The sequence below is a fragment of the Diuraphis noxia genome, unplaced genomic scaffold (genome assembly GCF_037042655.1).
Source record: "Diuraphis noxia isolate RWA-SAM2 unplaced genomic scaffold, SU_Dnox_SAM2 contig0001, whole genome shotgun sequence".
Lineage (NCBI taxonomy): Eukaryota > Metazoa > Arthropoda > Insecta > Hemiptera > Aphididae > Diuraphis > Diuraphis noxia.
This window is the reverse complement of record NW_028301711.1, coordinates 24,424,717-24,549,218: the sequence shown is the minus strand read 5'-3', so window position 1 is coordinate 24,549,218 and position 124,502 is coordinate 24,424,717. Positions and strand designations below refer to the sequence as shown.

Sequence of the window (124,502 nt, the reverse complement as noted above, 5' to 3'; positions counted from 1 at the left end):
AATTCAACAATGTACAGGTACATCGGTGAAACCCGAAAGCGTAAATCCTTTTTTTTCAATAACTCAAAAATGAAAAACATTTTGAATTGAGCTTTTGTCCCTTGGTAGTGCCATAGTGGCATAAAAGCGCAAAAATAACAATATTTATATTTTACTACTCAGTAGGTATTTCTTAACGCACTTACACTTTTACGCATCGTGACGGTTATTACCTACATTTGTCTGTGTCTTATCGTAACACGTTACGATGACGATTGATAATCATTTAAGATATAGGTACAATATATTATAATAGTATACATAGAGTAAAAAATTACATTATATGGGATTTTTGAGAACTATACAGATTATTACCTATATGACATATTGAGCCATTTTATTTTCAATTAAAATTTGAATGAACTATTTTAAATTGTATATCAGATATCTACTAATATTAGTTTTTTTGGGTCATATTTTGCACTTATGGGCTACAGCGGTATTAAAGGTACTTACGACGTATCTATACCAGATTTGCGAAAATTCCACGCAGCACCGAATTTGTCTCCCAACACTGATAAAACAATTTATTTAGGAGCGTTATTGCTTATAATTATAATTGAATATTTGAATGTATGAAATTTCACACTTTTTATGAAATTTATGCAAAACTCTAAAATAATTAGCGAGTACTCACTACTCAGAGTATCGACATACGTACCTAACTATAAATAGATGCCTAATTATATCTAGGTCTTTAAGTTAAGGGAATTTGGGATAGACTATTGATATTTTTAATAAAAAAATAAGGTATACATTATTGGGTCATAATATATTGGGTATTGTTCCATTACTATATTTTCATAGTTTTTATGAATCTCTTCATTCTAAACAGGTAATTAAATATTTGAATACTTTATTTTATTTTTGTATGTTTCTTTTAATTTAATTATTTTGGTATAATATTTTGTGTTCATAATTTATATTTATACATTAAACGAACAAAAAAAAAAAGCCGTGCAACGATCTGGTTCAACTGGACGCGATTGAAAACGCGTTTTAAACGGTATTATTCTGCTAAAGATTACAATATAAGTAACAGGAATACATGCTGGGATGGATGTTAAACGAATAGCCTATGGACCATCGAGTTGTCGACGAGTGCAACTGAAACTAAAATCGAAGAATGAGCAGCTCAGTCCATGCGACCCTGGTACGACTGATTTAGTTTTGACTTCTTTTCGGCGAAATTTAACCCAATATAAACGGAATTTATAATTTTTAATTAACTACGTAGCATAAACGAAAATCGTCGACCACGTCCGCCGCGGCGTTCGGAACATCGTTGGCTTTGTAGCAAAATCTTCCTAATCATTAACTATTTTAAATTGAATATTTATAAATTCTAGATTCTGAGCCATATTATATGATATATTGCCATATCCAATATTCACATGCCTTGTCTCCGTTTTATATACGTATAATGACATAACAAATTTAATGTTTTGAATAATTTATTTAACTCTGTTATGTTTAATCTTAGAGTAAGTTGACCTATTGTAAAATTTAGAAGTAAGAATTTTATCTAGCCAACGACATAGGTTTTTTTTTTTTATTTTAATTTTTAATCGATTTACAACTTATAGTTATTTTAAAATGTTCATGAATTGAACAATAGGTATCTAATAATTTATTAGATAGGTATTATTATTTTGTTTTATTACTATTACTAATAACACAAAATTAATATGCTATACGCATCTAATATACCTAAAAATGTTGTGTTTTTTTTTAATAGTTTGGATATTTTTTTGATTTTTTTGATTTTTAGAACTCTTTTGTTTCAGTTTATTATAACTCTTTTATTATAAGACATTTTTGAAATGTTTACTTCATGCTTAATTTATATTATGTTATTATGTTCAATATGTGGTCAGTTCTATATCGATGTATTTCATCGCTGGTATCTCTAATTACTGAATACGTATATTCAGATATTCAGTCTAAGTTATAAGTATATTATCATAGAATATATATTCTATTCTATGATATTATGTAGGTATCTATATTATATATATTTATAAGGCTATAACATTTGGTAAATTACTAAATTATGATTTATATACATCTAACTTAATATTTGTTAAGTAAGGCATGGAACTTGTTGTGATCAATTTCATTAGTAATAATAAAATAATAAAAATGAAACTAGAGTAAAATTAATAATTTTTATAATAAAAATAGGAAATATAGCCAATGATTAAAGAGGTAGGGGCTCTATCAAAGCTCTAATAGGTTACTTTTTAGCAAAATTTATTTAAGGCTTCAGTCTCTTCAAAATGTTTGGGTTAGTTGCCGACTTGCGCTTCTGAATATTTTTGTAAAAAATTTTTATTTAGTAGTTATTTATTAGTTTGAACCACACGAATCGTAAAAGTACCTACTTATATTACTAAATTATAATATACACACATAATTTATAGGTAATTACTAATTATATTTTCAAATGAAATTTTTTCTACAAAAATGAATTTAAACTACTGTTGTAGTAGCGACATTAGTGTAGTATCAATGCATAGCTAAAAGTAAAATTAATCACTTTAATTAATTTAATCACAATTACATGAGATATTTATGTATTATTTACTTTATACCTTATAATGAAACATTTTTACCTATTGTGTTGTAGTTATACCTATTTACCTATACACGTATGTATATAATATAATTATTAATTTTGCACACGACTAATATCTAATGATAATAATATGACGTGCGATTCGTGCGATTATCGATTTGACATTTCGGCCGTCGACAAAATGTCACGACCATCGATTCGACCATTTGTCGCTGATCTTCATACGCATGCGCGTCTAGCGCAAACGGAGACGTAAATTTTACGGGCGGCCGTGCATTGTAAATTAATTGTGCGCTACGTGCCGACATTCTAAGCTGTGCGCGTGATAACAACAACCGACGTTATCAATTTTTTTCAGACGACGTTGCGTTTTCAGCGGAATTCCATAGCAATATAGCATCCACGCACTGGAATACTGGATCGAGTGGACCGGCACTTGGGCTTGTTGCTTTTTTCGCAGTTGTCTGGGCCTTCGTCCTAATCGTTTGTTGTAAACCGTTTGGAAATGAATTCAGCGTCGATCGTATGGTTCCTGGGACTCTGTTCCACGTACGTTTCGGCATTCTACTTGCCTGGCTTGGCACCCGTGAACTATTGCAAGGAATCGGCTCCATCATGCACGGTAAATATTTTTCCCCGTAACCATTGGTTTGGATTTTGGTCGACCGAAATTTAACACATTAGAAACTACCATTTATCATCCCTCTTAAATTACCAATTAGTTTCTGTTCAACTATTTATTTTCAGCTGAAAATCAGTAGACTTCCAGTTTGTTGAGATAGATTTACCTACCCGAGACTTAAATGAAAAATGGACATGATTCAAATTTCAGCATTAGTAAAATGCATGTTAAGCCCCCACTCCCCGAGCTGTTATAGTGTTTAACAAATGTAACAAGACAACATTTTTTCTATTAATCTGTACTGAGTACCTGGTCGACCAGTATAGGTATTTGGTTATGTACTGTTTTAACAGCAACCACTCAAGAGGACTTGTATACTGTACCATTGTGATCAGTATAAATACAATCTATTTTAATCTCCTATCTTCTTTAAGATACTATTACCTTATTCACATACTGTTTATATTATTCTTGAGCCAACATTTTCAATTTTAACAGTAAATAATTGAGTAGAATGATTTAAGTAATATCAAACTATGCGACTTTATATATTATCATGTGTGAAATGCCATTCACTAACATATTATATTTTTATTCCTTCGACATAATCATCATAATCTTTTCTAGGTGTTTGTGTGCTTTAAATAATTTTTTTTATTTTCATGACTTACCCAAGGTGGTTTTACGAAATAAGTCAAGGGATGTTTTTGATTTCATTTGAGTGAGCGCAGCGAGTAAATATGCCGAATGTATAATGTGCTTCTAATAATTAAAAAAATTAATTTTCTTGGAAGCTACTTTAGAGTTGTTCTGAAAATATTTTAATTTCATGTTTAGACATATTCCAAATTGATTTAACTTATTTATGATATTTTAATATCTTGTATATTTTAAATATATTATGTTTTTAATATATAAATATCTCCTAGGTATAAGAAAAAAAAGTTGTTTTTTATTCATATTTTAAAATTGATTAGGTATTATTTAGGCACACAGAACTTTTTTTATAATATTGTCATTATATTTATATGTAAATATTTGGTATGCATTTGTTTTAGAATAAAATTGAGTTCTTTGTAAACAGACTCAATTCTGATGAATCAGTGATACCATACGAATACCATTAGTAAGTCAATACACATTATTGTTTGTTATAAGTTAAATAATTTTATTTTTATTAAAATTGTTAGGACTATTTCTAGGTCTGACGATTTATTATTATGTATATCTATTATTAATTAATTTCTACACTATTTTTAAAACAAATTGTGTGTCACTGCTTTGTTATTACCTACCTATTTAACTGATAAGGAATTGTTGAATATTTGAATATTTTAAAATCTATTCAACTTCAATACATTCAATGCCACCTAGACATTAACATGTTATGTCCAGTATTATCTTAAAGCTACTAGACTTATGCAACTGACACAATTATGTTTATCTATAAATAATCAATAATAGAATCTAACATGCAATTATGATTTTATATTTATTCACGATGGTCACCTTCAATAACTATCAATAATCTACAATAAAAGGAGCGTCAAATAGACAATATATCTGCCCATCAAGTTTTTAGATTTTAACTGGCCCAGAAGATCTATTTCCCAATGAAAATTTCAAAAATTTACCTAGATTTTATGTGGCCCACAGAGTTCAGTTCAGTAATTCACCGGGCCTGAATAAAAGTGCTTATACAATAACATAAATACGATAGAAATTAATTGTGTAAAATGAGGTGGCTGACAGATAAGAGTCTAAATTATGATGCATAAAGTAAAAAATTAACTAGGATATATAAATATATAATTGTATCACTGGTGTTGAATGTGTTCATTTACTTCTGTAACAGGGCATGATTATATTAATTAAAATATAATATATTAAAATACTTATCTAAATATAAATCCAATCTAGCAATTATTAACCAAGTTATTTTTTCATTAGTTCGTTTTAGAAAAAAATATTAATCTTGAATCTTGACATAAATGGATTTAGTATGTCTAGTAAAATAACTAAATTATCAACATGAAATAATATAATTATTATAATTTAAAAGTTAATTACCTAATCTTAAGCATTTAATTTAATGTATTATGAATTATGACCTTTAATTAATTAATTTTCATATTTTATTCAGAATTAAATAACTTGTTTAATATTTAAAAATAAACTGTTGCCATGTGCATTATATTTAAAACAACTTAATTAACTGTCCAATTATGTCATTATATGTTTTACATTAATATATTCAAAAAATATTTTCTTATGAAACTATCATATCTACTTACACATCATATTAAACTATCATAAGCATTATAATGTATATTTTTATTAAAATAATGTTGTGTACAATTTTGTTTTGCAAGTTATTAGAAAATTAAAATCTATTTTTTTATGTCTTTAGATTCTATGATAGCTATCTTAAGTTAAATAATTGTTGGCATTATAAAAAATATATTATAATTCAATAATTTGCCAACATTTTTATCTCTACCCACGTAGTAGTCTACAATTACAGTTGTACAACATATAAAAAAAATTATTTAAATTACTAATAAATGTTAAACATATTCTTGTTGGTGACAAAATATAATTTATTATGTTGGCAAATACTGATCTCATCAAGTTTAATGTACACAAAGTTCAATGTAAACAGAACATATAATAAAAATATAATACATCCATTCACAACTGCAGTAATATAAATAATTGAAAATGTAAGATACCTTTTAATTATTTTTAAACTTTTTGAAAGTTTTAAAATACTTATTATCTTAAGTTCCAAATTAATACTACATGTTAAATTTAATATCTTTTATAATAATTTTATAATACTTTTTCAATAGTTTGTCAAAGTAAAAACTTTTTTCTCATTTTTATTAAAGGAATTCATGTCCTTCAAAATTAGCTATAATAAAAAAGTATTAAACATATCCTACTAATCAATAGTTTCAAAACAACTATGCATAAAAAAAAATCGAGTTTCTTATTTTTATATTTTGTATTAATTAAAATAATGTATTATTGTATTTATGAATATCTTATCAGAAATTACCCCTCATTTAAAGTTTATTCAATTTTCCCACTAAATATTTTAAAACAAAAATTAGGATTTTATGTGCAAGATGGTTTGAAAAGTCAGATCTATAAATACTAAATAGTAATCACTAATCATTAATTAGCATTAAAAGTTCCAATTGTGACATTAGAAAAAACCACAGATAACTTTTTTATAAACATATCTCTTGAATAGTTCTGAATTCTTTTGTAGAAAAAAGTTTCTTTTTTCAGTCTTATAACTTTTTTTTCAATTTATTATTTAGCTTTGACTTTTGTACAACTGATGAAAGTAAATCTCCAACTGAAAATCTTGGGCAAGTTTTATTTGGTGAAAGAATTAGACCTTCTGGATATAATGTAAGTGTATAAATAATTATTCTATTATATTAGTTTTTATTTAATAATTTAGTTTATATAATATATATATAATATTTTAATTGAATACAAGAAAATTTATTTAATGTATAAGATATATTATATGTGTTAAACTGATCCACATTGTTTCAAAATCTAATCAAAATGATTTTTGAGCTTATAAAAAACATAATAACATAAATGTGTTTCTATATGAATAAGATGAAATTGTTTTAGTTATTAATGTTTGAGTTACAAATAGTATATTTCATGGAGATTCATGACATAAAGGCATAAACAATGTTAACTATAGAATCATGGTTGACCACAGATTCATAAAACCATCCACAATATCTTTTTCTATACCAAATTTAACTATCTCTTAATTTGTAATCAATACAAGAACTTATTATACTGATGGCTTAGAATGCTTAAATTATATCAGAACTTAAAACTGTGTTTGTCGTACTATGGCTAAATTGATTTTGTTTTTAATTCAGTTGTACTTACCAAAGTACGATAGGACATACATTTTTAAAATTATTATGTACAGTACAGAATTAGATTATAATTAATCTCTTGTAATTTAATCTAATTGTTATTGTTTTAATTTTTCTTCATAAAATATGTGCAACAAGTAAAAAAAAATATATTGTTATTAACACGTTGGTTTTCACATGGCTGCCGGCGACCCAAATTGTTTAATTTATTTTGAAGCCAATTAGGTAGCCTGGCGACCCAAACCTAATTATTTTTCAGGGGCCGCTTGGATCACTGGCTACCAAATGTGACATTATCTTAAGTTAACTTTATTTTAATACGGCTTGGAGATAGAAAAATATAGATTTTACCGCGGCGTAAACAACAAAAAGTAGATAGTTTTGAAAAAAAAAATTAAAATATTCAAACTAATGAAAGATTTATTATTATTTAAAAATATGAGAAAAAAAGTTACTATTATATTAAAATTATACATTAAAAATTATTGTTACTGAGTATTGTATATGTAATTTATCTTTGTTGATGATGTTGGAAACATTGTAGACACACAAATTGTTTTGATTGGCAAATGCTACAAAATATTGTCACTTTTTTTACCTTATTTATCGCTTCTTTAAAAATAATAATTTATACAGTATATATTAAAACCATGTTAAATTCGAAATAATTTTAGCTTACTTATAGCCTAATTCAGCGGAATATTTCTTGTAGCATTTAGTGCACCTTCTTCTTATTTTTCTATTTCTCTGGAATTTGTCTTCAGTCTCTTCCAGTTGATGTTTTGTCTCTAGTCTTCTGTGGAATCTATTTTCAACTAATTTTGGTGTGGCAGATATATGTGAAACACTAGTTCTATATGAAAGTTCTAATGTAAGAAGTTTATCGACTATAACTTGAAATTGACAGATGCTGAGTTTTTTTTAAAAATTATGTTGATTATACATTATTTGTGTGTTTACAACAAATGTGTTCAAAATTATTTCTGTTGCTACCTTATGATACTAACGTATATTTTTTCTCATTGGAGTACAATATGACACCAACTGGTCAGATAACAGATAAGTCTATTCTGGCTTTACAAGCATTGTAGAATAGTATAACATCCGGTTTCATTATATTTTCGTGATTTCTGGTTAGGTTAGGTTAGGTTTCAGATAGTAATTCTCCTTTTATTGATTGTTTCCCTTCGTATATTATAAATTTCTATGTATACCCATTACTTCCACACACTTTAAAAAATTTAACGCCATATTTATATTGTCACAGAAACAATAACAGTGAAAATTATGATAAGCAAAAAAAAAAATACCTGCCAAATTTAGATTTAGAATATGACCACCGGCGACCCAAAACATTTTTTATCTTTATATTATTATACAAGGTTTACTTATTAAAACTGTATAAATTTTATCAATATCAGACAATTAGAGCTATTTTTATAAACGTATACATTTACAAAAAATTATGTAAAAATATTATGGCCCACCAAGCTCTGAAATGACTTGGGTCGTCGGCAGTCAACGTGTTAAAGTTGATCAATGATAGAGTTTTGCATGCTGATTGAAACATGTAAAATGTTTTACAAATGACTAGTAAAATATTTAAATACAATTTTTAAAGCCTACTGGTACCATTGGTCTTAAACCAAAGTTGTTTGTATATTTGTATCTTTATAAATTTATTCAATAGACAACAATATTGACGTGGGCAATAGTTCTGCCCATTAAAGACAAAAAATTAATTTTTTTTAATAAAAATTCATTATTTTATTAACAATATTTAAAAAATTTGACTACTACTTATTATGTTAATTTATCTACAGGTATCATTTTTGAATAATGAGGATTGTAAAGTACTTTGTACTAAACGTTATATCCCTAAAGACTCAATTAGCAATATGAAACTCTTTGTACTAAAGCGAGGAATGAGCTTAAATTACCAGCATCATTTTATCGTTGGTAAGTGTAATTTTACTTTTGATACAAAATGTAAAATGTTATAATCAATGTTTTTTTATTTACCTACCAAAATATCAAATCATTAATTTATCTAACTATTCTAAGATATTAAAATGTATACAAAAATAAACTAAAATAATTATTTTGTTTTATGAAATAATTAATATTATTTTATTTTAAATTGTTTTTATTAACATTTCAGATAATATGCCAGTCACTTGGTGCTATGATTTAGAAGATGGCCAGCAATATTGTAGTACAGGATTTCCAATGGGTTGTTATAAGCCAGCCAACCATGATAATAATTTGTGCGCGACTATTCTGAGAGTAAGACTAATTATATGCCAAATAATTATTATTAATAAACATTTTCAAAGTAAATAACAAATAGTTTCTTAGTTTCATAATTATTTAATAGAGTTTGGTTAAATATGTTATTGTATACTATTAAGAAAATTGTTCATTGTTTCAGGTTGTTCCACAAGCATTGAAGCCAAATACTTATTATATTTTTAATCATTTAGAATTTACTATTACTTACCACAGTGGAAAGCATGAAGAATGGGGATCATCTTTCAGTTCGGAGGGTGGCAGAATCATAGGTATGCTAAAAATTATTAAATTGTTTACATATTTATTCAATGATTTTATTTATATTATTAATAAATATCTTTTTACCCAATTATCCATATATTATTTTTTTAAATATAATATGCGTTGTAAAATAAAATTAAAAAATATTTTCACATAGAAGTTATTTTATGGCTTAAATAATCCTTTTGATTGGAGTATCTTGAATTTTTGTATTAATATATTTATTAGCATTTATTAATGTTTTAAAGCTGTTAAAGTGAGGCCAAAAAGTATACAACATAAGTTTCCAGTCACTAATTGTAACACAGGATTTATGGAGATCCCGGCTGATAAAATAAATACTCCATTGAATATAACATATTCCTACTCTATTCAATTTGAGGTAAAATAAGTGTTAATTATGTACATAATTATTCAAATTGATTGCTTAATTTTTTTAAATTAATATTTTAGTCAAAATAACAAATTTTGTTAAATTATTCTATGTTTTATTATTTTAAGGTACATTATAAATTTTATTAAATTATAGATGAACAACACCGTAAAATGGTCTTCACGTTGGGATTATATTTTGGATTCTGTTCCACCTACCAATATTCAATGGTTCAGCATTTTAAATTCTTTAATGATAGTAATTTTCTTATCTGGGATGGTAGCAATGATTATATTGCGTACATTGCATAAAGATATTGCAAGATATAATCAGGTAAAGTCAAATTTGGTAATTTAAAATACTTGTCTAACATTACTGGATATTTCTAGGATCTTAATTTGTCTTTGCAGTCAAATTATACATAATTTAATTTGAATTAAATGTTTCTGAATTTCTTTAGATTGATGCTGGTGATGACATTAAGGAAGAATTTGGTTGGAAACTAGTTCATGGAGATGTCTTTCGTCCTCCAAGAAGAGGAATGTTGCTTGCAGTTTTTGTTGGCTCTGGAGTACAAGTTTTGTGTATGACTGTTGTAACACTCGGTAATTTGAAATTTAAAATGTAATTTTTGTTTTTTCTTTTATAACTGTATTATTATGGCTGTGTTTCAGCATTTGCATGTTTGGGTTTTCTATCACCAGCCAATCGAGGTTCACTTATGACTTGTTCTCTAATATTATTTGTATGCCTTGGGACACCGGCTGGTTATGTATCATCAAGAATTTATAAGAGTTTTGGTGGTGAGAAGTGGAAGACAAATATAATATTGACTTCAATGTTTTGCCCTGGGTAAGTTAAAAAATAATACAGTAATAGCCAGAATTTGAATGTCTATTGGAAACAAGTTAAAATAAATTGTGTAACTAAGAAATAAGAATCTATGTTTAGCATTCAAATTATTTGATACTATAATTTTATGTTTAGTATCATGTTAAATTTGTGTTACACCTATTTTAATGAGTACTTTTTTTAAGATTACTAACCTTATAATTCTGGGCTTCTAGCTTGAATTATATTTCATACTGATACTGGTACCTTTGCTAATTATTATATATGGTCACATTCTCACATTACATTAGTACACAGTATTTCAGTATAATTAACATTTTTCTGTTAACAATTGAAAGAAAAATGTTAAAGTTTGCAAAACTTGTTATCTTGTCTACAGTTTGTGGGCTTGAGTAGTTAATAATTAATAACTGAAATTTACTGTGTTCATACATAATTTGTATGTAAATGTTATCTAATATCATAATATTATCATATATTTTTTTTCATAGAGTGGTCTTCTGTTTGTTTTTCATAATGAATTTGGTTCTTTGGGCCAAAGAAAGTTCTGCTGCTATACCATTTTCTACATTATTTGTTTTGTTAGTATTATGGTTTTGTGTATCTGTACCACTCACATTTGTTGGTGCATTATTTGGCTTCCGTAAACGAGTGAGTATTTTTTGTTAAAATTATATTATACGTTCATATTTATATAAGATAATTGAATAATAGGTTATATTATCCAGTGAGTTGTATTGTAATAGATTATTATTTTATAGAATAATTTAATAAATTACCATATTAGATTTTTCTTATACCAGTATAAATTTATACCTTTAAATAAAAGCAATGTTTTTTGTTTCAATTGATGTCCAATTGATGTTTTACACATTTAATACATTTAAAATTTATGACCGATTTAAATAAGTGATATTAAATTTAAATTTTAACATAAATTTGATTTTAGCCAATAGAACATCCTGTAAGAACAAATCAAATCCCACGTCAAATTCCAGAACAAACTATTTATACACAACCATTCCCAGGAATTATTATGGGTGGAGTTTTACCCTTTGGCTGCATATTTATTCAACTTTATTTTATTCTCAACTCATTATGGTAAGTTTATAATAACGAAATTGATTTTGAGAACTTTTTTGACTTAGTTTAGGGCAGTGGCGTCTCGTGAGGTTCACGTAAGGTGATGCACAAAAAATGTATAAGATATCTATGTTAGATGGTAAAAAAATTTATTTTGGTATAGGTACATACCACAAATGATACCAAAATAATGTACCTAGTTATCTTATCTAAATTAAATTTTTCAAGCATTTTACCCCATTAAAATAAAAATAAACTATAAAAAATTGTAGTTTGGTAGTTACAAACACAAAATTAAAACTACAGGTACCCACGAAAAATAATTAATAAAAGTTTAAAATTAATAATATTATTTATTTTAATCTGTTTTTATATTATATTGTTGATATTATTATCATAGACATATAATAATAATAATAAGTCTATGGATATTATAGTAGTTATTAGTTGATTTGACAGCTGGCTGTACTGGTGGCAGTTAATGGATACTGTACAATCATAGAACAATGATACATTATCATTTCGACGAATGACACGAAATTGCGATAGCACGACAATAAAATAGGATCGATGTACACATTAAATTTGCTCCAAATTGCCATGTAAAACCACGGCTTAAGATAGAATGGTTGCACAACGAGTCATTATTTTGTGATCACCAATTGTTCTTATCAGAAATCTGTTAAAAGTTACGTTACACCGCTATCTAGTTGCTTACATATACATCATCAAAATTCTATTCTTATTTTATATTGTGGTATTCAAAGAGTACTAATTAGTAATTTACAAATTTTATGGATAATCCGATAATCCTTTAGAGTTTCAAACTCATCAAATTATAAAATGAAAAATTATTTCATCAATAATAATAAGGTGCTTATAGTGGCTTCACATATGTAATAAAACTTTATATCCCAAAACAAATAAACACTAATTTAAAATTTACTATTTGGTAAATAGTAATGTGTGTAATAGCCTCTATACTATTAGTAAAAGATATAATATCTATCAGCAAATTTTAATTGCTATTTACTCCAATATCCACTGGGTCCACTGCGGGTTCTGGAGTTTCTGGTTCACACAATTTTAATGGAATTGCTCCCTTTCTTAATTTGTGTTTTTTTAAGCATATCTATAAATTAAAATAATACCTACAGACTACAACATATTTTAACACATAGGTACATATAGTGTATTGAATAATATCATATCATTCATAATACAACAAATTCTTATTGTATGTAGCTCAATAAAGAAGTAAACTTATGGTGTACTTATTAAGTCCTTCACCAGACTCCCATGTGCTAATAATATCACATTCTTTAAAATGTGAGGCGCACACTCTAAAACTTTTTTTTAATTTAATACCTAGAGCATCCTCCCAAAGTTTTTTTATTTCGTCCTCTTTAGGAACGCCAAAAAGAGTTTTGGACGCACAATGTGACTCGTGAATTGCACAATAATTAGGCATAATGACCAAAAAGGCAATAAACGGAATTGAATATTCACAAAACCAATTATCAAACACAGACTACAGTGATGAGATTTCGTTTAAAAGATAATACATAAACATAACATTGTCATTTAATTATTATATAGAAAGAGTATGAGATCAGTGAATCGTGATTATAATAATTGAGTTACTTATTAACTCAATTATATTAGATTTATTATTGAAAATGCAATAATTTAATATTATGGCGGGAAATGGGAATATTTTAATACTGTAGTACCAATTAACAACCACCAACAGCGTTAGTAGTAGTTCACTTTTTCGTTTGTTAGATAAGAACTCTCGTATACCGCCTTCTAACATTGCGTAGTATAGCCCGATGTGCAACCATTCTATCTTAAGCCGTGTGTAAAACTAACCGGCATGTGAGGCATGTAGCTAATTTTTATACGGCCACCTGGAATTTGTGTTCCACAATATTATTTAATCGTTTATAAATATATTTCATAACATAAAAGCTGCAAAAACTTTTTTTTATTAATATAAATATTTATATTTTTTTTTTAAATTACAGACCATTTGCATAATCATCAATTATATTATGTTATTATAGGCATATAATAATTTTTTATATAATTTTTTTGGGTGGTTCACGTGCTCCTGTGCACCATACCACGAGCCATCACTGGTTTAGGGCATGAATTGTTTATTTAACATTAAAATATAAAATAGTATTAATAGTTAAGTATTTTATATGCTACTTTAAGAAAGTTTTAAAAAAATGTACATGATGAGATAAATGTTTTATTTACTATGTTACTTATGTCATCTAATTAATTTCAGGTCCAACCAAATGTATTATATGTTTGGATTTTTATTTCTTGTGTTTATTATTCTTATAATAACATGTTCAGAAACTACTGTTCTTCTGTGCTATTTCCATTTATGTGCTGAAGTAAGTTTGATGTATAAAAGTGTTCATGAAGTTTTTATCAAAATAATTTTTTACAGGATTATCATTGGTGGTGGAGGAGTTTTTTGACCAGTGCATTTACATCATTTTATCTATTTCTGTATTGCGTTCACTATTTCAAAACTAGACTTAATATTGAAGGCGTTGCTTCAACATTCCTTTATTTTGGATACACATTCATAATGGTATTCTTATTCTTCTTAATGACTGGTAAGTTAACAATGTTAAAAAAAAATTAAAAGTTTTTTGTTTTGTACAATTGTAATTGAATTTGTGAAAATGTTCCCAAATATAAAAACTCTTATTCAAACTTCAACTACTGTGTGATAAATGTGATTTAAACTCCACTATTTTATAGGTATATAGCTTTTTGCTCTAATAATTATTCTTAAGTTAAATATTTCTTTACTAGATCACAAGTATTTTCTATTTTTTCATTAAGTTAGCAACATTTAAGTTAGATTTTGTATACTTTGTGTATAATTTGCATTCATATTAAATATTAATAATTCTTAATAATTTACACATATTCAAATTATCTTCTTTTCAATTTATTGTGCTTAATTTTTAATTTAAATATAATATTTAACTCCTAACTTGCACATAAACCAATGATCAAATATTTATATTAATGTTATTAAAATGGAAATATTTTCAGGAACAATTGGATTCTTTGCAACATTTTGGTTTGTTCGAAAAATATATAGCGTCGTCAAAGTTGATTAAAGTAAAATCTTCTATTTTTACATTTAGTTGGTAATTTGATTTTTACCACATATATTCATAATTAATATTTTATTTTGTACCATAATACTATATTTGAGTTGTCAAAAATGACTTGTGTAAATAATAAATATATTAATCAACATATTATATACAGTTTTAAATATTTAAGGTATATCAAATATTCATATGGTAAATAAGTATAGTAAACAATTTCGGTTTACCAAATCATTTAAGCAATTACTTCTTTTGTAAATTATTTAAAAAAAATACTCCTATTATTTTTGTCTTATATAATTAGTATTAATGCACAACTTTTAGTTTTATCATTATTGCATTATATATTAAGTACAGAAGAAAACATTAACCTAATATATAACTCTTGTATATTACGTAACCTTAATTAAACTTAATATTATTGTGATTTTCATTAAAATTTTATTTAAAATGAACTATTATTCATCAATTTAAATTTAATTTGATACCTTTGCATTGATTATAACTAATAGCTTATAAGTTATAACTGATATTTCAATATTATTTAATTCACTCGATATATTCATTGGGACTTAAAATATTAACATTTAACATTGTAGTACTATTAATTGTATTTAATCATTAATTTAGACAAAATGTAAATTTGTATTATTAAAAAAGTATTTTGTTTCAACTTGAAATTTAATGTTTTAAATTTTAATTGTTGTCTTTTTTAAGTCTGTAGTATTTAGAATACTACAAATTAATAATTAACTTAATTTTTTCTTTTAAATTATTACAATGAGTTCAAAACCATTAATTTGTGTAAATTGTTTGTAATTCATAATTTACAATTAAGATATATAATATAGTTTGGTAATTTATTATTTATATATTTTATCATCATTCTTCTATATTCAATTTTGTTTATTAATAATTTAAAAACTGTTTGTTTAAAAGAAAAATAATAATATGATAATGTTTATTTGCTTAAAAATTAGTAATTACATAATATTACAATGTTTAGACCTGTAAATATGAGCAATCATTAAATAAAACAAATATTATTTGTGTGTTATTATTTAATCTACTAATCAATATCATATTAACATCTATATTAAAAATTCTGCACTTTATGGTATGTTGAAGACAGATATTTTTGATGCAATGATAAATCCTTTGAGTTTACATTTAACACATACATAATAGTGACTTTTTCTGGACAAGGAGTGCTTGATATCTATTGTACAGTAGTGCTGTATTACCTACTGGCTTTTCTATAAATTTAGATTAAAAAAAGATTGTTAACTAGGTTAAAAAATGTACAGGTTTCTCATAAGTTGTTAATAATAAAATAATAATTGGTTAAAAACTAGTTTTTAAATTCCCATATTTCTTTTCTTTTTTCTACTAATTATTAAGAAAAATATCTTAGTAGATTATATTGTAAATATATACTATTAAAATTATTAAATGGTATTGATAGAATGAATAGGTACAGCGTTTTCAGCAAAATAATATCAAATAATCGGAATACTAATAGTAAAATAAATTACTTTAATAGCAATAATGAAATGTATATTATACAGGATAATATAGGCAGATTGGCCATCTTTGTCCAGAATTGTTTTTTGTATTCATTGTAATATTGTATTCAAATTTAATTTTTACATTCACTTGATACTTACACTTGTATCTACAAAATGGTACAGAGTGGTATCACTACTTAAATATTAGACATTTTTTTTTTAAATTAATAAAAAATGATTATAATATACCAATAAGTAGTAGTACCTAATTTTATTAATATGCTTGCCATAATTATTAAAAATAATAATAGATAATATGTATGTTTGTATAAAAAATGTTTGTTACTCACTTAACTGTCTTTTCAATTATCCGTCAAAGCTTTGGTTCCGACACTGACAGTTAATTGAAGTTCTACTTTACTAGGGTTTTTATAAGTCTTTCACACATCAAAATATAAAAGATATTACATAAGTTAAACATTTGAAGTTCAAAATTTAATATAATTAGTTACACACAATTTTGTTGTTATTTAGAAATATTATTTGTTGGGTTTGAAAATTGAATCTTTTTATCATACTTAACAAAATTAATATGTGCCTTAACATTTAAATAACAAAAAATAAATTATAAATAATAAGAATCTTACATTTAATTTTGACAATTCACTCTTAAATTAAAAATATGAAAGTAAAATTGAATGTTCTATGTTATGTTTATAAGATATAAATTATATGCTTAAAATGTGAGTATTTAAGGTGAAAAAGTCATCTAAAATTATATTTTAAAAAATAAATACATAATAGAAATTTAAAACTGAATGGGAATATTGGCTGACAAATAATAATCTCTCAGAAGTAATTTATTATTGAATTCAAATTTAATACAATTGTCTTTAAAAAATATTGAAATTTTTTTGTAAACATTTGAATTTCTTATTTAGATGAAATTGGATGATTTAACAAAAGTCAGTAATTTTTTTTTTTGTACATAACAAAATATCAATTGTAAGTATGTGAAACTATTTGCATTATTATTTATTATACATTTCTACCTTTATACATTATTAATTTCTATTTTCTAAACATTGTAATTTTAAAAATGTGCTTTATGACAAATTTTAACTATTTGTAATCTTTTTTATCTCAAATTTATTCTTGTCAGACCATCTAACAAGATTAGTTGATCATCAATACATTCTTATCTAATAGGAAGACATTCAATCAAAATAGCTAAGTAGTTTATTTTAACTAAGAAAATTTAAAGTTTCATAACCAATTAGCGTGATCCGTCATGTATCTTATTTATTAGAAAGATGAAACAACTTTTTCAGAGATAGATTTATGTTTTTCTCATTTAACTTTCAACTTAGGGGGATGGGTACAGTTCGGCTCGTGATAAGAGTTCGGCCCAGTGATAAGGAATTTTCGATTATTCAGAGTTCGAACACTAACCTCAAAATACAAAAATTCAAATTATTACCAACCATTCGACATTGTAAACAGTTCAACTACGATTTTTGAGTATTAGAATTCCTCAGCCTGGTCCCCAGCACCGGATACATTATTTATTCGTCCGTTAAAATTTCAAATAGCAAATAATCGTCTATAATAACTTTAACGGTCATTTTACGTTTGTCGCTTTTATTAGAAAGTTGGTATTTGGTTCATCTTAACGTAAGTAAGACTTATATTTTTTAATTTTTACCTTAATAATATGTTCTTAGATGAATTATTGTTTGTAATATATCTTTTTATTCTTATTGTTTATTAGATAATATTAAATATTTCTTAATAGCATGTGCACTCCTAATTAATAAGTTTTTCGACTAGGAAGTACTACATTTACGTAACTATAGACTCAAATACCACGTTTTTGTAAAACAATTTCAACATAATTATTTATTTGTATTTTGTACATTAACAGCTTAATATATATCATTATACTTATAAAGTAAATAATTTCCTTATTTTTACAATGTAAATAATATAATACTTTACATGTTACAAATAACACACTTCCAATTTCCATTAGGTGTTATTAAATTTAAAATTAACCCTCATAGCTTTTATAATTTTCATCATCTTAAAAAAACTATTATTATTAATATAATTAGCTTAGCATAAGTTTATCCAACTACATTAAACATTAAATATATTGTCATTCTATTATTTTAAATCAAAAATTATTTTTCATGCTCTGTTGCTCATTATCTTTTTACTTATATTCTTAAATATGTATTAACCAACATTATTATATATATATTAATTATTGTTGTTATTATATTGTTTAGACTTTTAATATTTTTATGAACACAGCCAATGGCTTAGAAGTGTCTAACAACTGCAATTTAATTTTGTTTATCTTATAAATTGTTAAACTATAGTTGGGAAATAAATAAATTAATATTATTATTGTTATTTTATATTTATTAATAAAGATCATGATGTATTATTTTAAAACTAACACTGATCACTTAGTTTTTCTGTTGCCACTATCTAAATTAAATACCAGTGCTTTTGGTCATCATTACTTGAACAGAATTCTGCAGATTGATTGTTACAATGTTTAAAATATTCTAATTTTCTATAATTACAGATTTGAAAATACTGAATGCTGCTTACAAAAATCTTCCAAATATATTGAATGCAGTAAACACCATGGATCTTGTTATGATGGTCATTGGTTGATGATAGCTATTTTGATGACATCTTGAAAATTGCAATACTTAACTTAACCATAACTTTGTCTTTTTTATTAAACAGTTACACATATTTTTATGAATATTTTAATAACTATACAGTTATTCTGTTTAGGAAAATTGAATATGTCTGAAAATTGCATGGTAGTTATGGCTGGAAGAATGTGCAATGTTGTTAAGTCAAATATTTATAAAGCATATCAAATAACTTAAAACTTTTTCTTATTAATAATTCATGAATTATTAACTGTGGAAGACACTGAAAATAAGATTAACAATTAATCTCTATTTTTATTACCTAAATTATGTACCTATGTGTTTTAACTGAAATAGCTTCAGTTTATGTAAAGTGAATAATTATTAATGAATTATTTTAAGAGTTGTTAATATTATGTAAATGTAACAAAACAAATAATTATGTTAATTAGATATTTTATCATATCTATGAATGACTGTGATACTAATACAAATTTTTTAATTTATTATATAGCCTGATATATCTGCCATTTACCTGCCACTTACCTACGAGAAAAAAAAAAAACAGTTTTTTTTAAGACTAACTTCTGCGATTTTACTGTAAGTAAAAGAAATAAACGGTTTTTCTCAAGACCAATCTCTGTGACTTGCCTATAAGTATATATAAAAGGTTTTTCTTAAAACCAACCGACTTTATATTTATACATATATTTCTTTTGTTTGTTTGTTTGTATGTTTCTTTTTCCATTAAAAAGCTATACAATTTTACAGAAAACATCAATGCGTTGAAGAGTTCAAACAGTGAAGAAACTGAAAAATTCTCAAATATTTTTATTTCACTATCTGATGTTATAAATCGCAAATTCCGCATATATCCAGCGAGGGCATCTGAAGCAGTAATAAAGATAAGTTTGTTCAACTATATTAATAAACAATAATTTTACTTGTTGCTTCCTAACATCACATTGTTATATCTCACTATAGGTATCTTGTTAATTATGTTTTAGAGAAAACCATTTTTTGGCTCAATGATTGGGAAATCAATGTTATATGAGTTTTGTGTCGCCTATGGATTCAACAAATTATTTATTGCAAACGTGTGGTTTTTAAATATGTCAACAAAACAAGATGAACCAAAATTCTTTGGAGGTAAAATAACTTTTGAATAGTTAATATAAATTCATATTATTAATGTTTATACTTCAATTGTAGCAATCTTACGGTACACTATGCCAACCTATTGGTCCAAATGATCAACCTACATCCTTCTTGCAAGTTTACAGACTACTGCTGGTTTATTTAACAATAAAGGCGCCTAAGACGAGAAACTTCCAAATTATTAAAATATTATGTTACAATGAGGATGAAACAATGTATATTAGTACAAAACAAAAAAGCTGTTAGTTGCTGTAAACATCATCTAACTATTCAAGAACTATATTTCTGTTGAATTATTTTATTTAGTAAAACGTTAAACATTTTTTCAAAAATATAATAGTTATTAAGAGAAAAATTGTATAATTAAGAAGGTATCATACCTATTACATTGTTTTTAAAATATGATTTGGAAATTAAAAAATAATGTTATTTTTATTTATATTAAAAGTGAATGGCCATAAAAAAAACTGTGTTTTAAGTATTATATTATTTTTATTATATTAGTAGTATATTTTAAGTATTTTTAGATAACAGTATGAATGTGAATCACATACTTTTTGCTTCTGAAGGGCTTTATAACCCCTAACAATTTACAGGTGAACTGACACATAATATGGACATATGGTATGGTTTATAAATACGAATCATTAAACTTTTAAACACATCAATGAAAAGCTTACAAAACATGCTGTGGCCCATATGGATAGCTGACTAAAATAATCAATGTATTGATGAGAATTCTTGTTTCAATTTTTCAATCTTAAGATATACAAATTAAACTATTTATATATATTTTTTACTATAATCAATTTGAACATTTTTAAGGTTTTGATAAATATTGTCATATTTGAACTTAAGATATTTATAAAAAATTATAAATAAACAACAAAAGTTTTTTTAAAATTTGTAATCTGTGTCTTGGTTCTATTTCAAAAATATTAATGAACATAACAGCTAACAGACTTAATTAATATAATCAGGCTATCTGACCTTTTTGGAAAAATGAAAAACTGATCCTAGTGTAGCATCTCTCGGAGAACAAATCGACCTCTATGCAAAATATTCGTTCGGCCGACGGTTTACCGAGAAAACCGTCATAGATAGTAAGTAGTTAGTAAAGTAAGTTATATGGAAAATTTCAATTTCGAGCTGAGTATTTTTAGTAGACTTTTGATAGATTTGAGGCCCTGCTGGCATAATGCAGCGTGGGCCATTACAAAAATTGAATGTAACAAAACAAATTAATTGGTAAAGTAATTAATGTTACTTACCAATGATATCGATTCAATAGAATTTCCTAACTTTTATCTTAATTTGGCTCTCTTGCACATCTGCAGCTGTATCAATATTTATGTCACGATTCTGTAAATGATTATGACTTATGATTTATATATTGAATGATAATATAATGAATAATTTCTATATGAAAGAATTTTGCAAATTGCATTAAATATTTCCCAAAGGTATAGAATCATTTACAAATAAATTTAAATTTCAACTAATTTTAAGCAACAATCTGATCCAGCACCATCTAGTGTAAAGCATTGTCATAAATTATAAAATTGTATGATACTATATTTCGGAACTTATTGCTAATTTTGACCTCACACATGAATTATCAAAAATATCAAAAAATAGTATTCAATGAAACTCATATTGGTAACACACATTTTATCCATAACCTAAAATATTGAAGTTATCTTTCCACACTTTAAAACAATTTAAACTTGAATATTCAAAAAAAATTATATCTGTAATGCCACTGGTGAATCCGTGTTACACAGCACTCATAATTTTGGTTATTGCTAATTTATGTATTGACAAAAGATTATAAGTGCATGTGTGCTCCTTTGTAAACCAATAACATCAAGGCACTGTTATAGAAATACACGATCATGTCATATACATTAGCATATAAACCATATATAAAACTTAAAAATTGTATTTACTTGCTTAAATCTATATTATGTATTTTAGGTTTAAGGTAAATAGTTACATAAGATACACACATAAAAAATGTATAAATAATAAAATTGTGATTTTATAAATCTTTTAAAAATTATAATGATGAAATAAAAATATATATATTATTTATGGCTTATGTTTGCTATTATACACAAACAAAAAAATAAAATAAAATATACATTAAAAAATAAAAAATATAACCATATGATATAAAAAAATTATGAACTGAAGAATACATTGTTGAATAATAGAGATGGGACTTGTTTGCTTGTGTAAGTTTACAACTTAACATTTGTTAGTAAAAAGCTATTTTCAAAACAGAATAATCTCCTTATTGTCCTGGACAAATGCCTATGTCAATTATTGTATCTTGCTGACTAAAGCTGAAAAAAATAATAAAAAATAATATTAATAAAATTATTCTGAAAATTGTATCAATGTAAAATAGTTACTATAAACAATATTATTCAAATTTTATTAATGTATTATAGTGGTGTGCTTATAGAGTATACTTATACTATTTATAATTGTCTATGTGTTATAGAGAAAATTAAAATCAATAATTATATTATAAATATATAAACTATTTAATATTATGAATTATTAATTCTATCAACATTTAACATTACTATAAAATTGAACAGTCAATAATTACAAATTCTCAAGTAATCAATCCATACCCGATTGTAACTTTGTAAGATAAATAATTATCTTTTCCATATTTCTTTTAAGTTGCTTTAGATGTGAAATAAAAAATAAACTTTAAATAAATAATACACCTATTAAAGAAATTGTAACACTATACCAAACTTACATGAATTGAGTAGGTATGTAATTGTTGTAGATAACATGATATTAACTTGTTTTTTGCGATGATTTTAATTCCTTGTCTATACATTGCACCTAGAAATAATAACAATGTTATATAAAATAAAATCTACACAAAATATGATGACTAATAACCATAAGCGTGCGCACGGGGGAGGCAGGGGAGGCGGTTGCCTCCCCTGCGAGATTTTCCTCTACACCAAAATATTATATTATATCTACGAATTGGTGAAAATCGGGTGGGGGGGATTGGAGTCTGGACCTCCTTAGCTAAAGTATTGCCTCCCCTGCCAAGAATACCTACGCACGCTTATGCTAATAACTATGAACGACTTACAAAAACCACATCTAAGAAGAACTGTTTAGATTTGAAATTTGTATACTGTACACTGTAGTGAAATTATTATTCAATTAAACAAAACAAAAAGTGTAAAATACTTTAAATACTTAAAAATTAAATCAAAAATATCAAAATTGATAATAATCATTTTTTCTTTATCATGAAATTAAAAACAAAAAATAAATTAATAACCTCAAATATTGGTTAAGATTTGAAATGGTAACCTTCTAAAACTATATACAACCATGGTTTTACTAATCTATAATCTATAATAATTGATAAAACAAATTTTTTTGTATTGTTTTTTGGTTTTTTTATGCTTTTTGAAAGCTATCTATTTAACTACTGGAAGATTTGTTACACTGACCACTTAAATGGAATCCTCATAAATTTCTCTACCGATAAAGTTTTGGGTTCACAATTTCTCGTTCTCTTATGTGTGATTAATCTCGTCCGCAAATGGACGACCACAATAATTCTGAATAGAAAACATAATATTTACCCTTGTTATTTTGTAATTACTATACCTATTGTTCAGCGTTAAAGGTTTTGAGACTTGTCATAAATTAAGTTATTATGTATGCATAAAAAAATAAACATATAACTGCATAAAACTATAAAATAGTCAAGTACAGAGGTTCAAATTTTAGTCACAATACCATTTGCAGCTTGCTTCTGTTAAAATACTAAGTCCTTCATCCACAGCGAACATTCTTATTTACTTATCGTTTGAAAGTTTAAAAGTAAATCTAAGTTGTCGGATAACAAAAATCGTTTTCCTTCATTCAAAACAAATCACCTTAATTACAAATACTGTATTTTAATGTAATATAAATACACAAATAGGTAGGTAATCTAGACAATCTAGTATTTTTCGGACAGGTTTCAACTTAGGGGGACCATTGCTTCACCAAACGTTTTGGTTTAGGCTCTTCTAAGACGCATTCCCGAAGTCGAGGGTCTTTGAACACCCCCCCTAGGTGTATTTTTGAAAATGTTTAATTTTTGTACAATGTTTCTGAAACTCGGGAACTGGGTAGTTTGAAGGTCGGTGATCAAATTTGGCGTCTTGTGTCGAGACCGTAGAAGCCGTTTTTCCCTGTAATTTGGGGCTTCAAAAGTTCAAAATTTACATTTTTTTCGGTTTTTTCGGCATGGGCACTAAGATTTGGGCGCAACAAACCGTTTTTGTAATTGAATATTATAGAGGACTTTGCGCCGAATCGATGGGTACCGAGATCGACGTTATGCGACTTGTGGTTCGGGAGTTATGATTTTTTTGTATGTTTTTTGTACTTAGAAAATTACGTAGTAACGTGTTTTTTGGATTTTGAATTTTCGATCGATCACTATGAAACTCGAGATTCTGGTATTTTAGCGTACGACAATTCAAAAAGGGTCTATGGTCGAAGTACCTACGACCATTATTTCACCCGTAATCTGGGAAGCAAAAAGTTGAATAACACATAAAGTTATTTTTCGTATAACCATACGTTTCCTTATGGTATACGTCTGTTTAATGTTTTAAGTAATAATTATTTTGAACTTTTTGTTAATATGCCACTTAAACAACACGTTTTCGAAAAATCTAAATTATAAAACTTACAAAGTACCCTACGGGGATCAATTTTACCTCTTATGATTTTTGTCCTATCTATGACGGTTTTCCCGGGAAACAGCTGGAAATCGTGATTTTCCGAATTACGAAATTGTCAATTTTCCCGGTAAACCGATGGCCAAACGAACATTTTGCATAGAGGTCGATTTGTTCTCCGAGAGATGCTACACTAGGATCAGTTTTTCATTTTTCCAAAAAGTCATTATTTAAAACTTTTATTTTTTAAAAGCCATTTGACGTATACGATGTTTTTAAAAAACCTAAATAACACGTTTTCGAAAAATCTAAACCATAGAACTTACGAAGTATTCAACGGGGATCAATTTTACCTCTTATGATTTTTGTCCTATCTATGACGGTTTTCCCGGGAAACAGTTCGTAAGCTAAATACAATAATATTTGAATTTAAAAATACATAAATTTGAATTATACAATAATTGTACAATAATTTTACAATAATTTTTAAAGTTGAAAATACATAAATTTGGGAAATGCATTGGGATATTTTGTGTTTTAATGTTGGTGCACCTGCTTTTGAGTTCGGCCCCGATTTATTCGTTTATTCCATGAAAATTATTCTGCCTGTTATCTCGGGGCCGAACTGTACTAGCCCCTCAACTTAGGTATATATTTGATTATAATATTTATTAATTAAATTACTTACTAATATTTTACGCTCTATCTATCTTCAATTTTGATTACCTATTCTTAGCAGTCTCTATCATTTTCTGTCATAAATATTATGTTAGCAGATATTATGTATATATTAGTTGTATATAATAATGCTACAATAATACTTGTTAGAACTTAAAATGCAATAAGAATAAATGCCTCATGTCCATATAATTGAATAAATAAAGTAACATTGACTTAATTGAACTAACTCAAGTCAATTTTTTCATTAATTTATCCAAATTAGAGACTTTGAGTATTCTATTATAGTTATACCTATCTATGAATTATTTCGCTCACTAATAAAAATGTATTGAAATATTTAGATTGGATTTAAGCCAATAATATGTTAATCTGTGTGTCCGTGTTCTTACTATAATTGTATTAGTTATTAGTTAGTGTGGTTATATTAGTGAATACATTGCACATTAGGTATAGCTGCTGTGCTTCAAATCTCAAGAAATCAAAGTGAAAATATTGAACTATGTCCAAATAAAAACTACACATTCCATACTGCGAAGAAATTTATGTATTCCTTCTACTGTTTAAATTCTTTTAACTAAACATAGATAGGAACTTGATTATTGATTATTGGTATGATTTATTTATTTTTATTTATGTACCTATACTTTATTGAATTTTATTTTACATTTTTAACTGTAGGAACAGAATCATTGAATCATATGATATGAACCAATGAACCTGTCACCTATAATTACTTGCTAAAATCTATTATGGGCGGCACATAATACGTGACTGTTTGAGGAAGATTTAACTAAAATGCACAAACTTATATAGGAGGTAGTACTAAATCTAGGGTTATTTTTCACCGAACACAAACATAATTTTAATGCCTTAAATAATCCCGCCACCTCCCCCCCCCACAGTAAAAATTATTTTAAAGTATACATATCAGCAAAATATAAAACAACATATGCAGGTAGGTACACAATTTATATGATTATTTTAAATTAAATTAAATATTTAAATTATCAAGAATCCGTCATTAAGGCACATCAGTTCCTACTTTCCTAACAGCTGTAGCTCGACCACTCTAAACCTTGAATCGGTGCTGTATATGTACCTATTATGTGGGTAGTAGGTTCCTAGATCCTTAGACGCTAATTCAAAATTATACATATCTTATATCTACTCCATATTTATTTATTACCTATTCTAAAAAATTTTATAATATCCCTAATATTTTTGAATATTTCATATAGGATGTTTATAATAGCAAGAAAAACATAAATTTTTATGTACTTTGTTATAGCTTAAATTTTTAAGCATTTATAACAAAGTACCTACCAAGTTTTCTTGTTTTTATGGGGAAAAAGTCCATGGAAATGTAGTCTTGGTAAAAAAAAATCCCACAGATAAAATCTCTCAGAATAAAGTTAACTACAGTATTTTGACGAAAATTATGTCGGAAGAACATTTAGGAAAATTAGTCAAATTTGTCGACATTTTAACTTCAAACGCTAATTAAAAAAATATTAAACGTAGGTAGGTAGATAAATATTTTGTTAACCTATAGTTTGAGTTAACGCACTGTAAGTATTTTCACTATTATGGAGATTATTTTCTAGGAGAGAGAAAGAGAGCGACAGGGTTTATTTTGATTTTTAAAAAATAAAGGCCTCACTATTATGATATAAAAGTATGAAAAAAAAAAAACTGATGGACATCAATTCTATGTTATTTTTATATGCATAAAGTGTATAATGTATAATACACACATATCTCGAGTTCTTGTAAAATACAATAAAACGTCGGCACTCGTCCAAACATATAAGAAAAGAAAATCTCATGAGTATTTCGGCTCCAATTATTGTGCACGGTGGTGTAACAGTTATTAGAAATAATAACATACCTATAAAAAAGAGGAGGCTTTCATTTTTAAAATACATATTTGTTTTCCTAAATACGATATTGAAAGTGTAAAAAACGTTGACTGTATAATATAATTATATATATGTAGGTAAGTTACCTATATAAGGGGGGGGGGGAGGTTGAACATCTGAAACACCCCCCTGTGTACCACGTGCCCGCCTGCCAACATAGATAATAACATAATTCGCATATTGCACTAGTAGAATGTAATAAATATATACATACAAATCACAAGTACAACCAGTGTCTGATTAAGAATTTGAGAGCCTCTACATAAGCAGTGAATATTTTGGGCAACCTTGCAAATTATTTCGAAATGGGTACAATATTACATAAACTTAATAACGAAATTTAATTTTTATACACAAAATAACAGTCATACAATTATTTTTAATAAAAAATATTATTTTAAAGAGAAAATTAATTAAAATATTTATTATTTTTACCATATTAAATAAAGTTTATCGTGTTATATAAAATTGTGATTAGGTATTATAATTTATATGCATACGGTAAACTTTAATACTAAGCTTAAAATCATTTTTAACTTCAAATATTGAATTTTCTTAGTTCTTTCGAGATAAATTCTTATAACGGATAACTTTGAAAACTATCTTTTGCCAGTTGTGGTAGGTATTCTATGGTTAGAATGGCGAAAAATAACAAGTAAACCGCTCGCCGCTCAGCCGATGAAAGCAATGTACATTAATAACGACGATGGTATTACAGTGGTCTCCACCGCCAGATAATATATAATAATAATAACTAGCTATTTTATAACATTTATATGCTTCAAAAAAATAAAAAATATCTACAAAAAATGAAAATAAAAAATAAAAACCAAATAAAAATTAAATAATTTTTATTTTATACAAAATATATACAAGGTATTATATCTATTTATAATGACTTTTGTTCTGTAACGTAATATACTGAAAAAAAACCTTTTTTCATTGCCGTAGGGAACCTATTGTACGTATATAATATTATACAATTAATACACTATTATATACCTATACTTTAATACAGCTATACTTAATATTATTGCGGGCGGTCTGGTACATCGCGACAGATATCTATCCCGCAGATTACTATTGTTTTTACAATTCTTATATTTTTCCCTGGTGTCGACAAGTAGAAGTAATAATAAATAATAACAATAATTATTATGATTTTTATTGTTTGATCGTCATTAACATATTTACACCGATTTTGACGTCGACAAGACGCACCCGGCAAGCGAGAGCTATGTGGAGCGTAATGTACAACTCGTGGAACAACCGCGACCATCAACGACGCTCGTCGAAGTGTAGGAGACTAGGAAAGATATCTGATTACTCTTTGAACATTGGCCAAAGGTGAGAGACGCAGGCGTATAGTAGTGTGGAAAAAATGCGGCACGTTACGTCGCATTATTGAAATAAAAAATAAAAACCATCATCAACACATGAAAAACAAATAATGGTTATAGGCTATAGCCCATAACCTAATAATAATAATAACAGTATAAAAAACCGTATAGAAAATCGGCTGAACTATTCTCCAAAATGGATCCAAATTTCAAGTCTACGTACGACCATGGGTGGATTGGTAGTCTTGGTTTGTACCGCGGTAGTGAGACGTGAGTCACCATAACTTTCCCAAAATCTCTACAGCCACAGGTCCCATTAATAAATCAAAATATAAGCGATTCTTTTAGCACTACTCCAGAATTTTATTTCGGAAGGACTCGTTTGTACCACGTATCTACAACTATTAGATAACTTAACTGATTGATCTTTCCAATATAAATATGGTCATATTGCAATTGTAAACTATATTGTGTATATAGCTATTAGCTAGTATGCTATAACAATTTATAAGATGAAGGAAAATAATGGAAATCCCTAAAAATGACCTATGTCATTCCAATAACAAGTCGCCGTATTATTGATATGTAACGATAGATGCGATATCCTATAATATAGATTCTGAGCGGAGCGATTAATGTATTGATTTTACCACGAAGTGTGGTTTTTTTTTGTGGCAGTAAAAGTGCTTCGATTTTTGACTTCAGTACCTTGTTCGATCAGAAAGTGAATCTAGTTGGTACTTTGGGGGGGGGGGGGGGGTCAAAAGTAATAATCGGGATAACCAAACTAAAAATTAAGGGAAAAATGGGACATTTTACGCACAATCAGTTTTCGACAAAATCGATTTTGGTTTTTGATGTAACTTTCCACCATGCAATTTTCAAAAATTGTCGACTTAAGTTGAACTATTTATAGGTATTTGCAATTTTCGATCATTATTGGTTTTTTTTTAAATTAATATCGATAGAAATTTATTTGTTGAGTAGAAAAGCTTGAAAATTTAATCAAGGCTCTTAATATATTATTGTTACAATAGCAGTTGAAAAATAAAATAAATTCATAGTCAGAATTTTATTTTATAAGCATTCAAAGTTTGAATTTTGACAAAATACGTAAAAATCACGAAAATTCGCAAATTATTTTAAGCTAGAAATTCATAAAAAATGTTCTTTTTAAATCTAAGATTTGAAAATTTAATTCAAGATTCCTTACAAGTTTTTCAATCTTTATCACAAATAAAAAGTCCACCGGAAATTCAAATTAAATTTTTATGAGCATTTGAAATTTAAATTTTTACAACATTGGATTTTCACTTTTAGCGATTTCTTTATTTTGGTGTAACTCTAAAAAAAACGACCACAGATACTTGAAATTATCACTGAATGTTATGTAGGCATTTTCTATATTTGACAAAATTTTCAAAATATTTAGATTTGTTTTGAGCTGTTTACTGACATTTTAATTTTTCAACTTTTTTAGTTTTTTTTTCTATAAATATCGATAAAAATGTATGTGTTCGGTAGAAAAGCTTGAAAATTTAATACAAGGCTTCTAACACATTTTAACAATAGCAGTTAAAAAATATTAAAAATACATAGGCACGATTTTTTTATATAAGCATTTAAACTTCAAATTTTGACTAAACACGTAAAAATTACGGCAATGTTCAAATTATCTTAGATAGAAATTCATAAAAGTTTTTTTTTTAATTCTAAGATTTGAAAATTTAATACAAGGCTCATAACATATTTTTACAATAGCAGTTGCAAAATAAAAGAAATACATAGACACAATTTTTTTTTATAAACATTCAAAGTTTGAGTTTAGAAAACATATTATGTAAAAATCACAAATTATTTTAAGCTAGAAATTCATAAAAAAATTTCCTTTTATATCTAAGATTTGAAAATTTAATACACGGCTCCTATCTTATTTTTACAATAGCAGTTGAAAAATAAAAGAAATATATAGTCACAATTTTTTTTTATAAGCATTTAAACTTCAAATTTCGACTAAATACGTAAAAATTACGGAAATGTTCAAATTATCTTAGATAGAAATTCATAAAAAATTTTCGTTTTAAATTTAAGATTAGTAAGATTCGAAAATGTTTTATAATCTATAATATCTCCTAGACAGATAAACCGTCTCCGCTCAGAATCGTTTTTCGTATACAATGATATAATATCATTGGGTTCAAATTTAATTCCATCCATTACAGTAACCCGCTTGTAACCTGCTGTAGCTGTACAGCAGAGCGACATCCACGGCATACGGCATACCACTATACCAGCTTTTTTAAAATGTATTATGTTATGCAGGCCAGGTTGTATGTTGTTTGCAGACACGGATGTATGAAATATTGATACGATTCAAGAGATTGGATTAGGAACCCTTGGAATATAATCTCAGTGATTGTCGATTGATCATTGCTAACTGCTTCGTTCCGCAATGAAATCATCAATGGTGTAGGTATATGTTGTAAATTGTAATAATAATTATTGATAGATTAATGTTTAGTAAATATTTGTAACTTTACAAAGCTGCAGTGAACGTATACCTGCAGGTATAGAAATATCTATACAATTATTATATGTATGTTATATTGTATTATATAGGTTTTCTAAGTTCTGAGTAGGTTAGTACCAACCTATTAAAAAAAAATCTATAATTTAGATACACCGCAGGTACACAATTCCTGTTTCTAAATCACTTTATTATTTTAAATGGCATGTGCGAAAATGTCTAAGTCCTAAGATAACTTGAATATAGGTGATGTGAAAAGACTGTATATAACATTTGCTATTATATTTTACGCGAAATGCAAGAGCTTGCAAATTTCAAAAACACAAATGGACATGCAAATTCTCGTGTACAGTTTGCAGAATATTGGCAGAGAACTCAAAATATACACGTGGGTGGGCCACAAAGTCACATACACATGGGTAGAAGAGTATATAAAATAATAGTGCAGTGATTTCGTCAAAAAACATACACTGTATAACGATGTACTAGTTCTTTAGTGCGTGCGTCCATCGCTATAGTCTTATAGTGCTACTAGTTTACCACCACACACACACACACACACACACAAACACACAAACACACCCATACTACGTGATCCCCGCCTACTCGAGAAAAGGCTTTGGTCTATAAATAGAATAGACTCATCTGACTGTAGTGGCTGGTAGCAGCAGCTTCCGAGCACAGCAACTCGTTGCCGCCGGAAGACCGGGGCCTGGCTTGTATATTATTATTAATAAATACATTTATTAGAAGTGTGCGTGTATAATATATACCTATATATACATACATATATATATATATATATATATGTATGTATTTTAGTATTTATATATCTTGTGACTGTACCGCGTACGGCAATAATTTTTTTCCATTTTTTTCCTGCATCTTGGCTGTCATTTTCTTACGTCTGTGCTCGCATCGGTGTCACGTACGACGCGCCGCGTATCTTCGCTTCTTTACACTTCAGTCGTCCGCGGATACCTGCCGTGGTGTCAACGAACATTCTGCGGTATATAACGTTCTAAAATCAGTAGGTAACGCATATAATATCTCGCAGGCTGTCCACCGGCCGTATACTATATAGGTATGTTTTACAATAATAATATAATATTATCATTCACTTAATATTACGATGCAGAATTAACTCTAGATCGATTTAATTTATTTCAGTGTAGGTGTTGGTAAATCGTCATGGTGTGTGTGTGTGTGTGTGTGTGCGCGCGCTTCGAAAAAGTCGCGTACCTATCTATATGAATCGCAGAGTTCACGATTCCGTTTCTGGAATCAAACTTTTGAATTGCAAAATATTTCTGTAGACTGTAACTAATACATACTAATATACTATTATTATTATTATCATCATCGCACTATGGTGGTTTATTATGCGACTGCATAACGTAACTACTAACTCCTGCGATAAAATAAAATATCATTAAATGTCAAACCACAAAATAATAGGAATTAATAAACTGAAGACTTAGATAGGTTTGTAATGTAACTATATATAGTGTTCAAATTGATAACCATCTTGATTGACATGACTCAATTACAATTATATAGGTATTTTATCGTTGGTGTGTACTTGTCGTCATTATGTTATTCCTAGGTTATTTATGATTAAGTAAAATATTGAAATGTAAAAATGGTATCGAGTTGCTTAAAGATTAAAAGCTTGTAAAAAACCAACGAGGAAACCCAATCATTTAATTGTTTTACATTTTTATCTCTAAGTTTGATCATAGATAGGTCAATACACTGTAAATTACTCTAATTTACACTAAAATGCGTAATGTTTTAGTCAACAATATATTATAGCTGCGTAAATTTTTGTTGTAGTCGTACGTTAGTAAAACGGAGACAACTCTTGCTAGTATTGCGTCCTCTTAATAACGATCACTTGTTTATATTATATATTAAATTATATAGGTACGGTGTGTTTGGAAAGTGTATGAAATTTTTTTTTTTTTAGTTGTACACAAATGTTTTAAACACACTGTAATAACTAATAGATACGCACTATTCTGCAATCGTACAATAATAAGGGGCGGAAAAAAATATTTATAATAATAATGAACCTCTGCGGCCGGCCGGCGTACACGTTCGTGTGTATTTTAAAAATAATTTTAACCATATACCTAAGCTCCGCGTGCGAGATACGCCACACGTCGCGACGTGGCCGGTCTGCCGCCGACGGTGATCAGCTGCACAGCGAAACGACGTCGCGGCGGCACGCCGTATAATAATAGAAATCCATTTCGATACGCGCGACATGCTGTTTATGCGGCCGTCCGATCTCACTGTTTCTATGCCCGTAGGTACGATCGACTGTGCGCCTTTTGTTCGCAAACGAAGTCACAGACCGTCAGACCGAGCGCGGACGAGCGGACGAACGCTGACAAATGCGCCGAAATGCGCCGAAATGCGCCGCCGCACAGTGACGCAGTCGAACGCGGTGTCCGTCTGAAATATTATTATTACAGTCATTGAAGAGCTGAAACGCGTGACGACGTCTTGATCGTCTGCACGACAGCAGAAGCAGTCGCAGCAGTAGCAGCACACCGGCCAACTCGCCGCGATGGCCGACAGCGAGGGCAGTTCGGAACAGGACGATGTCTCGTTTCTCCGGACCGTAAGTCTTGACGGATTATAATATTATTATAAAATGCATACCTAATATACTCTAACGCTCACTACCATCATAATGATTGTTATTATTGTAATAATATAATAAAATATATGCTATAGCATAAAGCATAATAATATATAGCATAGAGATACAGATATCCGGGCCCCTCTTAAATAAAATTCAATTTTGAAACATTTTTCTAATATATATTGAAGTAATAATTTTCATGAAAGCCGTGCCCTTCGAAAGTCTGGGGCCCAGGGGCGTCATTTCAGATTTTTTTTCGGGTGTGCGAAATTTCAAGCAGGCCATTTTGAAATTTCACCAGGCCATATAAAAATAGATATACATACGTATACGTATATGTATATTATCCTGCAGCATTCAATTATTTCCATACATTATAGACCAGTTATTACAATTTGATTTTAATCATATAAATAATTGTGCATTCGTAGCTCGTGCATTATTTTAGGCTTCAGCAAGGCGCAGGCCAATTGTAACATTCTAAAAGTAAGGGGTGCAACCGCACACCCTGCCACCCCCCAAATGATGCCCCTGCTCTGGGCTACAGTACCATAGGTATTTCTGACCTCCCCGCCTCCTTGTGGGGGCCCTGCCTAACATATCTATGTTAGTTATAATAAGCAGTCGAGTTTCGATAACACAAATCTCAATGGGAATAAAAATAAATTCAACTTATGTGTTTTTCAAGATATGTACTTCAAACACGACTTAAAAACACATACAAGGATTAGAAAAAAATCGTGCTACTAAGATTTACGGGCTATTGAGGTCTCTTGTGTATTTATAATAATTTATTTAGTTAATTTACATAATTGATAAGTGGATACATTTCAACATAATATTTCTTAAAATGTTGGTTGTAATTAGTAACTGAAAACTGAAAAGAACTGTTATTGAAATATTATTTTTAACGTTTTTTGAGCGAACAATAAAAATTACCAATAGGTACATTATCATTGCTAATAGGTATTTTTTATTTTATATAAATTAATTAAGGCTTTGTGCATTTGTGCAAAATCGATTAATTTAATGGTCCAATGAAATGTTATCGACCAACTATTTTTAGCTAATATTGTTAATATTTTTATTCTTTACTTGGGTTAAAACTTACATTTGAAATAGTCTTAAATAAATAATTCTAAATTTCTAAATTAACTATAAAACTAACCATACATTTGTAATTGTGTATTTAAGCTTATTTAGAATTTAAATATACTACACAAAGATCGTGCTTTACGAATTACGAGTACATATTAAGTTATATACTACTTATACTAATTGTATATTGTATATTATAATATAATTGGAACATAACTAATTCACTGCTTCTGTTCAGCCGGGTGATAACACGTATGCCGTAAAACCAACAGATACGAGTATGGAATGCTATATATAAATAATGCTCGTATTATAATCGATTATTGATGCCAATATATTATCAGCGTTTCAATTAGAAAACAAAATAGAGGGATTGTGATAACTTAAATAAAGCATTACAACAGTTTCTAAAATATATTGTACCATATCTTAAACTTATTTTAAGTATATGAAAATGTATTTATAATTCTATAATATTCAAAATTTTAAAAGATTCAAAATCACTCACAGAAGAAGTCATAAAGTGATTTTTCGTAAAATATAATTTAGAACAACGATAAATTATATAACTTAAAATAAAACAATATAATACGGATTATAAATGTTTAGTCACTGGACACAGACACAGGTCCTGTATCCAATGGCTCAAAGACAATGTGGTTGCAAAGATGTATCATCAAGTATCATTATTGAACATTTTTATAAAAATGTTTATGGTTCTTGACACGTTTTGTAAGAGCTGGATTTAACGGGGGTGCAGGGCACCGGGTCCTCAAGACCAAAGTTGTATTGAGGGCCTCATGTTACAGACAAGTGACATCCATTTATTTTGGACATTTGGTTGGTTTTAATTTTAGATAATACATTAAAACTATTTATCATTGTTATCGTTTGTATTACATATATATTTTATACATATTAATTATATACACACAGAACCTGATTTACCAAATATATGGCCAGGATAAAATAAAAAATTGGGCCATATGTACTATATATTACATAATCAGAGTAAGTCACCAGTAGGCCCCTTGGCTACATGGGCCCAGGACAAATGTTTATTTCGTCCATGCGTACCTAAATATGGCGTTGTATAGGTACATATAGTATATATTATACAACGTACCATTTTTTCGTCGGTACGCTTACACAGTCGCATGACATTCGCGCTAGTGCGGTATCTTGCTGGTCGCTGGAGGAACCAAAGATAACCGTGGTTATATTTATTTATTGTTTAATATAAACGGATTACGATTTAAATTTGATGGACACGTCTTAGTGCAGTGTTATTAGTTTCGACTTTCGGTTATGTTATTATGTACTTTTGTTAGTTTTTCTTTTGCGTAGGTACTCTTTTATATTAATTTTTCATTTACTTATAAAAAAATTACCTACCTACTCTATTTATTTTTACTTTTGAAAAAAAACATGTCTAACAGATAGTTTGAAAGTGGAGCATCTAAAAATCTATTTGAGAAACTCAATGGGTCAAACTAGACTAAGCAACATTTAACATTACAATATTAAAAATAGAAAGAGAAATTACTAAAAAATGAAGATATTAGAAATAGGTAATTAATAATTTTGTTAATATAAAATCAAGAAAAAAAAACTTTGAAATAAATGTATTTAAAAATTATAAACCATTTGTAATAACCGTTTATTTAAGTTTGATATATTTTAAACATTTCACGTTTTCGTGTCCTTGCATTTTAAGACAATATAGAGAATATAGTAATTAATAATTACTATAATAATAATTACTAATTATCATATTAATGGTATTATGCTTAATTTATATAATACTAGCATAGAAGCATATATCATATCTAAGAGGTATAATAGATATGAGAATAGTGGGTGAATATATAATTTCATTATTTGATAAGTGTTGTCTAGCAAATTTTTTTTATGGAGCCTCCTGCAATTGATAGTTGCACCCCCAGCCTCCTGAGACTAAGATTCGGCACTAGCGCCGCCGCCGCCACTTTTACTATTTATACTTTGAGCCAATTAATTGATTATAATTATTATAATTATTATTATAATTAAATGCATATTTTTTGATTTAAAACGAAGCAGGGTTTTTATTTGTTTATTTAAAAAAAATATACTGTTTAGGAACTAAGGAACTGTTATGTTACGACCCTCTAATATCCTAGTGCTACACTGTAGCTCGTATCATGCACATCAACCCACACATAAACACAGATACTGTTTTTACGATCAAGTTTTATAATTGGTCAATCCACTTTAATTTTTAAACTAACGAAGCTAAACGTGATCTGCTGAGCGTAATTTTTCTACGTTATGCACTTGTAAGACGAAGACAACAAATGGTTGTGTAGTGTACTCTTAAAATGGTTTGTAGTAGAAAATTGAATTGTTGGAACGTTTTTGTGAGGTAAAAAATTCCCAGTTATACCTATTTTAAAAAAAAAAAAAATAAGAAAAAAAAAAATAATGTTGAAAAGCTTCAAATTTTACGAATTACTGATTTTATTGAATTGTTTTCATTTAAAAAATGATTGACTGTATAACTGAGTTATTGTTAATGTTCCTAATTTTCGGAATAAAACCTTCTATATTATAATTTTAAAGTAGTTACTCCAATGTAAGCCTTTGTTACAAGTATATTTTTAACATTTAAAATGTTCAATAAATATCACACCTAAATATATCGTCAAATTTACATTAGAGTCTATATTAAATACTAATAATATGTTTATTATATTTTGATTTGGTGAATTTTTTATGGATTTGGTTCACATTTGTAAATTTGTGCCAGAATAAACATTAATAAATTTTTTCATATATAATACCTCTATTATTTTAATTAATATTTCTGTAGATATTTCTATATTTTTTATGATTTAATCAAAAAATTAAAAATTAAGTATTTTTATCATGTGTATAATTTTAATTATTGAATAAAAAGTTATAATTCTATTTTTAATTTTAAACGTAGTAGTTTTTTCAAAAAATGTTTCATTTTGTGTAAGTTACATACAAATTTGCTACCTTAGTCAAAATATCTTTGAGTTTAAAATTTCTTTTTTAGAGAGTTTTTATGGTCTAATTTCGCTAGAAGGTAGTTTAAAAGCAAAATTAGGTATCCTTATTCCTTATAAATTCTTAAAATTAATTCAGACTGATATTACATAATATATTAATTGCACGAATAACTGAAATTCAGATTCCCGAAAAAAATTAGCCAAATTTAAGTTTTACTGTATTTTAATAATATCGAATATTTTGGAAATGTACTAATATTTAAGAATATCTAACTATCGTGTTCAATGCTTTTAACCTGATATAAAAAATATATTTTATAGGTAGGTAAAAACCTTGTTATATAGTACCTAACTAAAATACTTAAAACATAATTATTGATTAGGTATTCGATTTACTTAGTTTAATTAAAAAAGATAATTATTTACAATAAATGTCGTTACTCACTCTAAAATAAAATATGATTATGTCTAATAGGAAGACATGGTATGTTTATCATGTACTGCGACCGGAGAGAGAGTTTGTCTTGCAGCAGAAGGATTTGGAAATCGGCATTGTTACTTAGAAAATATTGCCGATAAAGTAATAATAAATATCCAAATATTTAAACAAAAAATTAAACTAATCATATTTTTTTCACAATTTTTTGTAGAATATTCCACCCGATTTGTCACAGTGTGTTTTTGTTATTGAACAAGCGTTATCTGTGAGGGCTTTACAAGAACTAGTGACAGCTGCAAGTTCTCAAGAAGTAATAAAATTATTACTTTGAGTTCGTATAAACATTTCATTCGTATTTTAAACTGTTTATTTTTTCTTAGGGAAAAGGTGGAACTGGATCCGGACATCGAACATTGTTATACGGAAATGCTATTTTATTGCGTCATCAAAATAGCGATATGGTTTGATTATAAATTTAATAAAATATACTTATTTATAAAAAAAATTGAAAACTTTATTTAAATATTTTCAGTATTTAGCTTGTCTATCAACAAGTTCGTCAAATGATAAATTATCTTTTGACGTTGGTCTGCAAGAGCATTCACAAGGTGAAGCTTGTTGGTGGACTGTGCATCCAGCATCAAAACAACGATCTGAGGGTGAAAAAGTTCGAGTTGGAGATGATTTAATTTTAGTGTCTGTGGCAACCGAACGGTATTTGGTATGTTAAAATATGTAGTGATGTGAAACGAAATAAAATAAAATGATGTTTTTAATCTGTAATGTAGCACACTGCAAAAGAAAATGAGTTATCTGTAGTTAATGCATCATTTCATGTAACACATTGGTCAGTACAACCATATGGCACTGGTATCAGTAGAATGAAATACGTTGGTTATGTTTTTGGGGGTGACGTATTAAGATTCTTTCATGGCGGCGATGAGTGTTTAACAATACCGTCATCGTGGAGCAATGTTTCTGGACAAAAGTGCGTATCAAAACTTTATTAAAACTTATTTAAAATGTATTTTGTAAATTCGGATGAATTTAATTTAAAATATAAAAATATAATTTTTCAATAGTTATAAATAGATCTTTAAATAATTATAAACAAATATTTTACTCGTATAAACTATTTCAAAATGTGCTCTTTATTGCAAAGAAATTTTACATGGATTAGGTATACATTATCGGCAATCCACATACATCATTCGATTGTTGTATCTATAGTATATATTATCATAATATCATATATGTAAACCGAGTGAGCTCAATAGATATGTTGAGTGCATTATTCCCAATGTTGTGTTGATTATCATTGGTGAACAAAGGTTATCAGAGTAAGTGTCCCTATTTAGCTTGGAATTTGATGTATTTTCTGGAATCTAGAGATTCTAAGATAGTACACACATTTTTACAAGCTCTAAAACTATTCGTTTGTTAGGTATGCTCGCAAATAACTCCTATAACTGAGCAATACGACCCGAACCGCTATAGATTATACAATTATATTATCCATAAAAATATCTTATATAGCTTGTCATGGCGTTTATTTAAAAAAAAAAAAAAAACATTATCATTAAACAATGAATATAATTCAAAATTAATCAGATAACACATTTTTTTTAATCACCTATCTATTTTAAACATAATTATATCTAAATAAATTACATAATTATTGGATGCACATAAAATAAACAAACAATTTGGTTAATATTTTTTTTTATTGATCTTAATCATTGACTTCTTTAGCCATTAGCATTTTGTGGGAAGGAGTTACGGCTGGTTAAGGAACATATGTAAATAGGGCAAGGATTCGTCACTAAAACCTGGGTAGCCACGCACCTGTAGGATCATAGAAACATACTATTATTCGTATCTCATACTCCTATTATAAAAATATTTAAGAAGACGCTACACCCGCATGTGTTATCTCCGTCTTACAAGTGCGTAATATAGCAAAATCTGTTTAGCGCGGGACAACTTTTCTCTCTCAATATTTATAATATAATTTTCAAAATTTCACAACGCATAGGTAAGAACTTTATCTGTGGTATAGCGTCGTTATTTTTTTGATAGCACAAACCAGTAATTTTAAGTAATTTAATGAAAAAATATAAAATAAATGTATTTTCTTAAGCTTATAACTTTAATTATATTTATGTTATCAAAAAAATAACGACGCTATGACACATATAAAGTTCTTACCTATGCGTTGTGAAATTTTGAAAATTCTATTATAAATATTGAGGGAGAACAGTTGTCCCGCGCTAAACAGATTTTGCTAAGTTATACGTTTGTAAGACGGAGACAGCACATGCGGGTGTGGCGTCCTCTTAACAATACCTGACGATTTATAGGATATAAAATTTACACACACGTCTTTACACAGCTTATAATTGTTGAATTTTTTGATTTTACTATATACTTGATCAATTTGTATTCCTAGCAAACTAATTTTTAAAACTATTGATATAATTAATTATGTTTTGTCTAATAAATATTATGGCCGTAAATAACTGTAAATATTTTAAATATAAAAATAAATTATTTTTCCGTTTGAATTAGAATATGGCATACAAATTAATACTTCTATTCACTTTCAACGAAAATTTATTTATGGACCCACTATTAAGGTATTTTTTTAATTCTTTTTTTTTTTTTGGTACTCTTTGTTTCGATATAGCTATAGATTATGCTTAAATTTAATGACTTCACTAAATTCTATTTCCGACTTTGTTAGACTCGTATTTTTAATTGTATACCTAAATAGTATTTATAAGCTTAAAGGCACCACTTAAACTGATCTTTATGCTGGTAAATTTCTTTAATATTTTCTTCTGCCTGAAAAAATCCAAATTTGTAGTATAATTCTATATTTTACTCATTTGATTTATTCTATATATTTAAAATATAGTAAAATATATGATAAAATAAATTGCCGCAATCCATAGGCGTGTGCAGACCTTTTTGGCAGGGTGGGCCAATTCAATTATGATATCGATACTTCAAGAGATACTTTAAAATATTTAATCAATTAAATTTTTCAATTTTAAATCCATTTAATTAATTATTATTATTGAAAATTGTAATTTGTAATTTGTAATTGTATTGTTTAAGTTTCATGACAAAAAATTATCAGGTCACAATATATACAACAAATACAGTACGGCTCACAGGGTGGGCCATGGCCAACCTGCCCCCCCCCCCCGTGCGCACTGCAATACTACATAATACTAAAAATAGACATTTAAAATTTTTTTTCTTAGTTTTTTTTTCTCTTTAAATATCTATTTTTCACTGGGCCAAAAAGCTTGAAATTTTAATACAATAATGTTCCTTAAAAGTTTTTACTATAACAGGGTTAATATATTACCTATTTTAATAATAATATACTTAGTATACTTAGTAATATAATTTTACAGACTGTCTCTGCTTAGATTTGTTTTTATATACAATGATTTTATATTATGAAATTCAAATTTTACCCAGTGACCCACCATTTCAACAAAATATAATCGGATATAATGGACATATTTTTTTTTTTATAGAAGTGTAGTGTTGGAGATTTAATTCAACTTTTTACTCAAGAAATATTTAAGAAATTACTATGTTAATCAGAAAATTACGTAAATTAATTTAAATGTTATCTATAGTGCTCTTGCAAATAGTACGTCCCAGCTTATCCACTGTGATATTACACAACATTTTTAATGTTTACTTGGTGTATATAATAAGTATCTGTTATATGACATATACGATTTATGTACTAAACTGTCTAAACTACATTTTTAATAGCATATCATTCCGCCAAGTATTATAATAAAATTTAGACATAATATTTAGTATTAAACGAATAACGTATTAATATGAATATTGATGCTATAGTCTGATTTTTTTGTTTATGGTCTATAAGACGTATCCGAACATAACATATCGTTCACGATTTTGCACTAATATATGCCAATCTTCACCCTGGTAAAATGCCTATTCAGCCTGTCACGTATCTCTTGACACAATTATCCCATCGCATTTGGGGTCTTCCCAAAAGTTCTTTTCCTTCTTGGATTCTCTTGTAGAACCCTTTTTATCATAACATAAAGTTTCCTTCACACGTGACCTGTCCATTACAGGCTTATCTCATTTATTATATCTGCCATCTGGTATGTATTAGCAGTAGTATGACAAAAGCTTATTATTATGTCTTTTACGCCATTTTTCCGTTTGTAGGTTATGTCAGGGTCCATAGATCTTTTTTAATATTTTTCTTTTGAAAATTAGCAGTATTGACTGTTAAGTTTTCCTTATACCTAGTTCAACATTGTATTCCATAAAATACCATAGCTCTTATTAGCGTAAGGTATAGTTGGACTTTTAGCTTCTTAGAGATCGTTCTTGACTTAAATTAATTACTGGTGGCATAATAGAACTTGTTGCTCAATTTAATACTTTTTAGTACCTATCTCATATTCAATATATTTTGATTGAATAATCATTGTACCCAGATATTTTAATTCTGATACTTTCTTAAAACTGTAGGACCTAATCTTTAAAAACATTCTGTTTGTATTTTATTCCACCGTCTTATAGTTTCCATATATTCTGTTTGTCCTGCAATCCCATTTTTTCACAGCTTCTATAAGTCTATGCATAAACTTTTCACTACATTTATGTTGTTCCTTAGAAGTATCAGCATATGATAATGATTTCGTTTAATCATGTGGTGTTTTATTCATAAATCTTAAATTTTTTCTAAAGCCAGATTATAATTGAAGATAGTGCATCATCACCTTATATTAGGCCTGTATTCTCCTGAACTTTCTTGATAGCACGTTCTCAACCTTGACTTTTACCATAGTCTTTTTCAAACTGGATTTAATTAGTCATATAAGTTTTTGTGTGAGGTGGAAATGATTTAATATTATGTAAATACTATTCCTATTGATACAGTCTTATGCCTTTTTAAAATCTACAAAGAGTGAATGTAGTTTTTTATCGGATTCCCAAGTTTTCTGAAATAATTCTCTTATAATAAATATTTGGTATATTGCAAATTTATTTCATCTTAAATATTTTAGTCCTCTGAAATTTTTTCACAAAAGATTCGACTCTATCTAGAATGTAATGTGATATTATTGTATATGTTACTTTCACCAATGCTATACCTCTATAGTTGTTACAATGTTTCATTTTCTTTTTCATATTTTTGTGTTTAGGACATATTAAGGCCTATTCCAATATCTATTGATTTTTTTAATATTCCATATTTTTTTTCAAATAGGTACCTTGTGAACTATCTCAACCATAGTCTAAATAAGCTTTTGAAATACATGTTAAGTTTATGGCCAAATTTTTATCAATGTACTTATGACGAATAATCTAATAAATAATAATATTATATAACACCTAGATTAATAATTTTTTTTTATAAAAATATTTAAAATCTATCATGGATATAATATTGCTTGTATTTATCTCAATTTAGTATAGTAATTTATGAAGGTGGAAGTGTTATGAGTCAAGCAAGGTCATTATGGCGTTTGGAATTGGCTAGAACTAAATGGGCCGGTGGTTTTATTAATTGGTACCACCCAATGCGAATAAGACATCTGACTACCGGGCGATATTTGGGTGTCAATGAAAACAATGAATTGCATTTAGTTTGCAGGTATAAAGAATATGTTTACTATACTATGATAATTATTAACATATATTTATTTTAACTAAATATTTAAGCATTAGTGTTTTTAGTGATTATTTGTAAATACCCGATTGCATTTCAGAGAAGAAGCTACCACTGCATCGTCTACATTTTTCTTACGTCAAGAAAAAGACGATCAAAAAATAATTTTAGAAGACAAAGATCTTGAAGTAATTGGTGCGCCTATTATTAAGTATGGCGACAGTACAGTGTTAGTGCAGCATTCTGATACAGGTTTATGGTTAACATATAAGGTATATTATAAATTAAACATTTTTGAGATCTTATAAATGTAAACAAATTTTCCCTATACTTTTTAACGCTTATTCAAAAAAAAAAAAAAAAATGTTAATTACCTAATGTACTAGTGTATCTAGTTAGTCAATTATAGTGATAAAACGTTAATACCATTTGACAATTGTTAATGTTTAATATGTAGAATATATCAATTAGTGGCGATGATGAATATTTATGTGTAATGTGTATAGGTATGAAGTTAACGATAACTTAAATAAATTTTGATAAAATATTCTAATGATATAATATTCGATTAAATTAGCATTAGTAATATATTACTATAATATGCTTACGTTTGATATAACCATTTTCATTATTCATCTTGAAATTATATATTTATTTACAAAAATAAAAATAATAACTGAATGTATAAAATATAATTTAGTTTTCTCAAACAATTTAAAAGATTACTTATATATAACTGATATTATTTGAAATTGTTGGTTTAGTCTTATGAAACAAAAAAAAAAGGTGTTGGTAAAGTAGAAGAAAAACAAGCAGTATTACACGAAGAAGGTAAAATGGACGATGGATTAGATTTCAGTAGGAGTCAAGAAGAAGAGTCTAGAACTGCTAGAGTAATACGAAAATGCTCGTCATTATTCACTCAGTTTATTTCGTTAGTAGATATCATAAGTTTTGACTTTTATTTTATTTTAATCGAATAATTAATAATATTTTATAATGAATTTATAGTGGATTAGAGAATTTACAAAGTAACAGGCGTTCATCATTATTTTGTTCATTCGTAAACCTAAATGAAATGGTCATGTGTCTAGAAGATTTAATAAATTATTTTGCTCAACCTGAAGAAGATATGGGTAAATACAGTTGAAAATAATAATTTTATTATATACTGAAGTCTGAAATACTTAATAATATTCATTGATAATTTATTTTTATCTTCTATAGAGCACGAAGAAAAACAAAATCGATTTAGAGCATTAAGAAACAGACAAGATTTATTTCAAGAAGAAGGCATATTAAATTTAATTTTAGAAGCTATTGATAAAGTTAATATTATTACATCTCAAGGATTCATGGTCAGTTTAGCCGGCGATGAGTCTGGACAAAGTTGGGATGTGATTTCTGGTTATTTATACCAGTTGTTAGGTTAGTCTTATAAATAGCCATCGTTTTATACTTAATCGTTATAATGGTAAATATATATTAGTTTTTATTCTAATTTTTAGCTGCAATTATTAAAGGAAATCATACGAATTGTGCTCAATTCGCTAACACTAATCGATTAAATTGGTTATTCAGCCGATTAGGATCTCAAGCATCCAGTGAGGGAACTGGTATGTTAGATGTACTTCACTGTGTTCTCATCGATTCTCCAGAAGCTTTAAATATGATGAAAGTGTGTAATAAACATTAATCTATATACATTTGGTAATTAAACATTTATTAAACTAAGAAACATTTTAGGATGAACATATTAAAGTAATAATATCTCTTTTGGAAAAACATGGTCGTGATCCGAAAGTGTTGGATGTTTTATGTTCCTTGTGCGTTGGCAACGGTGTAGCCGTAAGAAGTTCGCAAAATAATATATGTGATTTCTTATTACCAGGAAAAAATTTACTTCTTCAAACCTTACTTGTTGACCACGTAGCGAGGTATAATAATATCCAAATATATAAATTTAAAATAATTTAAAGACATTTTAATAAAATAAAATATTAATATTTCAGCGTACGTCCCAATATTTTTGTTGGTCATGTAAGTGGATCTGCTGTTTATAGAAAATGGTATTATGAAGTGGCAATAGATCATATAGAACAAACTACTCATTTAAATCCTCATATTCGTATTGGATGGGCAAATACTGCTGGGTAATTAAAAAGATAAATCAACTTATAAAATTTTTTTAAAAACTATTTTAGCATTTTTACAAAAAAATTGTTATTAAAAAATAATTTCAATTTTCTTGTTTTGTGTAATTGACATTATGCTAAATTAATCTTATTATGTAGGATTGACTGCTATAAAATTATAAAATACATTTTTAGTATTTTTGAGTTATACAAAAAGTGTAAAATTATTTTTAGTTATGTTCCATATCCTGGTGGTGGAGAAAAATGGGGTGGAAATGGAGTGGGGGATGATTTATACTCTTTTGGATTTGATGGATCATATTTATGGACAGGTAAATACTAAATTTAATATTTTTTCATAATAATTTGTTAAAAATATTTAATGTATATACATAAATATATAGGAGGACGTAAGTCAGAAGTGATGCCTGGTACACAAACTTCTAACATTAAAAAAAGTGATGTAATTGGCTGTGCATTAGATTTAACTATCCCAATCATAACTTTTACATTAAACGGTCAATTGGTCCAAGGTGCCTTTAGAGACTTCAATTTAGATGGAATGTTTTTCCCAGTAATTAGTTGTTCGTCAAAAGTCAGGTAACATAAGATATTCTTTATATTGTGTTATTTTTATAAAAACCATATTTATAATTAAAAATGTTTGAATATTCTTCTCGTGGTATAGACGCGGTGTATAAAAACGAAACATCGTAATAGGTATATTCCTCTGGCCTTCTAAAAGTTAAATCTACGGTAAAATGTTATTCGGTTAAAGTGGCTAGTGACGTTGAGATGGATAATACTGATAGACATATTTATTCCTAAACGCCTAGGGTAAAACTTTCAGATTATGAAATATAAGTTTAATTATTTAAAATTTTTTAGATAAATTGTCAATTGAATAAATTAGGTATATAAATGTTTAACTAAAGATTGTATACTCGTTATAATTTGTTATCATTTATAATGTATTAAAATAAATACTTATTTTAAATTGTTTATTGGATTAATATAGTTGTCGTTTTTTATTGGGTGGAGATCACGGTCGATTGAAGTTCACTCCACCAGATGAATTTTCTCCCCTATTTGAAAGTTTATTGCCTCAACAAATTTTGACAATTGATCCGTGCTTCTATTTTGGAAACCTAAATAAATGCATGCTTACGGGTCCATGGTATGTTGAAGACGATACAGCATTTGTTCCAAATCCAGTTGATACTTCGATGGTACTAATTTTAAAACATTAAACAAATGGTAAAAGGAAATTATGATTTTACGATAAATTTTAGGTTACCTTGCCAAGTTACATAGAAAATATTAAAGACAAATTAGCAGAGAATATTCACGAAATGTGGGCAATGAATAAAATTGAAGCTGGTTGGCAATATGGTGATAAACGAAATGATGTTAAGAAATTTCATCCATGTTTAATACAGTTTGACAAGTTGCCTCCAGCCGAGAAGCGTTATGATTCTCAATTAGCTGTGCAAACTCTCAAGTAAATACAAAATATAGGTATAGGTTTATTTTAATTTGTATATTGAATTTTAAAAACTCCACAGAACAATTATTGCACTTGGATATCACATATCTATTGATAATCCACCGTCTCGCATTAAAACGGTTCGGCTGCCCAACGAACCATTTATGCAATCCAATGGATATAAACCAGCACCACTAGATTTATCTGCCATAATCCTGTCAGGAAAAATGGAAGAATTAATTGATCAGCTAGCTGAGAATACACATAATTTATGGGCAAAAGAAAGAATTCAGCAAGGATGGACATATGGATTAAATGAAGTAATGTTTTTTTTTTAAATTATTTAAGACTTTCCGTCTCAAAATAAATTATTACAATTATTACCAGCGTTATTTTTGTTAAAATTTACAAGCAATAGGTATAATAAATGGTTCTACACTTAATTATTTAGTAGCTTAACAAATCTTATACATATTTAAAATAAGGAAATATTTAAGATTAATTAGGTACAGATTTGAATATCTTATGTTCTACAACTCTTTAAATAAATTTCAATATCTAAATTTACCTCTACCTAGGAATTGTTTTTTTTTTTTTTTTATCACAGTTTATCTTATAAGTTCATTGTATACTTTGTTTTATTTGCATTACACTCATCTGTGTTATTATTTGGTTAATACTTTTCAATGTAAATTTTTAGGAATTACAAATGTTGCGCAGTCCTCATTTAGTACCATACAGCAAAGTAGACGATGCTATTAAAAAAGCTAATAGGTAAACTAAAATGTTATTAATTTATAAGAAACGATAACGTTGTATTGAACATTTTTATTTATTTTACAGAGATACGGCAAGCGAAACAGTCCGCACATTATTAGTATATGGTTACAATTTAGATCCTCCGACAGGAGAAACAAATGAAGGTAATTTAATTTTTTATAATACCTAGGTATATGTAATCGTATCCTTAAATTTAATAATATTTATGAATATTGCTTTCTTATTTATTGCGTACAGCGACACTCCTAACAGATGACAGCACTAATAGATATTTGACGTTCAGAACATATCGTGCTGAAAAAACATACGCCGTTTCAAGTGGAAAATGGTTAGTGAAAAATTGTTATAAAAAATTGTAAATATTTATATAGTTGACCGTTATATTTAACAAAGGTACTTTGAATTTGAGATATTGACAAGTGGACCTATGCGGGTTGGATGGGCCAGGTTTACATGTTCTCCGGGTTATCAAATTGGCAGTGACGAAAATTCTTGGGCATTCGATGGTTATAACGTATGTATTTGAAAAAAAGAGTATATTTTGAACGAAAAATATTTTTTAAATTAATGTTATTTTAAAGGAGGAAAAAATTTACATGGGGACAGCTGAATCATTTGGTAGACAGTGGCAAGTTGGAGATGTTGTGGGAGTATTTTTAGACTTAATGGATCACACAATAAGCTTTTCGATGAATGGAGAATTATTAATGGATACGTTGGGAGGAGAAACTACATTTTCTGAAGTTCAAGGCGAAGGATTCGTACCTGCGTTTACACTGGGACTAGGACAAAAAGCAAAATTAACTTTTGGTCAAGACGTTAACTCTTTGAAATACTTCACGACTTGTGGACTTCAAGAAGGATATGAACCATTTTGTGTGTATGTACCAAACAAAATACCTATGATTATTGCAATAGTAAAAATGTATGTTTTTAATACTTATTATAGAAACATGAAGAGGCCTGTAACATATTGGTATACTAAGGATCAACCAATTTTTGAAAATACTGATGATTTTTCGTCTGTTATTGATGTTACAAGAATACCAGCTGGTTCAGATACACCGCCGTGTCTAAAGATAAGTCACAATACATTTGAAACCATGGAAAAAGCCAATTGGGAATTTTTAAGGCTATCCCTACCTGTCATATGTTTACCAACTTTTATCGAGTTAGTATATTTTAATGATATTATTATTTATAACGTAAAATAATTTACAAACAAATGTTTATTGTTTTGTAAATATTCAATATTTTTTTTTGAAACCCAAAAAGATCTATTAAAATTATTGTTTTTATTTTATGAAATTTCACACATAATAAATCACAAAATAAATATCTTATAAATTACATCATGTTATTAATTGTTATTAATTACTGAAATAAACTTTTCTAAGTATGATTCATATTTTATGTATATTAAATTTTGGGCTCTGGACGATTAAAATAACTATTATGTTTGTCTTGAAAAATTATTTATGTGCAATATATAATTTTATTTAGCGATCAAGAAAAACAAAGGAGATGGCAAGAAATAAGAATTAGGCAACACAGATTATTGTCACAATCTGAGCATGCTACTCCTGCTCATATTGAACAAATAATGAAATCAGGATTTTCAATGAGTGATATAAAAGGTTCTCAATAAAAATAGTAACTTAAAATGGTTTTTTAATATATTTTGTTATTATGTTATAATATGAAGGCCTTCATCGCGGTTATTCAGATGATCCTGTAGAGAATGACGAAATTATATCAAATACTACTCCTTTACCACCAAGAGGGAAAAATCAACCACCACCACCCAGACCACCACGAAAAGGTTCATTATCTAGGCATGATGATCTAACAATCGAAAATGGTATTATATTCTTAGTATACAACATAAGATGTGTTTACTCATTATGTATTTAAAATGTATTGATTAATATAGAAGGGAAGTTGAACCGTTCATCTAGTGAACTGAATTTCAATATTTATAATCGTCAAAATGGTGATGGTCAGGATATAAACAAAGACGATAAGAAAAAAAGAGGACGTTCTCCATTTCGGTAAAAATTTAATTTTAGTTGATTGCTGTTGATTAATTAGAGTAATTACACCATTTCATAATTAAAATAATGTAAATATTTATAGATTTTTCTCGAGAAAAAAAGAGGGAGCTTCGGATAATCCGAAAAGAGCAAAAACACCAGATCCAGCTAGAAATGTGGATAGATCACGCAATGCTGCCCACAGACCTAATACATTAAATGAAAGAGTAACCCCCCAAATAAGAGTTTCACAAGTATGAGTCGAATTTATTGATTTAAACGTGTTTACAAAATAAATAAATAAAAATTTATAATTTTAAAGATGGATTTAAAATTGGTTCCGCCAGCTATTCCTGATAGACCAGGAGGTCCAAAAGCGATGTCATTCACACCTACATCAGCAGGGATTGAATTTGTGGGAAATGAAATATTTGATTTAGAATGTTTAAAATTAATAAATGAGTATTACTATGGCGTAAGAATATTTCCTGGCCAAGATCCTACACATGTTTACGTTGGATGGGTTACTACTCAATATCATCTTCATACTAAAGATTTCAGCCAAAACCATGTTCGAAAAAGTACTGTAACAATCGTCGATGAACATAACAGAATTTTAGAAAGGTAATTTTTATTTTAAATCATCATATTCAGATAAGTATATTAAGTGTTTCATATAGTATTGATCGGCAAAGCTGTTACATGGTTCGATCCGATGAATTGTACAATGAAGTAACAAACGATTCATCGGGGAAGGGAGCCTCTCAAGGAATGGCCATTGGTTGTTTTATTGATATAGCTACTGGCCTGATGTCATTTACATGCGAAGGAAAAGAAACTAGTTTTAAATTTAAAGTAAAATTAATTCTAAATAATAACAAGTAAATTGTATTGTTAAAATATACATAACATCTTAGATGGAACCAGATATTAAGCTATTCCCCGCAATATTTGTGGAAGCTAGCAGCAAAGAGATTTTACAAATTGAATTGGGTAGAACTTCAACCACACTTCCATTATCTGCAGCTGTTTTACAAAATTCAGAACGCCATGTTCTTCCGCAGGTATTTTGAGTTTTTAAATAGGTACTATGATATATCATATTTATATTATTATATTTTTAATCTATGTAACTAAATAAAATATGTTTATTTTAGTTTCCACCAAGATTAAAAGTCCAATGTTTAAGACCACATCAGTGGGCTAGAGTTCCAAATGATTCTTTACACATTCATACACTGAAATTATCTGACATTAGAGGATGGAGTATACTCTGTGAAGATCCAGTGTCGATGATTGCACTACACATTCCTGAAGAAGATCGATGTATTGATATTTTAGAGTTGATTGAAATGGAGAAATTATTATCGTAAGCTATCAATAACTTCTATTATAAATACATTGTATTATTTTGTAATTTTAAATTTAAATAAATTGTATAGTTTCCATGCTCATACATTGACTCTGTACGCTGCTGTGTGCTACCAAGCCAACTACCGAGCTGCTCACATATTATGTACTCATGTAAATCAAAAACAATTGTTGTATGCTATATGTTCAGAATATATGTCTGGCCCATTGCGTCAAGGATTTTATGATCTCTTAATAGCTTTACATTTAGAGTCCCACGCCACAACGATGTAATGATTTTTATATGACTAATGTAGAAAAATTATTGATAGTAAATTATAAACATATTTTTTTTTTAGGGAGGTTTGTAAAAATGAATACATTATACCTCTAGGACATGAATTAACTACTTTATACGATGATCCACAAATGGGCCATAGTTTACGGTCGTTACAAACAGAATCTGTTCGACCGCAAATGAAAATGACTGAAATTTCGTATGTGAAAATCAACCATAATTACAGTTTTTTATTCTAATAGTTATATTTTAAATTATTTAATTTACTTTTAGAGACGTTATTGACAACGTTCGAAACTTATACAGCCCTTATTTCCCATTACAAGTAGTCAGAGAATATGTAATGGCTGCCCTAGAAGAAGCCGTGTTAGTTAATCAGGTTCATAATAGAGATCCCATTGGTGGATCTAACGAAAATTTGTTTTTGTAAGTTCAAAAGAATGTTTTGATAATTTTAATTTCCTAAATGATAATTATTTATGTTATTAGACCATTATTAAAATTAGTGGATCGTCTCTTACTTGTCGGTATGTTACGTGACGAGGATGTAGAAAAATTATTGATAATGATTAACCCTGAAACGTGGGATCCTGAATTTCAAAAAGGTGAGCCTTGCAAACTATAATTTAATATTTTAATATTTTGTTGTTATGATTGTTTTAGATGGTCTCGATGAACATAGAAAAGGATTATTACACATGAAAATGGCTGAGGGTGCCAAACTTCAAATGTGTTATTTATTACATCATTTATGTGATATTCAATTAAGACATAGGGTTGAATCGATAATCTCATTTAGCTATCAATTTGTTAATGATATACAAATAGTGAGAAAATGGTTTATTTAGTATTTAAAAATTTGGTTTTGGAATAATTGTTGAATGTTTACTAAGGATCAATTAAGAAGATATAATGAAATAAAACAATCAGATTTGCCATCTGCAGTTGCTGCAAAAAAAACAAGAGAGTTCCGATGTCCACCGCGAGAACAAGTAAATTATAACTAAATTCACAGCTTAACATTAATTTTTTTTCACATAATGTTATATTTATAATAGATCTCAGTTTTAGAACTTTCCAAACTATGCCGTTTTCTTGTATGAACTATATTTTTAGCAAGTTAATTTTTGACAAAAAAACTTTAAAAATTGTATATCATTATTTAAGAACAGTCTAAGCTCATTTTTCATATTACTTACAAGTTTTGTATTTATCGGGCGGCTCCCTTTTCGGCCAAAACATACCCTCCACTTTTCAGTCAAAAATTACTGTTCTCTTCGGTCACTGACCCTTTTCGACCAGTAGTATTTTTATTAACATTATTACCTATAACTGTGTGAAAAAATAATAAAATAAAACAATTGGTAATAAATTGTTACAACATAACATATTACATTAGTCGAAAAAAAATTAATATAATCTTATAATACCTATATAATAATAATTTAGATAAAAATATATGAGTTCGTCGAAAATCAAGTTATCTCAGAAGTTACTTTTTTTATTCTTCGTCAGCAGGACAGTCCGTCATAAAAACATTGACAAAACATTCTGATGCTATACTATAATTTGCTAGGTTCGTGTTTTATATTATATTATAGCAAGCAACTAACAAGGAATAATACAGGTTTCTCTTTATTTAAAAAAAAAACTAAATATGAACGAAATTAAATTTACATTGAAGAGCGCAAACTATAAAAAAAATTAAAATTTTTCAATTAAAATAAAAATTAATAAATTAATAAATTAAAATAGTTAATTTATGCGACTAAGCTAATAATGTATAAAACTGTAAGTATACTGGACGAAAGATGACAGTGCCCGAAAAGTGACAATGGCTGAAAAGGGAAGTTTTGGTACATTTTGGCTGAAAATGGTGACGCCCTATTTATCTAATAAACCATATGAAAAAAATTGCATAGCTTATATTTACATTAATTTCATGAAATTTATATCATTCAACGCACATAACATTAAGATAATTTTTTTTTGTTTCAGATGAATGCAATATTAAGTTTTAAAAAATTGGATAGCGATGATAAAGAAAATTGTTTGATTGGTGATGAACTTCGTGAAAGAATGAATGAGTTTAATGAGAAACTCATGAAGCAAATATCTTTAGTAGCTCTTCAAGAATCAGAAGATGACGTAATTTTACTAATGATATAAAACAAATCTATTTTTAAGATATAATTATAGGATATACAAATTTTAATGTTTTTTTATATTATTATTAGTTATTATTTTGAGTTCATAATTAATATAAATGCATGTAGGTATAGAAAATATTTACAAAAATTATAATTTTGTTATTGTAGAAATCAGATTTGAATAACTTAAACAAAGAAGGTAAAATAAAACAGTTCTACAATTTTATAAACGCTGTGAAAGATGAGGTGAATGAAGATGGTCTTAATGAACACGAAAAAAAAATACCGGAAGGTTAGTCAAATTAAATGTATACTTCATAAATAATAAAATACAAATTTTAATGATATATTTATAATTTTGTAGAATAACCAAACAAATCTTTAAAATATTTGAAACGAGTTGTGATTTTTTGTCATACCATAACACATATTATAATTTCCCTCATTTGTTCAGGACCTTATTAGTAAAGTTAATATAATATTACGATTAAATTTTAAGATTTTTAATATAAAAAAAGATTTTGTTAATTTTTATTCATCTAAATACACATTATTTAATTAGTGTTTAAAATTTTTATTGGAAAATCCATTTCAAAAATATCTATGTTGTATCTAAAATACCCAGAAAATTATAAAAATAATTAATTAAATATTGAAAATTAAGTACCATAACAACTTTTATCCTTAACACTGGTTTTAAAATTGAAATACTTTTGATTCTATTCAATGTATTTCAAATTATTTATTAAATTAATAATTTTTTTGTCAGACCAAATGAGCGAAGTATAGTTATTTTTGATGAAATTGACTATATAGTCAATATATATATATTTAATAACACTAATATTTAATTTAAATTCACAACTAGTATTTCTAAACATTACTTTATATTAAAATAAATGTTAAGGAATGGTATATATTATGTCACTTTAATTTTATTAATTTATTGATATCATGGAAATCGTCATCATTATTAATACAACACAATACATTTTTTAGAAATATTTAGAAAAGTTTTGATATCCACTATTGTATCATGGGCTGAAGAAACTCAAATTGAAACGCCAAAATTAGTTAGAGAAATGTTCAGGTACTATTCATTATAACACGTTGATTTTACATCAGTGGCGCCGAATTCCTAAAATCTAGTAGGGTGAAAAATATTTAAAGAGTCCCAATATTAAAATATTTGTAAAAATGGCGTACCCGGGAGAAGAAATAGGTCAATATGAAGTAGCCCTGTCCTAAATATTAAAAATATGGTGGGCTTTAGCCTGACCAACATAGGGCTCGGCTCCACTGCATAACTTATATGATAAACTAAACTGCGAAAATTTACAAATTTATTTTATTTTTTAGTTTATTAGTTAGACAATATGATAGTGTTGGAGAATTGATTCGCGCGTTAGAGAAAACATACGTAATTAACTTTAAAACAAAAGAAGATGTCGCACAAATGTGGGTTGGACTTAGTCAAATCCGTTCTTTGTTGCCTGTTCAAATGTCACAAGAAGAAGAAGAATTGATGCGAGAAAGATTATGGTATGAGTTAATATTTTATAAAATTAATATTTTTTATACTATACATTTAATAATCCGAGTAACGATTAATTGGACTTCACACATATATCTCTGTATTATACACGGAAAAGTAAATTTGCGTTTAACAGTTTCAGTTTTATGTTGTGAGATTTAATATACCTAAAGGTAAGAACTTTACCCGAGTTTTGTCATTAGTTTTTTTTTACAATATTTAAATTTTTTATAAAGTGATGAGAACATTTAAAAAAAAATTAAAAATTAAATTATTTTTCACACTCATTGTAATGTATTTACAAATTTAAATATCGTAAAGTACCAACGAAAGAAAACAGAAATTGTTCTTACCTTTAAATTTGATAATTATAGATATATTTACTTTAATATTTAAGTTATCAAAACAATGTTGGGACTCCTGGATGTAAGTTTTTGATAGGTTATATACGTTCGTAAGACGGAGATAAACATTCAAGTACGATATTCTTTTAAAACTATTTCTTGAAACTTTAGGTATAGAATATTGTGATCGTCTTTACTTTTTTCAAATAAAGTAGTACCTATGAATTATATCAAAATAAGAACTAAACTATTTCTATTCAATGACACTTTATGATTATTAATAATTGATTCGTAAAGATAATTTAATCTCATTGAAACTAAAAGATTATTTATGTTATAGGTATTAGGTACTTTGTATAGTCACTTAAATTCTTTAACGAAAATTGCTATACAGCGTTACTTAAAATTATAATAAAAACTAATAATGACAGTAAAACAGACATCATTATAATAGTATTTTAAATATAACAATTATTGATGTACATATTTTATAGGAAACTGGTTAATAACCACACATTTTTCCAACATCCTGATTTGATAAGAGTTCTTCGGATGCATGAAAATGTTATGGCAGTTATGATGAATACACTAGGAAGGAGAGCTCAAGCCCAATCACAACCAGGCGGAACTCCTGTAACGGGACAAGATGGAGAAATCGTTCCAAAAGAAAAGGTCATTTTATACACGTATAATTATGACTATTTTAGTAGGATACTATTAATAGTAATCAATCATTTAGAAACTGTAATTTTGTATTAACATATTATGCACACAGGATACATCACATGAAATGGTCGTGGCTTGTTGTCGGTTCTTGTGTTACTTTTGCCGTACATCCAGGCAAAATCAAAAAGCCATGTTTGATCATTTTTCATTTTTACTAGAAAATAGTAACATATTACTTTCTAGACCGTCATTAAGAGGAAGTACACCACTCGATGTTGCTTATTCATCGCTCATGGAAAATACCGAACTTGCATTAGCTTTAAGGTATTTTGGAATAATATCATAACATTAAACATATCGAAAGAGGTCTGTGAATAAATCCAATTATTTATAAAGATATTTATTTGCAACATGAAAAATACTTATAACCTATTATATTTTGTACCCGGATAATTTAAGTTATTATTTTTAGTTAAGATTAGTATTTTAGATTTATTCCTCATATTATCTCGAAATGTTGATTCGAGTAGAATTTTCACAAGACGTATCTAATACGATTCAATGCCTATTATAACGTTGTATCGAAATTTTTTAAAACTATGTCCAAATATTTGGAGGAAAGTCAGTAAATAAAATATAAAATATAGCAAGAAAATTGCCTAAGTTGATTATTATCAGACATCATAGTCATTAATTCATAATTTAAATAATCGCAAACACTTTCAAAAACTGATAATAATTATCGCTAATATCATAAAGATTATAGCGATAAACATTCGATTTATCCATCAATAAATGAACAACAGTAGTTTTAAAATACTCATATTAGGTAACGACGAATTCAAGATTATTTAGATACTATGTATGGAATTAAGTATTTACTATGGTACTTTTATTACCTGTATAATGTGGGCACTATTTACAAGCATCCAAGCATTCATTAAGTTTACAAAATTTGATCATTTATCAGTATAGCTCATAGCAGTGGTTCTTAAGCTTTTGTAGAACAAGGGCCCCGATGAAAGATTTTTAGAAATCCTAGACCACTACCAATTTTTTGTAAAACATCACACGTTATCATAAAATTACAATAATTATTTTATATTAAGTTTATTTCTTACAATATATATTTTATATGAAAAAAAAGCTGTGTTCCTATACACTTGACACGAGTATCGTGGACCCCCAAAAGGCCGCGGACCACAGGTTAAGAATCACTGGATTTAATAGTGAAAATAATTAACTCAATGAATCCTTGATCAAATTTATTAAACTAATTGTAAATAAATGTGATCGTTTAATAACAATAAAAATGTATTAAAGTAATTAAAAAAATTGTTTAGAAAAATTATTGATCTTAACCATCATTTTTAATTATATTTTTAGGGAGCACTATTTGGAAAAAATCGCAATATATTTATCTCGATGTGGTTTACAGTCTAATTCTGAATTGATTGAAAAGGGATATCCTGATTTAGGCTGGGATCCAGTAGAAGGAGAAAGATATTTAGATTTTTTACGATTTTGCGTTTGGGTCAATGGTTTGTGATGATAAATTATTTTTATATTAAAAAATAATATTTAAATTATGTAAAATTATTTTATAACAGGTGAAAGTGTAGAAGAAAATGCGAATTTAGTTATACGGTTACTTATACGCAGGCCCGAGTGTTTGGGTCCTGCATTAAGAGGAGAAGGAGAAGGACTCTTACGTGCCATAATTGATGCTAATAAAGTATATTATATTTTTGTGTTATCTTATAAACTATGTTATTTTGTTTTACTAACTATTTCAGATGTCCGAGAGGATAGCCGAACGGAGGAAGTTCTTAGAAGAATCGGGGAATCAAGAGAATATTCAACTAGATCATCCACTTCCAGAATCTGACGATGATGAAGATTATATTGATACAGGAGCTGCCATTCTAAACTTTTACTGTACTCTTGTTGACTTACTAGGACGTTGTGCACCGGACAGTTCGGTAATTTCACTGGTAAGAAAAACTTATATCTAAATATATTATTTATTGCATTATTTTCTCGATGTGTACCCAACTATATAACTTTTAATACACAATATCTGATTATAATCTTAATTGTTATATAGTACAAACTAAATAACGAGATGTAAGTATTAGTAGATTTTAGACATCGTAATATATTAATTTATTTAGGTTGTTTTTAAATTCCCTTACATAATGTGCATTCAATACTGTTCGATAACAGTTGCGAAAATATTCCCATAAAAAGAAACTATTTATATATATATATATATATATATTTCAAATTAAATTTAATATAAATTAAATAAAAATAAATAATTATTTTTTTTTGCAAAATGTCTATATAATATGTATAAATATGATATAAGTTTTTTAGTAACTTTTAATCTAGAAACTACTCCGCATGTAAGAGTCCGTAAAAAACATGTTCAGGATTCCTATCCAGATCACGGTACACCATGTTGATGACCGGCGACCGCAGGTGTAGTTAAAGACCGAGGGAACGGTGTGACAGCTATCTCCCAGTTATGTACATGATCCTATCCAACGCTTATGATGTCAAGTATAGGAAGAGAAACTACACAAAAGTGTAATAATATAATGAAATTAAAAATCAGTCGTGTTATATAAATCTTAATTTTGGGAATAGGATATTCAAATTGGACAGTAGTTGAGTTTAGAAGATATGAGAATGCTAAGGGGACTATGTACAGTAATTAGGCAGGAAAAAATAAGAAATTAATTCTTTAAATAATGTAGACGTTATGCCAATTGTAGACAAAATGAAAGAGAATAAGTTGAGATTGTTATGATCCTGACAGGTGTCAGGAACCAAGGATGATAAATAAGGTGACTCTTGTACTCTTGTAATGACTCGAACGGATGGTTAAGTTATAATAGATATACATTTATTTATTAACACAATTGCATTTTATTTAAAACAGGAGACTTAAATAATTCGATCAGTGAAAATATTCTATGTTTTTTTTTCAACCCGAAGGTTGGTTTACAACTCCAATTCTCCATTCTAACCGATTACTCGCTTTTTCTTTAAGTTCTTTAAAGGTTTTGACTTTTGCATCAAATTTAATTTGTCCTATATAAGAGTTCCGGGGATGTCCTGCAGTTTTCTTTCCTTCTATCATACCCTCTAATATTATATTATGCAATTCTTCTAGGTGTCTCAGGGCGTGTCCGACCATTTTCCAGCGTCTTCCTCTTATCGCGTCTACACGAGTGTACGTTTTTCTCCCACTGTTCTAAGTACTTCTTCATTCGTTTTCGCTCTATTCAACTTATCCTTTCCATATGTCTCAAGCACCACATCTCGAAGGCCTCTATTTTTTCTTTTCAGCATCATTTATTATCCAAGTTTCACATCCATATGTTGCAACACTCCATACATATGTTTTTATAAGTTTCTTCTTGATGTTAAGATGTATCTTTTTTGAAGTGAGCAACTTATGTTTTTTACTGAAAGCAGTCTTTGCCAATGCTATACGTTGTTTTATCTCATGGAAACTCTTGCTATCAGACGTGATTTTACTTCCTAGGTATACCATTTATTCTACCTGTTCCAGTTTTTGATTACCTATGTATACATCAGCTTTTAGTTTCGGGTCTCTGGCGCAGACTAAGATCTTCGTTTTTGTACTATTTATTTTCATTTCTGATGTTCTAAGCATTTTATCCATTTCTTCAACTGCACGTTGTATACCACCTTCACTCTCTGCTATTACCACAATTTCATCAGCAAAACGTATCATTGAAGCGATTTCTCCACCAATTATGGTTCTATGTATCGAAAAAATATTCGATTTGACTCGTTTATTTTCTAAGTCCAAATTAATTAATCAGAAAACCAACTAGCGTTAAGGTGCTCTAAGGCTCTTGGTCAAATCACGTTTGAACACAGGCCGTTTCGGAGGTCTCTTATATAGTACTGCAGTACTACCCTCAAATCCTCATAGCCCATGCGATATAATTTCTGTTCCTACGGACGCTGTTAACTATCAACTATCGATGGAAATGCCGGCTACTCACACTCGAGGCAAGTGCAAATTATCAATAGTTATACATTATTAATTTTGAATCATTATGTCAAAATATTCATATTTTGACCATCGTTTCCTGGAGCTCTTGTCCATTAGCAGTGCGTGGTCCCGCGTCCTGTGCATGCACAACTGTAATATCCTTCCTATCTGTCAACTTACACGTTTATAGCTTTTATAATGTTGCCTATTTCCACGAATAGCTTTCTCTTATGATTATTAAGCCTCACCTTCCTGTGCATCCCAAAATCTACTATTGTTATTATATTTAACATACAGTCCCCTTGATATGGTGTTCTACCCAGGTGGTATCTGCATATGTATCACCCAGTTGACCGTGAACTAAGCAATGTGAGACGCTAGTCCATAGCAAGATGATTTGATCATGTTATGAGGATAGGTAACTTGGCCGAGTGTGGCCATAGAAATTAATGTAGAAGGAATGACTGGGAGAAGAAACTGAAGTATAAATAGACAGAAAATAGCGCAAAATAGCTGGAGTGAGTAAATAAGAGATGGTATTCAGAGCCCTATGGAGTTGAAATACATACGTGAACATATGGTTGAGAGTATAAAAAACGAAGATGTGTGTCTCAAATAATGTACCATAACAATACTTCTCAGAGTTAAAACATTGAAAAACCGCACTTATTTTATAAATATAGAGTAACTAATCATCTTTTAATCAATAATAGGCAACTTCCATCTAAATTACTTTTATCTTATCAATAACGAAAAGAGATGAAAAGAACTTTCATCGGTATCTAATACTGAAACGAAATAGACTATCATACTATAGTGAACAAATCCTAATCAACACTCTTACACTACATCAAGTTCTAAAGCCCTAAAAAAAAAGTAGTAGAACAACTTGAACATTTTTCCAAATAATAAATGTAATTTATAAGTCGTAAATCTTTCCAAAGATTGTAATAATGTAACATGATGTTTATTAATATTTATTGATAATTTATAAGTCTTAAATTTAGACTAAAAATATTTTTAGTTTAAGCTTTTTGAACTAAATATATATATAAATACATAAAAAAATAACTAAAATAAAAATAAATATATAATTTATATTCTTATGAACATAAGTTGTCCAACTAAAATCAATAATATGTAACCATACTTGTATGTTTTTATTTGTTTATTTATGTTTTTTAAAGGGAAAAAATGAATCTTTACGTGCAAGAGCTATTCTTCGATCATTGGTACCACTCGAAGATCTACACGGTGTTCTTAGTCTTAGATTTACATTACAGAATCCAGCTGCTGGTCAAGATAGACCAAAGAGTGATATGCCTTCGGGGTTAATACCAGGACATAAACAAAGCATTGTACTATTTTTAGAACGTGTATATGGTATTGAAATGCAAGAGTTATTTTTTACATTACTTGAGGAAGCGTTTTTGCCTGATCTACGTACAGCGACAATGCTTGACAGAGTATTTATTAAACAAATTAGATAGAAAATACATAAGTTTTTTTGTTAATTTTGTTATATTTATTTAGAATGATGGACTTGAATCAGACATGGCATTGGCGATGAATAGATATATTGGAAATTCAGTGCTACCATTACTCATAGGTCATTCAAAATTTTATAGCGAGTCTGATAATTATGCTAATTTATTAGATGCAACGTTACACACTGTGTACAGATTATCTAAAAACAGAATGTTGACTAAAGGGCAGAGAGAAGCTGTTTCAGACTTTTTAGTAGCATTGACCAGGTATTAAGAAGACAAAATTATTTAATAATATTTGAAATCACCATTTAAATATAAATTTTAATTACTTTTAGCCAAATGCAACCAAGTATGTTATTAAAACTACTGAGAAAACTTACGGTCGATGTATCAAAACTATCAGAGTATACAACTGTAGCACTTAGAGTATGTGTTTATAAATTTAAATATTTAATATTGATTTAAAATATGTATTTTAATCATTGCTTATATTAGAAATACATTATATTCATAAATCATGTGTTATAGCTGTTAACTTTGCATTACGATCGGTGTGCCAAATATTATGGATCAACAGGAGGTCAAGGAATATACGGAGCTTCTAGCGACGAAGAAAAACGATTAACGATGATGTTATTCAGCAACATATTTGATTCTTTATCGAAAATGGTATATTCTGTTTTTACTTAAGAGTGAATAAGATTTATCAACTGCCTTTTAATGTGTAGGACTACGATCCAGAGCTTTTTGGAAAAGCATTACCTTGTTTATCAGCAATTGGATGTGCTTTGCCTCCAGATTATTCACTGTCAAAAAATCATGATGACGAGTGGTATGGTTCAAAACAAAATATTCAAGGTCCTTCTGATGGACCTTATAATCCTCAACCAATAAACACGAGCAGGTATTTTCTTAAAAAGGTTTTATTTAAATAATAATTGTAACCCGATTTGTTCTAATTATTGGTTATTTTATTTAGCATTGTTTTAGATAATGATTTGAACTCCATTGTGCATAAGTTCTCAGAACATTATCACGATGCATGGGCAAATCGTAAATTGGAAAATGGATGGGTTTATGGAGAACAATTTAATGATGTCAATAAGAGTCATCCTCGACTTAAACCATATATGATGTTGAGCGAATATGTAAGTTTTAGTTGAATAACGTTAGTCTAATAATTATTTTTTTTCCAAAAATAATTTATAATTTATATTTTGAAGTGAAAATAGTATTAAAGTTAAGGAAATTAATTTTTATAACGTTTGTGTTAGGAAAAAGAACTCTACAAAGAACCGGTAAGAGAGTCTCTTAAAGCATTGCTTGCAATAGGATGGAGTATTGAACATTCAGAGAACGATGCACCATTGAATAATAGAGGATCTGTTCGACGTCAATCAAAATCTAATGTGGGTAGTTTATGCATAGGAGTCATAGTATATTAACGAATAATATTTTTTTGTAGGAAAATGTAACACCGTTTGACTACCATCCAAATCCAATAGACATGACTAATCTTACACTTACCAGAGAAATGCAAAATATGGCGGAAAGATTAGCAGAAAACTCCCATGATATCTGGGCTAAGAAGAAGAAAGAAGAAGTTATGTTGTGTGGTAAATTTTTTTAAATTTTGTAGCAGAATCTTAAATAATAAAATAATTTTAAATTTAGGAGGTGGTATTCATAATCAATTGGTTCCGTATGATTTACTTACCGATAAAGAAAAGAAGAAAGACCGAGAACGATCACAAGAGTTTCTTAAGTACTTGCAGTACCAAGGTTATAAATTACACAGGTAGATGCTCAAAATAGTCAATTTTATTATTATCCATTATTAAATCAAGTTAAATAATGATGTGTTGTCATTAACATTTAGACCAAATCGTAATGGAGGACCATCAGAAGCTGAACAATTGGCTGCTGCGTCAACAGGAGAACTTCGATTTTCATATAGTTTGCTTGAAAAATTAATTCATTACATTGATAGAGCATCAATAAATATGAAACTATTAAAACCTTCGGGTACATTTAGTAGGCGTTCTAGTTTCAAAATATGTACAAGAGATATAAAATTTTTCTCCAAAGTATGTCAAAATCTCTTTCTTATTACGAAGTATACAAATTATCAAGTTTTATCAATTTTAGGTTGTGCTACCGTTAGTTGAGAAATACTTTAGCACCCACAGAAATTACTTCATAACGATTGCAACAGCTTCAAGTGTTTTGGGCGCAGCTTCGTTAAAAGAAAAAGAAATGGTCGCTAGGTAAATACATTTTTTTACGGATATTTGAAATATTATAATATGATTTCATAACTATTTTGTATTTTAGTTTATTTTGTAAATTAGCCAATCTTTTGAGATCGAAATTAATGGCTTTCGGATCTGATGTCCGTATAACTGTACGATGTCTACAAGTGCTTGTCAAAGCTATTGATGCTAAGTAAATAAAAAAAAAACTGCTATCAATAATAAAAATGAACGTTATAATCAAATATTTCATATGTATAGGTCACTTGTGAAAAACTGTCCTGAATTTATTAGAACTTCAATGCTTACATTTTTCCATAACATTGCTGATGATTTGGAACATACAATTCAAAATTTGCATGATGTATATACGATTGTTATAAAAAAATTACTAATTTAATTTAGACTATTTATCAAAATATATTTGTATGGTTTTACTATTTTTAGAGTCGTTATTGCTATTTACGAGGAACTCATTTGAAAACATCGACTTCACTATTTTATGTTAATGATGTAATTTTGCCAGTTTTGTCATCACTTTTTGATCATTTAGCTGCATATGAATATGGAAACGAGCTATTAGGTAAGAAATATTTAATATTGATACAATTTTATAAAAAGTATATTATTAAATTAAATTCTTTGTACATTTTGTCTAAAACAGTGAACGAAATTCAAGTAGCCGCTTATAAAATGTTGAGTAGTCTGTATATTCTTGGTACAGATACGTCTTTGACACATGACAGGTAATGAAAAAATGTAAAATAAAAATATCATAGATAATTTTTGATACTAAAAGTGTATTGTAATTTAGAAAATATTTAAAAGTACAGTTGGAAAGACATCGTCCAGCTTTCGGTAGTTGCTTAGGTGCATTTAGTTCAACATTTCCTGTGGCTTTCCTTGAACCCCATCTGAATAAACACAACCAATATTCACTTCTTAATAGGTTCGCTGATAGTTCATTGGAAGCTCAAGGTAAATATTATTACGATATACAATAAAAATAATGTTATTTAACTAATGAGATGATTTTGTTTTTTTTTAGATATAATGTCGAGAATGGAAGGCACAATGCCCACTCTAGAAGCAGTATTGAATGAAGTCGATCAGTTTGTCGAATCAGAAAAAACTTATACAGACGCACCTCACATTATTGATGTTATTTTGCCATTGTTGTGTTCTTACTTACCATACTGGTGGGCACAAGGTCCAGATAATGTTGCTTTGACTACAGGGTAACTATTCCATTATTTTAAACTATTAAGTAAAAAAAAAAAAAAATGAATAATCAACTGAAAAATTGGTCATGTTATTTTGAATAATTAAATGTTATCTATAGGCTGTAGGTACATTTATTTTATTTTTAATTTATCTAGTTTAACTAAGAATTAATTTTTAAAATAGGTGCCAAAAACACATAAAATCACATAATTAGACAACGGAAGAAAAGAATTCATATTCAAATAATAAAAACCTTATTTAGTTGGTCAGTGATAACTTAACTTAGACTATTCACATTTTCAGACAAGTTAATTATGCATTGTAAACCCAATAAACTACTGACCAAAACTAACATCACTTGAAATTTATTTTATGTCAATTTAATCTAATACATTTTAGAAAACAACTATACATGACAAAACAATATGTTAAAGTAATGAATAAAATATAAATACGTCTTGCAAGACATTTAAACAATTTTTCCTGATGAATATTATGCTAGCTTTAATACTGTAATGTTCTTATATTGCCTATACAGTGCGCCGTCTTACAAATTAAAGTTAAAGGGTTCCAATGATACAAAACTTGAAATCTAGGAATAGCTTTATGGCCCACGATGTAGGATAGTGATTACTAATTAGTAGTGATATGTTTCTTTGGTAAAATATTATTATTATATTATTGTATTCATAATGCAATAGCGTTTAATTGCAGTGTTTATTTCAGACCTTCTATCCCGGGGGGGTATCGTAAATTTTCAAGGGGGTATGTCTTAGAAGTAAATAATTAAGAGAAGTAAAAATATTATCTTAAGCTCAATTTATTGATATCAGATTGATACTTAATAATTTAAGTTATTAAGGTATTATTTTTTTCTTAGAATACATAAATTATTAATAATCTAATTTTGATTAATTATATGGAAAAAAAATATAACACACATTTACTACACATACATTACTTATACATTATACTATATTATTAATAATACACCAATATGAGCTTAAGTCATATACATTTTAATATTTATTATGTTTATTAAATTAAATTAAACGAATCCGGCGCTGCTTTTGACGTGCATACAAATCAATTACCTCATTTACAGTATCTTCATCGAGTTCTTCTGTGCTAATTTTCATGCAGGATTGCAAAGTTGCTTGTCCCATTCTATTTCTTATTTTGATCATAATCTTATTCATTGTACTGAAAGAGCGCTCCGCAGTGGCCGTTGAAACTGGTACACACATTAAACATTCAGCAAGTTTTTTCAAATTTTTATACCCAAAATTTGCTTTATAAATATATAACAATGGATTGTTTACGTTTTCATCTACCAAACTATTTGCAACATACTTAAATTAATTCAAGTCTATCCAAACATCGGCTGCTTCAAGACTAGGAAAATATAAACATATTTTCAATACATCTTCTTCAGTGATTGTAATTAAAGATTCAAATGATTCAAATAAAGCACTTAATTTAATTATTTCTAGTGATTTTTCATTAAAACGTAAATGCATTTGTTCTATCATTGTATCAACAAATTTTTTAGCTTCTTTTAGACTTTTTATTTTATTTTCATTTTCAACTATTTTTCGTGAATTACCAACATTTTTTTAAAATGTATTTATACATTTATGAATTGAATTATTCTCGTAATTTGATGAACATTGGGCCGAGACATTTTTAAGATGATCAATCGAAGAAGAAATTAAAACTGGTACTGATGATAGCTGTAGGTTTTCTTTTTATAAGATTTTGCTTAAATTATTGGTTGCGCCTAAAGCCTCATCTAGGACAACTAATGTGATTAAAAAACTTGACTGAGTGATTTCTAGCAGAATACCTCCTGCTAGTGAAGCAAGATCTGCTCCGTCAGTGTGTATATGCTTACATGCCAAAATAATTGATTTATAACACTCTTTGACTGCATGAATTGATCGATGATTACTTAACCAACGTGTATCAATAGTTTCCGGTATTTTAGATTTTTTTTTCATTTATAGCTTCTTGAATATCATGAAATATTTTTTAACGTTTAGCAGATTTATGAAATAATTTATAAATATCTTTAACAACTTGGAGGGTTCGTTTAATTGAAACATATTTATTACGAGCAGAAGTTAATGCTAATGATAATAAATGAGCTCTACAATGAATGTATGGTAATTCTCTATGTACTATTTCAGATAGTCTTTTTCGTACTCCAGTTATACTACCAGAAAAATTTGCAGCACCATCAAAACTAAGACTTATTAATTTTGAATAATCAAGTTCTCTTTTTTTTAATTCTCGATCAATAGTTTCTGTTATAGTTTCCGCATTTGTGCAGATAATTCTACAATGCATAAAAATAATTCTCTAATTTTACTACAATCTGTTACAAAACGAATAATTATTGTCATTTCACAAACGTTTTTAATATTTGTCGACTCGTCAGCCATTAATGAAAAGTATTTATTTTTTAATTCATTTGAGTCACGAGTTTCAAGAACAGTGCCAATACAATTTAGTATTTCAATAGCTGTATTTTTACTCATGTAATTCGACCTATCACTTTGTTTTTCCACACACTCAAGTAAAGATTGATTTTGTTTTAGCACTACTTTATTTAATAATGGTTCATATTTAGTAGTATGAGGAATCTCTTCTTTTGCCAAAAAATAAACACTATGCACAAAAGTAGAAAAATTAATTCTATTTTGTATTTTTTTTGAATTACTTTGTTGGATCATTTGTGTATGTATAGGTTCATTTTTTCCATGTAAAAATAATTCATTCAAATCTAAAACTTTAGCATGATTTTCTGAATTAGCGTGTTTTAAGAGATTACCAGTTTTACCAGTAGCTTTTCGATAATTTATAAATGGAGTACATATAAAAATACCTTTTGATTTTTGTAAAGCACTATGATTACTACTAAGAAATTTTTCACATACCTTACAAAAAGCCCCACCCTTTTTAATATTATATTATAGCCAGTTAAACGATTTTTCCCAATTTTTTTGATAAGAATAATTTTTTAATACTTTACGAATACTTTGATCTTCTTGATCTTCCTTATTTCAGTGGATGAAGCCGGTGAAGGTATAACTGGTGGATCATCAACGTTGTCTTGTTTTTTCCGATACATATCTAATATAGAATTATTTTTTCGTTTTGACATACCTAATGGAAGTTAACTGTTGGTTAAAAGTTTAATTACCAACCAAAATGCGTTGAAAAATAACCAAAAACAATATAAATCAACCAAATGCAGTTTGACGTAGTCTTAAATGCGTAATCCACTACACTGACAGTCGACAGACAACAGCACGTTTTAAAAATTACCCACATGCGATAGGTACTTATCTAAAATCGATTATATTGACGAACAATTTAATAATGTATAGATTACGATTATTATCGGTACACATTAATTGACTATATTGATGTACGAAAAAGTAATACCCAAGATATTATTATATTAAATATTTATTTATTATATCATCTTCGCACGAAATAACTGACAATTCATTGATAACTTGTTTTATATATAATTGCACCATAATATACTATTTACGTAATAATGTCATACTTTTTTTCGGGGGGGTATATATTTTTCTCCGGGTGGGGGGGGGGGTACTATCCCGCCCCCGGTCACCCCCCTGAAATAAACACTGGTTTAATTGCACGCAAATCATCAATTTTATTCTAACTCATGAGTATTCAACTTACAAAGAATTACAAGCATATTATATAATATAATACATATATATTTTAATGTTTATGATTTCTATGATATAAATGATTGGTCACAATGACGTAATTATCAATTTAAATATTTTATTATAAAATAATTCATAAACGTTATATAAATTTCAGTAATCATGTTACAATGGTGACTAGTGAACATATGAACTGTCTACTGAAAAATGTTTTAAAACTAATAAAAAAAAATATTGGAAACGATAATGCTCCTTGGATGACACAAATAGCAGGTTAGTACTATCAATTAGCAGTAGTTACTAATTGCATTACTTTTTTATTAATGTGTAAAGCTGATAAATTAATAATAGTAGATCTCATTATAATTTTTAATATTATATTCAACACAATTACAGCTTATACTCAACAAATAATTATTAATTCTTCGGAAGAATTATTGAAAGATCCATTTTTACCACTCGCGGAACGAGTTAAAAAACGTACAGAAACGTTGTACCATAAAGAAGAATCGTTAAGAGGATTTATAAAATCGTCTACTGATGATACATCCCAAGTACTTTATTTACTTAATCAGAACTTTATTATTTTATTATTAGGTACTATTTTTGAATTTATTTTTGTAGATTGAAGCGCAAATACAAGAAGATTGGCAATTAGTTGTTAGAGATATTTATGCATTTTACCCACTACTCATAAAATACGTGGATCTTCAACGCAATCACTGGTTACGTAATAATATATCAAATGCTGAAGATCTATACAATCACGTATCTGAAATATTCAACATTTGGTCCAAATCTCAATACTTTTTACGAGAAGAACAAAACTTTATTTCTGCGAATGAAATTGACAACATGATACTTATTATGCCAACGGCTACACGAAGATCCGCCGTTATATCAGAGACATCGTTAGGTGGATCAACTGGAAAGGTATGATTCAACATTTTTTTTGATCCATTTACATAGATTGTATTCTTCTTTATTTATTTTTCGCCAATAGAAAAAGAAAAAACATAGGGATAAGAAACGTGACAAGGAAAAAGAAATTCAAGCATCATTGATGGTTGCTTGTCTTAAACGTTTACTGCCAGTTGGTTTAAATTTGTTCGCAGGAAGAGAACAAGAATTAGTTCAACATTGCAAGGATAGATTTTTAAAAGTATATAACTATGAATAATAACAAATTACATTCTCATGTTTGTTTGAATAATCAATTTTAGAGAATGCCAGACTACGATGTAATACAATTTGTCAAAATTCAATTGACATTACCTGATAAATTGGATCCAGCTGACGAAATGTCCTGGCAACACTATTTATACTCAAAGCTAGGAAGCAAAAAAGGGACTACTGAAATTAAACCTCAACAAGTGGACGAGGTCGCGGATAGAATTGTTGCTATGGCTAAAGTTCTTTATGGATTGCACATGGTAAATAATATAATTTTTACATTAATATTTATTTTTAATACGTATTAATCACATGCAAAAAAATGTCATCTGGTTTACCAAATCAAATGAATTGGACTATTTACTTTCTGTCTCATACAAAAAAAAACCAAATGAACCAATAAAAATTAATTTAGTTATTGCTTTTTCTCAAACAATTTTCATACTCAAATGTATATTAACAATTTATTTATTATTTAGTTTTTTTAGTTTTATTATTTTCTCGTTATTCAAACAATGTTAATCGTAGTACTTGAAACATTAGGTATTTGTTTTTTTTTATTACACTGTAATAATTGTCTACACATGATGAGATTATGCGAGAGTTCAAAATATTTAGATGAATTTTAAACGAACTGTTTAAGTTTTTTTTATAAATCTTTAAAAAAAAGGTATCCTTCATCAAAACATTTGGAAATTAAAAAAAGAAGGATTTGTCTTAGTTATATTTATAGTAGTTCAAGAATATAGAAAATACATAGGTGACATTGATTTCAAATTTCAACAAATTTTGTCAAAATCACAATAATTTATATTTTATTTTGTAGTGAAAAATGTTTAAATTCGTAATAAAATTAGCCTAGGCTTTTTAATTTAATATAAAGTTACTCGTAAGTTGATATTGGCGATATTGCAGAAACTTTAAAATCTCTAAACCCTAATTATGTTTTATTTTTTTTTTTTCATGTAGATATTTAGGGTGTACATATAGATAAAATTGGGTATTGGAATGAAAAATTATAATTTTAATTAATTAATTATAATATTAAAAATATTATTTGTAAAAACATTCAATATTTTGTCACTGCATAATATGTCATTATTATTTACTATTCACATTCGCATTTGCAAAATATTTAGATTCATTTTAATCTAAAAAGAACACTTACCTAAACACCATTCAGCGGTTCTGTGGTATATTCACTTATAAAAGTTAACAGCAAGTAATATTATAATAATTATTGCCTAATACGATGTACGGTTTGATTTTTGGAACAATTGATTATTTCAACATACAGTATTACTAATAAAAAAAAATAAATTGCATTTATAATTATGAATATAATATATATATATTAATAAAATATTATCAATCTATATCATTGGAATCAAATCCATTATAAGAACTTACTCGTTGATAAAGTACACTCGAAATCATTATGCAGCATAGTGGCATCCCTGGCTTTTTTTAAATAATTGTTTTTAATAAGTAAAAATGTTTAATGTTTTATATAATATGGTTAAGAAATTGACATACATATATAGGTTTCATTCCAAATTTCTCCTGGGGTAATAAAATCTCCTTATAAATATGTAAATCTTGTAAATATCCTTATTTATTATTTTTTATAAATTTTTATTTTTCATTCTTTTGTATTTAATATTCATGTTTTTTTTGCATTTTGGAAGTAATGTTTATGTAAATTCGAATACATTTTTTTTTTATATATAATATTATAAATACTCTGTTAATCCAGAGGAATACATTCTGATGATTATTGATACTTCAATGTGAATTTAAGGCCACCTTCATAAACATTACGTGGTTATACAATGCATAATCAGCATATTATGTAGGTACCATAAGACTATGTGTTTTCTTATGTTGGGCTAGAGTATATTAAACTATTATATTGGTACCTATACTTCAGTATCTGATGAAAAATAAAAATTAGAAGGCAAAAATTGAATATTATAAAACTTAAAAAAAAAATCTTCACCATAGAAAATCTGTCAATAATATTTATTATTTATTTATTGAATCTAATTTTTTTCAATAATTTTAAACTATAATATGAAACAAACGAGCAAACAGTTATCGGAATTTTTATGAATCATGTGTTATTTGTTATGGCTCAATTTTTATTTGTTGGGTGAATTTGAAATTTATTAAGTAACACTAAAAGATAGTTAAGTATCATACAGTTTATCTCTTGTGAGAAATTTTTAAGTCACAGACAAATATTTACCGTACCTATATAATATTCAATTTAAATATTTTTTGAAACAATTTCTCAAGATATAATATTGAATAATATTGAATAGAACAAAATTTGGTCAGATAAAAAAAAATAAATACTAACAAATAATAATCACTAACATATATCGTAGAATTAGTATGATTTTTAGTATACAGTATTTACTCGCTGTACCTATTACGATTTATGAACAGTAATTATATAGATACAAAAATGACGTTTTTAAGTATTATGTAACAATAGTATTATCTATACTATTGTTGTGTGTAATCAGTATTCAGTAGGTAATCGAATGACCACTTGATTGAATTCTTTATCAGTGTTATTTGGTAGTATAGATTTGGAGTAATGTTTAACTTCAGCCATATTACTCGTCTGTTGATATCAAAGAAAATGATTAAATTAAATATTTTAATTCGATTAATAGTTAATATTGACATCGTGTAAGACATTAAAGTGGCTGAATCATTTGCAAACGTGATACACTATAGCATCTTAACATATAAAATTACCAAATCTTTTTACTTTTTATCATAAAATATACTATTTATGTATTATACATATTATTTATATAATTAAACTTAAAATCGATATTAGTAATCAAGATAAAGTACAATAATCACGTTACGTTATTGTGATCAATAACAATTTCAGCCTTTTAAATGCATAAATAAAAATTTTAAAATCGCTAATTACCCACACAATATGTTTAGATAAAAATGTTTTTTTTTTGTATTGATTATAATAAATAATAATTTAACCGTATTAATTTATAGACATAGTACTGGTATATTATATGATATAATTTAACATTGTTAACTATTACTATCTAACGAATATTAATAATTACAGAGTAGATATACACAATTTAATAGTTAAATGACTTATATCCATTGACAAATTTATCTGGATAAGATAGTTTTTCAATATTTTCATTTCCTTATAATATAATATATTGTCTTAAATAAAATAAATTATTTATGTAGATACACGCATGTCTATACATTTTATTTTATTAAACTTAATTGCGAATTAATTTTTATAATTTATACACTGATGTCTATTAGGTAGATTCAAAGTGAAGTAGCTCAACGCAATAACCTAGTTAGTATGTTTTTTTTTTTGTTTTGCTAGATTGATCATCCTCAGCTTCAAAGCAAGGCGATTTATCGATCAGTTGTATCGACGCAACGTAAGAGAGCCGTAATTGCTTGTTTCCGACAACTCTCACTCCACGCTTTGACCAGGTCTTTTAGAGGCTTTTAATATTATATAATTCATCCGTTATGTATTTTATAGAGCTTATTTTTTACAGCTTTTTTAATTGATAATAATATTAATTGTTTGTTTAATTTTTTGTATAAAATGAATAACAATATCGGTTTTACATTTGCTTTGCTGTTAAATAAATTAATCACCTATTCAAATAAACAAATATATTATATAAAAATATATTTTATATTGAGTCATCCACTAATTCTTTTGATACTGCCCTGTGTCATTTACAGTGATTGTTGATTATTATTAATACTAAGTATTGTATTTATCAAATTAGTGTATGTTAAGATGCGTATTCGTATGTTATTATATTTAAATTGTGTCACGTCTATTTGCCCCTAGCCATGTGCTGTACGCCTGTACTGTAATTATTGGAGGTACCTACCTAAGCCTACTTACTTATATCTACTAGCTACTACCTACTTATTGTTGTCAGTTATTATCCTTATATGTCTATTGTCTAGTGATGAAACGATTAGCCAGTACCGTAGCCGGGTACACATATCCTCATAATACTTTGGTACTCCGAATATAAATATCGTAATGTTATGTAAATTCACATAATACTTTGGATACATATAATATGTAATTAAAATAACACTATATTTTTAAATGCATATAAAACATCCATTAGTATATTGTATATTATATTACATAGTAGTGAAAATAAATTAATATGCCACTTCGTCCGTCCTCGAAATACAATCCTGGCTACGCTACTATATAGTAATAATTATTAAACCGTGACGTCGTTTTTATTATGTACCTAATTGTGTGTACCTAACCTTATTTTTTTGAAATTGTATGCAATATGTAGTTGTCCCACAATAATAACCAATTGCACCGGCTGGGATGGAGAACGATATTATCGGTTGCCAGAAAAAGAGCCGCTATAGCCTGTCTTAGAATGACTCCAATATACTGCATAAAAAGGTACCTCTAACACTCGCTTGGTTTTAATTAAAGTACTCAATGTCTCTGCTATGGAAATTTTTAATTTTTAATTCAGTTTACCAAAATCCTCGTACGTGTGTATTTTAAAAAAGTACTTTTGTTTTTAATTATCTAATTTCGAGTTTCGTAGATGCACTATAATAATATAGTATTAATACTATATGCACGTATCTACAATAAGAAGTATACAGTAGATAATCATAATAATCAAAATATCAATGGGAGTGGTAAAATAAATGTAGTATAATTATACTATCACAAATCTAAAAATCTAAGGTTTTGATACAATTATGTCTAATCAAGATGTATATTATATTTAATATTTATATTACATTTATAGTGTAAAATAGTAATGTCAAGGGTAATGAATAGCTCATATATATAAGATTATCAAAAATCTACTGTATACAAAAAATATATATAATATAACCTAAATAAATAAATATCAATGTATAAATTATGTTTTTTATTATTTTGCTTTATACATTTTGGTAAATAATTAATTAATAATGCTGTTAACTTGAACTACTGCATTTGTTAAAATATTTTAAAATACAACTTTGGTAATTCAAACATTTTAGACACCGTGCAGTAAACATATTCGTTCGTTCGTTTTATGAACTTTGGCTTCAAGATGAAAATATTGGACAAGAAGTAATGATTGAAGATCTCACGGTAAGTTTAAGTTTTAATCAATATTTCCGCTATCACATTGAATAACATAATATAATTTATTTTATTTTAGCAATCATTTGAAGAAGCAGAACTTAAAAAGCGTGACAAGGAAGAAGAAGAAGGGATGGCAGATCCGCTAAATCAAATGGTTACTACTTTTTGCCGAGGAGCTATGACTGAGAGAAGTGGTGCTTTACAAGAGGACCCTCTTTACATGTCTTATGCGGATATTTTAGCTAAGTGAGTATACTATTCACTTGCTAGTAATTATATAGGTATATCGTATATTTAAAGACATGTCTGCTAAGAGCTACAAAATTAGAATAATAAGTTAAAAGTTATAAATTATAATAAAGACAGCAATGTTAAAATGTATTAAAAATGTTTTAGTTAAATAGTATATTTTTTGTCATTCCTGCACTGAAAGTATAGTTTTTGATGACAGTTGAAGCATTGGAAAACGACTACCTTTCTCCGTTCAACAGGTGGTAAAATGAGAATCCCTATAATGCAGAGTGATCAAGTGGAAATTCCTAAATGTGCCAGTCATATTCCCTGCACAACTAGACACAGAAATCTGTATATCATGATCCTTACAAGACATAAAAATTAATGTTGGTTACATCTGATCTTTATATTATAGCATGAAGTGTGAACATTTTTCGAAATTGTTTTTGTAGAATAGCCTGATTGTTGAAGGTTATAAGTGCATAGTTATTCCATAGATCCCTGCATTGCATTTGCTGTGATAAATGAACGCAGAGGCGTGACAAAAAAATAATAATTGCGGCTCGTACAAGAAGGCATTTTCATTCTTGGGTAAATTGCAGCCCTCACCCACGATTGAAATAACTCATTTCCTACCATACCCACACATATGATATTTTATTTTCCACTCCACACTTTTTACTGAAAAGTAAAATTGTGTATGTTCTGTATAGCCATACGGCTTATAGATATTGTTAAATTTTATTTATTTTTTTTTTATTAAAGCTTAAATTATAATAGAATAATAATAATAATAAGGTTGTGTTTTATCTATTTTTTTTTAAATGATCAAATAAGTCTGTCCAGTCCTGTCTCCTGGAGAAACACGAATATGTCTAGTGATTGCAGAAAAGGTCCTAGTATATCATATAAATCGCTAGATAGATTATTGCGATTTCTTGCATGGAGGTATGCAAGACATTCCGTGAGAATATGTTTAATTGCAAGTTCGACCCCGCACGTCATACATGGGGGGGGGGGGGGGTCGTCTCGGGACATTAGGTAGCCATGTGTTATCCTGGTGTGGCCTATTCTTAGCCTGTTGATAATGGTTTCCTTTTTTTCTATCAGGATGATGGTTAGGCCAGTGAAGAACAGTTGATTTAATTTCATTAAGTTTTGTTTTTCCCATGTATTCTGCCAAGCTTGTATTGATATGTGTTTTATCGTTCTTATAGTATCTTGAAAAGTGGTGAGCGGAATGATATCTAGAGAAGTTGAGATTTTATTTATTATATTTGTTTTAAAATAGATGATTTAAAACTCAATTTAATTTTAAGTAAATAGTGCGTAATATTGTTTTTATCAGAACTTCAACTAATTTCAGATATTTTTATTTTATCAAATCGATTAATAAATATTTTTCCTGTAGATCTTGTGGTGAAGAAGAAGAAGAAGGCAATAACGAAGAAGAAGGTTCAACTGGTAACGGAGAAGACGAAGGCGGTGCTTCTATCCACGTAAAGTGTCTATATTAGTGTTGTTAATGTGTTACCTTCCTAATAATGTTTTTAATATAATACTACATATCATAGGAACAAGAAATGGAAAAACAAAAACTATTGTTTCACCAAGCTCGATTGGCTAACCGTGGTGTCGCAGAAATGGTATTGTTACACATATCAGCTTGCAAAGGTATACCTAGTGAAATGGTTATGAAAACGCTTCAATTAGGAATCGCAGTTCTCCGTGGTGGTAATTTAGAAATTCAAATGGTAATTATAATTGAGAAACATAATGAATTTTTCTCATCAAGTAAAATGTTTATTAATTATTTGATTATCATATATTGTTGTTATTATAAAAAACATTTATTTTTAACGTTTAATAATAAAAGTATTTTATGGTAGGGTATGCTAAATCATTTAAAAGAAAAAAAAGATGTTGGATTTTTCACTTCAGTTGCTGGTTTAATGAACTCGTGCAGGTACTGTTAATTAAAATAAAAAAACAATTATATAATGATTCATTCACGAGTTTTACTTTTATTTTTCAGCGTTCTTGATTTGGACGCTTTTGAGAGAAATACCAAAGCGGAAGGTTTAGGAGTAGGATCGGAAGGTGCTGCTGGTGAAAAAAATATGCACGATGCCGAGTTCACGTGTACTCTTTTCAGATTTATCCAATTAACTTGCGAAGGACATAATTTAGGTATGAAATAATTTTTGATTTATATACATATATATGTATATTATATATGTATATATATTTGAAGCGATTCTCAAATGTTTATAAAATGTTTTTTTTTTCAGAATGGCAAAATTATTTAAGGACACAAGCAGGAAATACTACGACTGTAAATGTTGTAATTTGTACTGTGGATTATTTACTTAGGCTTCAGGTATAATGGCGTCCTTAAAATTAAATAATTTCAATGCTAACTCAATCTATGACCGGCCACAATTTCAGGAATCTATAATGGACTTTTATTGGCATTATTCGAGCAAAGAGTTAATTGATCCAGCAGGAAAAGCAAATTTCTTCAAAGCAATAGGGGTCGCCAGCCAAGTTTTTAATACACTATCCGAAGTAATTCAAGGACCATGTACTCAAAATCAACAGGCTCTAGCTCATTCCAGATTGTGGGACGCCGTTGGAGGGTTTTTGTTTTTGTTTTCACACATGCAAGATAAATTATCGAAACATTCTAGTCAAGTTGATTTATTGAAAGAACTTTTGAATTTACAAAAAGATATGATTACGATGATGCTGTCCATGTTAGAAGGTAATAAAAAAGAGCATATCACACATGTCTGCTTACATAAGAGGATAATAATACCTATGCAATATGTATATTAGGAAGCAAAAAAGGCTAGATTTCGATTTTAATGATAAAGTTGAATGCTAAAAAAATATATTTTATTTTAAAAACTTTAATTTTACATTTTATTTGACTAACAAAATATTTTGTATTGTAATAAAAGTAGTATAGATACCTACATGATAAAATACCTTTTGAATATTTTTTGATATTAACATAAAATATTGTTGTTTTACTCTCAATGGAAATTATGAAGATATGTTTTATTTCGCCATATTCGTTTATTATATCTATAGATTTAAAAATGTTATATCTTATATGGTCAAAAACCAAATTATAAAAATTGCGTGTATCAAAAGAAAAAACCTAAGTATAAAAAAATTAAAAATAAGAAAGGTATTATCTAATATATTTCTAAACAATATACATATTTTAAAAATTAAACTGAAGCTGAACCTTATATTGTAGTAATTACATTGTCAAAACAAAATATTGATTAATATATTTCAATATCGGATATTCTGTCTATTCCAAAGTTATATAGCAGCATTAGGTAGTCAATTATAGCTATTTCACATGACATAATATCATATTGCGATTTGAATATACTATGATAGATACATCGTATACATATTATTTAGATATTATAACCGTCAGTTTTACACAAAATCAATTAATGAATTTAATCTGTTACTTATCATACATTTTATCTATTGAACTAAAAAAATTAATTGTACAGGAAATGTTGTTAATGGAACAATTGGTAAACAGATGGTTGACACTTTAGTAGAATCGGCGTCAAATGTCGAGGTACATATTTTTTATATAAAATTTGAATTCAAAATAAATAATCATTTTTTTTTTTTTTTTAAATTCTAGTTAATATTGAAATATTTTGATATGTTCCTGAAACTTAAAGATTTAACAAGTTCAGCAAGCTTTACGGTAATTTTATAACTCTTAAAATACTATTAAAAATTATAATTGGTTTAAATTTGTCAGATTCGGATCTTAACGTGTAAAAAAAAGAAAATAAGAATTTATGGATAATATGTTTTTACTAGTTATGTTTTGTTTTTATATAGGAAATTGATCCCAACAACGACGGTTGGGTACATCCAAAAGATTTTAAAGAAAAAATGGAACAACAAAAAAGTTATACTGCGTACGTCTTGTATTAAAAAATAAAATTTATAAATATTATTAAAAATGTATTTCACGATAAACATTTATATATATATATATATACGTCTTACAATTTTTAGAGAGGAAATCGAATTTATGTTACAATGTTGTGAATCTAATCACGATGGGAAAATTGATTACATTGGCTTCACAGATCAATTCCATGAGCCATCCAAAGAAATTGGTTTCAATCTTGCCGTATTGTTGACTAACCTATCGGAACACATGCCAAATGAACCTAGGTAATTTCTAATTACCTCTATAATATAGGAATATATAGTATACATTAAAATTTAACTTTTGGTTCAAATACATTTTTTAACTAATTTTTTTTTTATTTGTGAATTTAGATTAACAAGATTCTTGGAAACAGCAAGCAGTGTTTTAAACTATTTCCAACCGTTCCTTGGAAGAATTGAAATTCTCGGAGGAAGTAAACGCATAGAACGAGTGTACTTTGAAATTAAAGAATCAAACATTGAACAGTGGTTAAAACCACAAATTAGGGTAGGTGTAATTTAGTTTGGACTAAAGAATATTGAATTTTTATTTGTTTCATAACAATTGTCACACTATTTATATAGTATAGATTATATTATAATGTACGTACTTACGTAATACAATTTAGGAATCAAAACGTGCTTTCTTTTATTCAATTGTCACCGAAGGTGGTGATAAAGAGAAATTAGAAGCATTTGTTAATTTTTGTGAAGACGCTATATTTGAAATGCAGCACGCTAGTGGTCTTATGGCAGTTGATGATGGATCCGGTATAGGTGGTGGAAAATCTAGAAAAACAGCGTACACTTATCTTGCAGACGACGAAGAGAACAAGTAAGATGATTTTAAAACTTAAAATTTATTTGCATAAACTGACAAATAACTTAATATTGTATAGGTAGGTAGGTAATTTTAAATTTAACGTTCAAATTCACTTAATAAAATTGATAATTAGTTTGGTCATAACACTCAACATGATCTAACTCACATAGTTTCGTTTACGCTCCCTTGTCGCTATAGTGAATCCGCAATTTTATCGGGCGAATCGATCCAAATAAAAGTCCATTTGGGCGAGGGTCGTATTATTTTTAAGGTACTGAAAAATATTGTGAGTTATAAAAAAAAACCAGTTTAATTTAATAATATATGATGTATAATATAATATTAAATCAAAATGGATTCTACTAAAAATGAGAACACTTCCATAGAAAACATCTCCAGATTTTTTCCCAATTTAAACACTTTAATTAGCCCACTCACTTCATTCTTTTCCTCAGTCTTAAATTTATTTATTTCCAAAACTACTATCAACAATTTTTCTTTTCCATTCTATTTTTTCTCAACCATTAACCTTATCCGGTTCCAATTCGTCTTACCTCATTAAAATTATATAAAATTAAATATTTTATTGGTTTACTTTATATTTGTATATGGTCTCCTGACCCATACAGGATTTTAATCTATATTTTATCTCTGCCTGAATTATTACGTGCATGCCACATTCATTATATAATTCAATATCTAATAAATAATATTGCTATGTTATTTATGCTTAAATTTCTCTTTAATTGTTGAGCAATAATAGTATTTTTGCACTAAGCTAAAAAATAATAATAATAATTAATTTTATTCATAAAAAAATAAGTTAATTTACTGTAAAAACTGATTGGATCCTTCACAAATATTCCTCCCAAGAAAAAGGAAAAAGGGCGAACAAGTGAAAATGATATGTAGCAGATTGAATACTGTAATCATGTATTCGTTTGAAATCTAATATTTTGAATACCTGTCTAATATGCACATACAAAATGTGGAATAATCAACATTTTGCAACCTATTGTTAATATTTCTATTAAAATACTACAAAACCCTTAAAAAAAGAGTGAAATTGCCAATATGTGTACTAATATTATACTAAGTCAAATGTCAGTATCATAGAAGCGAATACCTTTTAAAAATGTTTAAATATAACACGATAACATCAGTAAGAAGATATTGCAGTCTATAATAATGAAATATTTTTTTTGTAGAATATAGGTAGTATTAGGATCTAGTAGATCTACTAGTATAGATTTTATTGTACAACAAGTATGTTAGGTACCACTTATAGTTGGGTATAAGTATGACATTTCTTATGTGACGTGAACAATTTTTAAACATAATTGATTTAAGCAACTATTCAGCAGTGAAAGGTTTTTTTTAGTCATAATAACTTAGTGGTACAAAAATGTCTAGTGTTTTGTTATTTAGATTTTCTATTTCTGTTCATATTTATTAATTTACAATTTTCACTTGTGTTAAAAGGACGGCAAAAGATCCCATTCGAAGAGGCATACAAACCATCAAATATGGATTCCAATTACTGTTCTTTGTATTGTCACCCACGAATATTAAAAACAAAATCAATGAAATTCAACAAATGAGTGTCATTGAACTGATAACTTCATTTTTCAAACTATGGTTTTATTTAATGTTCTACACTGGATACAGTGGAGTTTACGTGTTAAGGTTTGTTATATTTTATGAACAATTATTTATTTAAATATTTAAAAGGACACTCGCCCGTTGTGTCCCCGTCATGTAGCTAAATCAATTTTAAAATCAGAAGCCATAATTCAAAATCTAGTGTTTAATATTTAAAGGTGTTTAACATTAAAAATATTCATTTTAGTGCAGTTTTTTAATACCTATAATATATGACTAATGGCCATTTTACCTATATATAAAAAACAATACTTAAAAATATTTTTGATTTATTTTATCTATTTATAATATTTAAAAAAAAATGGTTTTGAAAACAGTTGATTTTTGAACGAACAAAAATATACAAAAAAAATAAGCGGGTAAGTCGTGGATGTCGCTCTGCTGTACAGTAGGTTACTGTAATGGATGGGATTAAATTTGAATGCAATGATAGGTATCATTGTATACGAAAAACGATTCTGAACGGAGATGATTTGTCAGTCTAGGATATATTATATTTAAATATTGTCATATATTCTATTTTGAAACAAATATTTTATTTTTCAATTAAGACGCATTTTGCATAAGGCATGGTTAATCAATTAGTGTAGTTATCATGTAGTAAACATAATTCATAATACCTTATATATACGAATACCTGGTTTGAGGATAAATCGTTATCATTATACGATTTCATAAAAATTTAAAACTCAAACGCTCAAAACATTTTTCCTATAATGACGCTTCAAATTTCCTCTATAGCTATTTGAAGCAAAACTTTTGGAAAACTTGGTGTTAAATTTCATAACCTTAGATATAAATATAAACAATATTATGAATTTTGAACTACAAAATAATTTGCAAATATTCATGGTTTTGACAAATTTTTGTCAATATTTGAAATTCAAATGCTTATCAAAATTTAATTTGAATTTCCGGTGGACATTTTTTTTGTGATAAAGATTGACAAATTTGTAAGGAATCTTGTATTAAATTTTCAAATCTTAGATTTAAAAAGAAAATTTTTATGAATTTCTAGCTTATAATAATTTGCGAATTTTCGTGATTTTTACGTATATTGTCAAAATTAAAATTTGAATGCATGTAAAAAAAAAATGTGGCTATATATTTCTTTTATTTTTCAACTGCTATTGCAAAAATATATTATGAGCCTTGTATTAAATTCTCAAATCTTAGAATTAAAAAGAAAAACTTTTATGAATTTCGATCTAAGATAATTTGAAAATTGCCGTAATTTTTACGTATTAAGTCAATATTTGAACTTCAAATGCTAATAAAAAAAATCGTGCCCATGTATTCTTATAATTTTTTAATCACTATAAGAATAACTTATGAGGAACTTTGTATTAAATTTTCAAGTATTTTGATAGGGCCAAAAAATTTTTATCGACACTTAAAAAAAAAATTTTCAGACAAATTGAAAATTTCAGTGGTCTATAAATAACTCAAAAAAAGTCGAAATATTTTGAAAATTAAATCATGTAAAGAAAATGCCAATCTAAATAACTGATAAAATTTTCAAGTATCTGCGACTTATACTTTTTGAATAATAACAAATATTTAAATTCGTTTGAGGATAAATCGTTATCGTTACGCCATTTCGTAAAAATTTAAAATTCAAACGCACTTAAAATTTTTCCTATAATGATGCTTCGAGTTTTCTCTATAGCTACTTGAAGGAAAACTTATGGAAAACTTAGTGTTGTATTTTTAATCCTTAGTTACAAACGCAAAAATTTTTATGATTTTTCAACTTAAAAATTACTTGCAAATTTTCGCGTTTTCGACAGATTTCGTAAAATTTTGAACTGTAAACGCTTATTAAAAAAAATTGTGACTTACGATTTTTAAATTTTTTTAGCTACGATAAGAACAACTCATAAGAAACCGTGTATTAAATTTTCAAGCTTTTTTGGTCGTCCAACATTTTTTTACTGGCACTTCAAAAAAAATTCTGAAAAAAATCGAAAATTTCAGTGGTCTATAAATAACTCAAAAAAAGTCGAAAATTTTTGAAAATTAAACTGTATATAGATATCACTAACATTAACATTTGGTGAAAATTTCAAGTATTTAAAGTGATTCGTTTTTGAATTACAACCATATAAAAATATCGATTTGGTCGAAAACTGGTTTTGCGTAAAAATTCCCGTTTTTCTGTCATATTTTTTTTTGTTTTTCTCGATTTTTTTGAAAACTGTTGGAAAATGTTTACTTTTGACCTCTATAATGCACCAAGGATCTTCACTTTTACATCGGAAACCACCCCCAAAGTTTGAAATCGAAGCATTATTTCGACTAGTTATGCTGTACACAGACACAAAAACAAAAAAAAACAAAAAAACACATCATTGTAAAATCAATACATTCATCACTTCGTTCAGAATCTAAAATGTAAAATATTTAATGTGTTTACACTTTTTAGTAGACATAAGTATTAGGGAGGCAGGTGACTAACTTAACATATCCGTAATTCTTTACAATTTGTTGTATTATAGAAACAATAGATTACTATTGTTATTTATTCAAAACTCAACCGATTTAAAAACTGTTTTTCAATATTATTAATACTTAGTTGTTTTCTAATATTGAAAATAATTGTTTTCGAAAATCAAACAAAAACTTAAATCATTTTTGTTTAGTTCTAAATCGTCGTAAAGAGATTGCTATTAGTTGTATTTCATTATACACTCATATATTATATTTTAAAAAGGACAGTAAATATTTACAATACGCTTTGAATAGGAATGACTTTGTAAATTTCCAATTAACTATGTGTTAATACAACATAATAATTATATATATTATATCACGCATAAGTTATATTAGTTGTTTATTTTGATGATAATTCTCAATACTTTATAGTTTATATGCTCCAAGATTATTTATAATGAATATTGTTTAGTGTTTACTATATAAAACATTTTAATTACTTACATTTAGGTATATATCTCGTATTCTCATGCAACTAATGAGTGGCACGCAATCCGAAGAAACAGCTGTAGAAATTGTAGAAGAAAAGAGCGGATCGTTCAGAATGCTGCCTGCATTACCATCGTCAGGGATGGAAGAATCAACATCAACCCTTACAGATAGCAATAATATGTGCGTATTTTTCTATGTTTTCGTTTCGTATACAAACTAGTCTATCTATAAATGTACCTATATAATTTTACTGTAGTCAAAAAAATTCTGGTTCGCCTGATTCGAAACATTTAAAATCAACCACAGCTGGTGACGATAAAGATGAAACATCGACGGAAAACCACGAAAAAGAAGACGGGGTGGATGGCTCGGAACAGCAAGCATCATTTGTTGATCTATTAGTGTGAGTTCATAGTGAAATATCTAACTCGAATACAATATGCTATTCATCGTGAATATTTTATCTATTGTAATTTTATGTTGGTTTAATAATATGGCATCTAAAAATAAAATTGTCTTCCTTTTATAATGCAGTATTTCTTCTAGGTTACGTAGATTTAATAAGTATGTATTTATTATATCCCCGAGAAATAATTTAATAATTAAAAAATGTTTTCTGATTATACAGTATATTGAGTGCCATCTCTATTTCTTAGTTGGAGTTATTATATTTTAATGCTATACATGGTGATTCTTTTATCAAACAACACTCATTATTTCAAAAACTATTGAATTTTTTCAAATTTTTTTATTTTCAAAATTTTGGAACCATCTTGTTCTAGAACTATATATTTTTTAAATATTTTCACCCTTATATTTATCAGGTTAACCATTATCAACTTTTGATTTTCAAATGACAACCTATACTTAAAATTTGATAAACTAAAAAGGCTATTTTTTCAATGAATTTTCACGTTTAAATTTTCATTTTTCGTCAATTCGTTTACAAGATATATTCTCCCAAAGTTGGGTGGTTTTGGGTCGTGTTTGTGTGTTATAGGTGTATGTTAGGTGGTATTTACACACAAACACCATATAAGTGTTGTTTGATAAAAGAATCACCCTGTATATGCCTATTTGTAACTGACTTGTTTCCAAAATGTTTCTGTTGTTGAAAATTGACTCCCGGTTATTGGGTTGATGAAATTTTTAGAGCGATTAATCATCTTATGAATAAATACATGTTCATTTAATATTGGGTTTGTCCTCAATTTATCAGAATATATAAAGTACAGACATATATTAGTAACTTTTACAACTTAATTGAATATAATTTTATTTAATATTGTGTATTATTTTACACAAAGAGTAACAGAAAATCCTGACGAATAAAAATAAATAATTGATAACAACTAATTTAAGAAATATGCATAAACATGAGAATATAAAATAATATATCAATATGTTTATACCTATTATATTACCTATAAAAATAATACATATAGTTCTTGCCTTAATACAATAAATGTTAAATAAAAATAATTATTCTAAAAAAACTTATTACGTTTCAAATTAACTAACATCGAACAAATATTGATATTTAAAAAAAAATTTTAAAAACCAAACTAATAAAATTTATAACAATTTTTTACAATCAACATTTTTTTTAAACATTAAATTTACAAATTGTCCTTTTTTAATTTTCCGAAAAAATTTAAAATTGTTTACATTCAATATTTATCAACAAAAATATACAACTGTATGCTGTAATTATAGTGCAAATTCCAACTATCTTTATTCTATAAATTATATTTATATATATATATATAAAAAAATGTAATATTGATTGGAACATTTTTTTTAAATTTATTGGGTCATTCTGTTATACACTTACATCCTGTGTAAAATGTTTAGTAATTTTAATATTAAATGTAATTATTATTTTGAATACTTTTAATAATATAAATGAAATTTCAATTTTAAATTCAAATAATACTATGAGGCACAGATAATGGCAAAAAAACTATTAGGTCATAGGGCAGAAAAAAGTAGGGAGGTATAATTATTTTCCCCGAGGTGCAAAATGTCTTAATTCAGTCTTGCTATTTATGAATAATTTTCCTTTGTTTCCGGAAAAATAGTTTTTATATATTTTAAATGAAAATCATGATTTTCTTGTAAAATGCAAAAAGTTGTATAGGTACTCTATATAAACTACTTTATTGCGATCAAGTTGTAAAAACTGTACAGTGAGTCATGACGTAATTTGCCTAGACAAAAATAAGATAAATAGATTTTATTAAAACACTATGTGAAGCAAATTGCTTAGTTCCTAAATGCATAGTAATAATTTTAAAAATTTGTTATAATTTAAATTATTAATTTCAGTTTTTCAATGCATTTTAAGTTTATCCCTAGATAATTGTTCGTTTTGATTTATAGAGGTGAGTCGGCCAGAAAAGATTCTATTGCTGGCCCTGAAGTTTTGGCTCAACAACAAGCCGTTATGGCTGCAGTAGAAGCAGAAATCAAACAAAAGAACTCTGTCGAAAATCCTAACGCATTTTCTACGGTAAGTCTCTACTAAGTACTGTCGCATAATACTTCCATCAGTTCGAATACCACATACTGTGCTACTTGCCTACTTTCTAATTAAGAATATACATTTTGGATAATCAAAATTAAATACAACATTTTCTAGATTGTAACCAAATGTTTTATTCGTATGACACATCAAAGTCACAACTGATGGTTCTATTAGACTTTTATAGTCATGGGGTGAGATGAGGCTAATTTTTTAATAAACAATTCGATAATTAGAAACATAGTTTAAGGATTATATAGCAATCAATAAATTAAAAACAAAATCTTAAAGTTAATTAATAGATAAGTGATAATTGTAAACAAATTAGTTAATTTATTTTTTCCCCTGCAGATTATCTAATCCTTCACTTGGGCTTATATTTACAACCTCATGATGAATAGTCACTGTAGTCAAGTCGTCGAGACGATTATAGAATAACTTGATACTTAAAAATTTATAGATATACAAGTTGTAAATTAACATTTTAAATATATTTTTAATTTACCTAAAAAAAGCGAGGATAGCCCTAAAAAATTATAAATAGTTTATATTTTATAATGTAAATGTTTTATGTTTGTACTGTTAATTTATATTTATTACTTATTTTATTAATGCAATTAATATTTGATTCTTCATTTTAGCCTAAAGTAAATTTAAAAAATACAGTATTTACCTCAATGGCTCTACTAGAGTTTAGTATATTTTATAGTCAGAAGAAAAATGTTTTCATGTTTAAAATTGTGGATAGACACTTATATTTGATCAGAATATAAAAAAAAGTAATTTATTTAAATTAGTTTCATTATAAAAACATCAATAATAATTAATAGGTACCTTCATAAAATCATAATCTTGTTATACATATTTTAAAAAACTTCATTGAGATTATAATATCACCCCTATTTCCCCCTTATCAAAACACCTGACAAACTACCTCCCCGAAGAACTTAATTAATTATAAACAACTTAAATTCGGTCTTGCAAATAAGGTTTTTTTTTTTTTTGATTAATACCCGGTACCAATAATTTGTTTTTCCATTTTTTAGATCGATATCAACGCATACACGCACCGTGCATTGAGTTTTTTGGCAAGAAACTTTTATAACTTAAAATATGTTGCACTAGTGTTAGCGTTCTGCATTAATTTCATACTATTGTTTTACAAGGTACTTAGAAAATACTGTCTATTATATGTAAGGGGTTGTTTAAAAAAAAAAAAATGCTAATTCGTTTAATTTTGACACAGGTGACTACCCTTGCCGATGATTTATCAGACGATGGAGACGTCAAAGAGTTTGCACTGGGTTCGGCTGGCATCAGCAATGACGACATTGATGACTCAAATAGCACAGAAATGGCCGACGACGACGGAGCATTGGAACTCGTACATGTAAACGAGGACTTCTTTTACATGGCACACGTTATGCGACTTGCGGCTTTGCTCCACTCTCTAGCTTCGTTGGCTATGTTAATAGCATACTACCATCTGAAAGTGCCATTAGCTATATTCAAACGGGAAAAGGAAATCGCTAGAAGATTAGAATTTGATGGTCTGTACATTGTTGAACAGCCGGAAGACGATGACATAAAGTCACACTGGGACAAGTTGGTGATTTCCGCTAAGTATGTACTTTTTTTGCATGACGTAATAGTCTTCCATGCTTAATGAAAGTGTATCGGTGCCTATATATGTCCCGAAATATATACAATGTGCAAACATATTTAAGACGTCCACCCTGTACAGTATTATTTTATTGTCGTCAGGTCATTTCCGGTGAATTATTGGGACAAGTTTACGAAGAAAAAAGTTCGTCAAAAATATAGCGAGACGTACGATTTTGATTCTATAAGTAATTTGTTGGGCATGGAGAAGACATCGTTTAGCACTCAGGAAAATGAAGAAGGGTCCGGCTTAATAAATTTGTAAGTTTATTCAGAGACAAATAGTTTCTCCAGTATTAAACTGTTGGAATATTTAATAAGTAATTATCTATCCACATTCCACATACTATATAGTTAGCATCAATTATTTATTTATTTATATGGCAGAAAACAAGTAATACTATTTATGATAATTTAAAAAAAATATAGAACAGAAAATTAATAAGGCTATATCAGCAAGACAATAAGTATAACAATAGTAATGTGCATATTACTGCATAACAATAATTTTTGAATTCAATCAATAGCTTCCGGAGAAGCGTTGAACATATTTTCAGGTTCACCGTATAATTTCTTGGTGGGGCATTCAGTTAGTATATGCGAAATGGTCTGGTATGGGTTGCCGCATTCGTAGTTCGAAGATGGCACTGCGTTCCAAATGTGCATCAGGTATCCACATCTACATCATTAACATGTCCTGCAAGGATTCGATTTAGGGTAGTCCGTTCTTTCCTGTGGAGATTATGTCCAGGAGGATTGCTTGTATGTAGGCTCTTTTAGGTGATTTTTCATCCAGTTTTGAAACTGTCCATTCATTTTTCCATGTCTCATTCATATTGAAGTCCGTGTTGTAAAGTACGATGGCAGATTCCCGTGATAGATTACTTAATTTAAGTCTTGGTGGGTTCTGAAGCGATTTCGCAAAATTATGTATAGGCAGACTCAATTTGATGTTGCATTTTATCCATTCCTTTAACAGTGCATTTCTACAGCGTAGGTGTGGAGGAGCTATGTTGCTTATAACTGGAAACCATTGGAGATGAGTGGTCTTTAATGTTCTAGTTATGATTCGCATGCAGCGATTGAATTAAACATCAATCTTTTTTGTGTGTGCGCTATTCAGCCATACTGGTGAACAGTATCCAGTGGCTGAGTACACTAGACTTACAGAAGAAGTTCTGAGTGAATTAAAATCGGCACCCCAGTCTGTACCCGTAAGCTTTTGTATAATGCTGTTGCGGAAACCAATTTTCGCTGCTATATTAGTTAAATGTGTCTTATATGTTAGGGTTCTGTCTAGCGTAACTCCAAGGTATTTAGGAAAGGGGTTATGTTGTACGCTATTTTCTTAGAAGTTAATGTTTGACTTTGGTAAGCTGATTTATTGTTGAGGTGAAAAAGAGAGGACTCGGTTTTGTCTGGATTCAGCCGAAGTCTCTATTTTTTTAAGTAGGCTTCTAGCGGTTTTTAATCTTTATCGAGTGTTGTTTCGCAATCATAGAGCGTTTCTCTTTACATACCCCGTATATGTCATCAGCGTAGATAAAGTTTTTGGAAATAGTGTTTGGCAGATCGTTGGTGTATAGTGTAATGTCTCAAAGACTGTGGATGAGAAAAAATTGAATAATAATCACACTTCATTATACTTTTAAATTTTATTTTAATTAATATATTGTTATCTTATCAGTCTCTACGACAACAACTCTAAACGTGTTCTTATTGAATATGAAATGATATATCAAAAACTAATTAAGGTTAATCAATGTTACCAACCAACCAACTTCGCTATAAATAAATACACTACATATAGGTTGAAAAGGATCGGGGCAAGGACTGATCCTTGAGGTAGGCCGTTGTTTAGTTTAAATTATCTACTTGTTTTATTATATACGCTTGTATCCTGTTGGGGCACTTCCACGTAGTATAGCCCGGGCAACTGCTAAACTCTGCTTAGATGGCTAAAACTCTTACATCCATCTGGCTGCCGAACTGTGATTCTTAAACTTATCTTCCAGCATGGACATCCACGAGAAGTTGATGACCTAACCGGAACATTTATTTTATTTTAGAAAACCCGGTATTGAAACCAGAACCGAAAAAATCAAAAGGTCCCAGACCCTGTCTAAAATGAAACCTTTAAATATAATCCTTATCGACAGAGCACTAGGTCAACAAAAGTGACATTATTTAAAATGTTAAAAAGCGGGTAGGTTGATGTTGCTCTGCTGTACAGTAGGATACTGTAATGGACGGTATTAAATTTTAATTCAATGATTGAATCTATTTTCTCAAAAAGTAAATTATATTTCAGCGCTTTTGAAAACTACTGAGAATTTCAAAATTTTATTTCCCCTATGCACCAATTAGATTCACTTTCCCACCGGAAAAGCTACTGACGTTGACAATTGCGAGCATTATTTTAACAACTTATCGTGTACACAGTCACAAAAAATATCTACCTATCTATAATATATAAATGTGAAATCTAAATATTTTATAGAGTAAACTCTGGAACTACTTATCAGAACCTCTTGTATTTTTTTTTTAAACAAAAGAGTACATTTTTAAATTTTAAATTATTTTATTTATTATTAATTCACAAGTACATTATGGAGCTGGTTTATGGCATAAATTTGGTTCAATAAAGCTGCCTAAATATAATTTAATTGAATATTTAAATTGTCAGAATTATCTTGATAAAACGAATGCAATTACATAATGGTAAACTAAATTGAATATTGTTGTCAAATTATTACTGCTAGCATAACCACAGAAAAAGTGTCTAATACACAGTTTGAGCCATATAATAGGTAGGATTTTTAACGGGTTACAAAGTGCTCGAGTTCAGATATTATAATTATAAAAAGACACATCATTGTAAAATCAATACATTCATCGCTCCGCTCAAAATGTAAAATGTAAATTCTTTGTTCTCGTTTCAGTGTAATTAATATCGACTGGAGATATCAAGTCTGGAAAGCTGGAGTCACGATAACAGACAACGTACGTCATAATAATTTGAACTAAATTTTTTTGATCTTGGTAACATAAAATGTTCTGAAGCAGACATTCAAACGAATATTTTTGTTACAGGCATTCTTGTACAGTCTGTGGTATTTCACATTTTCAATTCTGGGCAACTTTAACAATTTCTTTTTTGCTGCTCATCTACTGGACGTGGCGGTTGGCTTTAAAACGTTGAGAACTATCTTACAGTCCGTAACTCATAACGGAAAACAGGTACACATCGATATCTGAAATAACATAATATATATCAAGTCATATCCTCGTTGTCTTTTGTCCGGTATCCGGTGAATTGGTCGTGAACAATTGATCGCTGGTGAAGTGGTATATTTCCGAGATTTATGTTTTTAAAGTTTCTCACAGTTAATTAAATTTAAAATTATAATAAATAAATAAATAATAATAATATTAATATTAATAATTATAGGTACATTTTAATTTATTTAAAGTTAATTTTAGTTAAAGTTGGAGTTGAAAATTATGGGCTATTCCTTTTAAAAAGTCTAATTTACTCATAGTATGATAGTCATCACATATTTTTATAATTTTTTCTGCGTGGTCTTTGTACTTCCGATTAACACAAAAACACAAAACTCGAAATATACCTAATATTATAATAAAATAACTAAGAAACTAAAATGTTTGTTTGACGATCAAATCCTGGCGACCAATTGTATTCGCGACCTATTCACCGTGATCCCTTTTGTCCCGACCGTCTCGTCATACGCTTATCTTAATATTGGTCTTTTAAATTTGTATTTACACTGTTACAGTTGGTATTGACTGTCTTGCTCTTGACGATCATTGTATACATATACACAGTTATTGCATTTAACTTCTTCAGGAAGTTCTACGTCCAAGAAGAAGACGACGAAGTGGATAAAAAATGTCACGACATGTTGACGGTGGGTACCTTACTGATAAATTATAAGTCCATAACAATACATTAATACTACTCTAGCTCTGAAGTGTATAAAGACGCATATTAATTATCACCGGTTCGTGTATGAACTTTTTTTTAGTGTTTTGTGTTCCATCTGTACAAAGGCGTGAGAGCCGGTGGTGGTATTGGAGACGAAATTGGATCACCCGACGGCGACGAATACGAAGTTTACAGGATAATGTTCGATATCACGTTCTTTTTCTTCGTCATCATTATACTTTTGGCCATTATTCAAGGTATAATAGCGAATATCATGTAGGGTTAAAATAGTAGTGTGAATAAATTAATAATTAATATGGTGTAAGGTATAATAGTGTAGTGATCACGTCGCCTACAGGTATCAGTAGTCAAGGATGATGTTGGAAGGTGACTCTCGAGTTAGTTTAAACAACGTTGAATTCTTTCTAGTTAGACTGGTTGATTATTTATTTTAACAAAACATATATTTATTTATAAACATGAAAGCTGAATTTTATTTAACAAGTTAAGTATTCTGAATGACTAGAATAAATTCGGTTTGACTCGAATATTTTCTAAGTTCAATTTAATTAAAGAACAGACTGGCGTGAAGGTGCTCTGGCTGTCTGGTCAAGTCGCGTCTGAATACAGGCCGTTTTGGGGTCTCTTATATAGTCTGCTCCCCATAATCTACTTGCTTTTGTCGCTGTTCTCACGGATGTGGTATAATTATCTAGACTGACGGAAATGTTACTCGCCCACATACAAGCCAAATGTGCATCCCATGCAGCTACAGACCTCGATAATTTATATTATTATTATGTAAAAATATATATTATGATATTACATTATAACATTGGTTCTTGGAACTTTTGTATTGATGCATAATCCCACATCCTGTGCACACCTATCAATGATCTTTTATAATCGTCTAACCATATGATTTCGTGTTTCCCTAATGTTAATGATTCCCACGAAATGCTTTCTCTCCTACAATTACAAAGTTGGTCGCACCCTACCCTAGCTTGGTTCGGCTGGTACCTAGTGGACTGTGAACTACACAATGCGGGACGCTAGTCCATAGCAATAGAGATAAATCTCATTTATACGCTTCATCTATTTTACATTTTTTACCTACTCACACATTGGACGGAGAGATACAATAAAATAACCAATATTAGGTAAAGCTTTAACATTTTCTTAAATTACAATTTTAAGAACGAGATTATTCCAAATCATGATTTATTTCTGGAAATAGGTACTTAGAAGTTAGAACTTGGATTAAAAGTTAAGAATATCCAAAAAGGGACAAATTTATCACATGAGAACACATTCTTAAAACAATTTAACGATATTATAATATCATATAATATGATACATTACTATACCAACTCAATGATATAAACAATTTACTATACATTATATCACCAACATTTGTGTTAAAGGTTTGATCATTGATGCGTTCGGAGAGCTGCGTGACCAACTGGAAAGCGTCAAAGAAGACATGGAGTCCAATTGTTTCATCTGCGGCATCGGCAAAGATTATTTCGACAAAGTTCCGCATGGTTTTGACACGCACGTACAAGAAGAGCACAACCTCGCCAACTACATGTGAGTATACTCTTATCAGTAACCACCAACAATGCATATTTTTTTACCTTCCACAGCGATATAATAGATTACGTCGGGTCAGATCAGATAAATGAATTCTTTCCTTTGCATCCCTTACACTACTTTCTGAAAATTTGAAGGGTTCAGATACTTTTTTTAACACTTGATACGACGAAAATTCGCTTATCACCGTGTCATAACATTTGCAGGTTTTTCCTAATGCATCTTATCAATAAACCGGACACAGAATATACCGGTCAAGAAACGTACGTGTGGAACATGTACCAGCAACGGTGTTGGGACTTCTTTCCAGTGGGAGACTGTTTCCGCAAACAGTACGAAGAGGAGCTCGGCGGCGGAGGAGGCGTCTGATAATAGTATTTCTATGTTTAATTAGCTTAGAAATATATTTTCTGTTGTGTTTTGTTATTTACGCTTACGAGCAACTGTTTCAACCATCGCCATATAATGTCATCGTCCGCGGTCATTATTATAATTACTTTTATTAAGAATCATTAAAATATCATTTCGTTGTTCATTGTTCGATTTTCTCAGTAGAAACGTATCATATATTATAGACCAAAGCATATTATATGTAATATTATACAAAACGTTTATCAGTGTTTTCATTAAGTAAATAACAGGATACCTAGGTAAACACCAAAGTTAGGTAACTACGTATTGAAAGAAAATATTATATTATTGCACTGTAGTCGTATCCTGAATCCAAACTCAAAGCAAATGAGGCAAAGTCTTGCCGCTATAAAGCAATAAATAAACATTTTACGTATAAGATAAATATACTTATAAGCATAGGCGCCAAGTACATGGGTGCTCGGGTGCTCGAGCACCCATTGAAAATATTCATTGGGTGCGGAGCACCCAATATAATTAAAATAGGTAAACCGTTATCACCACGTTCATTGTATGATATCAGTGGCTACAAAGAAAAACCACAGGATATAAAAATCTATTTCATCTATAATTCTGTGGCAAAACCTCGGAAGTCAAAATTAGAAAAAAAAATTGGGGGTGGGTACAACCCATTACTCCCTCCCCGCCAATGCTTGCGCCACTGTTGTTTTACATTGGTAAGAGCACCCAATAGCTTTTTGAAAACCTGGCGCCTATGCTTATAAGTACGTTGTTGTGTTGCAGTGGCGGGTAATCTAGGGTTCAAGTGTTGCTCAAGCAACACCTTAAATATGGGTGGGTGGGTGGGTACTGGGTGGGTATTGCTAGAAGGACAATATTATTACAATAATAAACTAATTAAGTGTTTATAAAAAAATACAATATAAATATAATTATAGTATTTGAGTAGTGAGTAGCGTCATAGTTAGTACCTACTATTATATATTATGGCTATATAGGTACCTATAGTTTTATTATTAAGAGGACGTCTAACCCGCATGTGTTGTCTCCGTCTTACACACGTACGACATAGGAAATGTTCGTTCGTTAGTTTCAATAGGGTATTGTCAGTTTTGATATTAGAGTGAATCCACCTACTATCAAACTTTTAGGTGGCAACATTATCTGTGTTCTCTCGTTGGTTTTTTACGGTATTATAATTTTTAAGTGAGTTATGAACATTTTAAAATATTCATAATTTACATACCTATAACTGCAAACTTTCGCGTTTTCGACAGATTTCATAAAAATTTGAACTATAAACGCTTATAAAATAAAATTGTAACAAACGATTTTTAATTTTTTTAGCAACAATAAGAACAACTCATAAGGAACCTTACTTTTCAAAAAAGAAATTCTCATAAAAATCGAAAATTTCAGTGATCTATTAATAACTCAAAAAAAGTCAAAACATTTTGAAAATTAAACTGTATATAGATAACACTAACATAAACATTTGGTGAACATTTCAAGTATTTACAGTGATTAGTTTATGAATTACAACCATATAAAAAAAATCGATTTGGTCGAAAACTGGTTTTGCTTAAAAATTCCTGTTTTTCTGTTATTTTTTTTTTTTTTTCTCAATTTTTTTGAAAACTGTTGGAAAATGTTTACTTTTGACCTCTATAATGCACCAAGGATATTCACTTTTACATCGGAAACCACCCCCAAGTTTGAAATTGAAGCATTATTTCAACTAGTTCTGCTGTACACAAACACAAAAAAAAACACATCATTACATTAAAATCAATACATTCATCACTTCGTTCAGAATCTAAAACTACCTAAATTTAATGAAATCAATTTTATTATTATTTATTATTTTATAAATTATAATATTATATTATGTGTTAATATATGTGTTTTCATTAAGATAGTGTTTAATATATTTTATTACTAAGGTTTTTCACAATGTGGTACCTATCTTACTATCTTATTATTTTATCAAAAAATAGAAACTAATGAATACCTTAGAACAGTGGTTTTCAACCTTTTTAACAATGTAGGTAGCACACTTTTTCTCCTACAAAATTTTCGTGGCACTCCAATTCATAAAATACGTGAAGCATATATTTATATTATACTTATACATATATAGGTACACTATTTATAATCTATTCTATTACAGGGTTAATTATTGTGAAATAAATTAAAACAATGATGAAAAAATTTGTTAGCAGAAATATTTATTTTATATGATAATAATGCTGTACAATGAAATAAAAATATACCGATTAATGAGATATTTGAGCTTGACGTGTGGTGCATAAACGTTTTATTATAGGACGAACTGTCGACAAACCCACTCTCAGTTCTTCTTCTACGGATCGAAGTCGTTCTCTTTTTTTACTTTTTATTGTGATGACTGCTGAGAATCCTTGTTCGCATAGATAAGATGTGGAAAATGGTAATAAAATTGTTATTGCTTTTATAGATATTTCAGGAAATTCTGCTTGAGCATATATCCAAAATTTGTTGACTGTCATTTCTTTAAATTTTAGCTTCAATGTTCCATCATTTTTCAGTGAGATGTCGGCGAATGTCAAACCGATTACCTCGTTAACTGATACACTGAATGGATTCCGCACCTAGTCATAGTCTTCAACATTTATGCTAGGAAAGTATTTCGTAATTTTGTCTTTCAGTAACACAATAGATTCGCTAATTAACGAAATGAGACTGGAGTCTACAATTATTTTCTTTGGTTGTTCACTCACTGAAGTGCTGTCAGCTGAACGAATTATAAATGCATCCATTATAAAAAAATAAAGTATTATTTAAAATATACCAAGTAGGACAAAAGTCATTAAAAACAATAAAAACACAATATTCCGCGACGCAACGTATAACGTTCGGGATCGCTGCGACGGGCAAACTAATATTAAAATACTGTTATACGTATTTACGATTAATGATTAGCCTGTCTTTATATTTGATTGTTATAAGTTTTCATTGAATATCGATGATAATACTGGAAAATACAAAATTAACTCTATTAATAGATTTTTTGCGGCACACCGGTTGAAAACCACTGCCTTAGAATAATAATAATTATTATTTATTATAATATAAAACAAAGTCCTAACTCCTAACCAAAATTATATCAAAATAATGAAAATAATAATTTTGAATGACAGGGGGCTGAATTATATCATATTCTCGAATTTTTTTATTTTGCCATGTTGTGATGGCTGATTCCCAATTTAAATGCAATACACATTTAGAAAAAGAAAGAAAATAAATGGTTTTAAGTGCTACAACCACTTTGCTCCTCAGTCCTCACCTATTATAATATATGTTCAATGCTCTTCGCCTATCTGTAAGCAGTATAGGTAGCAGTGTATATTATATTTACTACACAACATAATGTATATAGTTAAAAACAACAAGCAATATGTGTTTAATGATCTATTGGTACATGAACATGGTCTCAACTATAGGGTTAAATTTTTTTTTTTGGGGGGGGGGGACTTACAGCACATCTAGCAAAACTATTAATTTAAAATAACTTATAAGTGGCTTATATCTAAATAAGGAATATTTTTTGAAGGGGTCTGAATCGTATTCGCGGGAGCTTTGCCCCCCACCTCCACCATCCCACACTGTTACGCCACTGTACATGGGCCCTTTATATTTGGTCGCACACCCACCAACGGCACCAACATGTACCAAGTTGCGGCACTGGTAGGTATATATTATAATTTATAAGTTATAACCAGGGTTCGGATTTTATAGCATTTGCTACTTATTATAGGATAGATATAAAAATAGCAGAGTGGGCTGTAAATTTGTTTAATGCACAACGGACTCTAAATATGAAATTTTATTTTGCTATTTTTTGCATAATATATGAAGAATTTTAGAATTTTACTGCTATTTTTAAAGTCTTGATGCTATGTTTTGCTAATATTCTTAATTCAATGCTTTATTTTATATTTTTCATAAATCTCGTGACAAATGGTAATCAATAAAAATTTAAATTTTATTCTTATTTAATCAGATAATTTTGAATAGTTGCGTACAAACGATGTCATAATTCAAGGTATCGATAGTTAATCAGTACATACAAATTTTTTTAAACTGCATAAGGAGATTTTAGTTTTAGATTCTGAGCGGAGCGATGAATGTATTGATTTTATCATGATGTGTGTTTTTTTTGTGTCTGTCTGTCATCACGTTTTGGGGCAGTAAAAGTGCTTCGATTTTTGACTTCAGTACCTCGTTCGATCAGAAAGTGAAGGTAGATCAGTAGTTGGTACTTTGGGGGGGGTCAAAAGTGAAAAATTCTTAATACTTTTCTAAATAATCGAGAAAAACAAATTAAAAATTAAGGGAAAACGGGAAATTTTAAGCACACTAATTTTTCGACAAAATCGATTTTGGTTTTTGATGTAACTTTAAAACAAATGACCATTGATACATGAAATTTTCACCCAATGTTTATATAAGTATATTCTATCCACCATGCAATTTTCAATAATTTTCGACTTAAGTTGAACTATTCATAGGGGTTTGAACTTTTCGATCATTATTAGTTTTTTTTAAATTAATATCGATAAAAATTTATTTGTTCGCTTGAAAATTTAATACAAGGTTCTTAACATATTATAACAATAGCAGTTGAAAAATAAAAGAAATTCAAAAACTCACAATTTTTTTTTACAAGCATTCAAAGTTTGAATTTTGACAACATGTGTAAAAATCACAAAAATTCGCAAATAATTTTAAACTAGAAATTCATAAAAAAATTTCTTTTTAAACCGTCTTCGCTCAGAATCGTTTTTCGTATACAATGATATAATATCATTGTATTCAAATATAATTCCATCCATTACAGTAACCCACTTGTAACCTACTATACAGCAAAGCGACATCCATGACTTACCCGCCTATTTTTTTTTTATGTCTGTGTAGAGCATAACTAGTCGAAATAATGCTTCAATTTTGAACTTTGAGGGTGGTTTCCGATGGGAAAATGAATATCCTTGGTGCATTATAGAGGTCAAAAGTTAACAGTTTCCAACAGTTTTAAAAAAAAATCGAGAAAAACAAAAAAAAAGTGACAGAAAACCGGGAATTTTTACGCAAAACCAATTTTCGACCAAATCGATTTTTTTATATCGAATTAATCACTGTAAATACTTTAAATTTTCACCAAACGTTTATGTTAGTGTTATCTAAATACAGTTTAATTTTCAAAATTTTTTGACTTTTTAGAGTTATTTATAGACCACTGAAATTTTCAATTTTTCAGAAAATTTTTTATTTTAGTATCGATAAAATGTTTCTGGCCCTATCAAAATACTTGAAAATTTAATACAAAGTTTCTCATAAGTTATTCTTTTAGCGATTAAAAAATTATAAGAATACATATGTACAATTTTTTTTAATTAGCATTTGAAGTTCAAATATTGACAAAAATTCTTCAACACCATGAATATTTGCAAATTATTTTGTAGTTCAAAATTCATAAAATTGTTTGTATTTATATTTAAGGTTAAAAAATTCAACACTAAGTTTTCCATAAGTTTTTCTTCAAATAGGTATAGAGACAATTTAAAGCATCATTATAGGAAAAATGTTTTGAGCGTTTGTTTTAAATTTTTATGAAATCGCGTAACGATAACGATTTATCCTCAAACCAGGTATAATATGTATATCTATGATATAATATAAAGTATTATGAATTATGATAACTAAGTCCTTTATCAACTATGTATAGTTGTTGACTAGTTACAGGGTTTTTTTTTTGTTCAACATGACTTAATATTTTGTTTTATGCACTGCTATAGATAGGATGAGGATGTATATTGAGTAGATTAATTCAAAACACAATACAATGATTATGAAATCGCCATATTTTATAATAATAATTGTACATATAATAATTAGCTATTTGGTTTATTTACAAATAAAAAAATATATATAATATGTTACAAAAATACGATAGCAGTACAAACTAAAGTGAATATGAATAAAATAAATAAATACTAAAATACATTTTATATTTACGTATTGCTTATAATTTACACCTTATACAAATTATGTGATTTATTTTGACATACATAGATTTATTTTACTTATTTTACTCAAGCTCAAAGATCATTACAATATGAAATCACACATGTTTTTTCTTGAAAAACAATAAAAATAAAATAATTGTCAATTGGCCTCCATGGGCAATAAAAAAAATATAATAATTAACAAATTGTTCTATGACTAATAATAATAATAATAATAATAATAATATTGGAATTCATTTCTATAAATTAATTCTTGTAGACTACATTACCCTGTATTCGTAACATTATAAAATAATATTTAAGGCCCCTAAAATAAAGGTTACTTTAGTTTGTTTGTAAATAAATAGAGTTAATAATAATTTCCATACATCTTATTGCTTTTATAAGTGTTTAAAATCTAAATGATAAATATTACACAGTATTTTTAATGTACAGCATTGCTATAGTTTAAAATGTAAACAGAACATTAATATTATATACGGGTGTATGTTAATACAATAAGATGAACATTTGGTCAAAGTAGAAACATTTGTCATGTAGTATACAATATGAGTAAATAATATAAATAAAAATAAAATTTAACATGTTAAAAAAAACCATGAAAATATTGGTTACAGTGTACAGTAGAGTAAGATACATGATTGTTATAGAAATATTAGTTGACATTTCTTATAACAAAATGATACGTAAAAAGATTTTGATTAACTTTATTAAAAATAATGTAGATAAAGAAAATATTGATCACAAGACATATAACTACTAAACATTTTATATAATATCACCACATTATCAGAAAAGTGTGTATTGATTCTAACCAAATTGCGGTAGATAATTAAGAAAATAATCAAACACTCAAACAATAATAAGACAATAGTATAATATAAATTACAAATACATACAAGTATATGTAATAAAAAAAAATAGAAAATATCACTACACAGAAATGTTATAAGGTTTAATGTTTTAGAATTAAGAGATATGTATATATATTATATATACTTATTATACCTATATATACACAGATAGGAAAAATGAAAAATACAAATTCTTAATTAGACTAGATTGCTTGGAGACTAGAAATCAACTTCTAAACATAAAACCAAAGAATAATAATAGTACAATCATTATATAAATCCACCATGAACCCAATGATTAAAAATCTTATCAAGCAAAACACTAAGTATTTATAATTGTTTTAAACTAGATCTGTTACGAATGTAATAATTACTATTTACTTTCCAGAAATAATGAAATCAATATAAGCAAATAATACAGTCAAAGTATGATTGTCACATTATACAGCCATATTTTTAAATATCTATATCGTTTATGAAAAATTACAATTTATATATTTTTTTTAAATAGTATCTTTATGCTGAAAAAATAAAAATATGTTAGTATCGCTCTCTTTACTTCAGAAATCACTTTAATTCTTATAATTTTTAAAGAGAACCATTACCATATAACAAATCCATACAATACATTTAAATTAAATATATAAATCATATTGTAGCAGATAATAAAAATAACAAACAAATAATTGGTATGGACATTGATTTCAAATCATAGGGTTCAAAAAATACTATAGGACAAATATATAAATATTGTAATATATAATATAAAAACACACAATCATATTTTATCTTAAAATGTAATCACTATACTCAATTGCATTATCTCCTACTGTCATTAAATTAATTAAAAAATATAATTTATATGTATATATATATATATATGTTACTCTTCTTATTTTCTATCACATTTTATTTGAATAATATATTTAACATAACAGTTATCACATACGAAAAAATACGCCTTATTGACAATACATATCGCCAATGGGAATTTTGTTACGTCATATTTAAAACGAAATATTTAATGCAGACAAATTAAAAAATGTCTACAATACGATATCACAGTAAAATTGTCTCAACAACTTTTTTCTTTAACTATTATTTATAACTATTATACTTTCCTTGCTGGAAAAATGTCGCCGACGACGACGACATTGTGTGTTATTTTACCACCTCCTCTTCATCTTCGCCATCTTCTTCATCATCAGAATGTTGCACTACAATAGGCATGATGGGAACGGTTTTATATTTGACTCTTTTTGGATCAAATGGGTCTACTACAACATGTTCTGTACCCTTTATCTCAGCCCGACAATAAGGGCAACCTTGGCCATCAGACTCCTGATAGAAAGAAACAAAATAATACAATCATTATTTTATATAACCAAAATAACACATTAATGGAAATTCACTGAACATAAGTATAAAACACTGTACAAGCTGACATACCATCCAAGAGTTCAAACATGGTGTGCACAAAAGATGACCACATGGCTCAATGCGAACGTCCTTGTCGTTTTCTGTGCATATTTTACATATCTGAAAAGTAGATCCCATTTCACAGTACATTTCGTACTGCTCATGAGTAACTCTAATATGATTTTCTGGACTTTGTTCCACAGCATTTGACAGATCTGGGTTTCCTTTTTGTCCATCTGGATAGAGATAACTGAAAAAATCAAAATAGTGGTTAATAATCAGTTTACTTACAAACTCTAATTTTAACAATACAGCAATAAAAGTCCTAAAAAGAATTCAGTCACAACATAGTAATAAAAATACAAATACTTTATAGTTTAAATGGAGACAGCTGTACTTTAGAGATATGCATAGCAACTATGTAAAAATGAGAATAATTTTCAAAGATAACATAAGAAAACTTTTAAAACTATAATCATTAATAAGTAATCATAGTTACTGAACAGTATTTTACATTATATTTATCAAAACAGTAATAATTTAGTTCCTATATTTTTAACAGAACTAAATTAACATTTTAATTTTTGATGAAAAACTACTGATAATCTTTTTAAAAATATCATACAAATAATATTTAAAAATTTTAAATTATGAAACTGAGTAAAATTTTACTGTCCTGACATATATAATATATAAGCTGATAACACCAAATGCAATTTACCCTGTAAATAATTAAAAACATATTTTTTTTCTTTTATGAAAATCTACTTACAATCCTTCACGAGCACCATCTAATAATGCTTGACATAAGGATTTATTTTGAGGAATGGTCTGTAATATTTCACCCTCTGTTGTCACGTAACCAATAGCCCACTGTCCAAGTCGTGTGCAGCTTAGACGGAATACATAACTAATAACAAACCAATATAATAATTAATAACTATTAAATAAGAGGTACAATAATAATTTCAACAATAAATGTATAAAATACAAATAATTATTTTACACTAATTTAATATCATAAAATTGTGTACTGATTTCAATAATATCAATGACCAATTATTGTATGTAGTATTTTTATTCAAATTAAAAACTAAGCAACTGATAAATCTAACTTGTTTTATTCTTTTTATTTCTAAAAATATTGGAATCAATAGGCCATTGATTCAAGATAGTCTGTAAGAGAAAATTTTAAATATAAACATTATCTTAAAACAATTTATTTGATATATTGTAACTAAAATCAATAACCAATAATTCTGGAGATGAATACTGATACTCGGTAAAGTGTGAAACATTAAAACCCAATTACATTACATTATTAATTTATTTAAGTATTAATCTATACTATTTATATTGTGTTATTTTATCTTATTATAAGTTTTAAGTATTACATTAAAATTTAACAATCAGATTAATCAGGTTTATTTGTACATAAAATCAATTAAAAGTATTCAATTGTGTGATACACATAAAATTACAAACCTCCCTGGTCGAGTGATAAACTTTTCTAAACGAGCTTTAACTTCATCATATGTTAAAAATGCAACATATCCTGGATGCGTAACAGCTAATATCTTCCAATTTCTTAGTAAAGTTGGCCAAGGTTGAAACAATCTAAACAATAAAAAAATGTATCAGTTGTAAATTTAAAAAAATATATGAAAATAATTTGTAGAATAACTAATCCATTAATTTACCTGGTAAAAACGTCAAACTCAAAATTTGATATGTAATCATTGCATGTTAAATCTATTGTTGATTTGAGAGCCATAGCTTCTAATCCACTCACAATTGGATGTACGTCATGAAGAGCACTACGAAATAATTTCCAAGGAACTACAGTGCTATTAAAAAAAAAAAAAAAATAATAAATTATGATAATTTATAAATCAATTATATCACAATGATTTTCTTTTATTAATACAATTAATATAAAGATAGATTAATACATTGGACAATCTAAACATAGTAATAAAATGTATACATGAACCCATACAATAAAAATAATATTATACTTATAATAAACACAAACACTTAAAATTAAAATAAATCTAAACATTTATTATCATTTCAACTTGACAACAGGGCCGGATTGGCCCATCGGGATACCGGGAAACTTCCCGGTGGGCCGGTATCCTTGAGGGCTGCTATAGACGCAAACAGTTTTTAATTTTGTTATAAATTGTCATGAATTTTTTTTTCATATTTTTCAATATTTATTATTTATTTATTTACTAGTTTATCACGTCTTTATCATAATTATTTTAATTTCTGACTTCTTATCACTTCTTATCTCATAATATGATAATAGTAAGCAACTTCAATGACATTAAAAGTGGTCTTCCAGCTGAAGCACTTGATGTTATAGTCTCAAAATTAATAAAATTTGATTCAGAAGTTACTGCTGATAAATTAAGGACAGAATTAATACACTTTTCTAATAATTGGGAGTCATTAAAAATAAATATTGCAGAGTCCTATACCTTGAATCACATTGATGATGAAGATAATGATGATAATGATGAAGACAAATTAAAGAAATACAATAATTGCACAACACTGTCGACCTGTAAGAATTGTGCTACCTGTTGTTATACACTACATATGAAATTTAATCTTTATAGTAATGCTTATAGCACATTTAGCTTACAAATTTTTACTTACTTTGCCAACGACACAAGTAAGATCATTTTTCCTGAAGGTTTAACTTAAAATATTATAAGAATATCCTTTTCTTTTTATAGGTAGCTTGTGAGAGATCATTCTCTATACTTAAATGTATTAAGACCAGATTGAGAAGCACATTATCTGATTCATATTTAGAAGATTTTATGCTAATGGCAGTAGAGAAAAAAATGTTAAATGATATTGACACAGAAAATATCATTAATAAGCTAAAAAAAAAAAGTGCATTACTCAATAAAGAACTCTGAACTTTCATATTAAATTATTTTGCTATATTATGTATGTGCAAATTTTATTTTAATAAATATAAGTCAGTAAACAAAATTGTAATTTTTAAAACTTTAAATCGTGATTTGTGGGGGGGAGGGAGTTTAACCACCTATAAAAACACGAGTAATATTATGTATAACATTAGATATTATAGTATAGAGGGCCGGTCTCAATAATTTTCCCGGGCCGAAAAATTCTGCCGATCCGTCCCTGCTTGACAATATATATATTACATAAACATTTTTTTATAAAGGAATTAATAAAAAAGTAGCTTATTATTTATATTGACATATTTGAAGACAAAATAAATCAGTTAAACATTACATACAACAAAATAAACTTTTGTTTACATGTGAAACATTGACTACATACAATTTTTAATTGAAGATTTAAAACATTAAAAAAATTAGTTTTTTAAAATATTAGTACAGGCTGTTAAGACTTAACATTTTTAAAAACAAATTGGAAATTCATTTTTAATTTCAAGATATTAAAATTGTAATTATTGTATTTATATTTTAGTGTCAATGCCTTGTATACAATAGATTATTAATAGAAAATTATCAATTAAAAATAATCAATTGCTAAAATCCAAATAATATGTACTAGAATACTGGAATCTAAACACAATTTATATTCTACAGCTATTCGTTGTATCATGATGTAATGAATCCAAGAATATTTTATACTTTCATAAGTAATATACCTAATATTAATCATTGATTGATTTAAGTATGTTATAATATCAATAATATCATATATTATTAGGTAGATGGAAACATTTTGCTTACATTTTATGAGTTAAATTTATATAATAAATTAAAATATAATTTTAAAATAATACATTTTAAAAACTATAATGACAATAAAAACAAACACCATTGAAAATTGAACAAGCAATATATAAACAAGGAAAAAATATATATTAATAAAATACTTGAACCTATCTATGGATCCATCAAGAGGTTGATATGCAGATGGGTAATTCAGATAAAAATCAAATTTATATTGGTAGGTTTTTTACAATAGGAACTACAGTTTTAAAAATACTTTAATAAATAGGTATTTTAAACTGTGACAGGAACGTTGAACATAACGTTTCAACAATATTTATCTTTATATCATATTTTTTCAATGCATCTCTAAGTAAAAAATTCTTCCCATCTCTCTCTGAAATCTACCTAATCAATCTCATTCATAAAAAAACAAATAAATCACTAGTTTATTTTCAATATTTATATCAACAATTTCTATTTTCTCAAAAATAATTAACTATAAACTCATTAACTTATCTACATAAACACATTAATTCTGCAACAAAATGAGTTTTGTTGTAACAAATCAATTGTGACTAATTTAATAGCATTTAAACATGATATATTCAATTTTTTCTCTAACAGTCAATAAACTAATGTTATATAAACTGATTTTGAGAAATATACTATACTTTAAGAATGAGTAGAGTGCACTGATAAGCACTTGGTAGGTTAAATACCTGCTATGCTTGTAGTCCAGAGAAAATATGCAATGGTTTCACGTACCTACTATCTATATTTATCATTTACGACCCAGCAGGTAGCTTAAAGCTACCCAACTGTCGCCTATAAGTCATTCAAACATTGGGACTCTATTTATAACTCTTGACATTGTGATAATAAAAAAGTAACAAAACTAATAACTTCCATCAAAAGGGAATTAATTAAGTCTAAAAATAGCATATGTTTTAAAAATTTTTATTACTTATGGTTTGTCATTAAATTAAGTACCATATAATGTGCCATTGTGATCAAGGGTATGAATAGAATGAATTTCAAGTTTTATTTAGTCAGCTATATTATGTGTTTCGAGTGCACAGAAAACAATTTTATAGATTATATTAGGTTAGTTGTTTTATTATTAAGGTACTTATACACATACATTTATTTATCAAGTGTAAATGCAACTGGTAGCCAAACATAAATACATTAAAAGCATGCATAATTAAACATAAATATTCTACAATATGGATATAACAAGAAGCGAATTACATATTTTTAAATTGTTAATTGTTTATACATGACTATCGGAGACAAAAATATGGTTTAAATTTTTAACTTTTCTGTGGCACAACAATGATTTTAAAAAAAGTACAGCCATAGATATTTTAGATTTTTAAGATCATGTATAAGTGAGTGAAACATATTACTTAAAAGTTAAGATTATACTTTTTCCTATGTAATTTAACTTAATTGATTAAATGATTTTTTTAAATACTCCTTAAAAAATTGATAGAAAAAGCTGATTCTTTTCATTACTTTCAAAATTTTTCTATCGGTTATCAATTTTCAGTTAAAATATCTCTATCAGCAAAAAACAGTTCATTTTTTAACCAAAAATCAATTAATAGTATAAGCAACAACCATCATGCTCATGATTTTTTATCAAAATCTCTGATTCAACGTTTTTATATATAGTATAAAAACATGGCCATATAAATTATTGATAATATGAATTTACCAATAATAAACACTGTGCTATAATCTAAAAAGGTCGAAAATGTGTTCATTGTCAAGTTTAAATTGTTTTGTGAATACATTTCTGAAGTTCTACAATGTGTATTAGGTATATAATTATTATAAAATACCCAATTACATTTAAATTTTTAAATTTTTATTTGGAATAAAAGATGTGTTTTAAAAATGTTTAAGTGCATAATTTTTTATTTACGTACTAGGTACATAATTATATCACTACTTTACTTACTATTATACCTACATTATTAAATTTATAAATATTTATGACTTATGGTAACCTTTCAAAATGTGACACTCTTGATTTGAAAAGGGTATGACAGGGCTGCTGCAATCAGAGGAGCTTTCAATGGAGTACAGGAAATAGTATTGGAGGAATATCCTATAGCAAATTAGTGAATGTAAACTCATTCATTGAATTGTATATTAAACGATGCATCAAAATTACAACCTGATAGAAACTGCATTGGGGTAATAAGAGAAATAAATACATTTATTAGAGCATAGGTAAAAAGATCTAATATCATAAAAACAAAATTATCTGAACATGGAATTAACCTAACCTAACCTTCACGTTTAATGAATTACTATGACACTAGATGGATGAAGCAATTGTTATTTTCAAAAATAAATATTTATAAAATATATTATAAATATTGAATAATAATTGAATCTATGAAACAAATAATACCAAATAATAATGATAATGGAACAGCTGCTCGATCATTTCATAAAAAACTTTGTGATTTTGAGTTTTTATAACATTGGTCACTATTAGCAAAATTTTGGCTATAACTCATCAAATATTAGTTAGTCTACTAAAACCTGATATTAATATAAATTGGGATTTAAGTTCTGCTATTGGGCTCATAGAACTTGTAAAATCAGTCATGATATTAGATCAATGTTGAAATTGAAATTAAACACTTGTATTTAAGTGCTAAAGCTATTAATTCTAAACTTATTGTTGAACCATCAATACCTAGGATTGTTGGGATTCTAAGTCATCGCCATAATTATTTAACTAACTCTTCAGATGTATATTATAGAATAAATGTATTCATACCATATTTTAATGAATTATACATATCATTAGTCAGCAGATTTTCCAAACGCAAAAAACTCTATTAAGCTTATCAAATTATAACCTACCAATAGATGCAATCAATTCAAAATATCAAAATATTTTTGATGCTGTAGTCTTTTACCTTGCTGATTTTTAAATTGGTGAATCTATGATCTAAGGTGAGTGGGATATTATGGGTTAAAAAGTGGAAAATATTTGATACAACTATTACAAAAATTCCAAAAAATGCTCTAATGCCCATAAATTATGTCAATTTAATTTGATTTGTACCTTAAAATTTTGGCTGAAAATATTATGTACAGTACAGATTATTATGAGTGTAGAGAAAGGATTTTCCACTCTTGCAAGACTTAAAAAATATGTAGGTAAGAAATAAATGTAGAAATGTCCGATTAACTGGATTAGCTTTAATGACTACACAAATATACAGTTGCAAATTGATGACATTGAAAATAATTTTATAAAAACAATGGTTCTATAAAAATAATAGTATAAACACTATGAAATTGATCTACCAACTATTCTTTATAGTTATTACCTACATATTTAGGTATTAAATAATGTATCAATATTAAACTTTTCCTGACAAAATTTGAGTCAAAATTTTAATAACTAGATACCTAAAATACGGAAAAAAGTACAATTTAAAAAAATATTTTAATTAATTATTACAAAGTAAAAAATTATTGATATCAAATTATTATTATTTAACACTCGAATAATAGCATAAAAGTATGAAAAGGTCTATACAGTGAATTTACAGTAGTAAAAAGTTATTTTACTTTCTATTATACCACTAGTATCTCAACATAATATGTGCCAAACATTATATAAATTAAATTAAATGTTAAAAAGCTTAAGTGTTCCATAGGTTATATCCGAGGTTATATCCATTTCCCTATTCTCTACAGTATCAAACTATATAAACTATAAACTTGAGCTACAAAAGAGAAGCCCATATAATTTAAATAGAACGAAAAATAATGATGATATATATATTTTTTTTTATTCAATTTATATTATATTAAATATTATATATATATATATATATATATTAATACTATAGGAGCTACCACCTGTTTTGTAACAACATTTTTCATTGAATTTATAGGTAAAAAAAGTTGTTTTTTAATATTGAGTATCAAAATATAAGACTGACCCCTTTTATACAATTAACAAAATTATTTTATTATAATATATTATATTTTATAATAGATAAGTATATTTTTCCATTCTAATGATGCCCCATAATATTTTAAGTTTCATAGTCAATTATTAATATATTTAAAATTTTTAAAAATGTATTGTTCTTTTATTCCCGGATTCTATTTTAATATAGTCATGTTTTAGATAGGTACTTTATTTTATTTAAAAACTTTTACAGTCAGTTCAGATACCCTACAATATTTTTTAACTAAAATGAAAAATATTATCTTATTACAATTAACATAATGTTGATAATAATCGCTAATATTAAAATCTACCAACCTATGTTCTTTGAATAAAATTACAATTATTTTTTATTAATTCTTAACGAAACTAAAATAATAGTTATACATAGATATCAATCTATAATAGTCGAATTTGACTGATTTATTTGTGTTTTTCCACACTCCACCACATATTTTTCACTAATTTTATGAATGTACATAAATTATTGAAAAGTATTTAATAATCAATATAATATATTGAATACTAAAATTATTAGGTAGTAAATAAGTAGTAAGCCAAGGTTCTCTTGTTATCTCAGATTTATGAAAATTGAAACTGGCCATCCTACTGTTGGTTGGTACTTATCGAGGTACTTATCATGTAAATAATTTAATGATAATCTAAATACAAATTAAATTTAAGTATTAAATACATGATTTTAATGTATAATAATACATACCCCGGAACATATTTATCTAGGTTACAGAGTTATATCCCCAGTTTTATATCTTAATTTTTAACAACTGATATTGGTACATAAAAGATTTACTAATTTTCTTGGTTTTGTCAGATAAATAAAAATAGTTTTTTGTTATTTGTAGGTAAATGTAACCACTATCTTTTTGATTTTTGTTGTACATTTTGACTTTTATAGCTGTTGTTGAAGGAAAAAAATCATTCTTTAAAAATGAGAGTAAAATTATGGATATAAATTAACATCTTTGCTATTATCTTAAAAGGTTTGCTCTACAATTTTCTAACATTTGCTTTTTTAATATTAGCATTAAAATGATTTAAAAGTTATATAGAGATACATTTATGTCCTTACCTCATTCCAAAGTTAGATCTCCAAAATTCTGCAGCATCACTTTTGGTTATTCTAAACTTATCACCAGCAAACCTATGATTTGGAAATAATGCTTTGAGCTCACTAAGCATATGGCTGAACACTAAACTCAATTTTGTCAAATTTCTCCTATAATGTGAATTTTCATCATACATTTTTTCCTTGCCCTCCTTGAACAATTTTATGGCTTGTTTGCATTTACGTATCACATTCAAAATAAAAACATTGAAATGCTCATTGTTGTACAGCTCAGAAAGGTCATTCTCATACTGTGTGTAAATGAACCTGAGCCGCTGATACGTGTCTGGCAGTATGTCAAGTATGAACGGTGGCGAGTTCTTTAGGTTCATCTTGGAATGTTGACACAGTTTCACAACCTTGTCCATCAGCTTCCATGTCTTCTCTAGCGTGCGCTTATCAATGGACGCTTTAGGCGATGTAATGGCTTCGGCAAAGGCACCATGCAATTTCATCAATATCGAAGCCAGATTCCTAGGCTGTATCATTCGATTTGTGCTCGATGACATCATGACGTACAAAAACATCAATAGCTACGGACACTGAGCAATGGATCACGGTTGTGACTGTCGCCGGACCGGCATCACTGGTCCGCCATACATAACATATCGTCAGACGTCGGTCGTCGATCGGCCGCCAAATGAGTCAGTACAACAATGATTCGTGTGTTGCACTATCTAGATACCTCAGCTACAGTGACTCAAACAGCAGACTACCATGGTGGCGATTTGACGCGAGGACCGCCAACGCGAAATTATGAAAGCAATAAAACCGGAGAAAATTCGATCGGCGATGAGTCGAGCACAGCCCGCACCGTTTTATTTACACATCGACATCGTCGCGAGAAATTAATAATTAATATTAATATAATATTATTCGTTATTATTATTATTATTATTATTTATTGTGTCTGAACTCTGGGCTACGGAGAAACGCGTATCGTTATCAGTGAGTTAGAGTGAGAGAATGTGCAAAAGAGGAAGTGGACAATTATTATTATCATTCGACACGGAAATGAAAAATATCCAAGGTTTTCGGTCGGCCGTCGTATGGTGCGGAGTGTTACGCACCATACCGCAACGGTGCATAGACCCGTTACTTCAGTACTACGTCATGCCCCCGTCAGAGCCGACTGAAAGAAGCAACTCAAGACTCGACGCAGTGTCGCTGTCTCTGTCTAGTGCTCCGTGGCCCGTGCTCCGTCATATCTATTACTCGTACAGGATTAATATTATACCCATAAGGCCATAACGGCAGTCGGCGGCGGAGGCGGCATGACGTGTCACCGTTATGCGGGCCGAGTGGCAGACCATGATTGGAGTGAAACTTTTTATTTCTCACGTTTTATGGTATTTTCTGGTTTGTTGTACGATAGTGCGACGTGGCGGCATTAAGCCGTTGGTACTCACTACTCACAGTTATCGCGGTTCCTCGCCAGTCACGTAGTGCATTACGAATTACGTAAATTAAATTAGGCACCAGACACAGTGCCGTCCTAACCACCAGTCCACCAACAACGCGCTAGGGCAACAATATTTGATGGCCCTCTCCCTCCTACGAAAAAATATTGATTTCACATATTTTTAATTAACCTCTTACCTTAAATATGTTTAATACTTATTAATTAAAGGTTCCTGCATTTTTTTTTATACCTAACTATTGTCGTATACGCCGATCACTGACGTACACAAATAAACGAACAAATTAATTATAAGCACTTAGATATTGAACACTTTGATACATAGTATAATAGTATATAGTATATAGTATAAATATTCAAAGTAAATAATATCTTTTATGTTTATAAGAACAACTAATTTATTTTAATACCTAATTATAATAATGTTTTAAAAATTTTATAACAGGTAGATATAATATTTTCCAATATTTCAAACATTTGAACATTATTATGTATAAAACTCACTTGGGTTATGAAAAGGATTTTTTCTTAGCTTTAAGTTTTGCAAACTTTTCAACAATATTAGTCCAACCTATACTTCAAACAACTTCATCTTCAATGCTTAAAAAAGATAACGCCAATGTTTTTTAATTTGCCAAAGATAAACATAAATAATCTTAAGCTCTCTTGAGTACAGAGAAAGATTTTTTACCACTCGGGTTAGAGCATGGCATACAAACAAAAATGTTAAGAGCAATTTCAACATTAGGGAAATGGGAAAGTCATATTAAGTGATGGAGTATTAAGGTAGGTATCATGCCTTGCATGTTTTTCATACTTTCTGGTAAATTTGAAATATGTTTTTTAAATTGAATAATTTCCTCGACAAATTCTGTTCCTAAATTTTCAGGTTACATTCTTACTAGTTTTGATGCTTGTTTTCTTAAATCACAGGACTTCATTTTTTCAACTTCAGTAAAAAAACCAAATTTATTATACAATTCTATATATGCCAATAACGTTTCAATTTTTTTTCTTGATATTTTTCTATTTTGATCCCCACTCGTTATTTTTTTGGCTATTTGAAAGTAAAATTAAACACAATACTAATAGCGTAAATATTAATTACTAAAACGTAATTAATATTATGATTATTACGCCACTGATATATAATATTAATAGCTAGGCCTAAATCACACGTTCTGCGCTTCTGTGTGTGACGTGTACAACAAACAACAGTCAACATTGTAGATTGTACAAGTTATTAGTATTGAATAAGTGATGATTATTTACTGAATTTTATCGAACGTCTCTAACTTGATTTATTTTTAATTTTTAGAAGTGAGTAAAATTGATACTGAGTACTGAGTTGATTATAATTTATAACCACAAATATCTATACATAATATCATTGAAACCGGTAATAAATACCAGTATTTACATTGATTAAATATACAATATTGTATTGTATGTATTATTACAGTGTTGAACAGTGCCTGATTTAGGGGGGTACCAGGGTGACTAGTTACCCGGCCCCAAGGAGTGGCCCCAAAAGTTTTGCTAGTTTTATATATTATTATAATATTAATAAATGTATATGAGGCCTCTTTTTATTTAAATCCCCGGCCCCAAAATTTGTAAATCAGGCTCTGGTGTTGAATCCAGACAATTTTCCTGGGGGGCTCACTTTTTTTCATTTTTTCATTTTTTCATTTTGGTATTTGAATTATATACCTATTTATATCTATTAATAGGTAGTTATTCTTACTACAATTTATAATTTAGACATTTCAAATTTATATAAAACTACAAAACAAATTACTTTTTTAAATTTTTAAATCAATCTAAAGTTGTCACACATTATAAATCGTATTACCTATTATAATTATTTATTGCAATTCAGAAATTATAAATATTTAAAAAGTTATAAAACAAATTATTAATTGTTAAATCAATCTAAGGTTAATCTAATGTCGTCACATATTATAAATTGTATTATTATAATTTATTAAAATTCAGAAATGAAGATATACATGATATACACCTAATAACTATTAAGTACTAGCTGAACCCGTGAATTTTGTAGCCCGTTGAAAATCCTACCTATTACTCAAACTATGTGTTAAATTCGTTACCTATGATTATGTAGCAGTATGTTTTTATACTTATAGATGATAACGGTCTTGATTCATTACGATATCGATGGACTGGTACGTTGTCATGTCACCTAGAATTTTGTTTAAAATGGTAATATTGATTGAATTTACATTTTAAATCATAGTTTTTGGCTGCCAATATGGCCCATGCATTGAGTCACTGACGATTACTGTAAGTTTGTGATAGATTAGTGTCAATTAACTCATTGCCTCATTGGTCGTCGATTGGAAACAAATAATAAAAAAAGCGGGTAAGTGGATGTCACTCTGCTGTACATTAGGGGGTGGGATGAACCTCCGACTAGGGAAGGTTAAATTTGAAAGCAATGATAGGTATCATTGTATACGAAAAACGATTCTGAACGGAGATGATTTGTCAGTCTAGGATATATTATATTTAAATAATGTCATATACCTATTCCATTTTGAAACAAATATTTTAATTTTCAATTAGGACGCATTTTAAAATAAGGCATGGTTAATCAATTTTTCCAAAAACATTGTATGTTGTTATCTTAATTCATAATACCTTAATTATCATAGATATACAATATACATATATCTGATTTGAGGATATCGTTATTGTTACACGATTTCATAAAAATTTAAAACTCAAACGCTCAAAACATTTTTCCTATAATGACGCTTCAAATTTTCTGTATAGCTATTTGAAGCAAAACTTATGGAAAACTTAGTGTTGAATTTTTTAACCTTACATATAAATACAAACAATTTTATGAATTTTTAACTACAAAATAATTTGCAAATATTCATGGTTTTGACGAATTTTTGTCAATATTTGAACTTCAAATGCTAATAAAAAAAAATTGTACATATGTATTCTTATAATTTTTTAATCGCTAAAAGAATAACTTATGAGAAACTTTGCATTAAATTTTCAAGTATTTTGATAGGGCCAGAAAAATTTGATCGATACTAAAATAAAAATTTTTCAGAAAAATTGAAAATTTCAGTTGTCTATCAATATCTCAAAAAAAGTCAAAATATTTCGAAAATTAAATCATGTCAAGAAAATGCCAATCTAAATAACTGGTAAAATGTTCAAGAATCTACGACTTATACTTTTTGAATAATATTAAATATTTAAAATCGTTTCAGGATAAATCGTTATCGTAACGATATTTTTACGCTATTTCGTAAAAATATAAAATTCAAACGCACTTAAAATTTTTCCTATAATGATGCTTCGAGTTTTCTCTATAGCTACTTGAAGGAAAACTTACTGAAAACTTAGTGTTGTATTTTTAATACTTAGTTATAAACACAAAATTTTTTATGACTTTTCAACTTCAAAATTACTTGCAAAGTTTTGCGTTTTGAACTATAAACGCTTACAAAAAATAATTGTGACTAACGATTTTTAATTTGTGTGTGTGTGTGTGTGTGTGTGCTTATGTAATTCAAAAACAAGTAGATAACTGCAGACACTTGAAATGTTCAACAAATAACTATATTATTATCATTTTTCATATACATGATAACATTTTTAAGCCATTTTGACTCTTTTTGAGCTATTTATAACCATAACACAATTTTTTAACTTTGTAAATTATTTTTTCAGTTAGAATTGTTTAAATCTATAGTTTTTATTTTCATTGCTAACATAAGACATTTTAAATTTTAATAGATGAATTAGACGATTAGTTTGTCTACCTCCATCGAAAGAAAAAATTCATCAAAAAAGTAAGCTACATTTAATATTTATTTGTAATATTTTCAATTTGTATTAATTATTTTTTTAACTATTAAATTTAATCATTTATGTAAGTATGCTTGGATGACACAGCGTATCCTCTCAGAATCTTTAATCGTAGGTAGATTGTTGTTTTTCTTTTTGTATATTTAGCAATGATTTATCATTGTATTCAAATATGTATTTATCACATCCATAACAATGGCATGCTTGACAATTACTATACAGCAGATGAACAAAGCAGACAGAGCAGTACCCACTTATCCACCATTTTTGTGCTAAAAATACATTTGAAATTAGTTGAATATTGTAGAATGTAGATTAATTGTAATTTTAATTTTAATTTAATATTTTTGTTTTTATAATAATAATAAAGTTTAGTTGTATTCATAATTTACGAAAAGAACTTCAGAAACTCGAAGTTCGAACTGTTTTAAACCTAGTAATTTAAAAACTAAAAAATTATTTTATAAACACTGAATTCTAAGTCAGGAATTTTTTAAAGTATTAATTGAGCTACAATATTGAATAGTTAATAAGTAAAGAAGTATAGAATTACATAAATAATCATTTTACTAGTCATTTTAGTATTTTACTATCTGTCTATCTATTCAAGTTAAGAAATGTAATCGGCAACCAGTGATGTACACAGCTATTTTCAATGGAGGGGGGCTTGCATTAAAACAATTATATACATATATACATTATACATAAATAAATCATAATAATATTATGTTGTTTAACTAAGATTTATTTTCATCATAAAACAATATCTAATTTCCTGGGTTTTTGTACCAAAACATCAATGAACTCTTCAGAAGTTTAAGTTACAGCACGGTATACGGCAGGGGTGGCCAAAATTTTTTTGGTCACGATCTACAAAAAATATAATTCACATTTGAAGAACGACATTTATAGAAATTTTTTTTTATTATTGAATAGTTATAATTATTAAGAAACATACTTGCATAAAGTGGATATAAACATACAATTAGTATTATAAACTAATTATTAAAAATAATATAATAATAAATAATAATTTCTAAAATCTAAGTTTAATTAACATATTATTTTCAACACTAGCCACACTAGTACGACAAGTATCTTGTGTGAATCAATATGAGACATTTTTGTAAACAGAAGCACGATTCTTGTGGCCGGCCAAAATGTCTCGTGTGAAAGAGCTCTTATTGTATTAATACCTATTACCTACGTTTCGGCCGATGAGTTGGTCAAAAGAGAGTAGTGTTGTTATTAATTAATAATTATTCACCATCACCGAGCTGGGTAATTCCCGTATATTTTGTATAAGCAACTAATTATTGTTAAATAATTTAAGTTTTAATTAAATTGTAAAGTAACATTGGAGAAGTTTAATATGACTGAAGCGAATCCAATTCATAAACCACCAGCCTCTTTAAATTCACTATTTTTAACTCGTGTATTTTTATGCGCAACAAAACTTCAATTTTTTAAATAGCAATTTAAAAAGCAACCCCTATTTTAAATACAATTTTCGGATTGATATTTTATAGATTTTTCAGGTCATTTTGATCAATCAGCTAGTGTTGTGAATTTCAAATTGGCTAAATTAGAGCTAATAGATATAATTAAAAAATCTTAAAAATTTGAATATTTTTTTTTAATTTTGTGTTTTTATTTTCTTCTAAAGACCATGATGTAATCAAAATTATTAAAAGCAATAAATTATTTACTATTTAAAAATTATTATTCTATTTTATCGTTACACATTATGAAATAACATAATTTAAACAAGTATTTTCAGGAAACAAAATTCTATATTTATATTTTATTTTTTACAATAGACGGAATTTTGAATAGTGGAAGTTAAGGAAAGGATAGCGCTGTCGATTTCAGAGGTAGTTTTTAGAGAGGGTTTAAGGTTTATGTTGTCGGTTAGGCTTTTTATATTATTATTGTATTATTGAATTTGTAATTGTAAATATATAAACAATATTACCGTTATGATCTATTGGTAAAAAATGTATAAAATATATTGTTTTCGTATGAATTTTTTGTAATTTCTCTGGTTAAAAATATTATTGTATAGGCGAAAATTAGAAAAAAAACTTTTTTATGAATCTACTTGTTTGTTATGATGGCAAATCTAACGTTGTTAGTTCCAAAAATTGTTCTTTATTAATTATTAAGGTTATATAATATTATACTAGTTTATGATCGAATTTACGCTTTTCAAGTAAATGTTACGTTGTTTTATAGATACGTGTAGAGTAGGAAACAGTTTTAACTGCGCTATAACAATAATTTTACATATTTACATATTTGACCATTTTAGATATCACAGGTAAAGAGGGCGGAATTCAGATGTGCTTAAAAAAAAAACACGAGACGCAATAACTAGTATTCCTTTATATATACGGGACGCAATTCGTAAGCAGCGACGCATCGTTCCCATAGATAATAAAGAAAGGATAGGCCATTCGCCCTTATCATACGTTCTCAAACAATTTATGAATGTAGGTGCTTTTTTTTTAATCTATTACTTTTCCCATGATATTTTATATTTCTTTCTAAAATATAATTATGGTTTATAAATTTGAACATTTAATTTTAATTTAGTTATTATATTTTTAAATTATAAATTTATATTACAGGGGGTTTCAAAATGATTCATCCGATTACGAACTGATATAGTTCGGCAACGGTTAATCGCAGGTTAATGACCAATGTATTAATGGAAATATTAGATAACTAAGTTTATTTTAAGTTATCTAGTTGATAAATTTGGCACCGTAATGGTTAGTGAACTAGGAAACGAAGCACCAACCACAGCAATGGATCGGTCGCTGTAGTGCTAATGACGCTACATTTTGTCCATGGCCCCGTTCGCCGGATCTTACAATCTGTGATTTTTTTCTCTGGGGTTACATAAAAAGCATTGTTTATGTACCTCCCCTTCCAAAAGATCTTGACGAATTGAAAAGTCGCATTACAGACGCCATCAACTTGGTTACTGTCGACATGCTTCAACAGGTTTATGAGGAATTTGAATATCGCTTACCTAGATATATGTCGTGCAAGTAAGGCGGGTCATATTGAAAACTTATAAACATTGTATCTAAAACTTAAAATAATCCATTAAAACGTAAAGTTAATTCTAACATGATTAATCAAATTTTACAATAAATATGATTTTTTGAAATCGGATGAATCATTTTGGTACACCCTGTATATTAATTATTTATATTTTTTTTTTGACTATCCATCTCTACATGTTGTCTTATACACATTTCATAGATAACTAAATTACAACAAACAATGTTCTCTTTTGCTTGTTTTGAAATCGCTTCAAAAGCCTCTGTTGTGAACCCAAGATTTCCGTCTACCACCATGTAATAAATTAATATTTAAAATTTAACATACTATACTAATTCTAAAACTAACAGAAACAGGTACTCGTCTAATATGCTACCTACCGCTACTTCGTTGGTGTAGTACCTATGCTACCTAGCTAGGTACCATAAAATAATAACATATTAAAACAATTTATTACTAAATAATTTATTTATTTACCGTTTTCAAGTACTTCATAATTATTTCAATACGTCATTATATATTATTATACATCATATACTATTTTTATATCATTCCAAAAAACTTCTAATAAATCGTGTTGGGTATTAACGAACCGCCACCATTCTTCTATTAATTGTCGGTCTAACAAATCTGCTGTTTTAATTCCGTATTTAGTTTTAACATGTCTCCATATACGCTCGATCGTTTGCGTTTGGGCGCGTTGTAGGATCAACAAAACACTCGGAATGGTTGACGGTTTCGTGGTGATAACCTATATCTTTTAAAGTACTACTCGCCATTGATCTGAATAAATAATTGATCCTAGTTCTATTTCATTTTGTATTAGGGTAGAACACGATTGATAACGGTCCTTATTGGCGGTACCTTTTTTAATAACACGATTGAGAACGTTTTTACCTGCTAACTTTTATGCAACGTTGCACTGGCACTGGCACTGGCAGGCGGTCGCAGCAACCGTATGAAGAATACGTATAATAATATTCTCATCGCCTGCCGATCGCTGATCGCCGATTAAATATATATTTTTGATTTTCATAAATAGATCCTTAAATTATTTTTAAATTATAAATATAACACTATTTCTAAATACTTATAAAGTTATAAATAATAGTATTATTTTAATACATGTACGTGACCCTTAGAAAATTTTTTATTAACAGGCTGTGAAAACCATTTTGATGAGTGACCTTCGCTACATTCTGATCTTACACATATTGTTGCACCAATTGCGTACCATTTTTTATTTATTATTTTACTTTTACAAATATTACAAATTGTAAACAGTGTTAGTAATGAATTAATAAAAACTAAACAATATTTTATATCGGTATTTTCAACATTATCAAATTCTTCTGTGTAGTCTTCCTCTTCATTTTCACATTCAAAATCGGGATCATCATAAAAATCATTATCTGTAAATGACACGTTTTCTTCTACATCACTTATATTATCCTCCATACAACTTAACTTTTCCTCATTTGTATTGTGTTCATATGAATCAATATTTGATTTTTTAGCTATTAAACTCTCAACCATATCTTTTTTTTTCTTGATTTTTTATTCTTTCAGAACGGGATTTTTTAGTTGTTGTATTACCATCGCTACTTTTATCATTATTTATTACAATTAATATTGTTGGTACTGTACCTGATTTTAAGCGGGGTGCTCTTGACTTGTATTTGTCTCCTAATAATTTTTGTTTTAAAACGTCTGAGTCATCAAAATCTTGACTTTTAAAATGATGGGAACATATCACAGAATTATTAGTTGGTTTAAAATGTTTGCGCTTGCAAAAATTGGTCCATTTATTAAAACGCACAGGTGAATTATCGCGATTGGGAAATCTATGCGTTCCTTTATTGTTACTACATCCAAATACACTACAATACGGCATTATTTTCTTCGAATATTGAGTATGTTATTAACTATTGTATACATACAAAACAAAAATAATATTACGCGATGCACTAGTGCACTACGTACCGACTAGGCGAAATCAGGCGAAGTCTTGATCTAAAGAAGGGATAGCATTAGGCCAGAGTGTTCTTTTAAGGAAGGCCAGTAGTAGATTTAAAACATTGTGGCTTAAAATGCTTTGAACACACACGATGCCAATTTAAAATTGTGTCTAATTTAAGACTTTCCATCCACATACGTCTTTTCGAATCATTTTTCAGAAAACTATAAGAAATAATTTACTCAATTAAACAAAGGGTTATATACATATGATGTGAAAGTACATGTTTCCCATTAATTAAAAAATACTTACACATGGAAAAATAATGTTGTGTCATCTTTGTCATTACTCCCGCAAACAACACACCGATGAACCATTTTTTATAAAATAAATAATACAATAATTACACAAATCAGAAAATATGCAACTAATTGTTGTGGATAATATATGGTTTTTGATTTTGATTTTATAATAATAAAATTAGTTTGTACTCAACTGATTAACACTTGAAATTTGAGATTTAAAAATGGCGGGCTAAGATATCAGAATTTCAATAAGTGATAACAAAAGTTGAGATAACAGGCACCTTTGTGAGACAGAAGATATTATCTGCTCTCTAGGAACGAGGCACCTAAATGTTATAAGCATAGGCGTGCCCTATCCAAATAAAGATCCTACCCACTTACTGCTTTTTGTCTAATGTAGTGGTCGATAGAACCATTTATTAATCGTTGGTTTATAGACCGTATTGTCCGTTATCATTTGTGCATCGTCTGTTTACCTGTCCCAAAATACCGTAGGTATATCGTTTGCGCATCAACGTTGTAACGGTCGATTATCATTTGTGCATTGTATTAAATTTAACCAAATTATCGTACTT

The 124,502-nt window shown here is 27.9% G+C and overlaps 4 protein-coding genes and 3 long non-coding RNA genes across 11 annotated transcripts; 4 read left to right on the top strand and 3 right to left on the bottom strand.

Annotated features, from left to right (window-relative positions):
- The first annotated feature begins 2,927 nt into the window (after positions 1–2,927).
- Positions 2,928–16,212, top strand: TM9SF2 (transmembrane 9 superfamily protein member 2). The gene is made up of 15 exons (XM_089216600.1): positions 2,928–3,239; positions 4,298–4,365; positions 6,569–6,662; positions 8,983–9,118; positions 9,321–9,445; positions 9,591–9,720; positions 9,961–10,094; positions 10,242–10,418; positions 10,546–10,690; positions 10,760–10,937; positions 11,429–11,588; positions 11,887–12,038; positions 14,317–14,428; positions 14,485–14,656; positions 15,105–16,212. Exons 1-15 carry the CDS (start codon positions 3,123–3,125, stop codon positions 15,170–15,172), a joined length of 1,968 nt encoding a protein of 655 aa, XP_089072726.1. The 5' UTR covers positions 2,928–3,122; the 3' UTR covers positions 15,173–16,212.
- Positions 16,213–17,804: 1,592 nt separating this feature from the next.
- On the top strand, positions 17,805–21,266 carry LOC149060365 (uncharacterized). Of its 3 annotated transcripts, XR_016189766.1 has the most exons (4): positions 17,809–18,348; positions 19,271–19,949; positions 20,121–20,498; positions 20,562–21,262. It is a non-coding gene; the product is annotated as an uncharacterized LOC149060365 (long non-coding RNA). The 3 variants fall into 3 exon arrangements; XR_016189765.1 differs by having other exon boundaries at positions 17,805–18,352; positions 19,271–20,498; positions 20,562–21,266; XR_016189764.1 differs by having other exon boundaries at positions 17,806–18,348; positions 19,271–20,498; positions 20,562–21,265.
- Positions 21,267–22,528: 1,262 nt separating this feature from the next.
- LOC149060364 (uncharacterized) lies at positions 22,529–34,010 on the bottom strand. 2 transcript variants are annotated; one of them, XR_016189826.1, is made up of 3 exons: positions 33,837–34,010; positions 23,287–23,375; positions 22,529–22,855 (listed from the first exon to the last, which is right to left on the bottom strand). It is a non-coding gene; the product is annotated as an uncharacterized LOC149060364 (long non-coding RNA). The 2 variants fall into 2 exon arrangements; XR_016189827.1 differs by lacking the exon at positions 33,837–34,010 and adding an exon at positions 23,638–23,785.
- Positions 32,603–96,365, top strand: RyR (Ryanodine receptor). 2 transcript variants are annotated; one of them, XM_089217633.1, is made up of 99 exons: positions 32,603–32,785; positions 34,017–34,330; positions 38,942–39,046; positions 39,117–39,215; positions 39,286–39,366; positions 39,438–39,626; positions 39,694–39,893; positions 44,391–44,573; positions 44,689–44,860; positions 45,353–45,522; positions 45,600–45,724; positions 45,816–46,016; positions 46,097–46,266; positions 46,335–46,525; positions 46,601–46,741; positions 46,958–47,055; positions 47,128–47,323; positions 47,742–47,952; positions 48,016–48,224; positions 48,289–48,529; positions 48,910–48,983; positions 49,053–49,132; positions 49,227–49,317; positions 49,383–49,503; positions 49,571–49,869; positions 49,939–50,160; positions 50,493–50,626; positions 50,695–50,850; positions 50,923–51,040; positions 51,126–51,276; positions 51,345–51,646; positions 51,703–51,877; positions 51,940–52,086; positions 52,180–52,391; positions 52,465–52,662; positions 52,732–52,869; positions 52,944–53,096; positions 53,160–53,275; positions 53,334–53,497; positions 53,564–53,662; positions 54,669–54,818; positions 54,989–55,112; positions 55,820–55,910; positions 56,180–56,362; positions 57,193–57,370; positions 57,474–57,688; positions 58,751–58,905; positions 58,975–59,099; positions 59,161–59,358; positions 62,588–62,866; positions 62,934–63,154; positions 63,226–63,316; positions 63,419–63,559; positions 63,619–63,794; positions 63,870–64,038; positions 64,165–64,299; positions 64,356–64,506; positions 64,565–64,688; positions 64,770–64,977; positions 65,039–65,157; positions 65,225–65,335; positions 65,404–65,506; positions 65,590–65,725; positions 65,807–65,888; positions 65,957–66,120; positions 66,191–66,380; positions 70,231–70,346; positions 70,470–70,627; positions 70,698–71,006; positions 71,077–71,235; positions 71,297–71,506; positions 75,599–75,714; positions 76,317–76,410; positions 76,481–76,650; positions 78,050–78,137; positions 78,213–78,392; positions 78,528–78,604; positions 78,674–78,828; positions 78,930–79,018; positions 79,087–79,402; positions 80,178–80,248; positions 80,318–80,383; positions 80,524–80,603; positions 80,704–80,865; positions 80,974–81,130; positions 81,252–81,457; positions 82,928–83,131; positions 86,051–86,212; positions 86,289–86,435; positions 88,415–88,544; positions 89,603–89,722; positions 89,803–90,179; positions 90,321–90,479; positions 93,161–93,221; positions 93,312–93,458; positions 94,016–94,147; positions 94,265–94,421; positions 95,589–95,754; positions 95,964–96,365. In XM_089217633.1, exons 2-99 carry the CDS (start codon positions 34,277–34,279, stop codon positions 96,124–96,126), a joined length of 15,309 nt encoding a protein of 5,102 aa, XP_089073759.1. In that variant the 5' UTR covers positions 32,603–32,785; positions 34,017–34,276; the 3' UTR covers positions 96,127–96,365. The 2 variants fall into 2 exon arrangements, with proteins under 2 accessions (XP_089073759.1, XP_015367530.2); XM_015512044.2 differs by lacking the exon at positions 75,599–75,714 and adding an exon at positions 74,638–74,750 and having other exon boundaries at positions 32,604–32,785.
- A 2,040-nt stretch (positions 96,366–98,405) lies between these two features.
- Positions 98,406–98,927, bottom strand: LOC149060363 (zinc finger BED domain-containing protein 5-like). The gene is made up of 2 exons (XM_089228826.1): positions 98,889–98,927; positions 98,406–98,759 (listed from the first exon to the last, which is right to left on the bottom strand). Exons 1-2 carry the CDS (start codon positions 98,925–98,927, stop codon positions 98,406–98,408), a joined length of 393 nt encoding a protein of 130 aa, XP_089084952.1.
- A 3,177-nt stretch (positions 98,928–102,104) lies between these two features.
- On the bottom strand, positions 102,105–114,265 carry Cbl (E3 ubiquitin-protein ligase CBL). The gene is made up of 6 exons (XM_015512045.2): positions 113,283–114,265; positions 106,168–106,314; positions 105,953–106,084; positions 105,240–105,377; positions 104,498–104,717; positions 102,105–104,389 (listed from the first exon to the last, which is right to left on the bottom strand). Exons 1-6 carry the CDS (start codon positions 113,843–113,845, stop codon positions 104,210–104,212), a joined length of 1,380 nt encoding a protein of 459 aa, XP_015367531.1. The 5' UTR covers positions 113,846–114,265; the 3' UTR covers positions 102,105–104,209.
- LOC149060362 (uncharacterized) lies at positions 106,773–107,464 on the top strand. Its single transcript, XR_016189623.1, has 2 exons — positions 106,773–107,150; positions 107,215–107,464. It is a non-coding gene; the product is annotated as an uncharacterized LOC149060362 (long non-coding RNA).
- Positions 114,266–124,502: the final 10,237 nt, after the last annotated feature.

What these genes read in the sequence shown, in the direction of transcription:
- RyR (XM_089217633.1), top strand. Translation starts at nt 34,277, where the DNA reads ATGGCCGACAGCGAGGGCAGTTCGGAACAGGACGATGTCTCGTTTCTC. An exon ending in CAAGTTCAGCAAGCTTTACG is followed by an intron (nt 80,384 to 80,523) that starts GTAATTTTATAA and finishes GTTTTTATATAG; the next exon opens with GAAATTGATCCCAACAACGA. An exon ending in GCAGACGACGAAGAGAACAA is followed by an intron (nt 81,458 to 82,927) that starts GTAAGATGATTT and finishes TTGTGTTAAAAG; the next exon opens with GACGGCAAAAGATCCCATTC.
- LOC149060363 (XM_089228826.1), bottom strand. Translation starts at nt 98,927, where the DNA reads ATGGATGCATTTATAATTCGTTCAGCTGACAGCACTTCA. An exon ending in GTTCAGCTGACAGCACTTCA is followed by an intron (nt 98,760 to 98,888) that starts GTGAGTGAACAA and finishes GACTATGACTAG; the next exon opens with GTGCGGAATCCATTCAGTGT.
- TM9SF2 (XM_089216600.1), top strand. Translation starts at nt 3,123, where the DNA reads ATGAATTCAGCGTCGATCGTATGGTTCCTGGGACTCTGTTCCACGTAC. An exon ending in CCAGCATCATTTTATCGTTG is followed by an intron (nt 9,119 to 9,320) that starts GTAAGTGTAATT and finishes TTAACATTTCAG; the next exon opens with ATAATATGCCAGTCACTTGG. An exon ending in TATGACTGTTGTAACACTCG is followed by an intron (nt 10,691 to 10,759) that starts GTAATTTGAAAT and finishes GCTGTGTTTCAG; the next exon opens with CATTTGCATGTTTGGGTTTT.
- Cbl (XM_015512045.2), bottom strand. Translation starts at nt 113,845, where the DNA reads ATGTTTTTGTACGTCATGATGTCATCGAGCACAAATCGAATGATACAG. An exon ending in AGATCTAACTTTGGAATGAG is followed by an intron (nt 106,315 to 113,282) that starts GTAAGGACATAA and finishes TTTTTTTAATAG; the next exon opens with CACTGTAGTTCCTTGGAAAT. An exon ending in GATGGTGCTCGTGAAGGATT is followed by an intron (nt 104,718 to 105,239) that starts GTAAGTAGATTT and finishes TGATTTTTTCAG; the next exon opens with TTATCTCTATCCAGATGGAC.